The sequence below is a fragment of the Sarcophilus harrisii genome, chromosome 5 (assembly GCF_902635505.1).
Source record: "Sarcophilus harrisii chromosome 5, mSarHar1.11, whole genome shotgun sequence".
In the NCBI taxonomy this organism is placed as follows: Eukaryota; Metazoa; Chordata; class Mammalia; order Dasyuromorphia; family Dasyuridae; genus Sarcophilus; species Sarcophilus harrisii.
Window position 1 is genome coordinate 250,814,753 of NC_045430.1, and position 144,179 is coordinate 250,958,931.

The following is a 144,179-nucleotide window of genomic DNA, read 5'->3' on the forward strand; positions in this document are numbered from 1 at the left end:
CAGCTCTTTGCTACCATCTTCTTGGGTGACTTTCACAGAACGTGAAACTTCTTATAAGTTCTGAAACACAGAACTTATAACATGACAGAAAGATACTGCATAGGACAGTATTTTGCTAATTACAGAAAATGTTACGAAACAACTTTTTGTAGAGAATGACTGAAAGAAATGCAGGCTTCTTGCTGGCCTTCATTCTAAATCACAGCATTCTGTCTTCGTAGATACGAATGCATTACAACCAGTTTTTAACTTCAAAGTGTGGTCTGATGGAAAATGAGAAGGGTCTGGAGGAAGGAAGACAGTTTCCTGACTTCATGAGCCAGCTTCTGGACTGAGGGGCTTCTGACACTGAACCACATTGCCCATGAACCACAGGAACACCATTCATTCAATTTTCACTGAATAGTGCTTCTTATTACAGCACAGATGTTCCATGTGGACAGAATTGTAGTCTTCCAAAATGCTGGCAAGTCAAAGAATATCTGTGAATATTGAAGGATAATCACTTGACAAACCTCAGAAGTCCTTGAATATTGCTTTAAAAAAAAAAAAAATGTCCTTCAGTGCTTTCAAGTGGTTAGACATGGTTGAAAAGCATAATTTAACAACGGCTCTGAAATCTAAATTTAGTAGTTAAGCAGATAGCTGGTGCAGTGGACAATGCTGAGCCTGCAGTCAGGATTCAGGAAGATTCGAGTTGAAATCCAGGATCAGATAATTACTGTATGATTCTGGGCAAGTCACTTAATCTGTGTTTGCCTCAGTTTCCTCAATTTTTGAAATGGGGATCCTGAAGAAAGAAGTACTAAATCATCCCAGTACCTTTACCAAGAAAACTCCAGTTTAAACTCCAGAGTCAGGCACAACCTGAACATGATGACATTAAGTATAACTTTTACGCAGAAAGTGCCACGTCTGAGACAAATGTCAAAAATTGCCATTTTCATTTAGCAAAGTGCCACTAAAAACAGTGTACTAGCACTTAAGAGGAAAAGATTAAATGAGAATGCATCTATCTCATCAACAAGGCAGTCAATTCCCTTTATTTTAAAATTTTATGTACATATCTGAATGATCTGTATAATGTACATTCAATATAGAAAGCTTTCTATGCAGGGTAACATAGGGAACATTTCACAATCCCACAAGGCTCTTACATAACGTGTTGACGTCAGGGCTGGTTTCTGTTTTGTGTCTTTTTTTGCACTAAGCTCATCCTCATTCAACAATTTGGTAAAGCCAGGTACACACAAACACGTCTACTGTGAGCTCTCAGGAACATAATGTTAATGATTAAGGACATCAGTGAACTGGTACAGGGACAGAACCGAATAATGCTGGATGAAGAGAAGGATGATCACATCGGACTCGGTGAAGAAGGAAAGACCCTTTTAGGGGAACAAGTGATTTAGCCCAATTCCTGTAGACTGCAGCTCAACACTACAGCTACTAATTAAAAAAAATATAAAAACTTGGGAAAAGTTTTGTCTTTTTGATTCACAGTCTTGTAAACAGATACAAAGGAACAAAATGTGCTTTTGTACAACAAGAAAAAAAATATTCTTGCGTACCCATTTAGGTTGATCCACAGAGTGCTTTCTTATGTTACAACGTGATACAATTAGAATCACTGACTTTTCTCCTAAATAAAAATATATTTATAGAAAAAGGAATAACACTGTCATGAACAAGCAGAAAGGCAGTTAGGAGTTTGCTTCAATGTGTCAGATGGAGGAATGTGGTTCTCATCACTGGCCTTTCTGCATTTTTTTGTAATTCATGAATAGTTCAAGTCTCTTAGCCAAGATCGCCCGCTTCATGGTCTACTGGAGGAGGCATACTAGATATTACTGTTGCTGATGCCCCTGCAGTAAGGTAGCCAGCAACTCCAGGGCCTGGTTAAAAGAAAGAAAAAATATTAATTTTCAAAACACTGTACTCATCAATGATAGCATTTCTAAAAAAAATTATCTTGTAAAAAATGTTATCTAAAGACTGGTTTAATTAAAATTCTGAATGATCTGCTTAATTATTTAGCTTAAAAAATTATCCTGGGCCTTTTATAATGTCTACCCAGAATAAACAACTATGTACTCAGTAACGTTCATGTTACTGCTATTAAAACAATAAATACAGCAAAATTAAAAATCACTATCCCAAATGTGTGCTGATTAGGGTATGGAAAGATGACACTAATCCCACTCCTACCCCACCCCTTTTTTCTGGAAGCCCGGTATCTGAAATTGCTGGGCAAGGAGAGAGGAAAAAATATCACATGGAAACAATGAGCACTGATAATATTAACCAGATTTCTAATGAAAATATTTTCATAGTCAACCCTTTAACATTATCACAATCAGTGAAAAAGGGTATTGTATAAACAACTGCAATGCCCTAAATAGGGCTAAAAACTTAAGAAATGGGGATAGAGGACATTTAATTTTGAAAATTATGAGTCTATGGTGACAACATCCCTAAGGAGAGGGGAAAAAATTTAAGACTGACCTCAAGGCATTTATATACTAGTACCATGAGCCAGATCCACATTCCCTTTGGGATGTTGGGGTGGAGCAGTGGGAAACTGGGAAGATTTCTACAGAGTTGTAAAAGTAATATCAGAAATGTTGGGGCTTGGTCTGTACAGATTCTAAAAATATTAATTGTAATACAGAAGTCTGTTAAAGTAAATACTTCTCAAAATTTCTTTTTAAAAAAATATCAAATGGTTTCATGTTTCCTTCATTTTAGATGTGTATTCTTTTCCATGCTCAGAACCATTCTGGAAACATACTAGTAAAATGTACATGAGACACCTTGGTGATTATTCAATAGTCCTTTCAGCTAAAATTGTAGCTCACAAGGGCAAAAAGCTGAGGAGCATCTGGAGGGTGAGGACCAGAAACGCAGTGGAAGCAACATGCACTTAGCAAAATGGTATCTACCTGCTTTAGAGAGCTACACAGAGGTTAGCAAGCTGCTGGCAGAGCAGATCTAAAGCCCACTTCTGAGGTGAAGGGGACTGCTGCCAGTGAGAAGGGAAGGAGAGACACCTGAAGGGAAAAAAGAGAAATAAGAAGCAAGGGCAGTGCAGACAGCAGAGCAGTTTGATGAAGGCTGAGGATCAAGGCAGGACAAGGAAAGGCTGGACAGTGCCGTTCACTACAGACTGAGCAACATGTGCTGGGCTGACATGGACCTCACAGGTGGACTGCTTCTAGTATGAGTGAAGCCAGAGGCCCAGAACACTTGGGGAAAGGAAGTGAGCAGGGGGCCAATACACTCACCACGACCACAGGCTTTTAAATATGATATATTTTTAACAGACAACAAGGAGGCACGATGGCGGCTAAGAGAATGGAACGTACGCTGACTTTCCTGGCCTTGTCCTCTGCCTTCCACAGACTGCTCACAGAAACTAACAAGTCAATGAACCATCTCTGACAATGGGAGTCTCAAGGCAAAGACACTACATTTTAAAGCAATTGACTGCATCCAGACCAGGAATCATTGAACCTCAGGTGGAGCGCTTCAGAAGTGAAGATCTCAGCATGCAAACTATCAGTACTTATCTAGAGGCTGAAGAGATTCACGATTATGCCCTTATGTATTTACCTGAGGCTGTACACTGCTGGGTTCCCATCTTTTGGGGGGATACTAGGTGATCATTTGAGGACTTTAATGAACTAGGCATCAAAGCCTAATAGGTGAAGCTTAGAGGAGAGCTCTCCAAAGGTTCACCTATAGAGACTAGATTCTTGTTTACCAGCCTCTCTGTACTCAAGCTATATCAAAATAAGACTACTGCTGTGTAATTATTTCTAAGTGTTTATATGCTGGGACTTTTGAGAGGTTGGAGATACAAATACAAAGGGGAGACAGTGAGTCCTGGACTGTCAGCGATCCCAAGGCTCCAATTCAGTATCTGCACTGCCTATTTTACAGGGTTTCTGAAGGAAAGAACTTTAATATTCTTTAAGTGAAGCTGAAATGTCAACTAAATATACACAAGTATGCATAGAGGTTGTGCTGAGAAGACCTGGCACACCCTTCTGCCTTCAAAAATGTACTATTTTATAACTGCGTTTTGAATATATGTTCATCTTAATTCTCTGGAGGCACGCCCAAATGAAATGTGCTGCATGTGCCTAAGGAAGGAGCACAGGCTGTCGGAATGCTGTCGGAATTCAGCACTGTACATAAAATTAAGAATTCCCAATTTAGATCAAATGTCGCAGAAAACTTGGTAGAAAAAAGTAAAAGTGCTGACTTGGAGCTCACTTCAAAACATTTTGTTATCAAAGGAGAACAGATAAAGTACTCTGTGAAATCAATACATGAATGCTATTTAGTGATCACTGACTGACATCCCTGAACTAAGCTGTCAAAGAGAAGGGGCTGGTCTTCAGAAAGCATGCTCCTCTCTCTACTGCCATAAGTTGACTCTTAACCTGTTCTAAGGCCTAACATTCCAAATGATGATTCATGATTTTGACATTACACGTGACACAAAACAAAATACTTCAGAGATCTGTTAGGTCCTCCATCTTCTTGGCAAAAATCACAATTTTCATTCTTCTCTGTAGTATCCCAACAGTTCCAACTTCATTCTACTTTCTTCCAGCTCCTTTCCTCTCTTAATTTTCAATGATCAGGTGACTTAAGATAATGAACATATAACTTTTTTTTCTTGCTCTCAATTTTTTTATTTTATTTTTTTAAATTTTTAATAGCTTTTTATTTACAAGTTATATGCATGGGTAATTTTACAGCATTGACAATTGCCAACTTTTTGTTCTAATTTTTCCCCTCCTTCCCCCCACTCCCTCCCCTAGAAGGCAGGATGACCAATACATGTTAAATATATTAAAGTGAACATATAACTTTTAACTGAGGCTTCTTATTAAGCACCTGCTTTGTATAGGACACAGGAAATCTCTTGGAGGGGGGAATATATGTATCCACAAAACAAAGATACTTTAGAAATCTGAGCCATTCACATTCTAGGATCCCCAAAAAAGGCTGCTGAATCCCAGAGCAGAATTAAAGCACTTTTAGGCTAATTTCCAATTAGAATTTTAGGCACTGCAAAGCTGATTTGTTGGGGGTGGGATAGGGAAGAAGAGCATGGCCAATGGAAACAGATGCTTCTTGCTGACCTAGTTCTAATTTTCTACAACAAATGACCTCGTTTAAGTGCTTTTTCCAGCCTCTCCTGTTAAAAAAAGACACTCTTAAGGAATTAGAAGAAAGCTCAACTTTTTATAACTGTTATTCTGACATCAACTAGGAGATACCTTTCCCCAGTGTTTCTCCCACCATGGAAACAAAACCTAATAAGAAGCTTCCTAAACCCCACCAAAGAAGACACTTAGAAATCTCTGGAAGACAAGAAGAAAGGCTTGGAGAAAGCTGTCCATCTCCTGCCCTTCAGAGCCAAACTCTTCCAAGTCCTACCCTAACTAACTCTACCGCCCATTCACTTCTTGATATCTTACTCCACTGAAAAGGTTCTTCCAAAGTTACGAAGGACGTTTCAGCAGTTCAGTGTGATGGCCTTTTCTTAGTCATCAACTTCCACTGTTCTAGTTTGCCCTCTGACTTTAGCACAGAGATGTTTATTTAAAGCTTGAAATTAATCACAAATATTACAATTTGCCCTCTGACTTACCCCTTTCTAACACCTTAGCTACCAAGTACGTAGGTGTAAAAAACTCAAATTCATCTTTTAGGTTGAAAATAATTTCAAATAATTGTTTTAAATTAACAAAATTTCACATGAACAAGTACACATGTTCAGTAGAATTTCTAATAGCAAGTTTAATAAGTTATATATTTCCATGGTGGGAGAAACATTTGGAAGGATACCTGCTACTTGGTGTCAGGATAAGTTATAAAAGTTGAGCGTTCTAATTCCTTAGTGTGCCTTTTTAATGGATAAGCCTGAAAAAAGCACTGGTACAAGGCCAATCATTGTAGAAAATTAGAACTAGGTCAAAAAGAAGCATCTGTTTCCATCAGCCATACTCTTCCCCATCCCATTCCCAACAAATCGGCTTTGCAATGCCTAAAATTCTTATTGAAAATTAGCCTAAACATGCTTTAATTCTGCTCTGGAATTCAGCAGCCCCCTACTCTTTTTTTTTTTTTTTGGATCCTGGGATGTGAATGGCTCAGATTTCTAAAGTTCCTTTGTTTTGTGGATACAGATGATCCCCTAAGAATCAGTGTCCTGTATAAAGTAGGTGCTACTAAGAGCACCTCAGTTAAAAGTTTTATGTTCAATATCATTAAGCCACTGGAGCATTGAAAAGTAAGAGAAGAAAGGAGCTGGAAGAAAGTAGAATGAAGTCAGAACTATTGGGATACTTCAGAAACGAATGAAAATTGTGATCTTTGCCAAGAAGATGGAGGTCTTGCCATTATGGCAGACAGTATAGCAATGGGGAAGCAGAAACAGTCAACAGAGGCCAAATAACAACTTAAAGATTCACAGTAATTTACTGGTGTTTTAGATTGAGGCAGACCTACATTTAAAGTTTCTGTCCCAATGAAAGGCTAATCTACAAAATGATGCACTTATGGAGAAGAGAAACTCTGATTAGAATCAACCAACAGAGAAATGGGAAACCAACAGGAAAGTCAATCTCAGGGACTGGGACACTGACTGAGCAATAATTCTCTTTGGATCCTACCAGGGGCATATCTCAAAGTTCACCTCAGCTCTTTCCCATTCCAAAGCTTTGTCCCTTAGGATTTCTCTCTGTATTTTCACTTGGAGCACTGAACTTACAGGACCTATTGTGAAAGGACATTGGAGCTACCATCATCAATGGCTTAGAATGTGCACATGGACTTTCTATTCCTAGCATCTATGTAATAAGAGTAAAAAGACCTTTGAAACTTTTATTTAAGGGAGGAGAAAATATCCTCAGTATCCTAAAGCAGATTTCTGTATTCTCCCAAAGAAATGTTATTGTTACAAGTGGTCACTGGATTCTATAGCATAAGTTAAAACCAGTTTGTCACTGCAGGCCTAGGAGATTTTATATAAAAATGCTTCCCAAGTTTAGGAACTTTAAGGAACGTAACTAATTCACTATTTGTTGAGCCTGAATGATTGGGAGATCCTCTGAAAAATCTCTGAAAGACCATGAGAGTAGACCATGAGAGTCCATGTAAAAAGATGAAGAGGCATTGGTGGGTTAAAATCTTAGAAGAATGATTATATAATATGAAATCAATATGTTCAAGATTGTACTAAGCACATGGTGGTGGTGGTGGTGGTAGGTGTGTGTGTGTGTGTGTGTGTTGTTTACACAAACAAAAGTAGGTGATAGTTTCTACTCTTGAATAGCAAAAACTACTCTTGAACTTTTAGATGCACTTTTCTGCTCAGAAAAAAGTAACTCTTCCTACTCTAGTCTCCTCTTGCTATTTGTTCATAAAATGCGATTACCACTAAGCTGCTGTGAAATGCAGCCCAAAGACCTAAACATTTTTAAAATAACTATTCTTGGGTGGTTTATACTTTATTCAAGTTTTTAAAAGATAGATATTGCAACTGATTTGGTGGCCCTAATTCTGTTACAGTGATTTTTGTCCCATGAAGGGAAAAAGGAAAACTTTTTTTTTTTTTTGAAAGGAAACTCAAATTAAGAGTGTAGAGGCATGTATCTGATATACTAGACAAGTATCATTAGGGCAAGTGCCACACATTTAATTTTTCCATTTCAGTACTTCAGTATTTCCATTCAGTATTATACATAACAGATACTTAACACATTTGTTAAAGAGAATTATAGGCTGCTACCCAAAATACCCTGTACTTCCAAGTATCCCAGATATATTTCCACTCATACTTTGCACTATGTATAAAAGAGTGTTAATGGTGAAGGGGAAAAAAGCAGCAAATTCAACAAAATGAAAACATTACAACCATGCAACATTTTTTTAAAGCTGTTATGCTTGTTTACTCTTCTTTGCTTTGGTTTCTCAATCTATAGTACTGGAAGTCAGACAACAGCTAAAGCTTACTCAAGAAAACTGGTAACAAACCAACCGGGCATGCAACATTCAGTTTTCAATTTTTTTTTTTGAGGGCCAATTAATTCAGCTATGCCAATTTTTGCACTTCAATGTCATGCGTAGAAAGGCATTTTTTAATATGATGCCAAATAATTCCATGTAAATTGTCAAGAAATAAGCTACAGTTTCAATTTTTATTTCCATTTAAGGATAATCTCTGTCTCACACTCTGCATACTTGATATTTAAGAAATGTAAAAAAGAGCCGTTGTTCAATAAAAATCCCCCTAAAACTCAATGAATTCTTAATACCACTTATACTCCTAAATGCTATAAATAGGATATCACCAGTGACTACAGTAATATCTCACAATAGGCATTTTTCAATGATTCTTTAATCCTGAATATGATTTCCATTTTGGGTAGCAAGTATTTCTCTTTAAGAGGCAGCTAAACTGCAAAACTTTGCAAAGCCATTAGCCACTAGCTAGCCACTGGGAAATTAAAATTGATATTTGTTCTTTTTATTTTTTTTTTAAATATCAACAGATGTTGAGCCTATATTCTCAATAATGAAAAGATAGTCATATTGTTTCTTTGTACCACTTTCTAAGAACTTCAGAAGAACAAATAATTTTATTTGGAATGTGGTGTATATATAAAATGCCACTTCATAAATGGATCTAAATTGACCAGGATATATATATTCTACTAAATAAAAGTACATGTTACTTTTCTCCATGTATTTTAACAAAGTCATATGCTGACAAAAACCAAAGACAGACAAATCCTGAGCCCTTATGACTATGTCACAGCATCCTAGCCCATGATGAAGTGAAGCTACAAGGGATACCAGGATTAATCTTAAACACTATTTTACAAATATTTTCAAATCCTGATTCAGTTGAAGCAACATGTATGGATTTGTTTTTTGTTGTTGTTCTTTTTCTTACTGTAGACATAAAGCTCAAAACTACTGACCTGTGAGGTATCCAGCTGTTTGTGACTCAGAAATGAACAAGTCATGTTTCTGATCTTTGAAGGCACTCCAGACTGAAGAGCGAGACAAGATTTCATTTACCTATAGTAATACAATGAGTTCTCTATTAATTTATTTTGATTAAAATAGTATTAAATGAGCAGGTAGGTGGTGCCATGGATAGAGCACCAGCCCTGAAGTCAGAAGGACCCAAGGTCAAATCTGATCTCAGAGACTTAACATGTCCTATCTGTGTGATCCTGGGCAAGTCACTTAACCCCAATTGCCTCAAAAAAAAAAAAAAAAAAAAAAGTCCTAAGGAAAAAAAATTGTCCTAAGGAAAGCTCTAACTAGTCCATTTAAATCCATATAATTTTGATGGAATAAAGCTATGAAATCATGGTGTATAGAGTACTTTGAGGAATCAGTATGTGCAATACATAATTAGGGAAGCTACTTGAAATCCATATATAAAATTATATCACTTAAGGCACAAGAAAAATTGAAATGTGTTCTTGACTATAGATCCTAGCTGATTCTCAAACCATTATAATTAAACAGCAACTACTCATAAGTTAATATTCATCCCACTTCAGACATAAATAGACTAGGTGTCTCTGACCAAGGAACTTCAAGCTTCCACTTTCCTAAGCTGCAGGTGCTAATGCTCATTAGGAGAGGGAATTTCCTCATCTGGAACTCTCTACACAGATGAAATCACAGGTCCCCCCCCCCCCCCCCAAAAAGGTTAAATATATATTCACTGTGGACTGCTATGGCCAAAGACCTAGAGATAACAAACACCATTGATCTCCTACCAACATTCTTGAATTTGGCTGGCCTGAGCCTCTAGGTAGTTAGGAAAAACAAATGCATCAACATTCTCTTTTCTGGCCCCACTTGTAAGAAGTCGCTAAAGTCTCTGCTCTCTCTGGAACATGGAGTCACAGTCACTCTCATACTCACCTGTTCTCCATATTGCAGGCTTCGGGTCATCGACTTCAAAGCTTTAACAATCTGAGCCTTCGTGGCTGCTGGGCTTTCCAAACTTTCAAGACCAATGCCTTCTAACAATTTTAAGAGATATGGAACCAAATCTGCTTTCAAGGCCTATAAATAAGCATCAGACACATTTACTTTTAAAAAAAAAGGCTCTAACCAAAGTTAAACCATGAAATTAGAGGATTTTCAGTTGGTGCTAAAATATGAGAGAATGGCAATCTGCTAGACTTACTAAATAGCTACCTATTGTTCTGATATTGTTGCTCTTATGCTAACAGAATTATAAAGTATCTGTACGATTCTAACTGAGTAGATTTTTAAGAATGTTTTACATTCAGTGAAATGAGCAGAACCAGGAGATCATTATATACTTCAACAACAACAATACTGTATGAAGACATATTCTGATGGAAGTGGATTTCTTCAACAAAGAGAAGATCTAATTCAGTTCCAATTGATCAATGATGGACAGAAGCAGCTACACCCAAAGAAGGAACACTGGGAAATGAGTGTAAACTGTTTGCATTTTTTTCTTCTTCTCAGGTTATTTTTACCTTCTGAATTCAATTCTTCCTGTGCAACAAGAGAACTGTTCAGTTCGGCACACATATATTGTATCTAGGATATACTATAACCTCTTTAACATGTATAGGACTGCTTGCCATCTAGGGGAGGGAGTGAAGGGAAAAGTCGGAACAGAAGTGAGTGCAAGGGATAATGTAAAAAATTACCCAGGCATATGTTCTGTCAATAAAAAGTTATAAAAAAAAAAAAAAATGTTTTGCATACTCAAATTATTCAACCACTTTGTTGCCTACGCTTTCTATCATCACAAACTCAAACTGTGGTATCACATTGGTTTTCATTGTCTCTTCCTAATCACAAAGTCAGTTTAACTCCAGATCACCCAATCAGATATTAAAATTCTCCTTTGTGATCACAATGCAGTGCCATCTTTGCGAAGTGTGGAGTAAGGGGAAAAGAAAAAAAAAACCTCTTGTTTTTAAAAGATGAGTGATCCTAAAAAGAAAAAAAAAAATTAAGACATCATGTAGTTATAGATTAAGAAGACTTTTGCTTCCAAAATTCTATTCAATAGATGTGATGAATCTACAATAGTAGATTCATCTACTGCTCTATGTATTCAATATTTTTATCAGATTGTATTTTAATATTATTTTTCAATGAAATACTAGCCTCCAACAGTATCTCATTGAAAAATAATATTAAAATAAGAGTAATCAAATCACTTCTCAAGAATTATTCAATTTTCAAAGGGCAAATTGAAGATGGAATTAGTGAAGTCTACCCTTTAAAGGGCTTTATAATTACAACACAATTTCAGTAGATTTATATTAATTCATTTTGTAAAATAATATTAAAAAGAAAAAAAAGTAGTAGGGAATAATGGATCGAGTCACAAAAATCTGCATTACAGTCTCACTCTGAACAACAAGAGATGAAGTCACACACAGAAGTGCTAATCTATTTAGATGGAAAAAGAGTTCCGCCTGACAACAAAAGCAATTTAAGTATAGTGAGAAATAGACATAAATTACTTCTAGATGGACGAATGATTTGATTGCATCTATTGGGGGAACCTATAAAACAGTCTGGCAGAAATTAGATGTAATCTAATATCTTACACTTCAAACTACAGTAAACCCAAACTGATTATATAAACTGGAAAATAAAAGGTCACATCACTTAAAAAAAAAAAAAAAAAGAGAGAGAGAGAGAGAATTTCAATCAAGATAAAAAATGAACAACTTTAACTATAAGGAATTTAAAAGCTTTGCTAACAGAAACAACTAGCTCCATCTCTTCCCTATATCAGTGAAATCACAGGTCCAGTCTCCTACCCTCATTAAATGATCTTGCTTTAAACTTAAATGAGTCCTTTGGCTGTTTAATAAAAATTCCCAATCTTATATCTTGCACGAGTACCATAAAGACATAATCAGAAAAGGAACTGTTCAGTGGAGAGAAAACATATGCATCAGATATCACCAAAAAAAGTTTGATATTCAAGACAAACAGGTAATTAACACCAAAAGATAACACCAAGTGTTCCCAAGTAGATAAGTGGTCAAGGAATATGAAGACATCATTTCCAAAAGAACTGCAAACTGAAAATGATGATGTGAACAGGTTCCAAATGACAAAGAGCAGAAGTACATATTAAAACATCTCCCAAGTTGTTTTAACCTTCAACTCTTGCAAATTGAGAGATGATACAAAGTAACAGTCAATATTGGAGGGTTCTAGAAAGACAGGAACACTAAGGCACTACTACTAAGAGCTGTGATTTTGTCCAATTGTCCTGGAGACCAATTTGGAATTACGCAAGAAGATAAGCTGTCTGTGACTTTTGCTTCTGTTGTGAGGCACCTGCCCAAGAAAGTCAAAGAACAACAGACTGGAGAGCTGCTCAAACACTCACAGGTGCATTCTTTGGAGTAGCTAAGAACTGGAAACAAAGGGGGTGACCCTTGATTGTGGGACTAAAAAGAAAATTGTGATAGGAATAACAGAATACTCTTATGCTTTAAAAAATGACAGATGTGCAAGTACTTAACCCCAATTGCCTCAGGAAAAAAAAAAAAAAAAGATGGATAGAGACTTAGAATAAAGGGTAATGAGTTGATGTGCAATGAAAAAAAGCAGATCCAAGGATGAGAACAATATACAATTTTAGAAAAAAATGTTAGTTGAACTGTAATTAAAAACCAATGAGGGTCCCCAAACAAAGATAATGAAACATTATCTGTCTATAGACAAAGATAATGAAACATTATCTGGGGGACTAATATTATCATTTTGGTTTTTTATGATATGGGATAGCTCTTGCATTCTGTCACCAAGGAGAATCTGATCTGGAGGTGGAGGGTGTCAGTGATCTCTGAGAAGCTGCAATGACTGCTGAACAAAAAAAAACACCAAGAAAATAAGGTGCCAGAACTGGAATAAAATATAGTTAAATCCTTATTCTGGAAAAGCATCACGTTCTAAATAGTGGGTAGGTTCTGAGGGGAGCTCATAAAAATCTATTGAGTACATAGAGGAGTAGGTGAATCTTGGGAGGAGGGGATTAGAGAAGGAGCAAGAGGAAAATCATTTCTTCCTCCTTCCTACAGGCAAAGATGCACAATGGCAGTTCAATCTTTTGTCTTTTCCAATCAGACTACGGGCATTCTCCTTTCTTGGTGCTTGTGCTCCAGTGGAGGTCCTCATTCCCACCTTCCTTTACCTTTCCAAGAGTTCCCTTCTGAAGAACTTCTTGTCATCAAATAAAAAAATCTCCTTCACTGATACAGATTATTTTTGCTGGGTATTAAAAGAACTCTCAGTGAACTGATCAATAGCATGCAGTCTCCTGGGATTCAACTGCTATATAAGTATTCACACCTCAGAAAATGGGAATTCTAAAAGCAGGACTTGATTTGTTTTGTGGCTTGTCTTGTCTAGGTTTAAGAAAGTTATTAAGCCTTAACTGCATTAATAAAACAAATTAAAAAGCAATCAACAACAATTAAAAAAACTATATGCCAGCAACATAACATAAACATACAAGATGTGATATACAGCTGTATTATTATTATTTTTTTTAAAACACACCAGAGAGTTGGCCTTTCAACATATACTATCATACCTTTGGGATCAATTTACATTAATGTGCAAAAAATGAGAATATAATTCTAAATACTTTCTCAGAACTATTTTTATATTAATCAGTTCACTGAAAACCCTGGTAGGATTTAAGACCAATAAAGTTAAAAATTGCCAATAGAAAAAGGAGTCCATTTCCACTTAGTCAAGCCAATCAATCATAGTTGAGTGTTTGCCCCTAGGATTAGTTTCTTTCTTATGTTGATCCTACTTTTCTTTACTTCTTATCTTTTTCTTAACTTGTCAATTTTCTAGAAGCAATTCCACTCCCCTCTCTTCCATAACAGCTACTCTGCAGTCAAAATTCCCAGTGGTAAGGGTTGGACAAGGATGGCTTTTTATATGTATCAGTTAATTATAAGCCAACCATATAGAAAATGGAGATTGACTACTCAGGCACCAACAGAGAACTGTTACTCTACCAAGTAAAAACTGACTTTTACAATAAAATTTTACAATACAAATAGAACTGTTTACCTGGGCTACTAAATCACTTTGCTCCTTCTGAAACATCCGATTAATTGCTTCACAGGCTAGACCAACTGTGTCTGACCGCTTTTTCATTCCATTCATCAGTGGACCAATGGTGTCTAGAGATGCCATTGCACGAACACACAACTATATACACAGAAGAAAATTTGCACTGTCATTGAGCTCTACTTCTGAATGAATGAATATACTATCAAAATAAACTTGATCATCTACATTTTGTAAATTACGTATGTGATGGAAAGAAATTAAATCAAATGTATTCAATATAAGTTTCCCCTAACTGGTAAAGTACGCCAAAAATGTTATCAGAACAGATCAAATTTGAAAAGAGATTTGAACTGATTGAATTCTGCTTTTTTAATATAATTGACTCTTCCAAAAAGACATTACCTCATTATCAGAGATTGAATGTATGACTCGAATGGCACTCTTTGGAATGGCGTTGTTCTTGTGATTCATTGCATGGATAACTTTAGGCAGATGACCCAGAGGTGGCACTTGATCTGCTAGCTGGGGTTGTGCACTGAAAAGACATACTGCTGCTGTTGTTAAAGTTTCCAGGGTTTCTCCCTTTGGGGGGGGAAAAAAAAGCAAAATCTCAAACATACAAAAATGAGCTAATTATTTTGCATTTATAACTAAGGAGCCTTGACTTCTAAGTACTAGACTTAAAAAATCAATTCATAAAACTAATGTGTTTTTCCATTTATCTGACTTTCAATATTTAAAATATCCTACTTTAAATAATCATTTGCTTAAGCAGAATACCATGAGCAAAAATTAATTTTTAAGAATATGAATTTGAAAGTTCAAAGATCTTAGAAACAGCCACCAAGTGTTTTAGGGATTCTTATGTCAGGAGACACTGACAGCCTGGAAAAAATTAATGTACTGGAATGTTATTTTCTTTTAAAAATTAAACGGAAGGGATAGCTAGATGGGAGTGGAGAGCACCAGCATGGAGTCAGGAAAGGCCCAAGTTCAAATCCAGCCTTAGACACCTTGGCACTTACTGTGGGCAAATCATTTAACCCTGATTGCCTCATGCATCACCCCCAATTATGTGTGTATATATGTTATATACACAAATTTTAATTAGCAATAATTCATCTACCCCTCCCTCTCTTATTCCTCTGATGATAAACAAAACATTAAAAATATATACAATCAAGCAAAACAATTTCTGCACTGGCTATGTCCAAAGAAATTAAGTCTCATTCTGAGTCCATCATCCCTATCAAAAGGAGAGGACTATTTTTCATCATTTAGTCCCCTGGAATCCTGGTTGCTATTATAATGATGTTATTCAGTCATTTCAGTCACATTTAACTCTTCATAACCCCATTTGGGGTTTCCTTGGCAGAGGTACTGGTTTGCCATTTCTTTCTCTAGCTCACTTTACACGTGAAGAAACGGAAGCAAATGGGGAAGTGACTTGCCCAAGGTCACACAACTAAGAAGGGTCTAAGACTGTATTTTCTCATGAATATGAGTCTTCCTGACTCAAAGTCCAGGAAGTCCATTGTCTTTATCATATTGCATTTTATAATGGTTCTGCTCCCCTAACTCTTCATTAGTTTATGTATTCCCATGGTTCGCTTTGTCATTAACCCCTTTGTCATTTTTCACAGCACAATAGTATTCCATCACATTTATTTAACATAGCTTGTTCATCCATTCCCTAATTTATAAGCATCCTCTTAAATTTCCGTTCTTGGTCACTTAAAAAAAAAAAAGTTTCAGTATTTTTATACATCTTTGACAAGTTTCCCCAAGGAAATCCTTGTCTTAATTTGTATTCTCTCTAATTTCCCCTTCTCTTTCCCTGTTGAAATGTATTTCTTCCCCAATTCTGCATGTTCTTCCCCCTTTTTCCAAGATGAGTAAGGTTTAGGTCAGCTGTTCTCCCTATAGCTTTTTCTTTATGTGTAAAGACAGATACTTGAGCTCCCTGATCTTGTGAGAGAGTTATCCCTAACAACTCATCTATTTTCTTCTCTCCTCCCAATTTCCCCATTACATATTCTTTTTCCTCTCACTTTCCAATTTTTCCTTAGGGTCGACCCAAAACCAGAACATTTCTAGGTCCTGTCTAATTAAGACTCCTTCTATGATCCCCAATGACAGCTTTCACATATGTATGAAATTCCCATACATGAATAAAGGTAGTTTATTCTTAGTTGATGTTCATTTATATTTCGACTTTTATATTTCTTCACTCCAGTGTTTGAACTTCAATATTGTTCTTTTCATTTGAGAATGCTTAGAAGTCCTCTATTTCAATAAATATGTATTTTTTCTGCTGGATGATTTTAACTCAGTTTTGCTATTTTTAGTTAAAGCTCCTTATCTTTTGATTTATGCAATACTGTATCTGAAGCTCTCAGTTTCCTTCAGATGGTGGCTGAAAAATCATGAATAATTTTAACGGTGTAGAGTAAGCCGTTTTTAATATTTTATCTTGATATGTTCTCTGGATTTAGGCTAAAATGTTCTTGGGAGTTTTCTTTTTGAGGTTTTTTTTTTTTTTTTTTTTTTTTAAAGAAGATGACATGAATTCTATTTTCACTTTTCCCCATGATTTTAAGGGTAGTATTTTTTTTTTTTAAAGTCTTGAAATATGTGGGAAATGTGAAATCTACATTCAGGCAGAGGTGATAGACTTGGAATACACACCCGTGTGTGCTTGTATGACATATATAATATACATATCTACATATTACACATATATGTACACATACCATACACATACAATATCTATGTTTGGACATGACTAAAGGAAGGAATTGTTTTTCTTGACTATATATGTTTTTAACTTTTTTTTTTTTTTTGCTTTCTTGATTACTGGAAGATGAGTGTGAGATGAGAATTTGAAAATGAAAATAAATCTGAATTAAAAAAGACAATACAGCTTATATTGTATTTAATGAGAAATCTTCTTAATGAGAAACATGTCTATCTTGACCCAATTATTAAATGGCTTCCGAATTTTGGTGTGAGCTATTACTTTAAAATTGTTTGGAGGGGGATATTGGGAGAGTTCAGCTGGGTGGCTACTTCTCCTCTCCAATTTGGTTCTTCTTCCTGCCTCTCCCCCCAAATCTTTTGCCATTTTAATACTTCTTGATTCCTGGAATTACTGGTTTTCTATTTGGTCAATTTTAATTTTCATAGAACTTATTATTTTAGGCAAGGTACTATAACTCTTCAATTTCTTTAACAGTCTACATTTTCCTCCAAAAAAGTACTCATTTCATTTATAAAAGTATTCTTAACTCTTGCTTCATCTCTTGCAGGAACTCTAGTCAAATCATGCCATGCTCTAGTTTGCATTTTACTTTGAGGCTTTTCTAGGTGAAGGCATTCTTTTCTTCTGGGTTTGTGTCTTAAACAATCCAGTCACTATGATAGCTTTTCAGAATTTTTTTTTTTTTTTTAATTTGTTGATTCTTCTAGCCTATTTCTGAACTTTGGCCTTGATGTGAGGGCTGGGCTCTGTGAACTGGAGGGAAGATTTGAACTGTTTTTGTCATTGCTTTCTTAGTGTTATGTTACCTCAGTATCTTAAGGAGAACTCAGGAAGGAACATGCATGTTATTTATATTCCTTAAGTGCCCTTATCCAGGGCAAACTTTAATGAGAAATCACTGCTGCTGGACTCAGTCACTGTCAGCCACTAGGAAGTTCTGCTATTCAGTGACAATAGGGCAGGATGTGCTTTGGTCTGGGATTCTTGCCCTGGTTATACCTTTGAAGACTTCAGACTAGGTTAAAGTTGGAGAAAAGATCCTGCCACGCTTCTAAAATTAAAGACCCATCAATTGCTGTTTGTTTCTGTACTTGCTCCTCTTAGTCTAGTGTCAAAAATATCATCTTGGGTGAAGATCCCTTTCCATGAGCCTTCTTGATTTACAGACAACAGAGCTGTCCATCAGTATCTGTTTCTGTGCCCTGCAGTACCTCATTACAGATCAGGAATATCCTCTTCTCAAGGTACATGGGCTCTCCCTGGGTGCCAAAGTGGAGCTACTCCCAGTCAGACCTATCCTCAGTACCCAGATGGCCAGCTCCCTAAAAGAAACCCACTGTGACTTTGTCTTAGATTTTCTCATTTCCCAGGATCTGTCTGGTCCCTGTTCTGAATCTTAGTTCTGCCCCACCCCACCACCTCTGGCTGTGTTACTTTCTATTTTTATTTCTAGATTTATTTGTTATAGGTAGCAAATCTGCAATGTTGAGAAGATACATTCTATTATTCTTGGTATATATATATATATATATATATATATATATATATATATATATATGTATTTATATTTTTTTTATATTATATGTATTTATTTTATTAAAATAATGAGAAGAGTGACAGACCAAGGAAAATATAATTTTGTTCTCCTATGTTTAGTTGTTTGTGATTAATCAGTATTTGTGGCATGAATAAATGCCAATATAAGCTACAATATGGGCAATTTCTCCAACAAGGAATAAATGTAGACATTCAGTAAGGAAAATTTTATAGGATGATTTAGAAGATAACTTTGTTGAAATGCTGATTTTTTCAGAGAAATAAATTATTAGCTCATGAAGCTTAACTTACATGTACACTTGTCAGTGTTAACTCTAAAAGTTCAAATAAATACAATCTTTAAAAAGTAATTAAACCAGATGTATGACATGTGCTCACATGCACATGTGCACATAGCTTTTGTATAAATCCAAATTACTTCTACTACTATGCTGCTTAACAGCACTTAACACTACTACATGTTAACCTAGCTACGTGACCCTGGGCAAGTCACTTAACCCCAATTGCCTCAGGGAGGGAGGGAGGGAAGAAAGAAGGGAGGGAAGAAAGAAGGGAGGGAGGAATCAAAACTTTCTTGAAGCTCTTATATTATGAATGAATTATTTCAAGATGGAAACACCTGGCCACTTCAGAAATCATGCCAATTATCTACCTATGCTTTTGAGTAAGTCAATAGCAGAAATAAAATGAACTTTAATGCTGTTTTCTTGTTCTGAAACAAAGCTAATTTGAAGCAAACGAGCATGAAGATTTCATTTTTCACAAATACAAAATTAAATTTTTCAGCCTCCTATAATTGGCACCCCTATTTAAATATTTTGCATATTTAAAAATCAATACTTACATGAGGACTATTCTTCTCCAGTAATTCAGTTAATTTTTCTAATAGTGCAATAAGAAATTCCCTTGGTTTCCTAAGAACCCAAGCTGGTTGTGCAATAAAGATCCTTAAGAAGACTCCTCCAACAGCCAGCTCCCCATCTGCTCCACCATACACAACAGCAAAATCTTCAGGCAACTAAAATGAGAACACAAATCAAGATCTCAAGATCACTGTCACAAATGACTGAAAAACTAATTGTGAAGAGAGAAGGAAATAAGAATCGGCTAAAAAGAAAATACGCATGAGAACACCATGATCTGTTTTGATTTCTTAGGACCTATCAGAACAGTAACATTTTAATGACTATACTACAATCTTAATATTAACAAAAAGTAAAAAAATGACAGTTTTGAAGTTTTAGCATACGATTTTTACACACACACACACACACACACACACACACACACACACCCAATATTTCACTATCTATTGACCTACTGTGGCAAGAACAATTTCTAAAATAAAGGGAATAAAGTTTTCTGCTCCTTAAGTAATGAGAAGAACTTGAAGAAACTTGAGGTTATCAAACATTTTAGAAGTCCACATAATTTCACAGAAGCAGCACAGACTCAAACTCTCAGTCTAAGTGCTGTTTCCTTGGTGTGTCAGTTGTAGGAAGTGGGCAACTCAGGTGACATCTTGTAATCCATTCCTCATTCACAAAATGGATAATAAAATGTACTATAAATAGCCCATAATACAGGAATGTGAGTCAAAAGAAAACATATAGTCTAACAATAAAGTCCTTAATATTTGTTGTTACCTTCCAGTTTATTTCAGGGTTGTCTCTCTGGCTTCTAAAGTGCCTTGAGGGGGAAAAAAAAAAAAAAAAAACAAGGAAAAAAAATCAGACAATCTTGAAAATAATACAACATTAACTTCTTGCAGCTCAAATTTAAAATATTAATGAAGAGATAAGAGAAGCAAGCAAATGTTTTGCCCATCCCCAGCCACAAACGTTTCATGTAAGGGGACAGCTATTACCATAAATCTTTACATACTCTAACATCATTTCTCGAACTGTTGTAGATACTTTATCTCTGGAATTGTCATTCCAAATTAACTCTGGATTTTCATGAGTTCCTTCAAATATGTGAACAGCAGCTTCAGGACTGTCTCTCATTGCATCCATGAATACACCAGGTAGAAATTTCATTAATGTAATTCTAACCTGCAAAGAAAGTTTTTTTCTTTTTTTTAAAAAAGAACTAGAAAATAATAGAATTGTAAGAAAGTAAAAGTTTTCTTATAACAGAAAAATTCTGATCCTTATACCATAAAGATAAGTAGTTTAGCATTAACATAAATCAAAGATTACGGAATGGGAGAAAAAACACCAACCAGATTGTATGAAAATACCAATTTGAACACAAAGGCCATAGAAAAGAATTAATTAATTTTAAATCTCCACTTCATTTTAACCCCCCCCCCCAAAAAAAAAAAAAAAAGTTTGTGGGTTTTTTTTGGGGGGACTGTTATGCAAAATTTAAAACAATAGCAGATCATACTGAAAAAGTATCATTCACTATTACAGTTTCATAAACTTATAACCATCCTAACTGAATCAATTTCAAAAACTGAGTTTTAAGGGTAGTAAAACAATGAAAAGTCTTCTGAACAGCACCCTTTTCTCCCCACTATCCCACCCCCACCCTCCACCCCCCAAATAAATCTGTATAAAACTATACTACTTTGGACAAATTACATAATGTCACAACCAAGAAGTCAAGTCTATTCTAAATTGTGTCACTTTAAGTGGATTCCTTTATCAAAGGAAAGCTTTATGCAATTATGAGTTCATTAATATTCATGTCCCTAATTTTGAACAATGCAATTAGAAGCCACAATTTAATCCCTGGGTATCAATAATACTTCCAGTTCAGTGGTCATACTGTCTTAAGTTGTATACATGAAGACTTTCCAACAACTACTTTCCTTCATGATTGTCACCCAATGTCAGCATTGAAATTTTTTCCATTTTTTTTTTCTCAAGGACTTGAAAGCAACATTATTTTTCATTTTTACTTTAGTGGAAATGGAAGAACAGTGTGCAACCGTGTTTCAAAGACCAATTTTCCTTATATTTAGACATACCTGAAGCCTTCTTTCATTGGGGAAACATTTTTTATTAAAATGGAAGTTCCTCTAATTATAATTTGCTTAAAACTACTATTTACTACAAATGGATTCAGGTTTAATTTGCTACAGTTCCCTTATCAAAAGGTTTTCACATCCCTACACATTTTATTAGCTTTATTTTAAGGAAAAAATTACATGATTACAAAATTATTCTTTCTTCCGATTTAATACTTCAATCATTTAATAAGATTCTGGGCATTCAGGGGGCTTACCTTTGGCCCTATCAGCTTATCTGCTGTCATTTTGGCAAAAAGCTCAGCTGTCTGGGCTCGGACTTGTGGGTGGGTTGAATTACAGAACATATCCAGCAAATAAATGAGAGCTCCTGTGGAGAGAAAATGAGTTCAACTATCAGAATTAAGTCATCTCCCTGTGTCCCCCCCCCCAAAAAAAAAGGGGGGGGAGGGGGGTGTCTGCCCCTCACTCATTACAAAACATGAGCACATATGTGCTTTATGCAAAGGAGCTTTAAAAAAGCTATTCCAGGGGAGCAGAAAGAAATAATTGAATGATGATATTACCTTTGGTCATTGCTTCTTTGATTATTTTTGTACTTGATGTCAGTGCATAGAGAGTTTCAAGAACAAGCTGGCGGCCTGTAGAGGATAAAGAGGAATGACCTAGATAAATAGAAATGACTGCAGAGCTGGCATACAATACCCTGGGAATCCTTAGAGCTAAGCGATCCAGTAGATCCCTGAGAGTTTATCTAGGGTTCACTGGTAGGCCAGGGATAAAAAAAACTTTTCAAATTACTTGTAACATGTTTTCCCCACTATTGGTACAAAGAAATGAAAGCTGGTTATACTGTGATTTGAAAAGTTTAATAAATGGCTATACGCACTTGAGGGCAGTGAGTGCAGAAGGGCCAGTAAATTGGACAACACTACTGATTCTGCAATATTGTTGACACACTCTTGATTAGATGTCACTATGTTCACAACCTGAAAATGAATCAAAGACTCAATATGTTATGAAAAAACAAAAAAGATCTACAGTTTTCAACAGAATAATATATCACACGCTGCAGTTTTGGGAAGAAAATTTGGGGCTGAAATAAAGTCAAGTAAATGCAATAATAAATTAGGGAAAGGGAAGCTTATATAAGCAGAATGTAACTTTCAGAGATTTTCTATTTATTCATTACAAGAAACAAAGTCACAATATTTGTGAACATTTAATATACTATCAAATATGTATCTGTAGTATATACCAGAGTGCATTTTGTTTTCAAATCATAATTAAGAGTTAGTAAAGATGAATGAATGTCTTCCAAATCACTAATATATCTGAAAAAATGTGTACTAAAATTGCTGAATTTAAGGCACACAACAAAGAAATCAACATCATTTTGGTAAATGTTGCAGAACTATAATAAACTTGACCTAATTAAAAAATAAACATCGGTAGGTGACTTGTTCTTTATACCTTGAAACAAACAACAATGTAGTTTTAACAATCCCAGATACAGAGAGCACTGGTTCTGGAGTTTCAAGGCACTACTTTCAAATCATGCTGTGCTTGCTACTGCTGCAAGCCTAGGAAAGTCACAAAGTCTCTGAGAGCCTGTTTCCCCTTCTGAAAATGATGGATTTGGGGTTTATGTGGCCTCTTCTGTTGTGTCACCTGCAATGCTGAGCCTGTATTAAGGATCCCACATCTAGGAGCTTCAGCCCTAGGTAGGGAGACATGCTCTATCTCAGAATTAAGATCCCCGATACAGAACTGGATAAAGGGACTTCAGTAGCCAAAGTCCAAATCCTTAATTTCTTCTTCCCAGTTTTCTTATCTTCACTTACAAGAATATATCTGTATTTGGCATTTAAAACACGAAATGGTGCATTTCTAGATCTAGAGTAAAGAGAAATCCCTATTGCTACTTTAAAAATATACAATAAATACATGATATTATTACAAGGAGAAAAAACTTGCAAAAAATAAGTCAATCAAAACAAATCAACTCAGTGACCAAATAAACCTAAGAATGCATGTCTCTTTCTACTTCTCCTGTCTACTCTACCAGAAGGAGGGTTAGAGAGACTTCTTCTCTGAGAGCCTACGTCTTTCCAAGTTCTCTTCCTCTCCTGATGTGCTGGCCTGGTAAAAACTTCTCTCCAGCTTCTCCTCACTATAAATGTCCCAGGTCACCTCTTGGGAGTCTCTTACAGCACAGAAGTATCCCACTGTGTGTGTGTGTCTGTGCACGCAGGTGCATTTTCAACTATCCATCCACTTTAGGTGAAGCTAAGGCTCAGGGGACACTCGTTCACCACACTCATCTATTGTGGTTTTCTCGTCCTCTTTTCACAATTATGAGAAAGGATGCTTATGAGAGCTACCAAGAACCCATACTAGGCTTCCTCAGGAGTCCCCAGCCTTTGCTACCTAGCTTGGAATGCCCACACCTCTGGTGGCCACGAGGCTCATCTGTGCTAGAGCTTCTTCTCCTGTTGTCCTAAGGCTCCGAGGTGGCTTCTAGGAAAAGTTATTTATCATCATTTCTCACTGGATTTCTGGATCACTAGAAAGTTTAGTGAGAATTCTGGGCTCTCCTGAAATCAGGAAATAGTTTGCCTCCTGTTCAGGCAGCTGTCATGTTTGCTTTTCCCAAGCCCCGCATTTTAGCAGTGAGGACACTAAAGCCCCACAGACTGTAAGGGACAAGCTGGGCCTGGGGGCAGGAAAAGCCAAGTTAAAACCCAGCTTCAAAAGCCGATTGCCAGTTTCTTCCTCTGTAAAATGAGCTGGACAAGGGAATAGCAAAACATTCCCATCCCTCTGCGGAGAAAACTCCATGGGGTCACATAGAGTGTGACACACTTCCAAGTGACTAAACAATACTAAGGCCCAGAGAAATTAAATGGCTGCCCAGGGTCACACAGGTACAGTCAAGTAAAAGCAGCAAAGTCTGATCCCACGTCCTAACTTCAAAGGGAGCAGCTTGCCACTCAATCATGTTCCATCTTCTTCAGTGAACCAGAATTAGAGAAGAGTTTTTTATTTTTTAAAAAACAACTCTCTCTTTATTGGGCCCTACTGTCTGGGGATGAACTTAAGTCTTCTCTGTAAGCGAAAAGGAAAACCCTGGCAATGGACTCTGGGTTACTAATGCTTTGACTCCAACCCCTCCCAACCTTGTCGGGAAAGGTGTTACCTCTAAAGCCAACTGCTGCACCTGGCCAGCTCCATGGACACGAAGAAGGGAAAATATCAGTTTAAAATGACCAACACACTCACACTCTGAGCCTGTGGAAACAAGAGAGCATTCACTGAATTAAAGACTGCCTTTTAGAAAGCACAATGCTGTTTCCTATGGTTTTAAGTTTCTTATCTATCTTAACTGACACAAACTCTGGTCACTGGATAAAATGTTTTAAGCTTTAAGAGAAAAATTTCATCTATTGGTGGCTATTGGTTTTCTGAGGTTTTGCTTCTTTTCCCCCATCTTAAAAACATGGTGGCCATCTCTGCCAAATAAACTTGGACCTAGACCGGCTCTGTCACAGGCCATTTCTTCAAATACCACCTGTGGCACTTATGCTGAAGAGTGGCCATAAGCAAGCCAGCAGAAATCCCTTGGTCTGAATGTCAAGGATAAAATGAGGAGTTGGATTTCAGTGGTCTTTCAAGTCCCCTTCAGCGGTAGTTCAAAATTTTAAAGTGTGAATTTTAGTTCTTCCCCCATTTCTTATTATTAAAGGGCCTTTCTCCTTGGCAGCACTAAGAGACTTCCATTGGGATTTGGATTAAACTTCAGTGTTTGGAGAGATTCAGACATTACTTTAGACAACAGTAATCTTTAGACTCTAAGTAGAAAAAGTATCAAAATGCCCAATGTGTAACAACAAAAGCTATCCAGAGTGAGTAAAGCATTCCATGATTTTTAAAAATTTCTAAGTAGTAGTATGTTTTATATTCTATGAAACTGCTACCATAAATGACAGTATGCATCTGACTTTCATTTATAAGCTTATAACCTAATTTTTTTCTTATCTGGAAAAGGCCTTTTTGAAGATGCTGAGCCAAGCTTTAAAATGGACTATAATAAAGATATTTTTAAACTGACAAGGCTATAGTCTGATTCTATAATTTCACCAGTGCAGCCTTCCTTGTCTCATTCACCCACTCTGCAGTTACTGGTTTAGATCAACACCTAGAGAATCTTCCAAATGTACCCCCACATCACTGCTCCATCAAACCACTGGCAATAAAGAATGAATATTCTGGTCCTCATGGTCCTAAGATCTTTTTCTAGTTTACCTGGTCAGAGTTATCACAAGTGACTTCTTTTCCCAGACTCTTTTATGTTCTAGTCAAGCTGTTTCCAAACTACCCTTTAGCTCATGCTTATCCCTAGATTGGACTCTTTGTACTGACCCTTGCCCAGGTATCTTCTTATAATTTTAAATGAACATAAACTTTAGTGTTATTGAACTGAATCTGCACTGGGTACCAAATTCCTCTTAGGAAAGGAAGAATTTTAAAGCCATTGGCTTTATTTACTTGCCACCAGTTATGATTGTAGTGCTAGGTCAGATGTGGGCAAATATGGCTCACACACCAAATTCAGTCCACTACCTATATACATGTAAAAAATATTCTTAGCATATGAGCTGCACAGAGACAGTAAGCCATATTCAGCTCATACATCACACTTTGCCAGCAACCCTGTCCTCGAATAACATGAATCTTACTCTTAAAGCTCTATGGGGAATGAAAATCTACTTTTTGCTAAGGCTTTCAATCATAAAGCTTGAAAGGTTATTTATTCAACAAATATCCCCTGTACTTATTCTGTGCAAAATGCTGTCAGGGATATAAAAATGAATAAGGTAGCTTCTGCCCTTAAAGCAACTCACAAATACCAAGCAATTTAAAGCATTATTACCATTAATAGCTGCTTTATCTGATATATTTTATTTTCTCAATCTGATCTTTTGTAACCATTTTAATTTATTTAATTTTATTATTCTTTGCACAGCAGCATAAATTTCAAAATGATTTCGATTCCTCTCCCCCACTTGTTAAGAAGAGAATCTAATCTAGCCCACAATCCATTCTGTATCTATCTTGAGATAAATACCTTCATTTTCTTTTTAAAGTGTGGCAAATCTATAGTGTCCACACAGTTAGAGATTGGCTTTTTAGAATTATAGAAGCACTTATTAATAAATACATCTACACACCTGGATTGTGTTTTATAACATTTCTCAGAGCTTCCAAAGCCATTTCAACTCTTGATAATCGATCTCCATGTTGCTCTGACTCCACTTTTGCAGTGTGTGTGATAGCCATGAAAGTGTGGAGATACTGGGCCTGGGAGCCTATGTAGTCCAAAAGACTTGCAGCAAATGCTTTTGGGAGCTAAATTGAAAATGAAATAAAAAATCAGGTATACATTACATTAAAATTTAAAAGTGTATAATATTTCAAAGCAGGGAAAAAGTTACCATTTAACAACCATTTTGTTTTCCATAATTTATATCTTATTGTAGAACTATTTGTTTTTCCTCTAAATAAAACCTCAATTATTGACCACACACACTCACACACACACACACACACAAAATATTTCTAAATATAGCGGAAAGAAAAATATTTTCTTAGGTCTCTTCAGAGATAAGGGGCCTAACTGATAATGCTATATATTCATCCCACTACCCCAGAAGACTGCCCATCACTTTTGGGGAAATCTCAAACTGGCCTTACAAACTATTAAATAAAAACTGATGAGTAACTTGCCTGCTAGCTAGGAAAATGCTAGATTAGACAAACTGAATAAACCAGGATATGGACAAACACAATGGTAATTCTAAGCCTCCAATTCCACTTGCATTTCCAAATGGAGCCATTTGGTGAGGCTATATTTATATACATTGCAAAGATACCATGGCACAAAATAAAGACTATTATCCCTTTGTAGATTAGAGAATTTGCTATAAAAAGTTCATCTTTCTCCCCACCCTTTATCATCCTATCTCCCGACCCTCATCTCCCACAACATGTTAGTGCTTAGAAATGAGTCCACAATCTGTGACAATGTAATATATTTTACTATTTAGATTACTTCTGCTCAACAAAAACAAAATGATTCCATAATAAATGTTCTAACATTGAAAAAAATTCAAGTATAACTCTTTTTATTGAAAACTTACCTCTAGTTGGAAAGTAGGGATTTCATTATATACCCTGACGAAAATTTCTCCTACAATAAGTTCTTTGGCATGATCACTGTACACAAATTCTGATCCATATGTTTTGTCACAGTCACCCTTTGAAAAGTAAAATGCTTTTTAGTTAATGATCACAGATACATACTCTACATGATCTATATCTTCAGTCTTTAATCAGTTGAAATAAGAACACTAAGGAACCTCTTCAAAATGGTGCTTTTACCCTCCAATAGTAACTTGCAATATATTGGGGACTGTCTGAAGGTTCACTTTGTCCTTACCACATCCCCTTTTTTATCCTCACTTAGATTCCATATTATCCTACTTATAAATATAAAATACAGGGGACTTTACACTACACCAAAGGACCTGAAGATAGATTCCAAAGAAAACCCCATTAAGGCTGTTATGTCTGTTAATTCTTAGGATGCCATGGCCACAAGCTAAAATGGGGGCATTAGATAAAAAACCTTGATAGGGACTTTTGGTAGTTCAAATAAATGGGATCAGTTCAATAATAAGCAACTTGGGTTTAAAGAAAAGAGATGTAGCTAAGGGATATTTACTGTCACTGGTTCTGCTGTCAAGAGACCACACCACACCAGATGAGAAATTATAATTAAAAAGATTAATTTATTTTTGTTGCTTGTGACATAAGGTATTCAAAACAGAAAAATGAAGACATTCCATAGGAATTGGATGGGGCCAGGCAACAGCAATCTAAGAACTTCTTGTCTCCTTTTTCTGGTAGTCTCAGTGAACCCATTATATAGCAAAGTCTGAGATCCAGGTATGTGACTTTACCTCTTCTGCATTCCCTTTACATACCACCAAATGTGCACTGAACAAAATCCACCTGGATGTCCATTGGTGTCTCCACCGCCTACATTTCCCAAAAGAAACTTTTCTAACGTTTCCTTTTTGGCATTAAGGCCCGCACTGCCCCCTTTCCCCACAACTCTGTTCTTTCTTCTTTCTACAATTCTCCCTCCCTGTCACGTGTACTCAGTTGCCCAATCTGCTGATTCTTCCACAGCATCTCTCAAACTCATCCTCTTCTCTTCACTCACTTGGCACTCATTACCAAACTGCCTCCCTGCTTCTAGGCCTTTCTATTTGCCAACATTCTAGTTGCCAAAATAATCTATGGCAATGACTACGCCAGTTTCTTTATAAAAAATAATCTTTAAGTACCTCCCTATCTATAAGCTAAAACACACTTTCTTTTAGTCAGCCTGGCACCTTGCCAGATTTATATATGATGTTCTTCTGCCTCATCAACTCTATTCTCCCAAAATATTTTATTATTTATTCTTGAAATTTAATATTCCACAAGTCATTTCCCATATTTTAAATACACTGTCTTCATCACCATCCCTGAGAAGCTTTATTTTCAAGGTTTCTCCAAGTTTTGGCTCAAGTGTCATCTCTGGCATGAAGGACTTCCTGACCCTCAATGTCAGTGCTTTAAACCTTCTCAAAGTATCTAGCATTTACTCGTATATGTGTTTGTTGCAAACCTCAGAGAACTAAGATTTGTGAAGGCAAAAACAACTTTCTTTGTACTTTTGTCTCCCAGTAAACACATCGAGCTGAAGTAAGTTAGGTATACCAGGCAGGGAAGAGATAGTAAGGGAGGTGAGAAATTTGAAGTAGAGGAGTGGAGTTCCTATTGTCACTGATCAGTACAAGGTGCTATTTATAGGTAAAGCATTTAAGTAAATTGAAGGCTGCCTGTATTATGTCCTTGTTATTCTGTTCAATATATTTTAAGTCTGGTGAAAGTTAAGAGTAGCATTGGTTGTTACCAATCTGATCAGAGTATAATATGGAAAAAATTATGAAAGGGTTAAAAATCTAGGCTCATTAATGCTGAGGAAGAAAGATAAGATAAATAATTGCCACTTTTCATTTAAGTAAAAGAAAAAACAGCAGAACAAAAATAATAAAATTAAATTGAAACAACATTAAGTCAGTTGAATATGAAAGCACTAAAATGATAAAATATTGGATACATTTTGGAGTGGTGACATATCCTATTTCACAGCTTAATACTAATAAATAATGCATGCCTTTGTTTGTCCATCCTCTCTCTTACTGCCTAGCTTTTGCATATTTCAAGATTTGGGAGCTTTCTTCCTTACATCATCTATCAAAGCTGTACTCTGAGACTTTAATGAAGTATTCAGATGACTGGCTACACCACAGCTCCAAGTGGTTTCACCAAAAGGTAAAAGAATGATAACAGTTGTCTGAAGACCAGGATCTAGTTGGGTCTGGGATTGATCACCTGACAATTGGTCACAGGAACACAAAAAGTGCATTTCCTATGGCTCTAAAAGTTTATGCTATTAGAAGAGACAATATTGATGAAATGAAAATTCTTTGAAAACATTGAAGCAGTGGTTTTTCCAAAGGAGGAAAACATTCGATAAGAAAATAATCATTTAGTTTTTACCATCAAGAAACAATTTTGGTTTCTGGTAAAGGAAAGAAAGCTGAAAACTGTATATATTAACTGACTGACCATAGAGCATAACAAATCTAAGTGGCATGAAAAATTAAAAAGTAAAATAAACTTTGGTTACCACTAAGGAAAATTCTCCTTAAAGGGGACATATGCCAAATAGCAGCAAGATTCTTATTTTTGTATTCCCTTTGGAAGTCTAATTGGATGTAAGAATAATCCTATTAGAATTGAAGAAATTTTTATTGAAGTAACTAATTTATCCCATTAAAACTTTGGACTGTTCTTTCCAAAAATGACACTTTATTACCAATGATTTTATAAAAGATAACATACTTTTTTAATCATGCTTTCTTGTTGGGATTCAAGAAATTCAAGTAGTTCTGCTCTTGTTGAGTTATTCCAAATTAAATAGGGACTCTCTGTGTTGCTATTAAGCATCTTCAGAATCTAGGAAAACAGAAAAACAATTCACTTTTAAATGTAATTTTAAACGAAACAGACATACCACTTTATTTATCACAGAACCCAGGTCTCAAAGATTCAGCCCAATCAAAGCCAAGCTCTGATTTAAAGCTGAAAGTTGTCTTTTTTGGAAAAGTGTATAAGCAGAAAATTATGAATTCCAATATTCAACTCTTCTTCTTTACTTTCATCCTATCTGGACATGCCATTTAATCCTACCAATTAATCTGAAGAGAAATTAAACAATCTCAACAGTCTACGCTTTAGAAATATGGAACACTGTATATGACAACTGTTTTACAATATACCTCATCTCAAATTAAAATCAGAGAACTGAAGGCAAGTATTTCCATTTATAGAATGCTAATTAGCAATCTGAATGTCAATACTTCCAACAATAAAATTACTGGTCACATACTAACTAATCTGTAACCTCAAAATAGGTCAGTAAGTTGGGTGCTGTTTTTTTAATTTTATTTTACAGGTGAGAAAACAGACCCAGAAAGGTGTAATCACCTGTCCAGGGTTGCAAAACTAAATGTTTGAGACAGAATCCCCACTTAGAACTTCAGGCCTAAAAACTACATTCTATTCCAGATAACACACAGCCTCTGGAAAGAAGGCAAAAGGACATCACTGATGCCACAAAAATCAAAAAGCAAACACAAGCTTTGTACAAAGTGAGCATTTTATATTGTGTCCAACAACATTAAAAAAGGTCACTTTTCATGTAAGCAACATCATTGTTTAAATATATATATATTTTTAAATAGTTAAAAAAATCCAGAATATTTTTTAGAGAACTGGATTCAGAGCCAAGAAGGTCTGGGTTCCCTTCTTGCCATAACATATAATGTTTGCAGGCCTTAAGTTCCCAGTACACCAGGCAGCTCTCTAACTTAAAGAGAAGGTGCCACCCCTTCACTGGTAGGGCTCTTTACCTCCATCCTCCCTAGATGAACGAAATCATAAGTCAGACCCCCATTCCTAACCTAGTACTCTTATAATCAAATCAGGTACACATACATCTTAAAGAATGTTTCCAGATTAATCCCAGAACCTGACAAATAGAAGAAACTTCAGAGGCCATTTATTTTAACAGAAAAGTGAAAAGCATCTCCAAAAAGTTTTAGGTGATTTGTCAACATAATGTGCCTAATAATTCAAGTTTACCTTCATAAATTTGCATTTTAAATGTAGCTGGCAAAATAGTTTTCTTTCAAAGCATTCAATACAAATTGTTTGCAATAAGAACGATGATTAAAAATCTACTGAAAAATAACTATTTGGCTCAACTATTATTTTATTGCAATCATCTAGAGGTGTAATGGGTACACATTTTTCTACGAAAGATCTTTTAAAAGTTTAAAATTATTTCCTCCATAACCTGTGAGATAGCCAAGGAAAATTTTACCCCCATTTTATAGAACAAATTGAAGCCTGGAAACATCCTGGATTCCTCAACATCATAGTGTAATAAACTGAGATCAGTAGACAACACAAATATCTATTTTATTATTTGTTCTTGTTTCCTAAAGCCCAAGCAACATGGTTCTGTTCTTTTGCCACAATATCTCAAATAATCTGATTTATATCCCAAGTAATCAGAAGTTACTGGAATACCATTCTAAGATACTGAACTCATAAATAATCCAGGACATACATACCTCAGCAGGGCCAATTACAGCAAGTTTTCTAGCAACATATGGTGTAAGTAAACCAGTCAAACTTTTTCTTATTGTTGGATTTTCTGGAGTAGATTGTTCACCAAGTAAATACCCACCGAGGCGACTGAGAGCAAGGAGGCTTAGCTTGGCAAGACTATTGGCTACTTCCTGTTATGAAAAGAGAATTTACATGTTTACATGTACATTCATACTGTCCATCAATCAAGTTGTTTTGTGTATGTATGCAAGTACACATACACAACAGGGGAAGAGACAGTCTTAAAACAGCAACTCTAGTCCAACCTCTAACATGCACTGGCTGGCTAAGTCACTTCCTCTCCTCAGTGTTTCAGAAAACTTACAGAAAAGGGATAAATTTACATTGATAAAGGAATTTTCATTTCAATAAAATCACAGGTTTGTTCTCTCACTCTTATCAACCCTTCCCCATTCTATAATAAACAATAGCCTCATCTATCTGGAGGCTCAGCTGATAGCTTTATTTGTTTGGAACTCAGTTAAGAACCAAAAATAAACAAAAATCTTTTGAACAAAAACACTGTCAAAGAGCATACAGTAAAGCTTACATGCTCCACAAATGAAACTTCTGTTTTCAGGTGACCTATTTGCTTTTCCTTTACATATAATTTTAATCAGCTTGATTATCAAATTTTCCATGACCAAAGAAAATTAAAAACAATAAATCAGATGCCAAGATACAGGGTTGGCTATAAACATTTTGAAAGCAATGAGAAGAAAGATTTAAGTTAGAGCAACAACGGAGACAATACCTACGACACACCTACAACTTAAAGAGCATAGCATCCCAGTGACATTTGCTCCAGGGAAAATCACTTTGCATCTCTGAATTGGTATTAAAAAGTGTCACTGGTACAGCTGACTTTATAACAATGATCCTAAATCAAGAAAACAAGCTTTTAACTCAAGATCAAGCAGACTGGCCACTTCCATTTTCTGAGGTGACAGACTCAGAGTGGAAACTGAGACTTTTTTTTTTTATTTGTTCAGCATCAGAATTTTTGTTTTATGTATGTGTTTTTAAGTTTTATTTTTCTTGCTTTCTCAGTGGGGGTGGAGTGTATAGAAGGTAGATTGAAAAGTAAAATCAAAAATCAAAAAATCTCAATTCAACATTTAAAAGGGATACAAATATAGTTTCTTACACAAATGTAGTATCCTTTCACAAAGAGATAGAGAAGACATGATTAGATACTAGCTTGTTTGAAAAAAAAAAAAAAAAAAAAAAAAAGACAGCTTAATGGAGTACAAGTTCAGTGCAAACCAAATGGAGACAAGGCATCCAAAAATGTTAATTCAATTTAGAAATGCATTAAGGGAAGTAAGCTCATAGGAATAAGGAGAGGACAATACTTCTGTACTCTGTTCTGATCAGGTCACATCAATTAAAAAAACAGTCATTATCTGAGAAGACTTGTAGGAACTGAGGCAGAGTGAAGTGAACAGAACCAGGAAGTTATATAATAATAAAAATACTATGAAGTCAAACAATTTTGAAAGATTTAAAATCAGTGATCAGCCTAGAGAACAACCATAAATCCAGACAACCAAAGATGAAACATGCAATATAGTTCAAATAAAGGACTCAAGATGCAGAATGAGACATACATTTGGGGACACTCTGAACATGGGAATTTGTTTTTTTCTTTACTACGTATATATGTTATGACGGTTTTATTCCCCCCACACATATCCTTTTTTTAAAAAACTGATTTTTATTTGTTGAAAAAAATTTTTAAATAATAAGAAAACAATTATTGAATGTAAAGAGAAGTGTCTAAAGTCTTCCTAAAATGAGTTCTGTCAACATTTTTTAACAAAAGTTTGTGGTTCTGGAAAGGGGAATTGCTCACAAAACATGGCTATCTAAAATGACTGATCTATTTCCCAGAGGACTAGTTTTATTGTAGTGGTTAAAGTACAAATTCAATATACCAATTACCCTGATAAAATTACCTGCTGATTTGTCTCTTCATTTTTCTGAATGCCACTCTCTTCTAGAGTATAATCATAATTAAACAGATATCCAAGTAAATGCCACAAAATTCCTGCCTGAAATAAGTGGGTCTGTAACCAGAAATCCACTGCAAATGAACTGACACATTCTACTCCAAGAGATGCTACACGTGGGATACTCTGAAAAATCAAAAGCAAAGAAATTAAAGGTAATTAGAAAGTTGAAATTCCCAAGAACCAAGTGGTTCTTTAGAGTTGATTTTACTCTTATTACATTTAGAGATCATTATGTTTCCTACTTTATTTCTAATTTGAATTCTATTCCCATCAATGCCTGACACAGTGGTAACTAGAGGGAAAAGGGCAGGTTTCCTTGATTTTAGTATCAACAAAAACTTAGCAACTTCTATAGAGAGAAAGCCTAGACATAGGCTATAAATTGAAACATACAAACACCACCTTTTACAAAGGTTGCAGACAAATATTCTGAGTATAGCAGAAACCAAATTCCAATACCCTCAGATCCCAACCCAACTTTAAATATCAAGTTCATAGAAACTGATTACCTAAAAAAAGGTCTTATTTATTTTTGAGCATTTTCTTTTTAAAATTTAACTTCCAAATTCATTTCCTCCCTTTTACTCCTTTCTATACCTACTGAGAAGGCAAATAATATGTCAATTACATAAAACATTAAGAAAAATAGAAAAAATTATACTTCAATTTGTACTCGGAGTTCTTTATTTCTCCCTTTGCATCCTGAGTCCTTTGGAATTGTCTTGGAGTATCTGAGACCAGATTTGAACTCGGGTATTCCTGACTTCAGGGCTGGTGCGCAATCCACTGCGCCATCTAGCTGTCTCCTCATTCCTTCATTTTTTAAGAGATAACTCTCTTGAGAGACTCATATCCACCATACCTTGTCTATGTAAACTCCTTTTTAATTGTCTGAATAATGATAAAATTCAGTGCCAGCTGTGGAGTCAGGAGAACCCTGGCAAGTCACTTAACCTCAACTGTTATACTCTCTTCCACCTCCCTCCAAATTAAATAATGATAAAAATTTTAGGTGTTACATGAAGGAATATAAACAGTTTGGTTTTACTGAATTGCTTCAGATTACTTTTTCATATTTACCTTTTCCAAAAATCAACAAAGAGTCTATTATTTTAGGTATAAGCAGAACCTGACAAGAATAGTCAATCAACAAACTTCTTGCACTTATCAGTGTAATCTTTTGACCAATACTCTCTTGCTGCTTGGCATATTCCAATCTTAGCAGTACTTCAGAAAAGTCTGTCCAGTTTCTATCTTACCTACTTCGATCTCCTCCCTTAGGTCTTGGAAAGTTAACAATTACTATTCATATGACTTGAGGAACTTTAAAGATTGAATATACATTTGTGGGCAACAACAACATAACAAAAAAACTTGTGGAACTACCTATTTAATCATTAGGATTAGATATACTCTGAAGTAGTTAAGTAATTAAGAAGCGTATTAAAACAAGCTTACCTTGCCAAAATACAATACTCGACAGAGATCCTTGATGATACTAGGCATCTCGGTGATCTTCTCTCGGCACTCTTCAAACTGAGCTGCCACACTGTAACATTTACATATATGCCCACATACCTGAAAGTAGAAACATAAGAAAAGATTTGGTTCTATATATAGTCACTTAAAGGAAAAAAAAAAGATAGGAAAATTAGCTCAGAATTTCAGTCAATGTTCTGAAGTATGCACTAGTGTATAGAAAATCCTCATTAGCTGCCTAGGCCATATATTCATTCAGGCCATTAGTGCAGCAAAAATCTTAATTCTTATGGTTGTATTTTATTAGTCTTTATATATAGACATTTTAATTTTATTTGTACAGTCATGTCAACTGATAAATGTTCGTACATAACTGATAAAATTTTATCTTGGAGAGGAAAGGATAGGCTAAGGAATGAATTATGATTTGAATATTTAACTGCAATTCACCTATATATAGCATTCAACTAAAAAGATAGAACCAAAATAATACTTCATTCTTCAAGATGTTGCATCATAAGTGCTCAATAATGTTAATTATATAAACATATAAATTCTTCCCTTGCTAAGACCCAAACTCATTTCTGTCATTTATAAACCTTCAGGTGCTTTCCTCAATATCTTTAAGTATAAACATTATCCCCATTTTATAGATGAGAAAATACACTTACAGCTCACTTCCAATATTAAGCTCTTTCCTCCTAATCTACGTCAATGAATATAAATAGCTTCTATGAGCCTACCTGCACAGACATGTCAGTGGGCTTACTAGAACGATTCAAGACTGCCACACAACGACTGAATGCTTCTTGCAACACCTATATAAAAATGAATTAACAGTTAACTCTGATCCAGTTTGGGAATGCAAAGTTTACAATTTTTCATGCTAAAATTTATTAGCTTTTTTTTTGTGGGGTGAGGAAGAAACTTTCTATGTCAATAGCTTTCCCTCTCTTTCTTAAACCAAATAGCAGTTTTATTCAAGGAGAGAAGCAAAAAAAAAAAAAAAAAAAAAAAAAAAAAAAAAAAAAAAAAAAAAGCAAGGCCACAATCCATAATGATTAACCAATAATGCAATTTTAAAATGATATCTGTATCTCATTAATTATTTAAGTTAGATGATTTTTTCTCCTTTGATGTTAATTACTAGCTTAATTTCTTTCTCACCAAAAATCCACATATATTTCTCAAAAGATCCTAAATAGAATAAATAGATGACTTATGGGACCCAATGCAATCAGGTTCTCATAATTTATTAAAACTTCAGAAGATCACTAAGTGCTGAATGGCTGATGCCAATATGGCACTTGAAAAAAATTTCATCAAAAGACTTTGAATGTTTCTTTTGAGCAACATTAACAATTTATTTAGTAGATTCAAAACAAAACAAAAGAACCAAATTCACCAGTTATAATCCCCAGCTGCTCCAACTCTATTGGAGAGCATTATAGTTGAGTGGCATTACATTCAGAACCCAGTATTTTATCCCAGGGGCAAGTATAAAGAAAAACAAATTAAAAATTAATAAGCTAACAGCATTTATATTTCATGACTTTTTTTTTTTTTTTTTTTTTTTTTTTTTTTTTTGCAGAAAAGCAACTGTAGAGACATCAGGATCTGTTCTGCAGATAAGCACAAAGTCATTACCTCTATTCCGTTCTCTCTTCTTAGCTCTTCTGCATTGAGTGCAGAACAATTGACAGTATGGAATGCCAGCTCTGTGGCAGCAGGCAGCAGTGGTGATTCTTTTGAGAAAAGGAGATCATCAGAAGTTTCCATTGTAATAGTCCTAATCAACATGGGATACCCTGCATATTTGTAAGGCTGTAAATCTGAAATAACCAAAAGACAAAAGAGATTTTTATTGATGCGCTAAGATGGTTTGGCATACAGGAATATATAGAGTTATTCAAAACCTCACCCCAGTTCTATAAAATATCACAATTTCAGTTTAAAAAAAAAAAATCCGTTCAGTTTTTCCCCCCACACTGATTTTAGTTATTTCATCTGTTAAAGGTTCCTACTAAAAAAATGATCAGGTTTTCTAATGGAACGTAGAATTTAGCAGTTATGATCTTGTGAATTTATCAAACTGTCTACCTCTACAACCTGTACACATTTCTACTTACGAACACCTGGATATTCAATTAACAAATAAGGAAAGTGCTATAGTCAGTAAGTACCTAGCTCCCCTACAATAGAACTAATTTTTAAGAAATTTGAGGTACACATGAAAAAATTACTTAAGAAGCATGGCAGAAACAAGTCTACATTCTTTGTTTTGTGTGTGTGGCAAGGTCAGAGTAAATCAGTAGTATATTATTTTGGTTATTCCAAGTATTCATTTTAATGTAATTAGCAAAACATTTTTTCAAGTGCTAGATACAAAATTTCTACATTAAATAAGAATACAAACAGGATGCACATAAACCAGAATACACAGTTACTTGTCTACAATCTGTACATATACAACTCTAGTGAAGCTCACTGTTTGCATATACTAAATTTCCCGAGTTCTCTAAATGTAGTCACTTATTTAGATACAAAATAATTGCTTATGATCCCAATCCTAGGATGTTTTACTATAATTCATAAAATTCAACTATTATAAAAGAGCCCTGTACACTTATATCCAAATTTTTGCTTTAGATTCCATATAATCACAGAATCACAAAGTGACAGAACTAAGAACTGAACAAAGATTTTAGAAGCTGCTCGGGTTAAGTACCCTCCAGAAAACTCCCTCTACAACATCACCAGAAGATTTTTTTTTTTTTAAGTCCTGTAAAGATAGAGGATACTTTTTGCTAATGTGGTGCTTCTGCTTTGGATTGTTAGGAAGCTTAAGGACATTTTTTTTCTTAGCCTAAATGTGCTTCTCTGCAAACTGCATTCATTGTTTCTATTCCTATCTTAGAACTAAACACTGTATCCCAGATGTGGTTTGATCAGCACTATTTTCCTGTTAAATTATTTCCCTGCTTGTTCTGGACATTGTGCACCAAAAAGTGAAGTCTTCCATTGAACAATGCTTCTGGGAGTCATAATTTACAGCTGATAATCTGAAGCAGGCAGTCTAATAATCCTTTGCCTCTTTCGATCTTACTGTGCCTGGAAAATTAACTTCTTGGACCCAAGCAGAGAATTTTAGGCTCACAACTAATCAAAGTGATCCCCTTCAATACAACTCATTGTTCTTGTATGTGAAAAGCCTTATGATCTCACCCTTCATCCTGTGCATTTACTAGTAGTTGCTCCAAGCTTTGTTTCACTGGCAAATGAAAAGTGTTTATATATGTTCATCCCAAGGACCGATTATGAGGATTAAAATTATCTCACTTACAATAAGAGATGGAGTCAAAACTTTGAATCAACAGCACATTATTAAAGGTCTCATGGTCCCCTCTAATGAAGTGGATCTCAGATCTTCCTCCTGATCTGAGATGCCTTCTCCTTCCAGGGCTCTATTTTTATAGGGTGATGTGCAGTCATTCCGGACCACACATCTGGATCACCACACATACAGAATAATTCCACTGATTGACATGTATTGCATCATAAGCTAAAATAAGAAATATGTCAGCAGGATCATAAGGTGGATGAAGCAAGGTATCTTCACATAAGATGGATCAGAGGGTTGTAAGTGATATAGATGGTCATCTGCTCCTATTGGACAAAGAATTGATCCAGAGGTACAAAAAGATTTTGAGGGATTTTCCATATAATCTCTGCCAGACCTGTGACTTGGTCACAACAAGGCAAAGCAAGGGTGAAGAGCCTTAGTTAAGCAAGTGAATTCAGAATCTACACCTCACAGATCTGGGCCTTACATACAGAATTTTGATATGATTCTATCAAACAGATTAATGCTAATTGGAAAAAAATAGTAATTAATTCTCTTATGACAAAAACACAGAAAACCTAAGGGCCAGAAATAGATCACAAGAGATAACATCCTAAATACCTTCATATAATCAAAGGGTGCTTTAACTGAGGATCTGTGGATTTTTAAAAAAATTGATAAAACTCGTCTCCTTTGAAGTCTATGCATTTTATTTTATGCATTAAAACACAGATGTCCACATTTCATCAGACATTGCCAAAGGGTCCATGGAATACAAAAGGTAACCCAGCCCTAAGCAATTACTCTTTCTTATGATTAATTATTAATTATTAATCTTACTATCAGGTAGCTTAACTTGTTCCACATTACCCACAGGCAAAACATGCTCTATTTGGTTAAATTTAACATGGGCACCCACCCTCTATTGCTCCAAATTTTGTCTCAAACTCTGGGAGTAGATTAAATCTGCTAGTTCTTATGTTCCTTTTTTTTTTTTTCTTTTTGGACAACTAATCCATTTTGCCTTCCATCAAAACTCATTCCAGAAAAAAAGTAAGAATAAACTTAGCACCTTGGATCCATGAATGACAGAGAATGCTTTATAATATAACTCAGTTCCCCAAATTCTCCTCCTGTCTTGAAGCCTGAGCTTATACACCAACAGCTTAACATATTAGAAATCACTAAAGTAAAAGTTTTTACAAGCTTTTACAAAAGGTGATTACCCCTATAAAAGCAATTTTAGAATTAGTTTTGATGGAATACATGAGAGATCTAAATTGCTAAAGGTGTCCCCTCAGAGATCTAAATAGCTAAAGACGCCCTCATTCTCCTTTCATATATTTTATAACTTAGAAAATATCAAGTAATAAGAGCTCAAATTTATGTAGCTCTTTACGGCCTGCAAAATGCTCCCACTTCCTTCCAGACTCCCCACTATAACAGGTGGAAAAAAGCATCATCCATATTTTCAAGATGAAGAAATTATAGTTGAGATTTCAGTGATGTGCCAAAATACAATCCTTAATGTTTGTGAAGGGATTGGAATATGGGTGTCCTGACTCCTAGTTCAGGACTCATTCTATTAGGCCACACTATGGTCTCTTGTGATAACACAAGTAGTTAAGGAAGAAAACTCACAAGAAAAATTCAACAAAAGGAGAACCAACTTCCCATGCTCACCTTCTTTATGCCGATTGAACAAGATGCTCTGTGTTTTCAAAATCAAAATTATATTTTCTGGATCTGGGCCATCAATTACTTTGGTTGATTTTGTACATAAGAATTCATAGGCTTTATTTACTTTTTCAAACATATCCTGTAAAGAAACAAAAATAAACAGCACACTTATTTTATAATAATGGGAAAACTAGAGTCAAAGTTAAATAAAATAGTCTGTAGAAAAAATGACAAGTGAGATCTTCACTTCATTTGTCATAGGCAGTTACTAAAACAAATGCAAACTATTTCACTATCATAAAAAGCTATAATTTCCTGTTTAAATTTTTTTTTTAAATTTTTGTTCATTCTTTTCTCAATTGAGTCTGTGACTCTTAGTGAGTAACCCCATTTAGGGCTTTCTCAGAAGAGATCCTAGAGTGTTGCATCATTTTAATGTTCCAGCTCATTTTACAGACAAGGAAACTGAGGCACACAGGGTGAAGTGACTTGCCCAGGGTCACACAGCTAGATGCACAGCCCTTTATGCAATGGGCCACTTAGCAACCTACAAACACTGATAAGATAGTATAATTAAAATGCCTTTTAAATTTTAATTTCTTAACTCTTCAGCAATCAAAATTTCTGTATTATTTATCACAAAATCCTGAAATTTTGTAGAAATGTGCTTATTTACTATTAAGGTATTTCAAGTACAAAACAATTATACTTGTTTTTCAAGTAAGGATACACTGTTCAAGTAAAAAACAAAATTATATTTATGGTATATATACACACAGAAAAGCAGCATGATATAGACAATGGATAGCAGTCCTCCAAGTCAGGGAGCAACAGGCACAAGTCACCTGAACTCTCACTGAACAAGGAAACCCAAACTATAAACTGCAAAGCAGGTGCTAATCTGTATTGGTGGAGAGTTTCCTCATCAAGAGCTCCCTATATCAAGTCACAAATATAAAAAAGAAAGAAAATCAAATGTTCTATCCCTTCCAACATCCATCAATATGGGTATATGTGGCATTAGCTGTGTCATAGATATATATTTATATGTTCATAACAACTGCTAAAAAATAAAAGTTAAAAACATCTAAGCCACCAACACTATGTATTACAACTACAAGATAAAGGTATGTGGAGGAATGTACGTACAAATGAATGTGAAGTAAACATGTAAGACATGAGTTTAAAAAGAAAATGAAATTTTAAAAATTGTTTTCATTAATAAAGATATGGGTTGGTGTTAACAGCAATATGAAAAGAAACATGAAAAGTTATTGGATGAGAAATCAACAGGACATCAAATGACTGGAAGTTTGATGGAGAAGGGGTCAGATTAATGGGTCATGAGTGGATCAATAAAATTAATACTTTGGCTTTACTTTTTTACAGGCTGCTGTTATCTGTTTCATAAAAAAAATTCAGAAAACTGAAAGTAATCTTTAGGTGGCACTGATTTTATCTGAAATGTACCTTTCTATTAATCATTTATTAAACTGAATGCTTATTAAAGTAAAATAACTGCAGGCTGACACTGATAGGAAAAAAGAAGCATCCATATACAGTAAGCATTTATTAAGAATCTACTATGTTCCAGGCACTGTACTAAATGCTCTACAATTATTATCTCATGCAATGCAACAACCTGAGTAAATAGGTGCTGTTATTCCCCACTCTGCTGATGGAAAAATAAAGCAAATAGAGGTTAAGTGAGATGGCTGGGGTTACACAGCCAATAAGTGTCTGAGGTAAAATTTGAACTTAGTTCTTCAGAACTCCAGGTCTTAACCTCTGTGCACTGTGGTGTCCTCCCCCTAGCTGCTCCTAACAGTTTTACATGATGATGGGAAGAGGATTAATGAATGTATAAGCTATAAAATGAAAAGTTTATCTATGTCTTTGGAGAAGAGAAACACATGTTGAATAAATCAATCTGGAAATACCCATCTTTGATTTAAGAATACCTACCCTCCCTTCAGGATTCTTGTCAGGGTGATATTTCTGGGCCAGTCTAAAGTAGGCTTTCCTGATCTTGCTCTCTTCATGTCTATAAAATAGTATTTTACAAATGTATCAATCAATATACAAGAATACAAAAAGTCACCAACTCTTTTGGCAAAGAATATTTGGGTGGACATGTTTCTTGTTTCTATAAAAGGCTACAAATTTGGTCATTTAGATTTCAAATTTTTTTGTCTTTAACAGCCAGTATCTTCAGCATACAATACTGTATGTCTAGCAAGTACTTCAAAACTGCTTTTTCAGTTATTTGCCAATGACTGACAAAATGAATGATGTGAAGACTCCCAGTTTCATTAAAAATCACAAGCTTCATACAGGCAAAGGAATTGCAATGGTTAGGAAACAAACTCCAAAATTTCAACCCGGGGAATTTCTAGTTAGTCTGTGCTCACACACACACACACACCCTTTGCAATTTGGAGGATGGGAGAAAAATTATTTTTTAAAAAAAAGGGGCAGGGGGAGTCTTAAAATGAGGACCATTGTCTTAATTCTAAGATATAGTATGCTTTCTATGACCAAGATTGAAAAGTACAATTTAACAGATTTTACATTACAAAAGAAAACCCTAACCACTTTGCTTTTAAGTTATAGAACAATGTAAACAAGAAACTTGGGTAGAACTCCAGAAAAGATAGTCTCTGCCCTTAAGAAGCATGCCTAATCAAGGACAGATTCTGCTTATCATTAGATAGTTTGCAAGGAAGGATGGGATAAATGCAAAGGAGAAAAGGATCATGAACAACCTAATGAAGGGAGAAAATGCCTTTGACCACAAGGCTTTAAGTAAGAGTTCCTTCTGAATATGAGTCTTAAAGAAAAGATTGCACTGTGCAGTAGAGGAAGAGCGAAGATGTAGATCCATTCCAAAGATTAGGCCCAGTGGAGGCAAGGCATGACAAAGAGCAAAAGAAAACCATTCTGGTTTGGCTGAAACATAAAATATGTTTAAAGAAACTGCATGAAAAAGCTAGAAAAGTAGAGTGGACAACATTCATACTTTATTTGCAGGCCAAAGCAATCAAAAATGGTTGATCTGTTGATTGTTGTTGTAGTTTATCCTTCCTTCTTCAAGAGGACCCTGACATCTGGGAGGCAATGCTGTGATATACAACTGAGGGAGGCCTGGGTCAGGTCACCGGCCTCCCCTTCCCCTTGGGCTCCAGTGGCCCAATAGAGACCAGGCCCTGATGGCAGTGAAGCCCTTGGGCTTTTTAAGCTCCTCACTCACAGTAAGATGAGAAGCTCTTAGGTGGCTCTTCCATGTCCGGCATCGTGTAAAGGCTGAGGATAGAGCAGAGACACAAGACAGGCCCAACATCCTCAAGTTTCTTACATTTTAAGAGGGTGAAAATATACAAAGACATACAGAACAAGTGATCCATGGATAAATAGGGAACGACAAACAGAGGGAAGGCTTCCTGTAGGAGCTGGGATTCACTGGAAATAAAGAAGCCACCGAGGTCGGAGGGCCAGGCCAGGGAAAGAAGATTCTGAACATGGAAGATAGCTGGAGAACATGGAAGACCGGCCGAAGGGCAGAGAGGGCTGGTGTGGGAGGCTGAAGTGAAAGAATTCTGGATGGGGAGAGAGGGGCTGGTTTATGAAAGGGCTTGGATACAAGAGAGTGGAGGAAGGGGCTGGAAACTGGGGTCTGGAGGATGGCTACTGGGGATCAGATTCATAGTGGGTGATGTTCCTCCCTGGATGAGGGACCGTCTTCCCACCCAGCATCAGGGGATGGGTGTAACAAGACCAAAAGGTGGAGGTAATGAAGGGCTCTCAACGCCAATTGACATGCGACTCGATTTTACCGAGTTGGGGAAAAGGGGGAGGAGAGGTCTGGCAGGACTGGTTGTACACCTGGTCAGACTTGACCTACAGACTCCCATAGGAAGGGGGACCAAGTCTGAGCATGAGGAGGTGAGTGCAGGCTTCAGGGTGGTGCCTGTGTCTGAGGAGATATCGGGGTACAGTAGGTGAGAAGCAGTGAGCAGGCACTGGGCACCTTGGGCAGCAGCTGCAGGGGCAATGAGGAAGTGGGAAAGAGGGCACAGGTCAGAGGTTGAGACAATGTGCTCAGCTGTGGACACGGCAAGTTTGAGATGTCTATGGGACATCCAGTTTCAATGTCAAACTGGTAATTGGAGACATTCAATCTGCAGGCTTGAGAATCTGCTAAGCCTGGATAAGCAGATCTGGAGACTGTCACACAGAGCCAATTTAACCTAGGGAACTTATGAAATCACCAAATAGTCGGGGGAGAGAGCATAGGACTAAGACTTTAGGAGACCTTGAGTGACCTGGACAAAGAGCCAGCCAAGAACCCTGAGAAGGGGAGAAGGACAAGCTAGAGAAGAGAAAGGCCATTGGGTCTGGCCAGTAAGAGACAATAACTTTAAAGAGAAGTTTCAGGTGAATGATTAAGTCAAAGGCCAGAGCTAAGAAGAGAGAAGAAAGGCAGTAGGACCAGTTCTAGGATGCAGCTTCTCAAAAGGCTGAGCTCTGCGATGACAAGAACCAGGGGTGAGGGCCATGTGGGCACAGCTGCAAGCATAAGAGAAGGGGCCGACAGCTGGGGCGAGACCAAAGGTTCGATCACAGAAGCAATCTGTTGGACACAGCCGCATGCACCAGGATCACTAGGGCACTGAAGGGTCTTGTGTCAGGAAAAAGAAGGACCATCTGCTCACATGAGATAGACTGAAGAAGGAAATAAGGACAAAAGCCATCTGGGCGATGGGAAAGACCGCTGTTGGCAAGTGGCCTGAAATAGGAGGCCTAGTTATTAGGGGAAGGGGAGGAACCAGGTGAGGACTAAGGAGGGAACGCAGTCCTGTGCTAAGGATACACTGGGCAAGTGTCAAAGGACAGTCTGACACAGTGATGGTCCAGATGAGATTAGGTGACACCTTCTATTAGGGGACCTTAAATCCTCTTAATCAACACCTCGTAAGAAAGCAGAAGGCCAAAGTACTTGAGAGACTATTAATGCACATGCTGAGTCCCTGGGGTAAGGGCAGGAGGTGGGAAGCCAGCGTTGAGGACTGTGAGACAGGAGCTGAACTCACTAAGAAAAGAAAATCAGAGGGTGACTGACCACAATGGGAGGGGATGGTAAATATGAACTGAATGAATCTCAAAATGGTGGGTGCTTCCATAGTGGTGATGGTACTCAATGGGGAGGGGAAAGTCAAAGATGATTTCACTTATAGACGAGGCTACCTATCAAAAGAAATTAATATTAAGAAACCACTTTGGAAAGGAGGGTGGTTTAGTTAAATTTTGAACAAGCTCATCTTGAATTAAGAGCAAGAGAACATTTTACAAACTTGACAATTCTATATATGACTGAGTTGCTATCAATCAGGTAGAGCTATATAACAGAAAGGTAATTCTAAAGAGAGGTCAGAAATGGAAATCTAGGAATCACATAAGTCTTAACTGAAGACATAGGAAGAGAACAGAGTCCCCTAATAAAAGACCAAATAACTTAAACTACTAATATTCTTAACATATAATCTATCATAAACTTTTCTGAAACCTAGGCAAACTCTTACTAAATCTCACATTTACAAACTTCAATATAAAACCATCATTTCTATAAAGATAAAATTCAAACAAATCCTAATGGTAATAAGGAATAAGGTTATATAAACAAACATTTCTGGCAAGAAATCTCAAATGTGAAACCAAATCCCTGACTTCAAATGCAGAGCTATCTTTAGGTAGTAAAGCCACATTAACAAAAACAAAAATGTGTTAGTTTTGATATAAATGAAGGTGTTTTTTCATATTTTATTTTTCAAAAACTACTTACAAAAAATTAGTACTATGTGAGCTATTAATAACTATAATATTAATTATTAACTTACTGTCCCTGTCCATTAGGGAGGTTAAGCACTTCATAAGCATCATCTATTGACATTATAGGTGGTTTTTTTTCTACTTCCTTCTTCCAGGCATCAAGGGTATCTTTTAGAAGCTTCACCTTGAAAATAAAATGTTTCCATTTCAAATATTTCAGCAAAATGTGGATGAAACTGTATACTTTGAAAATGCATTAATTAAAGATTTAATTTAAACATCTAGTTTGCTCAATTAAGAAAACATAATTGAACATTAAATTTATATATTTAGCAATAAACAGTAAAGAAGCGTGGGAAAGGGAAGGGGGAGAGGGGAGAGACAATACTCTATTTGTTACATGTATTCTACTTCTTCAGCTTAAAGAAATGTTAGATCTCACCCCCACAAAAGAAAAACAGTATTATATCAAACTTTAAAATTAAAGAATTTTTCCAGTTTTAACAACTGTAGGCTTAAGATATTCTTGTTAACTGTAGTTATTTCAATACCACTGTACTAATGCTAAATTAAGTACATTATTTTAGTGTCCAAATAGATTTTTTTTTTTGAAAAATTTCTTGTAAGATACATATGCTATTACTCATGTGTCCAAACACAAATCTATATACTTAAGAGGATTAGAAAGATTTGATTAAATTAATACTCAGTGTGAAAATTCAAAGAATGCTGTAAAAACATTATACAAATGACTGTTATACAGATGATGCTATGACCGTCTTGACACTTGCAATGCAGGTGTCTGACTCAACACTGAGGTTGGTCATACTATAACAACAGTTCAAGGATTGGGCCTAGCCCATCTAAGCAGCACTCAGAACTACTTCTAGGCTGACCTATGCATACATAGGGGGCCTTCTTAAGGCCAGAACCAGGCAGCACCCTACCAGTGCGAACCCAAGGCCACCCAATTGTTACAATGAATGTTTATCTAAAGTATGCATGAAATTGTATTTATATTTTGCTTTTGATAATATCATCATTGTCAAGACAACAAATGATATCAAAGGATATAGAGATACATTTAAAGTTGATCTTGGAATAACTCCATTAATATAAGAAAAAATTAAACAATGATGAATTTTTAAGGAGGAAAAACACACAACTGATTATCCAAACGTCATGATTTGAAGAGACATAAGATCATTCACTGACTTACTGGATCTTTAATTGGCCAGTCTGGAAATCGGAGTGTATCACAAAGATGTTTGAGGTAATAAATATTACAAAAGAGTTCATTCTCTAACTGTGGATAGTTGATAATAGGAATAGGACAATACTGATAAAGTGCTCTTGTGTTACTTTGAAGGCGTGGAGTGAAGTCAGCAAGATGAGCAGCTATCTTCTCAATCATGAGGCGCCTGTAAGTTATATTAATTATTCAAAAATCTCACAAGATTATTTCCTTAGACATGAATACATATGACAACTACCAGTAACTACACAAATCTTCAGATTAAACATAACATCAATCTAAGGCTTGATAATAAAAGCCCACAAGCTGGAATAGAATAAACAGTATCAACCCCCAAGAAATCCTTAAATAAAGATAAATACAGTTATCCCTTCCACAATGTGGGGATTAGGAACATGTGCCCTAATGATTTGAAAAATCCATGTAAAATTTTTTGGCTTTTCCTTTGTACTACAAGTCTGAGTTTTTTTCTTCTTTTTCTTTTATGGTCTATTTATAGTACCTTTAGGTACCATAAATAGCTTTATTGTAAAATCTGAGTTAAGTATTTGGTCATAGGTTGTGTGTCATCTGCTGGACTTTGTGTTGTCTATGACTTCACAAAACTCTCAAAAATTCCAATTTAATTTCTTATGTTGACCTGCAATACAGCAAAACCATAATGAAAAAAGCATTGATGAGGAAGGGATAACTACTTATTCTAATTTGTATCTGTGTCTATGAACCAATGAAGGATGTTACCCACACACAAAAACAAAAACACAATTCTTATAAGCTTTTACATAGGAAGTCAAAATTAATAACTTTCTAGTATTTAGGTAAAAATTTTCCCACAATCTATTTCTTTAGGATGTATGATATGTGTATGTTTGCCTAAAGGGCTTCAAGAAGTTATCAGTAAATTGACACGTATCTGGTGCATATATAAGATGCCCTTATTTTCTAAGTTTCTAATAATTATTGTGGTGATTCTAATCATGTAATCAGTGAAAGTAAATATTTTAACATGAAAAGAAAAATTAAAGTAAGCACCAACCACAACCCTAAATGATGAAACCAAGCATATGAATAGAAAACAAATGATAAATTACCTCATTTCACTGCTCCAGATAGCTTCAGGAGTATCAAATTCTCCTAGAAAAATCTCAGAAAATTTTTCTGGTTCATAATTTTCTAAATAGCACACCATTGCTTCAGGGAGGATATGCCCCATTATACTTCTTTGGACAATATCTTGCCCTTTTGTCTAAGGGAAAAAGAAAAGATTGAATTGCATAATTGAATTTACCCTGAAAACTTTAAACTTAAAAATTTAAGTGAGTACAAGCTTAAGCTTTTTAAGGATCGCAAATATTTGATGTATATTATGTCTCCTCTGACCCTCAGAGTGACCCTATAAGGTAGTAATCTAATTACTTAACATGTGACTTGCCCATGATTACATATCTAGTAAATGTGTGAAACACAATCTGAGTTTAGTCCTTCTTTGTCCCCATCCTGGGGCTCCAGTATCTTTACCACACTGTCTCTTTTGAGTACATCATTTGGGTTAAACCAGTTGCCTTTTGAATATTGAATTTACTCAGAACCATGGAAAATCTTAAAATGTTAATGGGCTTCTTAGTAACAGATATAGTAGTGCTAACAGGCTTCCCCTGTATACTCAGCAGTGAGAGGCAGACTTCACTTAGCCCCCAGAAAGTTGGATGGATCTTCTAGAGTATGCACCTTGTTCCAGCTCTCTCTCAAATCATCAAGCGTCTAAAAAAACAAGACTGTCAGAGACTAAGAAGTACAGCCAGCTTTCAGGAAAAGTAGTTTTATTATGAAGTTTCAGGTACACTGTGCTTTCTACATAAAATCACACTGCCATCTTCTAAAAGTGATGACACAAAGTCTATACCCTGCTGTTTTGCTGCCTTCCGGTATAAGAACAGTGATGATGAACCTCAACAATCCATCAGGTCACTGAGCTTCAAAGCAGGAACTAATACATCCTGCTGAAACTAATTGGAAAGCCATCTCAAAATTGCTTTCTTGTCTTTGTGTTCACAACCAGAAAACTTAATAGGAAGCATTTTCTATAGTTTCCATTTATGGACATTAAAAAAAAAAAAAAAAATGCAATCAAAAGGGACAGCTAAGTGGCACAGTGAATAGAGCTGCAGCCCTGAAGTGAAGAAGACCTGAATTCAAAATCTCAGCCGCTTATTACTTCTAGCTGTGCGACCCTGGGCTTGTCACTTAACGCCAATTAACTCAGGGGAAAAAAATCAAAAGAGGGGGAAAAAAGGTACAAGGAATGTACTTTTGAGCTTTTACTATATCCAAACTTCATCACAGAACTATTCATAAGGCACTTTCTAATAAAATCTACAAAACTCAACATTTGTTAAGACTTTCTTTAAAAAGAGGGCTAGGAATTGCTTATTAACTTTGATTTAAGCTTGGTTTAAGTCCCAAGAGCTGTATGATAATTGAGAAAACATTTACAAATGCAATTTTAGGCCAATTCCTAAACACAAAAATCCCAAATTTTCATAATTATGCGCCAGTGGACACATATGTTAAAAAAGGAGAAAGGCAGCTAGAGGCCCAGGAGGAGACACAGAAGGGCAGGGATCCCCAAGAGAACAATCACCACACAGTAACTGGTGGATTCAGCAGATATAGCTGAAGGAGTGTGTGGTAGCTGTACTTTCTAATCCTACTTGCCATTTGTCCCAGAAAGCCAAATTACCGCTCAAATGCAATTTTCATTGAGAGTCACAAACTACACATTGATGATTCCTTCCTGACAACCCCACAGTAATGACACTTGTTTTAAACTGCTGTGGTTTAGGACTTCAATGACAGTGATCCTATTGGGAGAGAAAGATTTTATGCTGAAAGGAACTGGGTAACGGGACTAAGGGCCCTGGCCTTTGCAAGGCACTTGCAGCAGTTAATGAAATTTGATTTGATGTCTTAAGCTGAGTGGACTCCATCCATCCACAAGCCCGGTTGTGAGGTACATATGAAAATTAAGGTAAGGATAAAAGAGAAAATATGTAGAATGACTGTCATAGGGAAGGGAAGATTTCAACTCAGCATTTGTAGAAACATACTTCTTTCAATATATTAGATTACGTCTTGCCTGCCAAACACAGTACTAGGTACTGGGAAGATAAAGCCAAGAATATAAAAGTTATTTTAAGGAACTTGTATTTTATGCAAGGAAATTTGGACACAAATAAGTACAAAACATACAAAGAGATGTGACATAATTGATCATACTATCACTATTAAGAATAAACAATTTAAAGAAAAAAAAGAAAAGGAAAGAAATAATTTCTAAAAATTTCTCTTGATATCAAGAAATTTTAAAATTTCTTTCACATAACGAATCAAATCATAGCTAGATTCCTAGAAAGATATGAAATGGTAAGCAATGGAAGGAAAGATAAAACTAATTGAAATTATGGAAAGGAAATATGATTTCAAGTTTTTTTTTCCCCTAACATAATTCTGATAAGACAGAATTATTCTACCTTTTTCATGGATATTTTACCTACTTTTTTTTTGGATTGTACCAGGACACATCTTTTTGTCTTAAACAAGATAAGAAAGGGATAAGCATGTATTAAATGCAGACTGTGTGCCAGGCATTATACTAAACACTTTACAAATATTGCATTTGAAATTTATATCTAAATAATTCTAAAAATAAAAATAAGATAGCCAATAGTACTTCTGCTATTGTTTTGTATTTTTCCACATTCTATTTGAAATTAATAGTAAAAATATTTAAAGAAAGTACTTCAGATCTCATGGAAAATTAAACTTGTCTAGCATGGCCAAGAAATACAAAATGACATACATGAATCTGATCAATGAGACATTTGGCTAAGTAAAGCTTTGCCATTTTCAAGCAATTAGAAGACAATAAAATATATTTAATACTTAAAAGTTTTGTTAAAGTATTAATTTTAATACTTACCATAATTTATTAAGATCTGAAGTGTGCCTATAGGTCTTTAGATGTGTTTAAAATGACTTTTAACAAAATTTTTTAAGTCAATATAAAGCAGCATTAACTTCTCATGTTTTGTTTATATTGTAATACATTTAATGAGTGGGAGGCAGAAGGGAATTAAATTCAAATCAGCTGTATAACTTTGGGTGACTCACATCATCTCCAGAAGCCTTTCCTGTTGCTCAGTCACACTGGAAAAAGACAATACCCACACTACCCACTTCCAAGGCTTGCTAGGAAAGCACTTTTACAAACCTTAAACCACAGTCAACTCTATTACTCCAAAAGGATGAATTGGTTGCTTTTATTATACAACATCATCAGCCAGATTTTCAAAATTCAAAGAATTTCCAGCTATAATGTGATATAATATAATATAATAATATTACAAACTATGTCTCCCTCTAGTGCCAACCAGCCTCTAAAAGTCTGGTAAAGTCTATGGACCATATCTCAGAAAAATCTTCTAAAATGTAGTAAGTTACACACACATATTACAAAGAAAACCAACTATAGTGAAATAAGGTTGTAAAAACATTTTAAAATCCAAGAACACTGACCCCAGATTAAGAATATCTGGATTAAAGTATTTCTAATTCATATAATTCATATCCATAAGAAAAATGAAAACTATGTGTCTGACAGAGAATTCGTAGACAATTAAATGCACCTTCTAACAGAATGCTGGAATTATTATTACCAGCACAACTATATCTTCTTTAATTATGTTAAAGACAGCTGAAATCTTGATAAACCCTAATGGGATTTGTAAAAATTATGAAGATTTATAAAAACAACTTAGTCTTGTACAAGGAGAGGTACAGATTTCATTCTTAGAGATGCTTAATGGTACCAATTCTCATTTGAGACTTCAGTAATAAATTATTATACTAAATAAAGCAAAGAAACATTTTATAGAGAATGACCGAGAGATATAAACTGCAAAGAAAGTCATTGTTGCCCTTTCTCAGCACTTTGACACGTGCGCGCATGCGTATGTGTGTGTACACCTAGAGTAAAAGCCCAAGCCATTTTCCCAATGTAGAGTTTTATATCCTGAAAATAACTACAAATCCTTACCTCTTCAGATTTGAAGGCTTGTTTGGTATGTGTATACTTTAAAAACCTAAGGAACAAAAATAATCACCTATTAGATCTAAAAATTAACATATTTTTGGCAATTTCAGCTTTTAAAGATGTTTTTTATTAATGTGTGGAAAATGAACAAAGTTAACAAGAATGAAATCAGTCAATTCATTCACCTATCCTAGAAATGAGTTTCAAGTTAATCTAAGAATCTGAGAGAAAAGGAGATACATATTTATCAAAATACATTATTGGAACAATGTATCTCTGTACCTTGCAATAGGAAGTACATTGGATCCTGTATACATCATGATGAAAAAAAATGCTCCGCTAAGATAAAGACGAGGTAACTGTGGATTATCCTGCATGATGTGGTACAGTAAAATGGCCACCTTTTCAACAAGGATAGGATCAAAAGTCATCAGCAGCTAAAAGAGACAGAGGTTTTCTAGTGAGAATCATTTTAGTTATCAAGTTTATTTTTAAAAGCTTAAGAAATCCACAAAATCAAAAATGAATGTCTTTGAAATGCTAATAGTTTATTTGTAAGTGGTCATTAGAAACAAGCTAAGCTTTGGCAATTTCATCTCTCTGTTAACTCTCAACATGACTGAAAGCTCTGCTGTGTTCTAGAAATAGCAACTAAGACATCCCTGAAATAACATTTAAAACAATCCTAAATACCCCGATGATACTAAAATTTCAGACCTAGAGTACAATGGTTCTTGTACATGGGTTTTCCTTATGAGAAAAGACTTTCAGATTGACCAAAAAGTAAAAAGTAATGGGCCTGCACGCCACCATTCCCTTTGGTATAGGCATGACCAGTGGGGCTCATATTAAGTTAATCAAAACCCAATCTGGCAGAACAGGTCATAATCTCCTATTCTAAGAGATCCTGCTAAGAACTCTGAAGACAAGAGACGACTATAAATTTTCAGGTACCTTGTGAATATGGGACATTGCTAAAAACTCTGATCTACAAAAGTTAATACTTTTAAGTTATTCTACTTTCCAATAGTGGCAGAGATGAGACACAAAGGATGATTGCAGTCCAAACTATACGTAAGACTCTTATGGGCTTATATGACCTTGGCCAGGCCCATAATTTCTTCATGTATAAGACAGTAACAGCGCATATCTTACAAGGTGGTGGGAATCAAATGAAATTATGTATGTCAAAGTGCTTTATAAACTTTAAAGTTCTACAAAAAAAGTTTTTACTGAAGAAAAAAAAATTCATTGATTTTTACACCTGAATATATCACAAAATAAAACAAATACTTGTCAAGTTGACTATTAGAAATAAAACTTACTGATATGTTTCTAAATTTTTTCCCCCAATACTTGTTAATAAACTACCTAAACTAACTAACTAAATGGAACCAGAATAAGCAAAAACACTAGGCTCATGAAAGAATGAAATAGTAATAACACAATGGCAAAATATTAACAGAAGCAAAAATCATGTCACATTGGCACGTTTCCACATATAAAGAGCCTCATTTCCAATGTTGAATGGCAGAACATAATAAAACCACTTCAACTCCTCACTAACACAGAAGGACAGAAATACTTATATTAATTCTTTAAATAGTCCATTTATCTACAATGCTAATTATATATAAGCATATACAGTTAAAACCAAACAACTTAAAACTAAAAAATTAAATTAATAACCAAGTTAGCTAGAATGCTCCCAAATATCAATGAAAGACAAATATTATGCAGGACTTGGGTCTATTCCATCCTGATTAACATAGCAATATGAAAGAATTAAAAAGTACACCTTTAAATATTCTAAATAAGGAAAAGCTCAATAGTCTTTCGTTTCAAAACACAAACAATAGCCTCCTCCTGACAGAGAAGTGACCCAGCTTTCAGAATGAGGAGAACATTTTTGGACATGGCCAATGCAGGAAGAATTTGTTCTGCTTGACTCCACATTACACAGGGTTTTGTTTTTCTTTTTTTCAATCTGAGATAGCAGGGGGAGAAACAGGTGAATGGGGAAAAGGAAAATAAAAATAAAGAAAATAAGTGACTTACCTGTATAATATGGGGAAGGCAAGTATTGTCTGACAGCAATCGTTTTACTCTGGGCAGAGGCCTTATAATGGCATTATCTTGATCCCTAAAAAAATGTATATTCAAGTCAATATTTAATCTACTCAATAAAATGGATATTTAAGCAGCTGACATTTCTTTACCAGGTAGAAAGCAGGTTAAATTATTTAACAACAATAACAAAAGACTTAAGCTCTCCTACAGCTGGGAAAATGATTAGGTGTTCTGAGTTAATCTGGCTACTTAATGGAACTTCAGTTCCTTCCATAAAATTTCCTTGCAAAACAGTACTAAAAGAGTCAAAGATTCTTATTTACTGTTTAATTATCAGACAGTGTTGTCCAATAAATTTTACTTATTTTACCCAATGGCTGTATCAGATCCTAATACTAAATTTAGACCTTAAAAAACCCTCAAATTTATTATTTCATTCCTTTCAAATATAAACTTACAAATATAATCTGAGAAAAAAAAAGTAACAAGAATCTCAGATATTACTAAGGGCACTGAAAGTATGTGTCAATATATCCTATCAACAAAGTCTAAACTGCTGGAAGAGATACATTATGTTCATTCATATAGGAAGACAATATTTGAGCCAGTATGTACTTGCTACATCGATGGTGGTCAATCTTGATCGCAAGAATTTATCCATGTCAAAGGACTCTTGATGTTTCTTTCAACAGCTTTAAAATTCTTACTGATTTAAATGTTTTTACTATATTGCTAAAATGTTAAGAGTATGTTATATCTTTTCTGCCTCTGAAAGAATGTTACTACTTTGGTTCTAATCATTCAGGCAATATTAAGTTCACCAATCTCAGACGAACTGAATGTGGCTCTAGAATCACACTACTAATAATGTCATTAGCCTCTATTATGTGTACACATGGACAAAAATGGTCCATAACAACAAAAATAACAACTCAGACATGGAAATATTATTGTATTATATTTTACCTGCTTGGAAAATATCCACACATTGTGATTAGCATGTTGAGTATAAGGGTAGCAAGATCAGTTTCATTCAATACAGCCTGTCCAGTGGCTAAGACACACCATTTAAGCTGTGGTATAACTTGTAATGGTCGCCATCCATCCATACCCTGAGCCCAACACCGTGTTTTTGGAGTTAATAGTCCTTTGGTCCACAATTCTTGCATCTAAATAAATAAATAATAATTTATTCTATTTTCCCAATTACATGTAAAGACAATTTTAACATTCATTTTTATATAAAATTTAAAATTTTATACTTCCTTCCTTCCCCCTAAGCCGACAGGCAATTTGGATCTAGTTATAAATGTTTTTGCATCTAAATGAAGAAATGTTTTGTTTATTACAAATGGAAAATAAAACCTAAATTTAAATCTCTTTGCTGACAATTAATTTGTTTGTTATCTTACATTTAAACTATGATCTACAAATATTTAAGTGTTTACCCCTTTGGTAAATTTGCTCTTCTGCTCAGTTGCAAAATGGTCCTTCTTGTTAAGATATCTGGACTTTTAAAACAGTCTGAGTCATCTTATTCATTTAGGAATACTGGGGTCCTTGTTGACATTCCTTCTTCCTTCTAGTTGCCATTGACACTATCCTGGTCACGTTGCCCTCATTTCACACTTGTATTACTCTGGTCTACCTGGTTCTAGGCTACAACTTCTCCAATACCATTTTCAGTTTCTTAATATATCACTCTCCTAAAAAGAAAAATACACAAAAAAGCCTACTTCTTCAATATCACTAATTTCTTATAAAAATCTTACTGACAAAAGTCTCTCTCTAGATTTTAAGGATTTTCATAATCTGTAAAGCAGAGGTTCCCATTGTTGAATCCACAGGTGCTTAAGGGATCTGTGGAAAGATTTCAGGAGTCTGTGAACTTGGATGGGGGGAAAAAATTATATCCTTATTTTCACTAAGCTAATTAAAGTTCAGCATCCAACTAAATTACGAATGCAGGTAAGAAACATCATTATGAGAAATTTTCATATGACACTCAAAATGACTCATGCTTCCAAAAAGAAAAACGTAAAGAATCCCTGTACCACATAGTATATGACCAATTTCTCTTCCTGGTTCTTTCTCCATGACTGCATACTGGGACTCACTATATGAGCACATTTTCTCTCTATGCTGTAATCTCCATCTTAAATCTAACATGTCCAAATGATTTCTCTTCCCCCAAGCCTTCTCTAGCTCCTATCTCCTCCAATACTCGCCTCAAGCTCACACACTAGAAGTAAGACTTGACTCTTCCTCCCCCTATGTCCAAGCTGGCCAAGACCTGCTTATTTCAGCTCTCCAGCGTCATTCCCAAACACTTGTGACACTGCTACTCCTCGAGGACAGGCCCTCATCTTCTGGTGTCTGGATCACGTCAAAGCTACAGAGATGTCTGCCTGCTCAAGCCATTCCCCATTCCAAGTCACCCTCCATTCTGCCACCAAAGTGATCTTCCTAAAGTACAGGTGCGATCACATCCCCTTCTTGCCCTCACCTCTTCAATAAACTCAGTGGCTCCCTATCATCTACAGACTACATACTCTTCAATCCAGTTAACTGAGGAAAGTTATGGAGGTTATCTGACTTCCCCAAGGTGACAGTGCTAATGAGCAGCAGGCCTTGAGAATACTTATAATCAGTGTGAACTTGAGCCTTACTTGCCTAACCTGTAAGAATAAGGGAATTAGATTAGATGGCTCCTGAAGAGTCCTTTTACTCTCTCCTTCACTCCCTGATCAGTGTTTTTAAAACAAGTTGCTTCTTTTCCTTTTTTTTCACTTTTTCTCTGAAATCTTCTAACACTTTTAGTTCCCATCACACAATTCAGCCTCTTCAGTTTAAACTGTCTTGTATTCTTTACCTATTATATAGTAATCATCACCTATAAAGAAGTTGCTGATAAGAGTTTGTCAGACTGCTAGTCCTAGTAAAAAGACGTATCATTTTCTGTGGCTGTTATAGTTTGAAGACGAGATAATCCTGGAAAGTGGTCTCTCTTTATTACTTTCTCTCTACCAAAAAAAGGTTCTTCCATTTTTGGCTAGGCGATCCCTGAGGGCATCTTTGTCCAAGGTTCCTTTACCACTCTTCTATAGCCCCTCTGTGATCCTAATTTGGGCTAGAAATCAAGGTGGGGGCTAGGGGTGGGCAGTGGGTGATGGGAAGATTAGCGCTCAATATTTTACAGTGAGCATCAATTATACCACTTATATGGTAACCCAACATATATAAAAAAACACAGGAAAAAGGAGACTGGCATCAAGAACAGATACGGAACAAGGTTATATAAGTGGAAAAAGTCTGTTCCCCAATAAGAAGCTTTTTTTCTATTCCTAAGATATGAAAATTAGATTTATTTGAACAGATCTGAAGTTGAAGAATCAAGAACCTACCTGTCTGAACCTGGCTCTTAACACTTGGACATCCTGACCTTGGCTTTGATCACCAAATCTGTAGGAACTTTTCAGTGAATTCCCAAGCATTAAGGCAATTAGATATTGAAACATTATTATTATTATTTATAAAATCACCATTCCAATGAAAGTATTGTAAAAATGTATTCATTAAGTTACATTTTCTCCTCAACCGGTGGTGTTCAGAATTTGAAGTTCAAATACACAAGTTTTTGCTTCTTATGGACAAGGACTGATCCCTGGATCCCTGGAACATTTCCCCAAAGAAGCATCTTTAGAAACGCTTGCCAATACACACCTCATGAAATCCATAAGGGCCACTCCTTTCTTTGTCTGCATTGCCGAAATACCATTCCTTCTCACTCTCTCTCTTCATATCAGGTGCAGCCTCAATCACATTGCTCTGAAATTTAAAGAGTTGGGGTTTCACACAATAAAAATGAAAATCAGAGTACTCTTAAAAGTGGGGAAATTAATGAAATCAATTATGATATCAATACTGCATTCCTTCCTTTCCATTTAAAGTTCATTTCATACTGATATTTTCAGGATTTAAGTTGCTTTCAGTTTTATGAGTATGATTATTTCTGAGAACTGAACACTAGATGTTCAAAGAAAAAAAAATCTGGACATCATGTCTTTCTCATTTTGCTGATCTTACAGGTAACATTTGAAATTAAATTCAAAGGCAGCAGCATTGTTTCAAGAGACGTCTTTCCTTTCTCAGGAAATCAAAGTGCTTGTAGCAAAAGTTATTGTTAATAGAACAGATATGACCTTAGACCACTGTTTAAAGTCACTTCTGTCTCTGGATAGGAGCCATTTATTTAAATAAGTAATTCACTATATGCAAAAGGTTTAAATGTTATAGGGTTTTTACTAACTTTTCAAAGAATCACCTATAAGTTCCAAGTGGCAGATTATAACTCATCTATGATGCTTCATCGTGTACAATTCTGGTCTACCTTCAGAATTCTGCAGGTATCAGACCATTAATCTTTTTATCTTCTGGGCCACATAACAAGTCTAACTTTCTTTCTTCACTGATGTCTCTTATGCCATTTCTCAAGCACTGGTCAACACTGCTTATATATTGCAGCTTACTGGCACTATCATATAACTCTTTTTGCTCTTTTGGTAATCTAAAACTTCATTTCCTAGGATGTATTCTTCCAAAGTTCACAACCTCAGACCACCACTACCCACTATCATTTAGACCACTATTCCCCTTTACATGCTGGTGGAGACTGGCAACTCTTAAACCACTAGCCCTTCCAGCCCAACTCATATAGATCAAAGAATGTTTTTCTCAAGGTCTTTACACTTTCAAAAGGGCACAAAGTCAGATAGAGATTTAGTTTTATTAACAGAAATGCGATGTTAAAGATGCATGATCACATGGATTGCTGCTGTACTTTAAGAAAAACTGAGCCTTTGCATCTGACTTGTAGCTAACTAAACCTTCTGTGTTGTCATTTCTTATCCCTGTGCTTAACACAAAATTTTGCAGGGACCAAGGACTTAATAAATGCTTTTTTCATTCATTTACTTGAATGGAAAGGACAGCTGTTCTTCAGGGAAGAATTCAGGGATTATTAAAAGCATTCTCCATTTCTCAAACATAATCTACATACTCTTTCTTCTCTTTACATTCATTAATGCAGTTCACTGTACCTTCTGTGCATTTCCCAAAAATATTTATATACTGAGGTATTAGCTTAATGTCCTGGTCAATCAGATGAATGTCAATCTGGATAATGGGCATTGTATTTATTTTAGTTTCCTCCCCATGAATTGCTAAACTAAACCTTTTTGAATAAATATGTATCAAAAGAAGATGACCCTGTAATAGCATTCTATGGCTTGATACATCGGCAATATCACCTACCAACTAGGAACATCTGAAAGATCTCATTATTCCAAAGTGAATCCAACTTTCACAATTACTAGGTAAAAATAATAAATTCAGGTCTTAATATTTTACTATCAGTAAAAGTAGTTGTTGGTCCTTACGGCTTTTTAAAAAGAGAATTCCCAACATACCTGCAATGGTACGGTGGCCCTGTTTGTGTGCAAGTGAGCAAGGGTAAGCAAATCCACCAGTATTTTGATTCCATTGGAATCCATAAGCTCCTTAACATTTTTCTGGGGAAGAACAGATATGTGACAAAAACCATTTTTATACATAAAGCATCATGAAGTTATCTTAAAAATATAATATAAAATTATCTAAGAGAATTCTACAAAAGATTAATATTAAGTGTTCTTTCCTAAGATGCCTTAGGGAAGGGAAGGGGAAGGGAGGAGAGAGAAGGGAAGGGAAGGGAGAAGAGGGGAGGAAAGGGAAGGGAAGGGAAAGGAGGGGAGGGAAGGGAAAAGAGGGGAGGGGAGGGAAAGGAGGGGAGGAAGGGAGGGAAGGAAGAGAGGGAGGGAAGGAAGGGAGGGAAAGGAGGGGAGGGAAAGGAAGGGAGGGAAAGGAAGGGAGGGAAAGGAAGGGAGGGAAAGGAAGGGAGGGAAAGGAAGGAAGAAAGGAAGAGGCCTTACCTTATTAAGTATCAGCTTGTTAAGGAAAAGGATCAGCCTGTCTCGTTCAAGTCTATCAGTGCACTATTAAAACGAGAGAATCTAATCAAAATTCAATAGAAAAGCACAACACGATATCAATAAAATGAGATATCAGTGTAGAAAAAATTAATTCAAACAGACAAAAATAAACAATTCAAAACAAAACAAGAAAACAAACCAAAAAATTCAAATAAAATTAAGTATTTTGGCAATGGAATGAGACCTTCCATGTGTAGGTAAGATGTTCCTCAGAGAAACACAGTTATCTCTCTTGAACTGTCTAAAAGGAAAATCTAATTTCATTTCCTCATAAAGACATTTTTCAATTACTTTAGCAGTCATTTTTTTCTTGTGCCTTAACTTAAAAAAAACAATCTTAGAAGTAGACAACTTGGAATTTTTCCAAGTAACTTTATGGGCCTGTCATGTTTGGGTGAACAAGCCAAAGGGGTGTGTGTGTGTGTGTGTGTGTGTGTGTGTGTGTGTGTGTATCACACACACACATATACATATACCAAAAATCAGAACCACACAAGTGTTTCAGAGTCACTGACACTATAGAGACCATTAGGATAATGTAGTGCTTCTATGTACTATGTACAAGGCTTCCCCCATTTACTATCCCTCACATTATAAAATTGTACCTATCTTCCCTATTTCAAAGACTGCAAGAATCAAATGGGATAAATAGATAGAATAGGGATAAATCAAATGGGATAAATAGATAGAAAAATATTCAGGAAACTTCAAAACACATAAATTAAACATTGGTCAAAATGCATTCAAAAAGCTATTCAAGGAATTCTCTCAAATATTTTTAATTCAATGATATAGTAGCAAATGCAAGATGAATGTTGCTCTGAAGACACAACAAAAACATATTCTGAAATCTAAACTTCAGAAAATATAAATCTTAAATAAAATTATTTATTAACACCCAATCTCCTTAATAATTTTAGGTACAAATGCTACTAAAGCTAAAGTATACATATTAAAGCAGATGTCAAAAGACAAAATCTATTCATTTTAATTTCATCATCATTTTTTATATAGGCAAGTTTTTTTGACGCAAACAAAAATCTTCTTTTCCCCACCACCTGATTCTCATAGTCAGCATTGTGGAGTGAAGAACTTGGAATCAGGAAGATTTGGGTCTGCAGCTCATGTCTTTCACTCATGGTCTTTTGTGACCATGGGTGGGTTAAGGTTAGGGTTCCCTAACCTCTCTGAGGCTCAGTTTCCTTGCCTATGAAAAAAGGAGTTGGACTGGGGGGAGGGGGGCCTTCAGGTTTCTTCAAGCTCTAAATCCGTGAACTCCATTAAAATTTATTAGGCACTTAAATACCTACAATTTAGGGCTTGAAAAGAAGAATCCTAAAGCTAACAAAAACTAGCAATTTAAGAAAAATGACAGCTTGGCACTAAGTAATTACTCCCCCCACACACACACATTTATCTAACCCCAATAAAAAAAAGGCCTCTTTACCAAACATTCCAGAAGATCTGGGGGAAAAGGAGGGAGGTGTGACTGACTGAAGGAAAACTGTAACAAGAACCCTACACCCAAACTCTAGAGGCCTGACATCACTATGCACTTGAACAAGAACATTCTTACCCTCTCTAACATGCCAACAATATATCTGGTGTCCCCAAATGGTCCTATTTCCTCATGACATCTGCCATAAACAATAGCCAGTGCTTGCAAACATAAACACTTCATGTTCACTTTTGGAGTGAGCAGGAAACGATGATAGAGCTCATTGAAAAACTCATACCTGAAACACCAAAAAAAAAAAAAAAAAAAAAAAAAAAAAAGCTCACAATAAAAATAAGCATAAAAATGTAAAGCAGAAATAAACAAAAAGGATATCAATAGTGGCTTACGATCTTCTGATTGATCCACTTCCTTCATTTTCATCTTCCTCTAACAGTAATCTCAGGTAATAGTCTCCTATTTTTATTTCCTCTGCTAGGCAATCATATTTAACCTTTTAAAATAAAAACAAAGCATATGATTTCAGTTGTAATAAGGAACAAGTAACAATTGACACAGCAACTTCTAAAGAACTGCTTCTTTCAATTCTAACCAAACAGGAACAACTCTTTTGAGTGACAACATCAAGAGAAACATTTAGTCACTTTTCAAAAATACCTAACCAGGCTTACAATTTCAAACTTATAGGCATATATTAGCAGAGTCTAACAAATTTTGAAGTGTGAAACTTCTTTTTAAAATAATTCTTTATATCACACAATGAAGAAGGCTCAACAATAAATTAATCACAATGTATTAATGAAGGTCTTAGCAAAAACTATGTGATCTTTAAAGAAAGCTTTCTCTGCCCTTGTAAAATATTTTATGGAATCCTAGATTAAATTCTCAATGAATAATTTTAAGTACAGTAACTAGAACCACACACACACACAAAAGAAAGAAAGAAAGAAAAATGCATTAGTTTTATGTGTATGCTTTAGCATATACAAATGGATGGTAAAAATCATGAGTGTACACCCTGAAGCCTGTGCTAGGATAAGAGCCAGAGAATTAACAGTGTATGTATACCTAAAGATTACCACTATTACCTTCTTTCCTGTTCTCCATACAAAGAAATAGCTGAAGAAGAAATTACTGGGGAAAAAAACCCTGCAATTTGTAACCAAATATAAGTAACCATGAAAACTTAAAACAAGCCATGGGAAAGAGAGGAAAACGTTAAAACATGCTTCAGAGAAGAAGATTCAATAGTGAGAAAAGCAAAGATAAAGAAGGAGGGGCAGGGAGAAAGGAAGGGGGAGAAAAGCAGTTAATAAATATGGCAAAAGATGTGGAAGTATATTTAAATTGTTACTGTCTCCCAGCCTGATTCTTATTCTAAATTCTTTAGCTATTCAAATCTAAGACTTTTGGCAAGTAAATGTAGGAAATGGCATTTCAGATTAAGGCAAAAGAAGAGTTTCCTCAACAAGACAACTATCTGCAAATATTCCAATAAAGGTGGGTGTAAACTGTATAGCTAAACAAGTCCCTAAATAACTTCAAAGTTTATCACATCAAATATTTTTGTATAATTAAAACCCCCAAAGGATACAAGTTTACCTCAAATTCATGATGGTTCCATGAGATGACATTAGCACTACCAAGTTCTCTGTCTATATTAAATGCCCTCATTTCAGATTCAAGACAGTCTCTCAGTTCTTCTCTTGTTTTGAAGTTCCAAATTAAATTTGATCTGGCATGGTCTTGAAGAAACCTGAAAAAAACAAAAATTAACATTTTAAAGAAGTTGGTAAATATTTTTGATCTGATTTTTCTTGTGTAACATGATAAATGTGGAAATATGCATGGTACAATTGCACATGCTTTAACATATATTGGATTACTTGCTGTCTAAGGGAGAGGATAGGGGAAAGAGTGGGAGAAAAATTAGGAACACAAGATTTTTCGAGGGTGAATGTTGAAAACTATCTCTTCATATATTTTGAAAATAAAAAAGCTATTACCAAAAAAAGTTCATAAGTAATATTTTCATATAAACATTTAAAATTTAAAAACCAGTTAAAGTGAAAATTATTAATACTATATTTTTGTTAATTTGTAAAGCACTTTCATAAAGCTACTAGAACCTAAAGAAAGTTCAGCTACCAGAATTGCTAAATGAAAGACAGGGGGTGCCAGAGGGGATATGGAACTGTTCTATTAAGATGACTATAGATTTAGCACTTAAAACTGGATACAAAGATTGTCAGAAAAACCCCTATCCAATGCTAGAACCAGATAACTAGGGGTTATAACCCAGTGTCTGAAAAATACTGGACAATCTTGCTAACACACATAGTATTATGGGAGGGTTGGCACTCATTCCAAGAAGGTATAAAGCACAAGCTGGTTTTAGAACCCCCTTAATTTGCAAACAAAAGCTCAATGTATTCCTATGTTTATATCGACCATCTCCCTAGAAAAGCTTGTTGTTGTGACCCTTGGTCAAAGCACTGACAAGCAATTCTTCTTTAGCTTATGGTTAAACACGTGCGACAGAAAAAGGAAGCTGGAACATCATGAATTTAACCACATAGGCATCTCTCTTATCAATATACTGTGCCTAACTAGCAATTGAATTTTCCAACCAATATTCACAGAATGAAAAGCATTTAAAGTATTCTTAATGTTAGAAAGTTTATACACTATAACAATGCTCTTGGATTCAAGGAGCATATGTCATTTATCTTTGCACAACATTTTATCCGCTTCACCCCTTAAAGCTTAGTACACTGCATTGTACATAAGTATTTAATAAACTTATTTTTACTAAAAACTCTTTTCTCCATCATTCACCCTCAATAATATGCATAATAATTTGCACAGATTTAAATTCAGTTTCAACTTGAGTTCTAGCCTCAGTCTAGTAGTAGTCATTTCCCTATTTCATGAAACAAGGAAGAATTTTTATAGTGCTAATTCTTTATCATAAATCTTAATGCTATGAAAGCTTCAATAACTTCATAATTCCTATTTTAAAAGTACTTTCATTTATTATTTTTTAAAAAAATACATCTATAAAACAATTACATATCAATTTACACTGAAAAAACAATCTGAAATTTACCTATAATAGAAAAGATCCCAGTTTGCTTCGATTTTTATTCTCTGTCTTCTTTTTCTAAGTATTACTGGCTTTTGATTTAGATTCTGGAAGAAGAAGAAAGTTAAAAAAAATTAAATCACAGCCAAACGTGGTGATCTTTCATGACTTAAATTCTTCCAGACAGACATTATGTGTGTACATATTTAAATCTACTTTACCTGGGTACATAGAAAAGTGGTCATTAAGGAGTTAGTAAAATTTTTAAAGAACTTAATTTGAGCAAATTAAACATATTAAAATGAGAATTTAACCTACTAACAAATATCATTAACAAGAAACTATAAAACATGAATGCTTGTCACTGTGCCAATACACTTTTCTATACAGAAATAGTCAACTTTTAAAAAAATGGACTAAGATCACTGAAACGCTATTAATGAAATTTGCATTAGCTTATAGTAGCAAATTGTGCATAAAAGTGTGCAAACAATTAATAGGAAAAATCACAAACTTGAAAACAAAAAGCTGCTTGAAAAGTATGGGATGAGCGATAAATACCTTGGTCCAGACACATTTGAAGTGAGACTACAACATACTGAGACAAAGAATACCAAAACAAGACTCCACATGCCAGGCAGCTAAAAACAACTGACATAAATTACAGAAACTTAAAACTCACCATATTGTTTCTGTCCTGAATGTGTTCAGTAGAAAGAAAAAAGAAAGAATATTTTTAAAGAAAATAAAACAAGAAAGCAAGCTAAGATATGATGAGACTAACAACTATTATACAAACTTTCATATACAAATATCATTATAAACTAATTTTAACAAAAAGAACAAGTCCAATTATTATTATAAGTACAATTTGCTCAAAGTAGTTTAAAGAAATGTGCCCTCACTTACTCTAGGCTAGATCACATGAAAATCAAGTTTCAAAATTTGTTTTGTTTCTACACTAGAGCATAACTTTGTAGAGAACTGTAGTCTAAATTTTGAAATGTGCATATTTCCTAAACACATAATTTAAAAAGTTAGCCCTTGCTGTGAGCCTAGATTAAATAAGTAACAGATATATACTAAGACAACAAGAACTAACAACAGAACTAAGAAATTAAATAACGTTAATATAATTTAGAGGTCAGTCACTGATCTGTCAAACTTTTACCAACTTTAATAAAATTTCACCCTTTGGTAGCCCAAATTGAAAAATAACTGTTTCATTATTCTATCCCTAGATTTGTGTTTATTTTCCTCAATTTTCACAAATTTGAGTAAAATGCACAAAAATGGAAAGTTCTCCACACCCTGAAATGCCACAAAATTTCTTTTGTCATAGAAAGTATTCATCATGATCATTATCATCTTGATAAAAAGGAAAAAGCAGAAAGAATAAAAAAAAGAGAAAAAAGAAGAAGCAATTGAAGTAGAAATGAAAGCCTTAGAAAATGACAAAACAAGGATTTACTGGGTACAATTACCTAGTAGGTAAATACGAGCTATTACCTACCAGGCACTATGTGCTAAGTTTTTTACAATGATTTCATCTGATCCTTACAACACTGGGAGATGGGTACTATAATTATCTCTATTTTATATAAGGGGAAACTGAAGAAGAGAGTGAAGTGAATTGCCCAGGGTCCCATGGCTTTGAAAGTGCCAGAGCCTGGATATGTCCATCTATATATACTTCTCAGGAAGAGGGATCAGACCTATCATTTCATGGGTTGAGACAACTCTGAAGTGATGAAATTCATTCTCCTCCAGCTTCTCCTGTCTCTAGTGGTCTACAGAGTTGCCCGAGTGGTGGGTGACTGGCCAAACATCCCCCAGCAAGGCTGGAACACAAATCACCTTACTTTGAAACTAGCTCTCTCTAACACATTATGCAAGGCATGGAGAAGAAATTAATTTTCTCTAAAACAAAGCATTCATTTAGTCATACAAAACAGACAAGATACTGAATTGAAATCTATAAATTAAAATTAGCTTTATTTTATAAATATAAAAAACACTTTCACCAAGAATGACAACAAAATTTATATTTATTAATATTCCTCTTTGACAGTCCTGTAAAATAACAAAATGAGCCAAGGGTACCCAGTCAACCTTCAACCAAAACCATTTGTCTACAAAAACAAAATTGACTTTAGAATCTAAAACTAAGGGAAAGATTGGATCTCTGATTCGGGTACTAGGGAAAATACTAAAACCAACTATCTAATACAATTTAAGAGTTTAAAATTTAGCTATAAAGCAAGGCAGGACCAAAGCAATAGCACCTTTCTTCTTTACACAAATTTTATGGCTAGTGCAAGATTCTCTAAGGGACAAAACGTACACATTATCTTTTACACTGTAAAATTTACTCCTAAAACACGATTTGAGTTTAAAGAAAAGCAAAAAAAAATTTTAAATGGATTATATTTTTAGTCAGAGCTGTTTGCCAGTCAAAAATATGAAATATATGACGAGCACCTTAAATGACAAATAAAGTAGACCAAGATCTCACTGAAAGTCTAGAAAGGATTAGGACAGATTTTTTTTTTTTTTACCTCTTTTTGAGCAATGCCCATTCTGTCTCTCCAATGCATCAATACAAGATCCACTTTTTCTTTGGCAAATTTTTCAACTTCTTTAGCAGCTTTTCCAGCCAGTCTTTGCCACTCTGGAACTTTATTAAATTTGCCATACTGGTCCTGAGGAATGATGAAAACCCATTACTTTTAATGTACAAAGATAATGACTAACACCTATAGAAGTTATTTTTATATAAATGTTCAATAGAGGATGACTATCTTCAATGTGGAAAAAAGTATTTTAAAAACAGTTCTACACTTGGTAAGGGGGCTATTTCTTCAAATGACCTAAAAATAGTTAACACTCATCCAGGTCAGTCAGTTCTAAACCTTGAGCACACACTTACTAATAAAAAAAAGTTTTGACTACCAACCCTCAATATATGTGCACAATATATTATTCTCAACATGTACATCCTAATAAACTAATAATTATACATTTTACTACACAAAAAATTAAAATTAAGAATAAAAATATTTGATGCTAGAGTTAACAGGGAACTATTGAAGTTTAATGAACAGAGTGACAAAGTCATACTTATGTTTTAGGAAAATCATTTTGATAATCATATGAAGGATAGATCAGAAAAGGGGGAGATCAGAGGACAAGGAGACCAACTGGGAGGCCACTATAACAGAAAAGTTCTAAGAGTCTAACTGAAGGTGATAGTTGTTTGAGTAGAGAGAACTCTCCACATGAGATGATGAGATTATAGGAATGACAAATTAGACAACCAACCATATATGTGGAGTAAGGAAGAATGAAAAGTTAGTGATGATTCCAGATTGTAAATTTATGTGACAGAAGAAGATGGTATCTTGATAGAAATACACCAGTTTGGAAAGGGGGTTAATTTGTGAGGGAAGATAAAGAATCAAATCAAGACCTATAATCTATCACAATGATCCATGCCTGCTAATCCAATGCCATTCACCTACTGACTCAGCTAAGACAAAAGGGAGGAAGGTGAGGCCTTTAATCACCAGTACATACAAATGCAGCCATGAGATGATCCTGGCAGCAAGGGTTAGGGGCTTGAATTTCTTAATAGTACTTGTGTAACAACTGCTGTAAATGCCATGAAGATAAGGATAAGAGTGGTTGTGTGATAAAGTCCAATTTATTGACTACCTCAAGAAAAGATCTTATAGGGTCAGTCAGGCTAAGCTCCCATCTTGAAGATCACTTACCACTTAAGTGCCTTCTAGGTCAAGATTTCTAAAAAGCAATAATCTGCCCACTTTCCAGAATTTATTTAGCCAGCATTCCAAAAAAGGTTACATTCTAGGTTATGGGAATTCCAACAAACATAAAACATGGTCCTTATCATGTAGATTTGTCAATAAAAAGGTATCTCTACTTTTTGCTGTTATAGTGAGGGCTCCATCTAGTTACTAAAAAAAAATTATACATAGTTTCTGATGTTTTTCTATAAATAACAACTTCATAAACAAATTTATAGTGATAGTCCTACATTACAGAGATTTAAACTAAAACTCATTTCTGAGTTACTGATTTTTTTGTGTATTGTACTTACAGTTGCTATTTTCACATTATCTCTAATATGCATCCGGTCAGCATCTTTCTCAGGAACTGGATCACTGCTGTCCAGGTATGCCAGCAAACCTGGGGGCTAGAGTCACAAAACAAAACAAAACCCATCCAATTTCAAAAGAATGGCATGAAAACACAAGACACAATGAAATATACTAATAAGACACTAAAGACAAAATCTGATATTTTAAGTGTTATGACATTCATTAATACATGTATCTTTTTCAGTGTCTTATATACTTACCAAAATACGTTTCAACAAATTTGTAGCAGTTGCATTTTCAGCTGTCCAGAGGCCCACTAAATGTCTACTTAGCTGTCTGAAAAAAGCAGACGTTGAAAAAGGTTTGCTGCTTTATCTCAGCTAGAACAGAAAGGAATTTTTAAGAACAAGATATCATGTAATTATAAGAAATATGGCTACAATTTTATAAGTCATTAGTCTGCTGTTAATACAGCCCCCAAAAAGTTAATTATTCTAAAGTTGCCCCTCCTTTTAAGATAGTAATTAAAATATCACTATGATCTTCAATAAACTAAAATGATTTAACTGAGAAAGTTAAGATTAATAATTAAATAGCTTAAAGCTTTTCCTGTATGAGGGAGATGATGTATTCATTCCAGGATGAACAAAGATAAGCAATAGACTCAGAAATGAATGTAATTCTATTATAAATATAACTGTAGATAATGTATATCATTAAGAAAGTTTATCTACAAGCTGAGATTTAAAAGCTGTTACATTATAGCAACCAATTCAATTTAAGGCTATGCCTGAATTTTCGCTAATGTCAACAGATGGACAATTTTCCAATATTGGTGTTGATCCTAGTAAATGCAAATAATTAATTTCAGTCTACTATTTAAAAGTCAACAAACTTTTAATAGAAACTTTTACTAAATTAACTTAAGGATGACTTCTTAGGAAGACTATCTGCTTTTTCTACAGCAACTCTCAGCATTTTCTTCTTTCATGCAAAATGGAAGCTAATTTTGTTGGTAATATTTGAGGGTGGACAAATTATTTCAGAACATTAACCAATTAATGGAATTGTGTGAGCAAGAGAGACCATTATACCCAAGGAGAGGGAATTTATTTGTGGTAATAGGGTAGGGAAGGATCAAAGGAAAAATGATCAAGTACTACATACTAAACTGAATCATTGATCTATGCTTTTCACAGTAATATGCTAAAAGCATATTAAGATTCTAACTACTTTCATTATACCCTGGTGAAACTGTCTGGTTTGAAAATATACATTAAAAGGATAAAGAAACTAGAAATAATCTACTGAAAAGGCACAAATAATGGTTAAGTAGCTAGACAAGAAGTTCATTTACTAATTAAACATACCAAGCACTTGTGTGCCAAGAGAGTGTTAATTGCTGATAGAGATGTTTAAAGAAGTGCTAAGTTTCAAAAACTAGGATTTGTCAAGTTTAGAGGAAATGGAGATTCAATGCACTGGTCTTCAAGTATCCAAATGCTTCTAATAGGTCATTTGTTTAAACAGGACACCTTTATTAAAACAGGTATCACAACATTTCCCTGACTTGATCATATTAAAAACAGGAAAGGCCAAGGATCACCAAACTACCTGGACCAGCAAGGAAATGAAAACTGCCTAAAGTTCAGATTGCTTGTCTGGATACTGGAAGCCCTCTTGAAGCTGCTTTCCTCTCTCACAGCAAATTAAATGAAACTTACCTATTTGTAAGCATCCTTTGATCAGAGCTCATTGTAAACATTGCGGTATGTAAGTGTCGAGGTAAGGCACCTTCACTAAGTGCAAGTTCTTGCATTTTGGTAGCAATTTCTTTATCACCCTCCTTCAGAAATAGGGAAAAATAATAAGACAAAAGTCTCTATTAAGTTATCCTAGTTGTTAGGTTTTGTTTTGTTTTTTCTTTAAAACTTTAAGTACTATATCACACAGTAATGCATATACAAAGGAAGCATGTTCTAAATATCTAAACAGAAAAGAAAGCAATGGCAGAGATTAGGGAATTCCTTTTTCTATTTTTTTTTTTGGAATATTGTTACTTTTGAAGCACATTTTCACGTTTATTTTTATCTATTCCTCTTTCCCAGGCTATTGTCATCTTATTTCCTATCAGTCTTCAAATCACTAGATTTCAATACAAACATTTATTAGCAGTGAACAATGTATTTTCTTCACAGTTTCAAAAGAAGGTCTGAAGCAGAACAATGTGAAACTCCATTTTGGTTCCATGCCAAACTTTTAACACTACACATTTGGAATTCCATTTATTTTCACCAGAACTTCAATCCTTAATTCAACAAGTTAAGCAGATATTAAATGTTTATTATGTATTAGGCAAAATGCTATCTAGGGGAAAACATGCACAGAAATAAATACAAAACAAAAACAAAGTAATTTGGAAGGAGAGGGACACTCAGAACTAGGGTAGTCAGGAAAGGCCTTGTGTCTAAGATAACACAAGGGCTGAGCTTTTAAGAAACTAGGGAATCAAAGAAGAGGGGTGAGGCAAGACTGTTCCTTGCAGATGGACTGTGCAAAGGTGAAGAATCAAAAAAAAAAAAAAAAACATGTCCCATGCACTAAACAGCAAACAGGTCAGTAGGGTTGGGGCACAGCACCAACTGGGAGTGGGAACATATGTCCAAAGAGAGAACTTGGTACCAGGCTGGGAAGAGCTTTACTGCATCTTAGAAAGGAGAGACAGCACAACTTTCCAGGCACAAGTGATAGTCACCCACATGCTTTAGTAGCATGAACTTGGCAACTCTGGCTGATTGGCAAATGAGACCAGAAGGAAGAAAAGAAATGAGGAGACTGACAATAGACAAGGTGAAAGGTTATGAGGCCCTGGACTCAGTGAGAATCAAGTGAATGGATGAGGATACACAAAGGAGAGGTGGGAATAACTCAATAAGCTTGCCAATGTGAGTGGAAGTGAGGACAAAGAAAAAATGAGGATTATTCAGTGATTACAAGGATGGAGGACCCTTAAAGGGCACAGCAAAGGTAGAAATACTTTCTGTTTTAAGTATTCTTTGTATTGGAGGAGAAATAAGTTCTCTTTTGGACATAATGAGTTTGGGATAATTATGTCCTCCCTAGATGGAGACACCCAACAGACAACTAGTGATTTAGCTACAGGCAGAGACGAGTTCTGGATGCATAAACTAGAATTTCATCTGCATAGTGAATGCAAGAGTTGGTGAAATTCCCAAGAGTGTAGAGAGAGTACAGAAAGAAGTGAGCCCAGGAGAAAGTTGAGTATATCCATGCAAAGACTGGGGATGAATGATGATACAAGCAAAAGAGACAGACAAATGCCAAGACAGATAAGAGGAGAGAATCAGGAGGTAACAGTGTAAACACCATACCACCATCAAAATCCAGGGAAAATAATCTGGAAGAAAGAAATGTTCAACAGAATCAAACATTGAAGGGAGGTAAAGAAGGACCAAAAATGAAAAAAAAAAAAAAAAAAAAAAAAAGCATCAGATTTAGTAGAGAGATCACTCAGACATATTTCATTCAAGTGGCAGGGGTCAAGACCAGATTGCAAGAATTTTTAAAAAGAAGTAGAATGTGAAGAAGTAGAGAGAATGAACAATGTTTTTCTATGACTTCAAAAGTGAAGAAGAAAAAGATATAGCAAGAGAGATCCAGGGCATGACAATGTCAAATTAAAAATTTTAAGACTCAGCCCACATAAGCATGTTTTTGGGTAGGAGTATGAGCCAGTGGATACAGCAAGAACTAACAATTAGGAAGGAATAGAGAATGAAGGGGCAAATTCCTGGATAGAGGGGTTAGCCTGGCCAAGGAAAATGACTACCTCTTTGCCCTATTTTTGATTTAATGCACACACTAAGCATTCACTTTGTGTAAAGACTACATCACATTTCATCTGTTTTTTTTTTTTTTTTTAAGTCACAATTCTAGAAAGCAGATAAGCAGTTTAAATATCCTACAGAGAACAATACAAATAAATATCAGTTTATGGCCAAACTAAGGCTCTATTACTGCTTTCACAGAGAGTCACCAATTAGTGTTGATGTTATTGGTATTTGCAAGTAAACTCAGAATACCTCCAGGTTTGAGTTAGGAACCCTTTCTTTTAGTTCTCTTTAGGGAAAATCAGAGCCATGTACTTTGCAAAGTGAACAGAGGCTGAATCTTACATGAGTCCTGGCTGGATGGGTGGGTGGAGCCAGTTGAATTTATTATACATGAACATCAACACATGAATGTAAAATGGGCATAAACTGAGAATTCTACTAAATCTAAAATTTGCCAACCAGATCAGGACAATAATAACTGAATCTAGAAGGCATAACGTTTGTCATTCTCATTCCGCTTTTATACTAAAGAGAATGAACTTGGAAAATATGGAAAAATAATGGTCAGCAAAGAACTGAAACCCAATATAAAGAAATGAAAACTCCTTAGCAATCTCCAGTGAATTAAAATCAAATGAATTTTTTTTTTTTTTAAAAGACCAATGATGTTTTCACTTCTATGAGAATTGGGTTTAAATGAGGCAGAGTTGCCCAAAGTCATGAGCCTCACTTTTTCCTACAGTCATCACATTCATTTGCAAGACAAAAATCCAGATGACTGATGATAGCCTGGGATGCAGTGGATGACAATGGTGTCTGTTGTATGATCAAGTTCTACAGCACTTGCTTCAGCCACTTTCACAGCAGTTGGAACAACTGTTCTCACCCACCCATTCCTTTGAAGTCTTCACATACTTGAGATAAATATTCTACCAATTCATCAAAGGTTTAAGTCCTGCTGGATATCCTCACCTTGGAAAGTTTATAAGACAAACTATAGTTTCTTGGACCCATAAATGAGAAGTACCAACTAGACACAAAGGTGGGCTCTCACATCAGAGGTGCTAGTCTTCTCTCAACACCTTACACAACCCCTAACAATTCTTACCAATCAACACTAATAAAACCTAGGGGATTATATGCCCTGAAAAATCACAAATTCCTAGGCCCTTCATATAGAGGCTGCTGGACCAGTTGTGAAGGTACCATAGAAGGAATATTAGAAATTAGATGTGTTGTCTTGAAGACCACTGAGGATCCATCTTATTCAGATTCTGTCACTTACTCCAAGGAACACAGCTCATAAATAAGAGAACTCCAGCTCAGGTCTAGATTCCAAAGTTGTTATTGCCCCATCATACCAGACTGCTTTGTATAAATTCCTTCCAAAATTTAATTATGCTATAGAATCCAGGTAGATTTTGACTGTTTGAAAAGCTATTGTTATTAAGTGCTATTATTATTCTAATTTTACATATGAGGAAATAGAGGCTGAGAGAAACTAAGTGAATTCTCCAATGTTACAGAGATATCAAGTGCAAGAGACAGGATTTGAACTCAAGACTGTGTGACTTGAAATCTCTCATTACCCGATATGCCACCTAGCTACCTTCTTATCCTTCATAGGGCCCAACAATGTCTCTTATGCTGAATGAACAACCTCACTTATTGGGAAACTTGAAATAACTATTCCTGAAAAGGAAATAATTAACAAAAGACATTTTCTAATAATCTAAAACTTTCCTTTTTTTCACAATTTGTGAAATTATTATATTGTGAAATTTGTAATAATCACAAAATTATATCAGAGCTAAATATTAATTAAAAGGTCAAAAGGACTACAGAATACATATAGTATTATGGCATTCATGTAGAGTAATAATGTACAGGGCCAAGGAACAAAACAACTTCCAAAAAGAAATGCTTGCCTTAATGTATGATCACAAAGTTTTCACAATACAAATTTTAAGAGTAATTTTTTAACACAGAACCATAATGCTTTTGTTTGGGGAAGCATGGAGAAAGGAGGAATATTGTCTATAAAGAAAGATATTTTAAAGTACTTATATATTAATGGGATACTCAAGAAAAACAACAAAGGCATAAGTAGCATCAGAGTTTTCCTTTTGTGTCCATTTTAATAAAAATAAAATTATTCTGCAAAAGCAAAAAATTTGTTCTACCCTTCACTCCAGTGATGCTAAATTTTTCTTTTGCTTTGCTGCAACTACCAAAAGAAAATACAGAACAGAGAGCTAAAAGCTTTTCTTACAATGTTTTTCTACCACAGGTGGTAATATATTCAGTTTCTATCTGCATACTTCTACATATAAGAAAACTATTTGATTTATTTTGTTCAAAGATAGAAATTCAAATTTATTCTCACCTCTATTATTGCCTTCATAACTAAACCAGCTCCTTTAATAATTGCCATGGAAGGGTGCTTTAAAAGTGGAGAAAAAAAGAGTTTAATCATTTATCAGAGCTTTCCTTCAACTATAATCAATAATTGGTTACAAAGATATGAATATACAATTATTAATTTAATTAGTTAATAATTTAAACAGAATCTATTGGTGACATATACTTTGACAGACTATTTTATACAAAATTATATCAGAGCTAAATATTAATCAAAAGCCCACATTAAAAGGTCAAAAGGACTATAGAGTACATATAGCATTGTGGCATTCATGTAATATACAGGGCCAAGGAACAAAACAACTTCCAAAAAGAAATGCTTGCCTTAATGTACAATCATCATTCATGGGACATATTTCATTGCAAAAATGAAATAGTCCTTGTGGAAGGACTATTAGGAAGTATAAAGCAAGAAATTTTGGCATACCTGGTGACTGACTGAAAAGGCCATGGAGAAATTCATGGGAAAAGTATAAAGGACTACAGCACAATCACCAACAATGATTTATACAGGAAAAGTAGCATAAAAAATCACCAAGATTTTACGTTACGTCAAGAATGTAAGGAACAACAAATGAATAGCCAAAAATGCTATACTGGAAATTACATGAAAAATGACTAAAATATTATTTTGCTCCATCAATAAAGTATAACAGTAGAAATTAATTTTAATACTATTTTCAAGGTGGAAATGAAGCATGAAATAGCAGTGACCTCACATCATTACAGGAAATGCCTGCTAATTTTATTTACATCCCCAAACCAAAGGAATAGTTTTACAACATAGAAACTGTGAAAGATGTTACAATGTTCCCTTGCAACAGTATGATTTGATATTTTCCAGTGTTATCTCCTCAAAAGGCTTTTCTAAAGATTATCGTGAAGGGGGAAAAAAGCCATTATCTCACCTGAAAAAGTTTAAAGAGGGTTCTTCCATTGGATGCAACCATCTCCAAAAGCATATCAAATTGCTGCCCTTCAGTCGTCTCACTATATGGAGCACAGAGGGCAAAGGTGAGGAAGTCCAAAAGTGAACTAATAACTAGGGCACCAGTCCCATGATCCTGAAAAATAAAGTAATTCATTGCTTTGTGAACTTCTCAAAAAAACACTGAAGTTGTTTAAGGGAAAAAACTCTGACATTTAACTTAACTGGCAGAGTATTTAATTTTCTGATTTCAGAGTCATTACAAAAAGTCATTTTGCAATATGTAAAATAAATCTAAAAAGTCTACAGACACTGCAGAAAAACTAATATCAACTTCAAGAAAACTAAAGCTCTTTGAACCTGGATGATTAGAACTACTCAAGAAACTAAAATTAAACGAATCAATATCTTAACAGCTACGGCTATCAGTACATTTTTTCTTGTAAAAGAATTTAAAATTATTACTACTGAAAAGCTAAATCATAAATTAATTCAACTACTAAATATTAGGAATTCTATTTTATGATAGCCATCAAAAGGAAGAGTTGTTTCTAGAATTTTTAAAAATAAACCTGAAAAACCTTTCAAAACACTCCTCAGGAGATGACTCTGCAGTGTTATACATGATCTCCCTTCTCCCACTGCAGAATTAGCTTACATTACCTTGTCTTATATTTCCTTCTGTGTGTGTATTAGTCCTCTACTGTCTGCTCTCTGCTCATCTCCCTACCCTGCAAAATGGAAAGGACTCTTTTTGTTTATTGATTTGTCTGTTACTGTTATTCTTGCCTTCTCAATTCTTAGCATAGGCCTGCAGAGAGTAGGCACTTCAAATACCTGCTGAACTAAACTCAAAAACATCCAAAGAGCTTAACAGATGACCACATCAGCCAAATGTAGACACTGCACTTAAAAAGAAAGGGAACTTGGGTTTAAGTCCTGATGTAGGAACTTAAAATGATTTGCCCAGACCCTCACAACAAGTAATCTCTCAGCTTCAGTTTCTTCTTTTACAAATTAGGAAAAAATAGCATAAACCTTGCAAAGCTTTGAGAGCAAAAGAAAATAAATGTCAAATGCTTTGAACATCATAAAGGGCTATATATTGGGAGAAACTTACAACTCACTTTTATAGAACCTTTCAAAAGCAAAAATCTTTCTGTTTATAAAAGCTGAATCATTACTTACCACATGGGAATTAAATTTTTCTAATAAGTTTTCCAGAAACTTCTTTGAAGAAAGAAGAGATGCTTTGTTCAATTGCTCTTGCCTCAAGTCATAGTCATCGTGCATAGGCTAAAATAATTTTAAAAAATCATTCAGAAGCAGATTCATTTGCCATCATATTACACAATTTATTCATAAAAATGTTCTTGCTGAAACTTGTGAAGAAAACATTCTAAAAAATGAAAGTTCCCAGGGGCAGCAAGGTGGTGCAGTGAATAGAGCACCAGCTCTGAAGTCAGGAGGACCCGAGTTCAAATATGGTCTGACACTTAACACTTCCTAGCTGGGTAACCCTGAGCAAGTCACTTAAACCCAAATGCCTCAGCAAAACAAACAAATAAGTAAATAAATAAAATAATTTTTGAAAAATTCAAAATGACAGTTCCCAAGTACTGGGAAGGAAGGAAAAAGGAAAGGAAAAAAAGGAAAAAGGAAAAAAAAGGAAAAAGGAAAAAGGAAAGGAAAGGAAAAAAAAAGGCAGAAGATAATTATCTTTTATGATCAGTCTTCATAGAATAATTATACAACACATGATAGGCTAATATTCTTAAAAGTCATGATTTATTCTAACAATGAAAACTGTTTATAGTCAAATGCTAATATCAGCTCACATTTACACCAACTGTTCTTTCAACTAACCCAGATCATCAACTTTTCTTAAAAGTTCAAAAACTTCCTAGCTATGTTACCCTGGGCAAGTCACTTAACCTCAACTGCCTCAGCTTAAAAAAAAAAAAAAAAAAAAAAAAAAGGTCAAAAAGAATAAAACTAACTTACACACATGAGGGCACAAAGCATATCAATGGACGCATGTGTCACACCATCATGGTTCCTCTTGAGAGCTTTCACCACCTTTACTCCAAGCCGCTCCCGAAACCTTTTGAAATAAAAGCCACAGGTGTCCCAAATTACTACTATCTAATACTCTTATGCTTTTCATTCTCAAAATGAATAACAGACATCTCTAGATTTCTGCAATATTATCGCAAGAAAGACTATTATTAACCTCACATTTCTACCTCCTTAAAGGTGATTTACCATGTGTTGTTAATGTGGTAAATACAGGACATCTTGAGTCAGAAACATTTTTCATTTTAAATAACTTTTAAAAACTAGAAACTTTTATCATAAGAGAAGGAAGCTGCTCTACTCCTTTACTTCAACCTGTCTTGGTTTCCTCATTAACAAAAAAGCTAAGAAACTAGCCTTTTAGAACTTTTTTTTTTCTAGAACTTTTCATCAGATTTTAAAGAGATCCTAAACATTACATATTATTCTAATTCCATATAATAAATAGATGCAGAAGAGTCTACTCACTTGGGAAGCTGGGTAAAGGCCTGGAAGCCAGCCTTGGACGCCACGAGCCTCCTCACAGCTTGGAATTGACTCTCAAGCTCAGCATTGGATGCAGCCATGTCACCTTCCTGTGACAGTAATGCTGTGATGGCATTGTTGATCAGCTTCTCTTTATTCTCTGAGAAGAGGCCCTAGCAGAGAAAATATATGTTTAAGTGTTTTTCTCCAATACCCACAGCTACCTCTGGAGAATTCATGGTATTTACTCTTACATCCTGTGTTACTGCATGCAGAACTCCACTGTAGGAAATATTAGCATTGAACCTGAATACAGCATCAGCAAAGTTGCCATCTGCAAAAAGACAGAGGAAATAGAAGGAAAAAAGGATTAAGTAAGTTCCCATTTAGGAAAAAATCCATTACATATATAACATATATACATATACATACATATACACACACACATAGTAAAGTACAATAAGATTTGAAATGGCACTTACTTGGAGGTGTAGCTAAGAAGCGGAGGTGAAGGCTTTCTACTTCCTCATCCACAGGCATGCTGAGCAATCCCCATCGTTGACCTTTATGTGTGGGTGTCATTTTTACACAAACATCTCGATTTCCAGAGGCTCTTACTCCATCCAACAAACTAGCTAACAAGGAATCTCTGAGCAAAAAAAAAAAAAAAAAAAAAAAAAAAAAAAAAAAAAAAAAAAAAAAAAAAAAAAAAAAAAAAAGAGAGAGGGAGAGAGATGGGAGGGAGAGAGAGATTCAAAATACCATACTCCCAAAAAAATAATTTCACTCAGTAATTTGACTTCTGCGACAGCCTCCTTATTTCCTAGACAGGATTCTAACACACTCTTTTACCTTTCTATAATTAACTCTTTCATCAGCTTCCTTCCTAGTTCCATGTATTCATCCAGACTCTTTAAAATGGGAGAAAATCTATTCTTCAATCCACTCTTTCTATATACTCTACCTTGATAATTTAACTAGTTATCATGGTTTCAACTATCACTTACAAACAAAATCTCTTTTTAGCCTTTTCTCCTGAGTCTATAGACACACCTCCAACTGGAAAAAAAACATAATTTCACTTGAATGTCAAACAAGTAAGCATTTAAGAACCTACAATATCAAAACAAAAGCTAACTGAAATACAAAGACCTTGGGGAAGAGGAAAGTAACCTAGTAGCTGGGAAGGCCAGGAGAGGTCTCATGCAGAAGAGGTCTCTTGAGATAAATCTGAAGGAAATCAGGAGTTACGAGAAACAATATATGGAGGATTTGAGGTACAACCAAGGCAGGGAAATACAGTGCAAAGGCCGGGATATTAAAAAATGTATAAAAATATAAGAAACAAGACCTGCTTGGCTGAACTATAGAGAAGGAATGGAACGGTAAAATGAGGTCAGATTATGAGGAGCTTTAAACATCTAGTAGTACACATAAAGCCACTGACTTTGCCAAAAAGACCTCCTATCAAGACAGACTGAAGGAAAAGATGGTACGATATGACAAGGGATTAAGAGATCAGAAGTGAAGTCTCTTGGCAAATGATCTGGATTTCCTTGGTAAAATATAAGGTAAAGTTTTAGCTCAGAAGGTAAGAGAAGAGAAAGACTTGGAGGAGAGAAGGGATTTAAAACTACCGTAGTGAGTGGGCTGGAGAATCAACTAGGGAAGACTGAAAGCATTCGTTTACCACAACAGGGGCCCAGTTTGGATCAGATAATTAATTTACAGTAGATCCGAACAATTCAGTTGTGTGACTTCTGCCAACTCTTGTCCAACGGCACAGATTCAGTATGTCTAAGACCTGGTTTATCGTTCCTTTCAAATCTATTCCTTACAACTTGAGTACAACATCATTACTCCCATCTTCCATAACCAAAATCTTATTGATATCATTAGATACATTAGGAAAGGAAAATTTATGGACTTTTCATTTGCATTATCTTTTGTACCCATTCTCTCTTTCCATTACTACTCCTTTAATACTCTACTCTTTTTCCTCAATATATACTTCATATTCCTCCTGGATTTATCTCTACGAACATAATCTGGTTATATTTTTCCTTGACTCATGAGCCTTCAATGTGTGACTTGTGTCTTCTGAATAAAACTCAAATTCTCTGATTTATTAAGGCTCCACAAAGCTGAATCCAACCTATCTTTCTAGTCTCATAGTCTCATTTCCAGCCAAACTATTTACTTTTTGTCATATATACTTTTGAGTGTTCAACATTTCTTTTTAGCATAAACTTTACTGTACTTGAATTGCCTTTCTTTATACCTCTATGGTACTCCCACCATCTTTTAGGGAAACAAAGTCACTGTCTTCAGAAACTTTTTTTTTTAATTCTCCAGTTGATATGAACTTTTCTCTCATTAAATTTCTCATTAGACACCCTTTTTATTCATTTGTCATATATTATATTTATTTGTATAGATTTTCTGACCCATTAATAAACTATAACTTTATTTTTACTAAATGAAAAGAAATGTTAAGGACTGAGAATGATAATGTTTTTGAATATAAAAATGGCTTTAGGTTAGTGGAAATGGGAACTTAGAAATTCTTATAGGATTTTTAGTTATTGAACTGCACCTAAAGTACTACTATTATTTGTATTAATTATTACTAATTATAATTAATATATTTGTTTTAATAGAGTGCTACTGCTAGTTGTTTACTGTCCTTTAATTTAAAGGGATTGTAAATTATAGCATAATGATTCCAAGCAGATTTACCTTAACTTTAAATGGCTAGGTTTAAGAATAAGGATCTGAGATTTAATACCATCTGGACTAAAGAATTAAGGGATGTTAATAAGACTGCACCAAAATATAATAGTTTTTAAAGATTCAATATTGTTCTAACTCCTTAGCTGTAGCCCATTTAAGCAATGCCAATAATGTCAATCACAAAAATAAACTGGTACATTCAGAAGGTTTGGTTAAGGAGAATTCTATTACAATGTGCTGCAGATGCAGACAGATATACAGAAGTGATAGCAAACCTAAAACAGCAAAGAAAAGTGATAATATTTCTAATCAACTCAAATTACCCAAAATGGTAAAAATGCTGAGACATTTATTAATACAGAATAGGAAGAAAATAATGGCACATTAAAATGAAGACTTTCAAAGAATAATTTTTAGCCTGGTAGGATAATATATACATTTTAAAAACAGATTAAAGCAATGTGAGCAAGTCAACACAAAATATTAGCAATAAATATAAGAGGTAAAACTAAAGATATAGTTATAAAGAGTAGAAAAAGAAACATGATTGTATAAAGATTAAATTAAAAGAGAAAATTTAAAGGAGAAATTTCCTCAAAAAGCAAAAATGGATCTGCTTTACTGTTTCATTTACATAATTTATGGCCATAATGTTAACTGAATATTTGAAAGTAATGTTTTCATCATTAGTAAGCTATGGATGCCACAACTCTCATCCAATGTAACAGTAGGTGTTTTTTATAGAAATGTTACAGCTAGGTCTCAAATGTTAAGTCTAAAAAATGCAAGATTTAATTAGTGCTTAATAGACCCAGTCCATAATAACAGTATTTAAATGGCATTTTTGTGTTTTCAAAGTACTTTCCATGTAATTTTATTTTTATCTTAAAAAAGACCCTGGAGGTAAGTGTTAACATTATGCCCATATACCTGTATGTGCACGAATGTTTGTGGCAGCCCTTTTTGTAGTGGCTAGAAACTGGAAACTGAATGGATGTCCATCAGTTGGAGAATGGCTGAATAAATTGTGGTATATGAAAATTATGGAATATTACTGTTCTGTAAGAAATGACCAACAGGATGATTTCAGAAAGGCCTGGAGAGACTTACACGAACTGATGCTGAGTGAAATGAGCAGGACCAGGAGATCATTATATACTTCAACAACAATACTAGATGATGACCAGTTCTGATGGATCAGGCCATCCTCAGCAACAAGATCAACCAAATCATTTCTAATGGAGCAGTAATGAACTGAACCAGCTATACCCAGAAAAAGAACTCTGGGATGACTAAAAACCATTACATTGAATTCCCAATCCCTATATTTTATGCACACCTGCATTTTTGATTTCCTTCACAAGCTAATTGTACAATAATTCAGAGTCTGATTCTTTTTGTACAGCAAAATAATGTTTTGGTCATGTATACTTATTATGTATCTAAGTTATATTTTAATATATTTAACATCTACTGGTCATCCTGCCATTTAGGGGAGGGGGTGGGGGGGTAAGAGGTGAAAAATTGGAACAAGAGGTTTGGCAATTGTTAATGCTGTAAAGTTACCCATGTATATATCCTGTAAATAAAAGGCTATTAAATTAAAAAAAAAAAAAAAAATTATGCCCATATTACAGATGAGGAAATTAAGTGATCAGTCTAGGGTCACATGGCTAACAAGTATCTGGAGCAAAATTTGAATTCAAGGCTTCCTGACTCCAAGTCCAACATTCTATTCACTATGCAATCTAGCTGCCATTCAACAAGTTATTTTAGAAAATTTTCATTTATAACACAAAGTGGTATTAAGGATGATCACCTGCAGTTATACTAGTGAATTAACATTAGAAATACATTCTAGTCTTGAAATAATTTTACAAATACCTCTCTGTTGAAGAATATTTCCGTATTTGCCCCTTTATAAATTCAATGGTAAAAAGCTGCGGATTTTCAAAGTCACAAATCAGTGCAAATACCTAATTTGATAAAAAATAAAAACAAAAGGTTTTTAAATTTTATTGTTGAGTGGAATCTTCAGAAAACTTAACTAGTCTACAAAAGCACTTGTCTATGTTGCAGATTTCTGTGCATCATCTCAGCATGTAAAAAATGACAAATGTTTGTGAGCCAATGAAGTTTTTACACTTATTCATTTAAATTTAAAAGTTCTGCACTTAAAAAACAGATTTCTGAATTGTTTAATTTTCTAAGATAAAATATTAAAAATTAATTCCAAAAACTAATTTCTAACCTATAACTCATAAGGGAAAAAATGGGAAAGAATGATTCTGTTTTGCCAAGAGACCTTACATAAATTGATAATGTTGCTACTGACCTCTCCTAAAGGCTTCAATGTTGCAATATTATAGGTTGCTGGATCGCGTTCTACCAAACAAGTTTCTGTAAGAGCTAATACTCTTTTTACAGGTTCCTTTAAATAAAATATACATTGAAAAGTTAGTCAAATGAGAAAGAACAGATCATCAAAATGAAAAAAAAAAAAAAAAAAAAGTTCATGTTCACTGCAGATCTTACCGAATGTCTAGGAGATATTTTCTGAACAACAAATTCTGCTAATGATGTTATGGATTCATCGCCACTATATTTTCCAAAACGAAGGTTTAAATACTGTTCAAATCCTATAGGTTCTTTCCTGGTCCGCAGGGAAATGCCTATATAATTGCCAGCATGGTCAATTGCACTCTTGATGATTTCTTCCCTTTGTTCAGATGCAAATAGATGCTACAATTTTTTTTAATATAGAAAAAGTCAGATATTCAATTGATTTTTGCAAAGGCATTTACATACATTTAACCAGCAAAAGAAAAGCAGTTCAGAAAAGGATTTCAAATAAAAGTAGGAATCTCTTGTGATAAGTTATTGTAATTTACAAATATTCCAGCTTATTTTTTAAAAACTAAAGGATTTCCTGACTATACTCAAAAACATAAGTCACACAGCACCTAAATATCTATTATGTGTTTTGGATTTTAAAATCTACATAGCACTTACTTTGTTATTCCCCTGACCAAATTCTGCTTTCCCCCCATAGCGGTCATGTAAGCAATTTTTCTAATAGATATTTAGTAAAGATAATTTAAGTAGCGATAGGAAAACTATTAAAAGGATAGGAATTAATGTTGAGTTTCTATTAGTAGGGCTAAATTCCTTGATGATCAAGAGTTAAAAAAAAAAAAAGTCAATAGTAAGTCAATAGACAATTCCCAATCCTGATGAGTAAACTATATACTGAGTTCTCATTTCTGCTATTAACTAGCCTCATGATCTTGGGCAAGCCGCAATTTTGAAAGGCTTTGTTTCATTTTAAAAATGAATAGGTTTTACTTTTAAAAAGTTCTATGATTTGTTCTGGCTCTAACAGTCTATATGTTATTACTATAGTTATCCCTTCCACATTACGATTTTCCCCATCACAGTTTTGACATATCTTGAATCAGCATAAGAAATAAAATGGACATTTTCTGGGAGTTTTGTGGAAGTTACAGACAACACATAAAGTCCAGCAAACAATATAGAAAAAAGTTACAAATTAAAAAATGTATAAAATATGTGTAGTATTATAATATTAACCCAATATAAAAGAAAAAAAAAATTAAGACTTCCTCTGGTATGAAGGGAGGTCTAAAATACTTTATGCAGATTTTCCAACTTGTGGGGAGTTACCATGTCCTGAACCCCAGCAATGTGGAAAGAATAACTGTATACTAAAAGCACAAATGCGTGACATGTTCAGCATTTGTTATCTACTTGTAAACAGGACAAATCAAAGCAGCCTTTCAATAGGCTACAAGAATTTGTTAAAGGTTCTGAAACTCCAGAATTGAAAAGTGTCTATGACTACTAATGATGTTCAGATCTGTGAAGTCTCAAACACCAGAGAGACCTCAAAATCTATAAGACTTAGATGAAGCTAACATGGGAGAAAACCTTGGCTTCTTTTTGAAAAAAGATAACTTCATTTCATCTACTTCTTATCTATCAAATCCGTAAGAATAGAAACTGTTATGGATAGAGTTCATCTTGGGAGTCAAGAAGACTGGGGTCAAGCCCTGCCCCTGATATCAACTGGCAGTCTGAACCTGAGTGAGACACTGGGCTTTTCAGAGCCTGCAGAGCAGATATTAATATGCACAGGCAGAAGAGCTCCCTCATTCAGAGTTTTTAATAATAGGGAAATCACATTCAGTCTCTATGTCTGCCATCAAAATGATTACTTAAAGAAAAGATCTCAAATTAATATGAAATCATGACCAATTTAGGACAGTATCTGAGTGAAAATAGCCCTTTTCTTCCACTCCCCCCCATCTATGAAATTCTCTTTACAAGTACTTACCAATCTACTAAAACCTCCATAAAGTATACAAAATCCCCCTGGGTAATCAGCAAGGTCAGCAAAACCTTCAATATTTCTGTAGTCATAAGAACAAAGGACTCTGTTGGTTGCAGGATTAATTTGGTCAAAACCTCCAGGAGTTACTTCTAAAATGACAGGTTTTCTTGTATCACTCCAGTGATGCTTAAAACAATTATACCTCTAGAAAAGGAAAGAAAACTGATTTAAGATTTAGAGTCTTAAGCTTGCCACAAAATAAGAGTTATAGCTTCAATTCATAATTTATTACTAAAGTTGTGTTTCAGGTTTATTAATACTTGACAATGCTAATTCTAGTTGAAAACAATTTATTCTTTTCTATGTAATAAAAATATGATTTGCAATGTAAAAAAGCCATGGTCCTAGAATAATGCTGTGTCATGAAGTTTAATTAAGCATACTGTTAAACTTGTTAATGACATTTCTGGAAGGCTTTAAATGAAAAACTCATCTAGTTAAATCCTGGCTAACACTTTAAGAACACTATAGCATATCATTCAAACAATTAATTCAGAACATTAATAGCATATATTATAAAGCAGCACAATGAAAAAATATTAGCCCATAATTGCAATAAAAGACTATTCCAATTAGAACACTATCCCCAATAATTACAAAGAATTTCCTTAAATAATGTTTGTGCTATTTTAAAAAAATCAATTTCCCATTAACATACAAAGTCCTTTCACACTCAGTGATCTCAAATACACTTTAAAAGCATTCACTAAAATGGTAAAACACAATTCAGTAGCTAGTAGTCAAATGAAGTAACTATTCAAGAAGCCTTCTCCAAGATAGTTTTATGGTAGCTAACATATGGAGAGAAAATATTTACTTATATAAAACAATCCTTAAAACATGTACCTCCAACTGTTACCATTCTATTTCAATTGTTCTCATTAGGGAATATAGCCATGTTGGGAAAAAATAGTTCAGTGATAATCAGAATTCATCAAAAAGTTTCTTCAAGCTCATTTTTAATATTTTATCTTAGAAAATTAAGCATTTCAGAAATCAATTTTTTAAAATAAGTATTAAAAACTTCATTGGCTCCTTCAATGGGCTATCAGTAACCAGAGGGGCTCTGGGAAAACAGAGATGGGACTCAAAACAAAAATGTTAGAATGGTAAGATTAACATAACAAGGCAACAGCAAGCCACTACTTTAACACCTTTCTTTTGCAAGGGAGCTCACTATATAACACTACACCAAAAGGACAGATTTTTCTAAGTTGAAATGTTCTTAAAGAACCAGGGAGTTTTATAGGAGGGATACTTAGCTGGATTCTAAGGTTGCAGAAGTTTAAATACTTCTGAAGGCCAGATTTAAGGCTCATATCTGCTGGCAAGTGATTTACTTACTGGTCATTTGAAAATGTATAGATTTTAAACTTCTAGCTTTAGGCTAGAAAAGGCTTCTAGAGTGATTGTATCTGTTAGCATTTTGCGTAGTGTCTTCTTGAATGGAGAACTTTTGTTAAGAAGCAGAGAAAAGTTTAGGATCTATATATAGAGAAAGAATGTTATAACAGCTGTCAGCCCTACCAAGAAACCTACATGTATATTTTTCTTTATGTTGTTCTGTCACAGGGCTACACTGCACCAAGAAATTAAATTCTTTCATTTTAAACAGTTAAAATACTTGCCCTTCCTGTGATTTTTCCTTCTGAAAAGTCAGTCCTAAATCTCTGAAACAAAAAAAAGATATGAAAATGTGGCAAAATTTATAAAGTAGATTTCTTATCCCCCTCCACCCAAATTAAGATAAAACTTATCCCAAGGTTTACTCATACCCAAAATAAAATATTTTGTCAAAGAAGGATTTCAAGACCATAATTGAAATATCACATAAAATACATAAAACTTCAATAGAATTATACGAATCACATTATTTCATCATGTACTATCATTATCCAAAGATTAATGTAATCATACATGAATCATTTTTTGGCCCTCTGATTATACAAAATCAAAAGTATTAAATCATAAAATGATTCTATCTTATTTATATAAAGAAATGAGAAAGACTCGGAAACAGTTGGTATACTGATAAATATATTTTCTTACCAGTGCTTCTGTCAGAAGTTCTGTCCTGTGCTCTGTAGAAAACTTTAAAGTTTCTGACTTTTTCCCGCTTCCTTTTCGAAAAGTGAGGTTGAATTCTGTTCCCTGTCCCTTTCCAACAGGACTAATGCTACAAATATCTCCATAAGGCCACTAATGTTTAAAAACAAAACAAAACAAAAACAAACAAACAAAAAAAAAACACAATTCATTCAACACTCATAATAAAATGAGATTCAATAATTCAATATTTCATTGTGGCCAGACTCCTTTGGTATATGCCAATTTCAAGGAGCAGTTTCTCTAGTATGTATTAATGCTTTTGATGATTTTTTATGCCTATCATTTTATGCCCTATCATTTTGATTCTCTAGAAAGCAAAATTAGTATGAATTTGTGCTATTACTTTAAACAGTTTTTTTTTTTTTTTTTTTCCAGTAGGGAAGGGAGCCCAGCTCAGGAAGTACAGATTTACTAGGTATCAAAAAAGAGATGGATTCAAATACTGCTTTGACACATGCTGCCTGGGTAACCTGGGCAAAGACCCTGGACCTGCTTTATTCCCAACCTTCATTTCAAGACTAAGATAAAAGTTCTAAATTATGGGGAGAGAAGAACGTGACGTGACCTTTATGAAATCATAGAAGTAGTTCGCACACTCAAATTTAAAGCTTTCCTGTGATTGTATGTTTTCTGGGTTTAGGGTGGGAAGGCCCTAATGTTAAAGAAGCTTGAGGAAAGCTGCACTACAGCATATGTTGTGGATGGTGAACAGTGTGGTTCCATGGGAAGAGCACCTGGCTCACAAATCAAGAAATCTCTGGCACCTTCCCTCCAATAGAGCCCACTGACACAATCTCTTTCATACATATACATAGTTGTCTACACGTTGTCTCCTAAATGAGAATGAGAACTCCTAGGGAATAGGGAATATGTTTTTATCATTCATTTCATCCCCAGTGCTTAGCACAAGGCCTGACACACAGTAAGCTCTTAATAAATACCCGAGTGACTACAATATATGGAAGTGTCTAAGAAGTCAAATTCTATGGCATAGAAGCCAAACCAGCACTCAGCTTTCCAGTTTCCAACATTAGGAAATTTAGTTGCAAAAGAAAATGAGGGGGGTAGGTAGGTGATGCAGTGCACAGAGCACCAGCCCTGAAGTCAGGAAGACACTGAGTTCAAATCTGGTGTGAGATAGATAACACTTCTTAACTGTGTGACCCTGGGCAAGTCACTTAACCCCAACTGCGAAGGGAAAGGGGATAGTAGAAAGGGAAGGGGAAGGGGAAGGGAAAGGGGAAGGAAAGGAAGAAAAAGAAAAGAAAAAAACGAAAAAGAATGAAATGAGGGGGAAAAGGGAGGGTAAAAGTATTCATACTATCTATGATATAATCAATTCATAATTTTGTAAATATGAAATAGCATAAAACAGTGACAAAAATACACAAATATCATAGTAAAAAAAAAAAAAAAATAGCATGTATTTGCTTAATTGAACCTGATCACTTAATTATGATTTCCAAAGTTCATTTGTCAAAAGAGAAGGTAAATAACAATCATCTTTTCAAGTATTTTTATATTTTAATCTTTTGACTAGAGTCAGTACTTACAATTTCAGCCACTACTCCCAACAAACATTCCATGTAAATTATATAAGAGATGACTATATATGATCTTTATATAAGGACTAGGGAGAAAAAAATCCATGTTAAAGGTTAACTTCATGCCAAATCAATAATCTCTAGGTGTATGGATTCCTATTGTGTTTTAGGTGCAAGGTACAGAAGGAGATAGGAGAGAGGAGATAAACTATCACGTGTAAAAAAGAACCAATTTTTCTGACTACATCATACAGAGAGCATATGTTTCTTAATAAAAACCTTCTACTTATTATAAATATTTAACAGAGAGCACACCAAGGCTAAATGATTTTCTCAATCCAGCCCTTCTGTCTCCAAGGCCTCATAGCCCTCGTCCATAGTCCACTTGTCCTCAAGCCTTCAACTGTTTCAGTTCCTCCATAAGCTAGAAGCACATCACTCCAAACCATTTTTCTGACAATTGTTCCCATCTATTCATGTTTACAGTGCAAAGATATGTGAATCAGTTCAAATTGAATTATGAACAAAAAACTTGACACTTACCTGATTTGTAACTTCTAGGGTATTGGGATTATATGTAGTGATTGCATGGGTTCCAACTGAAAAGACTCGTTTGTACCTAAAATAGAGGAAATGTTTAATTTTTATTTTTACAATTCAATTACTCAACACAATCTGATTAACACTAAATTGAAAAACAAATTTTAAATAGGTTTACCAATGGTAATATCCTTTGAGGTTTTATAATATAAAAACACATTTTAGGCATAAATATAAATTTTAGTAAAAAGAAAAATATAGCAAGACATTTGAACAACTCTACATAGGTGTGATACAGGCTGAATTGGTAGCTACTTGATCTTAAAAGATTCTAAATTAGAAAAGTTGATAAAAGATGTAACTCAGCAGTCTTTCAAAATATGCTTTGAAAAAAACTGAGGTGGAACAGAAAAAAGCACCATGACTTTTATCTTTAAAAGGCATAACTTTAGTTAATAATGAACATCAATAGAACCATCTGCATATTTTATTAAGTTCCAAAATTGGCAGTGGAACTCACAAAAGAGAAAATCTTCAACACAGAAGTTGAATTTTTTTTGGAGGATTTATGGAAGAACACATTAAGAATTACACAAGTTGAGAAGGCATGGATGGTTTACAATATCTAATGGTTAAATTATCAGCCACAGCAATGGCTTTTTGAATCTATCAAAAGTAATTTTTCCTTAATTCTGACATCTCTAAAATAGAGAACTCATACCAAAGTATGGAAGTATGGAAGAAAGATCACTAGACCTGAAGTTGAGAGACCCTTGTTAAAATCAAAACACTGACACTTTTACATAGTTACACAATTAGTTACAATATCTCTGAGCCTCAGATTCTATTTCTGTAAACTAGAAAAGTTAGTAATACTGTATACTATTTACTTCATGAAATGGTTTGAATATAAAGAATTACTAAGGAAAACTAGGACCCTCTACTAGCTCTGACAATGGGTCTCATTTATGTAATCTTTTCTTCATACAGTGAGCATAATTTGATCTCAACTGCAGCATATGGTAGGAGAAATCATGCCCAAAAGGGATGGAAAGACATTAGGGCAGGTTTAAAAGCTAAATTAAATAATTCTTGTAATTTATTGAGAAGTGACATGATCATAGGAAAATCAATAGTGGTGAAGAATGGACTAGAATTGGGGAAATTTGAGGCAAGACCAATTAAAAGGCTATTTTAATTATCTAGACCACGGGTCCTCAAACTTTTTAAATAGGGGGTCAGTTCACTGTCCCTCAGACTGTTGGAGAGCCGGACTATAGTAAAAACAACTTTGTTTTGTGGGCCTTTAAATAAAGAAACTTCATAGCCCTGGGTTAGGGGAATAATCATCCTCAGCTGCCGCATCTGGCCCGTGGCTGTAGTTTGAGGACCCCTGATCTAGACTGTAATGAGAGCTTGAGCTAAGGAAATATCTAAGTGAATAAAACAAAAAATGCGACACAGAATACATTAAATAAAAGTTAAGGCTGAGGCTGTCCTCAACAATTATAAAAAGATGTTTATCTTCATCAGTAGAAAGACTTTCTTTTTTTACTGGAAATTTGTGTACCAATGAAAACAAAGGATTGGATTAATAACAATCAGCAGCAGTTTGAGTGGAGCAAAAAAAAAAAAAAAATACTAGAATTAATTGAGAAATAAGAGAAAGAAAAAGTAACAAGTGTGAGTTGTCTAATAAAGTCCTGAGAGAAATGGGATAGTAGAATCAAAAGTCATATATTGTCATTCATAGGTATGGCTTAAAAGGCTGACTTGTAATTTTTCTATTTATTCAAAGTAACATTGAATAGAACAAACAACTTCATTTGAATAAAAAAAAGATAGTTCCTGAGTGTCTTGTCGGTTAAAATGGTCAAGTGAAATTATGCAATATGAGAATAAAGTTTTAAATGGTATTTTGGGGCTTCCTTTTTCCTTCACTTGGATGAGATGTTGCAATTTTCAATAGCTTCAAAGTTAAAAATAAGTTTATATCTTATCTCAAATACATTTTTAAAATTGTTTTACAAATACCTTAGCTAAAATATCTATATAGTATGAAAGCAGTATCAGAAAGACACAGTATGTGCCTGTGATGGGGGGAATATGGTTCAAGAAACACCCCTCTCCCTCCCTTCCCCCCAGAAACTTCCTTCCTTCTCTGTGCTATTTCTTCTCTAATTGTCCATAGAGAGTTGTAAGAATAATTAAGAAACCATTTATTAATCTTATTTCATTAACCATATCTGAATTAAACTGAGGATTTAGAGCTAAAATGGACCTATTAAGAATTGAGAGCAGCATCAATTGGGAACTGGCTGAATAAGTTGTGGTATATGAAAGTAACGGAATATTATTGTTCTACAAAGAAATGATGAATAAGCTGATTTTAGGAAATCCTGGAAAGATTTACATGAATGATATTGAACAAAACAAGCAGAACCAGAAATACAGCAACTATGAAATCATTATGATAAAACTATGAAAAAGACTTGATTCTTCTCAGTGGTTCAGTGATCCAAGGCAATCTCAATAAAGTTTGGATAGAAAATGTCATCTGCATCCAGAAAAAAGAACTATGGAGAATGAATGTAAATCAACACATGCTATGTTCACTTCTATTATATGTGGGTTTTTTCCCTATTCTGTGGTTTTCCTTTTTTGTTCTGATTTTTCTCTCCCAACATGATTCATAAAGAAATGTGCATTAAAATAAAATGAAATAAAGTTCTTAAGAGATATCTTAAAATTAAAAAAAAAATTTAAATTGAGGGCAGAATGTTAAGCAAAAATCAGAATAGGCCAGAACAGCAAATAAAAAGAGTAAAAAATAGGACTAGAAACAAAGCCAGAGAAATAGTATTTAGTCTGTGAGAGGTACTTACTAAGACTTAAGTGTATCACCAACCACCTGAGGCTCAAACAAGAACAGAGTTACTTATTCAGAGATTTCACTGCCCTCCTCCATACATCCTTTCCCACAGTCTTTCTCATTCTCTGCAAGCCATATAAACCTCAGCAGGTCACACTGGGTTAGGGAACAGTGATATTGACAAAAGGCAAAGTGAAAGTAAAGAATGAGGCTCTGGGGATCAAGGTCTACCTTGGACATAAACTGGTTATGAGGCCCTGGGCAGGTTATGTGGCCTCTTGTGGCTCTAAGCAACTCTACAAACTGCCAAGAAAGTTTAGACCTCCACTCTATAGGAATTCTCCCCAAGGAGTTCTTGGTCAATATCGCTGACCCCATTCCTAATCCTAGTCTATTAATTAGGGGGGTGGGGGGAAAGGAGAGAGGGAGAGTCAGTCTAGAGACTATTCATTTGCTATTTTATTAGGCTATATACATAAGAGTTATTAGATAATATACATAGTCTTTGCAAACCTTAAAACTATATAAATGCATACTTAATAGTAAAAGCAACAATAAGACTGTGCTAGGACATACTTTTGAAGATCACATTAAATAGCTGAAATGTGAGAAAAAAAACAGTACTACAATAGGCATGTAATCTAAAATAATAGAGACTAAAAAAAATTTATGTATACATACCCCTATATAGATATATATAACTAAACTGGTCTCTCTATATAGTCTATATACTGTGTGTGTGTGTATATATATACACACACACATATATACATACAGACTTACATACATGTGTGTATGTGTATATACAGGTTTAAGTGTATCTCATTCTTAAATTCTTCACTATTTTTTGCATTTAATATATCAAAATATTTAAATGCCCAATGAAATCAAATCTGATTACAACACAAATGTTCAATAAGTAATTTTTTTTTATACAAACTCTTTATACAAAATAAAAACCTAGTTTGTTCTCAAATGCAAAGGAAGCTTTCCAGGGTGAACTTGCCCTTCTACTTTGCCTAGAACATCTGGAGCTTCCCTTCCTGTCTCAAAGGACTTTGGTCAACCAGGAAATTATACTTCAGGTAAGAAAAGAAAATTTGTTTTTCTTTATCTGAATCTTACTTCTCCCACAAAACTACCAACCTGATACAGATAGTGAAACTGAAACTTTAATTGCAACCTCATTTTTTCAAGCTTAAAAATGGCTAAAGATGTAAAAACCTAAAGATGGTTTCACTAACAAAAGCAGAGTTGAAAATTTGTAGTTGAGAGCAATCTCATTTTATACTTGTCTGTTAGGTTGCTAAGTGAAAAAAGATGACTATGGTAAGTTTAAAATAAAAAGTTATTGCTATTGGCAAGGAGTAGCATAAAATGAAGAATAGAATTCCAAATTATGGTTTCTTATAACCAAAAAGAACTTTTATATCTTTGCTGATATTTAGAATACTGCTCTGTAATTTTAAGACACATTTGAAGGCTTAAAAACAATTACAAAAATTACACTCTACTGACACCTCATTTAGTGATTCAATTTTAATTCCCCCCTCTTTTAATTTAACATTAAATTTTAACTTTTGAGGCAGTTAAGTGGTGCAGCAGACAAACAACTCAGAATCTCTAAAACCTTTGCTCAGAAGTCTAAATCCAGCTACGGATGCTTCATGAAGTTATATGACCCTAGGCAAGTCACTGCCTCTTTTTTATCTGCAAAATGGGGATTAACAACATCTACTTTCTAGGGTTGTTATGAGGATCAAATGAGATAATATGTGTAAAGGCTCAGCAATCCATAAAACTATATAAATGTGTAATAATCATAGTAGCAGCAGCAACAGTCAAGATTATGCTAGGACATACTTTTATTCTTGATTAGTTGTCAGATTAAACAGCTGAAATGTGAAAAAAAATCTTTATAATATAAGGCATGTAATCCAATAAATTGACAAATGAACAGTTTCTAGACATCTAGGACTGGGTATATAAAGAGAATAAATATCAAAGAAGCAGCCTATACCCCCCAAGACACCAATCAATAATAGAAAGAGCTATGGTCATAACTCTAGAAAGATCTACAGTAATTTCATATCAAGCTCGAGTCTTAAGACTATAACAAAAAAAGAGTCAAAAACACAAATCATTACTCAAAAGCGACTTTAATGCTACCCCTGCTTTTTGAGCAGGAAGCTCAAAGACAAGACAGGAAAAGGCAACTAGCCTGGAAAAAATGCAAACATGTTAATGCAACAATACTTGTAGAATCAGTCTCTTACTTCAGGACTAGGGAGCCACTAAGTTTTGCTTCATCTATACAATGTTCTCTTGTTTTAACAATTACACAGAAGAGCATCTAAGTGACTCAGTGGATAGAGCACCAGCCCTGAAGTCAGGAGGACCTGAAATCTGAGTTCAAATCTGGTCTCAAACACTTCCTAGCTGTGTGACTCTGGGCAAGTCACTTAACCCCCAATTGCCTCAGGCGAAAAAAAGATTACACAAAATCTATACATGTTTTATTGTATAAATTCTCATATGTTATGTCTAAATCTTCTCCAAGTGGAATCCCTTTTAAACAATTACCCTACTTGGATTCCAAATTTTAGATACTCTACACATGAAGTGCTTAAAATTCTCAGAAGAGATAATGATTAAAAAGTTTACAGGAAAAAAAAAAGTTACTGTAATATGTAAGCTTTATCTTATCTTCAGAACCCTAAGAACTGCCATTTCTTCCCTCACTTTCTTATTTCCCCTTTTCCATTTTTCTCTGTAAGATAAGTGCCCAAGAATCACTACTTGAACTTACTGTGCTTCTTGTCCTTAGGACAAAGTATCATGGAAGCAAAAGTTATTCCACTACTTCCCTCATCCTAGATCCAAATTCATTATGCAGTATCTCTAGACTCCAAAATCTCTCTTCAGTCTCATCCAAATACTCATATACCTACTCTAGGTACCCTACTTTCAGCTAATTTGCTCTTTCAAAGTTAAAAAAAAAAAAAAAAAAAAAAAAAGGAGTGAGGATAGTGAGAAAAGGGCCTAGCTTGCAAGAGACATTTCCCTAGTGGTAATAGATAGGATATTCTTGGGACCCTGGGAAGAAAAAAGGGAAATGAACTATTTGAGAATTAATAAACACCTCTGAGATTTAGATCAGGATGAAGTTCCACTTTGGTAGCTTTATCCCCCCCTAAATCCCTGTCATATTCCCTTATTCTAGAATTATTGACACACCACTCAAATCTCTTCTCTCAAACTGTGTCATACAAGTCCCCAAATTATAAAAGTCAGTAACAGTGGTTTCAAACTAGAGGATTCCCTACTTCCACTCCTGGGCTGGTGGCATTCCCCCTACTGTAGGGATGTGTCCTGGGACTCTCAAGTTGGAACCCAGAATACATGTTCCCACAGAGACCATTGTTAAACATGAGATTAAGAGGTCCAGCATTATACTTTGGGTGTATTAAAGGATTAAATAGGTCAAGTCAGAAATGGAATGGAAATTAAAAGACAAATAGAATCTAAAATTTTATTACCTAGAACCAGAGGTGTCAAACCTGTGACCCATAGGCTCCTACAGCCCACATCATTTCCTTAGTATAACCCAAACAAGATGGTAATATTTAACAAAATAAACAAAAATACATTAAAACATAATGTTAATCTGTGATTTTATAAGACAGTAAATTGTCTACAGAAGACTTATATATAGTTTAGAGGCCCCCATTTCTATTTTTATTTGCTGACAAATTCTTTTCAGTAGCTTCCAAAGGAAATTATGCCTTCATGCACATATTAAAGCTAAGTAAATCAGAAATCAATATAAGAACATCTTGAGCACTTGTGCATTCACACACACAAAATACTTAAGTGCAATGGGGTAAGTTAAATAAGAATGTGATTTCAACAATCAAGTGTAGGAAAGCAAAATGTAGTACTTTTACAGAAGTAATGTAATCAGAAAACGGTCCTTTTTAAAAACAACTTATTCTCTTTAAATGGTGCTTTTCTTCAGTTTTCCAAAAAAACAATAACTTTAGGGCAGAGGATGAATACAATTATATGCATTTAAAGTACTAGTATAAGGTAAAGAGAAACTCATAATTCAGTCTTCTCTACATCAGGGCTAAAAAATGAGTATACCTCACTTATGCTCCCAATAATAATGTTAGAGAGCATATGATACTCTGAATTAGTGCTAACAAGGCAAATAAAGCATCTTTCATTTGAAAATAGAAGATAAAATATGCCGGATATACTTACTTCCCTCTCCATGAATGTTTTGTTGTATAGAAACAGGCCAGATCTTTATTTTCCCTAATAATATTCATTTTGCACTGAGACCTGAAAAATACATTCAACACAAGATTTAATGAAATTTCTACTAATTTTTACAACAAATGTACAATTTCATTTTCAAATTAAAAAACAAAAAAACCCAAATACTTACATCAGAAATTTTTATAAAGTCTCAATTCTGTAGGAATATCACTATTAAACCAAATTCGTTCAAATGGGAAAAAAATTTCTCTAGTAAACTAGGAAAAAATCTTCTTATAAATAAAAATTATGATAGAATAATAACAGTGTTGTTTCTACCTCTTCTAGGATCTCAGATAATGCTGACTACCCCCAGGTTTTCTCCCCTTTTTGTCTGGATATAGAAAACATTGGAGAGAGCTATACTGAAAGCAGGCATTTCTGCCTGTAAGTGCTAACAAGTTAGACTGGAATTTTCTTTAAATTTCAGCATCAAGATAGCTTCTAACTTCTACGGTTTGAATTTATATAGATCCTTGTCAGAAACACAATAAACCGATCAATGAGCCAAAAAAAAAAAAATTATCCTCCTTCTTTTAGGTATTCAAAAGTGATTATTCTGAAAATGATCTAAATTATTTCTCTACCAGTTATATGAACTTATTTGAAGACAAATTCCAGGGGCATCTAAAACTGAAATTCAGTGTCCTACGAGGACCTCTCCAATCATCTCTATTTCTATTATCAGATATGAATCCAGGAGCAGAAAGGAAGAAAAGGGAAAACTTGTAGGGGTATTCTAGATATAAAAGCCTTGAAACAGCTGCAGCACCAGAATACCAATTTAATTTCTTCTCTATGGACTTTTGCTAAAAATTTTTCATTTGAAACAAATGAAGACTCAAGGTCAAATTTTCTAGTACTCTCAAAAATGGAAATAAGTAACATTTCAAGATAATATTTTTATATTCTTTTAAAGTAAGGACCCTGAAGACATTCCAAACAAATAAAAACCCTGAAATAAAGGTTAATTTTTCAGAACAAAAATATATGAAGGACATTTCTGAAACACAAAGTTCTTAATAGAACTGACAGATTTCCTTGTGGCTATGTAATGTATATATAGCATTTTATTAAAGTAGTAACAGTTTTTAAAATTTAAATATTAAACTCCTAAAAGATGGCATGACATATATTAGGCATTATGTTACTGAAACTTCCAAATACACTTAATCTTAGTAAAGGATAAAGCGATTTTAAATGGCTTACTATTTACACCATAAACTTAAACAAGCATCATTCTAATTTGCAAATTACTTTAAAAAGATAATTACCTTTATAGTAAACATACCACAAATCAAACTTTGTTTTAAAGGCAGACAAAAACTTTATTCCTTTATAAACTGCAAACTTTTTGCAGGTAAGAAATGTCTCATCTTTGCAACTCCCACGTAAGCATCCACTATAGGTTAGGACTTTTAGATTAATCTTCTCATATGTATACAATGATACCAAATAATGAGTAAAGCTAAAAATCTAAACATTTTCTAGCTAAAGGAATTTGGTTCCCGTTTCCGAGGAACCAGAGAATCAAGCAATTTGGCAGACACATATATAGTGATGGAAATACACTCTCTAGAAAATTATTTGGACAAAACCCCCCCCCCCCCCCTCCAAATTTAAATTAGGGAAAAAAACAACACTTCTAAAAGTAGTATTTAAATCCTAAAAGGATACGTTTGAACAAATAAATTCATTCCCTCACAGGGGAAGTGACAGAAAATGAGAAGATTTATACACTAAAAAGAATTCAACTAAGGGAATATAAAGACATTGACAGCCCCCAGTTTACACAATTGCAAAAGTTCATTTGTAAACTCGTTGTTCCCTCATTGACACAAAGTAATAAATAAGCTAGTTTGAAAACTGTTATTTAGCCATGATATGGCTGATCACTATGCTGATGATATTATGCATGCCCATCCCTCAAGGGGGAAAAGACTCCTGAGTATGAAATAAAGTTGCCACACCATTCCTATAAGAAATTTTCCAATATTCCTCACCAAAGGGCAATCGGCCTAGTTAATAAAATGATTAAATTTCTCCTCAAAATAATTTTTTTAAATGTAGGTTGTATGCAGAATTTGTTTTTTTTAATTATAACTTTTTATTTACAAGATACATGCATGAGTGATTTTGCAGCATTGACCCTTGCAAAACCTTCTGTTCCAACTTTTCCCCTCCCCCAGATGGCACGTAGACCAAATACATGTTAAATATGTTAAAGTATATGTTAATACAATATATGTATACATATCCATATAATCATTTTGCTGCACAAGAAAAATTGGACTTAGAAATGAGGTAAAAATAACCTGAGAAGGAAATCAAAAATGCAAACGGACAAAAACAGAGGGAATGGAAATCCTATGTTGTGTTTCACACTCATTTCCCAAAGTTCTTTTGATGGGTGTAGCTGGTTCTCTTCATTATTGAACAAATGGAATTGATTTGGTTCATCTCATTGTTGAAGAGAGCCATATCCATCAGAATTGTTCATCATATAGTTCTGTTGTTGAAATATATAATAACGATCTCCTGGTCCTGCTCATTTCACCCAGCATCAGTTCATGTAAGTCTCTCTAGGCCTTTCTGAAATCATCCTGCTGGTCATTTCTTACAAAACAATAATATTCCATAACATTCATATACCACAACTTATTCAGCCATTCTCCAATTGAGGGGCATCCATTCAATTTTCCAGTTTCTAGCCACTACAAACAGGGCCGCCACAAACATTTTTGCACATACAGGTCCCTTTCCCTTCTTTAAGATCTCTTTGTGATATAAGCCCAGTAGTAACACTGCTGGATCAAAGGGTATGTACAATTTGATAACTTTTTGAGCATAGTTCCAAGATTTGCAGAATTTGTAAAATAAGACACTATGGTTGTCACAGCTAAAACCTGTTGTCCCCAGTCCCCCTTGATATTCCTGTCTTCCCTTTGTGATCTCCAGTCTGCCCTGTCTCTCCACCACCACCAGCTTTTTTCATAAGTGTTTAACTGGTTTAATGTGACAAAAATTTATACTTAAATAGATCCCCAAATTAGTGATTTTTATGGTAGTTAATTTAATACCAAGACATTTTTCTTTTGGTCCACACATGTGATTTCACCTAAGAAACTTCCATTGTAGAAATTCTTTACTGAGAACAGACCAAAAGATCCTCCATAATTTAATGTCCTCAGGAGTTACCCAGGACACCTAAATGAACTGATTTTGTTCACTGTTATGTAGTTGTGATATTTCACAGGAAGCTGCATCCCGGGTCTTCTTAATTCCATGGCTTTTCTTAATCAAGATGAATTTAGAAAGAGAAAAATGCCAATCTAGAGCCCACTAACTGTTTTAGATTTTTTTGGGGGGGTGGGGGGGAAGGAGTGGGGATTTTAGTTTAAAAAAAAAAAAAAAAAAAAAAGAGCATGCAGGTTTCAATATTCTCACTAAACAAATTCTAACTAATTAAAACAGCAGTAACAGTTGTTTTTACTCTAAAAGATATAGTTTCAATATTTCCATTTGATTTTCTTCTATTTTTCAGGAGGCTTCATTACAATATTTGATCAATTTAGAATTTTCCAAGTATTATTATCACCTGAAAGTGATTATTTCAAGTACCAAATATTTCAAGTATTATTACCATTATGGATTAACTTAGGTGTTTTTAAAGGGCTGTTTCTTTTTATCAATAGAACAAGCAGGTCAAAAGGCTGAAATGTTATATATGAATTTTTACTCTAAGGAAAGCATTTTAATTTTTAATTTTGTCTTTTATATGTATTTACATTATTAGTGCCCCAACAGTTCTATTAATGGCAAAAGATACTTCAATGTTTCCATATTCTCAAGGATGTGTACTTTCTTTATACTCCTTTCAGCCTTTAAGAGGCAGTATAGACAAAAAAACTGGAAACCTTGTAGCTTCTCCAACATTAACTAATTAAGCTGGCCCTCAGGTAAAATTATCATCGTTTAAACTGGGCCCATGGCATATACAACTTCAGTGTAGTAGAATGACAAAACAGTCATCACACATATCCCAATGTAAATAAAATGGATTAAGTAGACCACAAGTTGATATCCATTATTCACTTTGTCAAGATATTTATTCAAGAATGCACATATTTAAACTAGATTGGATTACTTAACTGTCTAGAGGAAGGAGAGAAAAAATTGAAACACAAGGTTTTGCAAGAGTGAATGTTGATATAATTCTACTATGATAAAGATAAAAATATAAATCACATAAACAAAAATTCTTTGGATTCCTCAATAATTTTTATTAATAATAATAAGCTTACTACATGTTAAAAACATTTTTAAGAAAAATAATTTTTCAAAACAAAAATTTAGAGAAATTAATAAAGTCTAGCTTAACAGAAGACAGCTAGATTCTCTTGCCTTTTTTTTTTTTTTTTTTTTGCATTCAGTTTGTTTATGTGTTTTGTTTGGAAGAAAATCCAGCTTCACATTGATCTATGATTGCAGTCAATCAACATTTATTAAGCATCTGCTTTGTCAGGTATTGTGCTAATTGCTAGGGATACAAAAAGAAGCAAATGAAAAAAACCTGCTTTGAGAAGACTTGCAATTTAAGGTAAAAGAGATAATGAATAATGAATAAATAATCTCTTAGTATTATTAGAAAAATTTTTTTTACCTCAAAGGCCCCCTGAAAGCCCTCCTTTGAATCTTTGAGAAGTCCACAGACCATACTGAGAACTGTTGAAAGAACTGATTTCTATAATTAACTTACATTTGAGAACCAAAGAGTGATGAGTCATCTGAAAATGTTATATATCTATTTGTTTAATTCAGAGGTGATAAAGTAATCTTTTATCATATTGTGGGTTTTTTTTTTTTTTGCTATAACTTAAGGGGCCTTGTCTTATTCATTTTTATATCCCCCATGGTAGTAGTTATTCTGAATATTTGTTGAATTGATTTGACTCTTAAGATCAATTTACTGACTAAAAGGAATGAGATCTCTTTTAACTATATTGCTTGGTTTTTTGCATTGATTTGACTTTTTTGTATGACTTTGAAAAATATGTCCTGACTTTCATCAAATTTGATAGACTGTTATTTTAAAAGTTATCAAGATATACAAAAAAAAAAAGAGTGAATGTTGAAAACTATCTTTTCATGTATTTTGTTAAATAAAAAGCTATTATTATTTTAAAAAGAGGTTACTAATATATAAAACACCATCTCTCTTTCTTTTCCTCCCCCTCCCCCACCTATTTATTCTAAGCAGAACTCCACAACTACTTTTCTTAAAAGTTACTACACATCATCACAACAACATTTTGCTCTGAAAATAGTATCGACTCCTTCAGGTTGTCACTTCACACTGATATATAGTACCATAACTTACAAAACTGAACCTTTATAGTGCTGTGCTAAAATAAAAAATGCAGAGGAAATAAGGTAGAACCTAGATGGAGCTACTCCACTTCCTTGTAGTCTCATGTTATATTCCTATCCAATAAAAGGCACAAAGAGTTGAAGAATCAAGTAGAAACAAACCAAAGGAAGGAGAAAACATCTGCAGTGATCCTTAGAATATACCTGTCAATTCATTGCTAGAGGTCACAAGTCCAAAGACCTGGCAAAAACATAAACCCAGAGCTGTGGTCCCACATAATGAATGATATTTTCTTGTTCAAAAAGCCAAAAAGTCAGGAAAACTAAGACACAATAGAATGTAGAGACCAATAAGTGTAGCATGTTAAAAAAAAATTTTAACTTCATCATCTAATTATCATAGTACATATTTACATATCTCAACCTTATGAAATTGCCTTCCCTGTCTTCCACTTTTATTAAGTAATGACACACCTTTTCAACCATTCCTTTGTAAAGTTACATTTTACTCTTTCCATCTCCAGCCTTTGACTTAAATGCCATTCAATTCAACATATTAAATGCAAACTACATGAAGAGTGAGAATACTGTAAGATGATTTAGTATGCCAATTTTGGGTTGTCAATTTTTGTCATTTGGCTCATTAAACATCTGTACTAGCAATCTCATTTACAGACCTCAGTGTTTCTTTTCTAGTTTCCTACCATTCACCATTAATTCAGAATTAAAGGCAGTGTTTTACTGACTTAGGATAAACAAGTATTTCCTGGGAAGAAGTCAACAATAATGAACACCCCATTCACAATTTTTTAAAAATCTCATTATGGCCTATTATTAGGATGAACATTTCCCAAAATAGTACCAATTTAGCATTTGCCAATTTACTCTTTTTTTTTTTTTGCATTTGTTAAACTGATCTATTTGCCAATAACTGTTAAGAGCTATGAAACAAAGAATTTTTCTAAAAAAAAAAAAAAAAAAGAAAGCAAAATAAAAGTTAATAAAGTATTTATATGTAATGTACTTCCTCTTAAAGAAGACCATACCACTTTTACACTTGTAAACATTTCCTATTATTAAGAAGTTTTCATTTCCCCCCTTTTATCAGACTTAAATATACCTCTCTGAAATGTCTTCCCATTCCTCTTGGCCTTTCTCTCCTGGGATAAGCAGAAATAGCTGCTACTTCATTTTCTATGTGAAGGGCAACCTTCAAGAAAACTCATATTAATCTTAAGTCTGTTATTCTCTAGACCTTCCCTCACAGGGATCTCATTAACTTAGGGCCTCTATTCTTATTTCTATACGGTTCAATCAGGGCCTAGTCTCTCCAGAGATCAAGTTTCAAGTAACAAAATGTATTTTGGACAATTACACAAGCATGGCCCTTGAACATTCTCTCTCACACTCCATTCAATCTGTTCCACTCCTCCAAGGATGACACTGAACTTGATATTTTGAGTTTGGTTTTAGATTTGCCAATTTACTTGATGCTTTCCATTTAAATTTACTTTGTAAGATTTCAAACAAGAGGTAATCATAATATGAGCCTGATTTAATTCACAGTTTCAAATTACCTAATTTAATGTATACAACCCTTATTCTATGTTTGTCATAACTTCTAAAACTGTCCAGGTTATACTGAAATGTTCTGGTAAATGAAAAAGCAGCTTTAATCAAGACTACTGTCTTGTTTTTGTTTTTTTGGTTTATATTCTGCAAGAGGAAGTCATTTTCATAATAATTAATAGTCAAGTACCTTGTGACTCCAACATGAGATAACAGTAATCTTTTAAACCACTATTTTTAAAAGATCTAAAATGTAAGCTTATCTTCATTAACCACTTTCAAATATTCAATCAAAACTAAATTTCTTTACTTTTCCCCTCCAAAATACAGGCACATATACACTGTCCGGATCACACTCCATAAATGACCTAATTTCAATTGAAAAAAAAACATATCCATCTACTTAACTTTCCCCAATTTTTTGCTAAGATTTTATTTTATGAAAAATTTCCACTGAAATTACATTCCCAAATGTTTTATTAGGAAAGAAATCTTATGTTCTGAAGAAATGGAATACCATGCAAATTATGAAAAATCAACTACATAAAAAAAAAATTATACTGTCACAAAACCTAAGGAGGTTTTTAAAGTCTTTAAAAGTTCGAGTTAGTTCTTAATTTTTATAAAATTTTTTGTCTCGATAAATATGACAAAGTGTTAAGTGGGTAGCAATATAGTGAATTTTTAAACAGGTTAAAAATAATACAAATTAGGGTGTTTATAATGTCTAAGTGAAACATTGCCATGCATGAGAACTTTAACCCACTGCTTTATTTTTAATTTGACTTAACTTGTAATTTTTAACTTAACTACAAAAAGAAGCTCCTTCTAAAGAAATTAATGTGGCTTTCCAGAACCATTTTAAAATCTTACAATTTAGGGTCCCTATTCTATTATGCAAAAAACTAAAATTATCATGAAAACAAACTAACAAGACCTAAGCTCTTCTTTTTGGAATGTATTTATGACCATTTAAGTCTTTAACTATGTTCAGTATAAGCACATTATTAATTATCCTGAAATACTGTGTCTGACCAGTTTTTCATGAAAGCAAGAACCATTCATTGAACATAAGCTAACCAACACCATCTACACATAAGCTGCATTTGTTGACAGGATGGATGATAGTCCCATTGTACTCTGCTCAGACTAACACCTGGAATGTTGGATTCAGCTCTCAGTGCCATGTTTAAGGACATTCATAAGAGTGTGCATGTTCAGAGGTGAGCAAGTAGAATAAAAAGAATTCCATAAAATAATAAAAAGTTCTTGAATGCATACATGAATTAGTTGAAAGACTGAGGAAATTTAACCTAGTAAAGCCTTAGCAGGAGCATATTTGTTTTCTAAATATATCTGAAATAAAATATATCTGATGGACTCTCATGTTAAGTCAGGAAGCATGTTTTTGTTTTTTTTTTTTAAGCACTTACTATGTGCCAGGCACTGTGTTAAGTAGTGGGGACACAAGGGCAAAAAACAGTCCTGGCTCTCAAGAAGGAGAGAGACAACATTAAACAAACTCTGTATGAACCTTGGACAGGCAGGTGGGCACACTGGAAAAAGTGCTGACATTGGACTCAGGAAAATTCCTCTTCTTGAATTCAAATCTGATCTGATGTGGTCCTGTGACACAGGTTTAACAAGACTTGCTTTAGTTTCTTTATCTATAAAATAACCTGGAAAAGGAAATGGCAAACCACTCAAGTATTTTGCCAAGAAAACCCCAAATGGATCACTAAGAGTTGGATTTGACTGAAATGTACAAAAAAGACATGTGATTAACTAGAGATTATCTTGGAGGAAAAGTACTAACATTAAGGATTGGAAGTTTCTTGTAGAAGGTGGGATTTTAACAGACTTATAGAAAGCCATAGAAGTTAGAAGGCAGAGATAAGGGAGAGATTTTCCATTTTGGGGGACAGTTACTAAAAATGCTTAGAAGTGAAATGTCTTGTGCTAAGAACAAGGAGATCTGTATGACTGGATGGAAAAGAACCTGGTGAGAAGTCAAATGTAAAAAATGTGAATTTGGGAGCAGCAAGGTAGCTCAGGGGATAGATCACCAGCCTTGAAGTCAGGAGGACCTGAGTTCAAATCTGTCCTCAGACACTTAACACTTCCTAGCTGGGTGACCCTGGGCAAATCACTTAACCCCAACTGCTTCAGCAAAAAAAAAAAAAAAAAAAAAATGAAATTGGGATTAAACTGTTTGTCCCTCCGGGCCAAAATCAACATCAAGAGAAATGGTGAAAAGTGCTCAGAAATAAATTTAGACCTGATATTAAGAAAAGTAGGTGAATGGAATGCCTTGGGTCTTTAAATAGAGTCCTTTTTGAAGTGAACTGAACTAGGAGACTATAGAGACCCCTCTATAATGAGGTTTTAAAAACATATCATCCATTGCTGTTCTGATCTTTCTTTAGTCACTTTTACTTAAGAATGAAATAAATGTAGGTAGATAGCAAGAAAGTGCTTGCCTCTAGTTTTTGCTTAGTCTTTAAGTAAAATTCTCTTTATAGTTTTCAAAACACAAATCACAACGTGGTGTGCACAGAATTTAAGATCTCCTTTTCATTCATCCTAATTCAGTGGCTATACATCAGAAATGTTAAAGTGACTCCAGATTTGAAGCAGTAATGAATATAAACACAAAACTGAGAAATATATGCCACAATAGAGTAATCCTTTATTGGGGGATGAGAAGCAGTATAGCAAAATGGATAGAAAGCTAAGACTGAAGACAGAAGATCTGCATTCAAGTCTTGCCTGTAGTACAAACAGCTCCTGGTGTTCTAACCAATATGCACCTTCAGGAACTTCCACACATACCAACTCCCTATAGTAATGAGATCATGAGATCAAGATCAAGAGCCACAAGCAGGCACCAATTCCTAACAAAATTCATAGTTAGCAAAGTTCTATTTTATTGAGTCTTAATTTTCCACCAACTACTCATCACTCCATGGTGCTAATATTTCTGAACTTTGAAAATGCCTTCAACATTCATCTTTCATGAATTTCAAGTCAATCCACTTAAGCTATTCAATAAAATAAGAAATGCTAACCATAATTTTCAATTTGTATGTCACTGAAGCTTTCTCAGAAAGTTCCTTTATACTTGTCACTTTATCTTGAGAACAGATGTTTGATGCAAGCATACCAAGAACCAGTTTAGTATGCCCTTTAACCTTATATACAAATTGCACTTTTACCTTCAAGGTTCTAATAAGATTACTTTTGAGGAGAAGGGAGAAAGAGAGGGAGAGAGGAAAGAGAGAGAGAGGTAGGAGAAAGATAGATGGACTCAAGACATTCTCTTCCAATGGGCAAAATTTCTTAAGCCATGCTTTAACCTATCAGTGTTCTCCTGGCTAATATGTAATAATACAAAGCACAAAATTTTCCAATGTTATCAAGTACAGTAAAGTTTCATTCTAAGCACCTAAAAATTGTCCCTTTCACAGTTAAAAAGTTTAAATTATTATTAGTGTTTTCCCTTTCCATACGTTAAGAGAGTAACAAAATAAAAATTTCTAATATTTTCTGATATATATTCCCTAAGGGAGATTTAACTTTTTCAATTAAATCAGCAGTTAAAAACCCACAAGGGGCATATGGGGGGTGGGGAAAGGAAGGCCTACCTTCCTTATGTAAATGATAAGCACCCAAAAGAGGCCTTGTATCATGCTTAGAAATTATGCAAACAAATAAGCACTCTTTAGGAAGAGCAACAACAGAAGGCCAAGATTAAGGATATTTTTGCTAGCTTCAAATGAGGACAAAAATTGAAAAAAACAAAACACCAAACTGCCCTGAAATACATTAACAATCTTAAACTTGTAGATGGAAAAAATTAAAATAATTATTTTCAAAATGCCTTGGGGCTTTGTTTTGCCTTCTCTAAACTGTTCCTGACCAATCAAATTGTGGCACGCACAGAAAGAAAAAAGTCTTGAATAGATCGAGGGCCCAAACTAACAGGGCTTTTTAGTTTCAAGTCAATACTGAGCTTCTAGTATATATTTTAAGACACAGCTACAAAATGTTATGAGCTTTGTTGGCTCAAATTCATGTATTCCTGAAAGATTTAAGAAGATATTTGAGTTAGCATTACTAATAAAATATCATGTTAAAAAGTATACTCTCCAACTAGTATACCAGTTACAGTTACCTAAGTCAAAGTGGGCCACAACTACATTAAACAGCTCTTAAAGGACTCTCCCTATAATTTCAATCACTGCATCATAGTTTTAGGATGCAAGAGGCCTTACATATCATTTAGTTCAATACGGTAAGAATCTGGAAAATGAGTCTCATAAGCATGAGTTAGTTTATCTGGTCATCAGCAAAACAATTCCCAATCCTACGTCCTAGGATTAAGTCTCAAAACAAGATCCCTCTGGTTACTTTCAACTATTGTAGCCAACACTCAGGGGTAAAATAATAAGGAAATAAAATCTTTTTGCTGCCGCTTTTTTCCACTAGCTGCCCACCTTGGTTTACAGAATTTCAATGTATAAAGGATTTCTAGTTCAGATTCATTTTATAGATTATAAAAGGTTTAGTCCAGAGTGACTAAGGTTATACAAGGCAACAAGCTGGAGTAGCCAGTATTCAAACACACTTCCCAGTCAAAATCCAGTGTAATTTTCATTATATCAAGCTGCCTTCCAATTGTTTCTTACTACTTTTTAGAATCTCAGAAGGTGTTGAAAGTTTGTACACAGTATTTGCCCTCAGGAGAGCAGGAATAACATGTGCAGACCTAACCAATAATTCAAACTATCTTCAGCAACTGAGGGACAGAATGGGGAGATGGGGAAAAGAAACTGGTTGTGAAGGAAAGAAAAAAGGTCAAATGCTTTGAGTTTTTAACAACTTTAAATTATAGTTATCCATACAACCTTTTGCCAAAGTTAGTTAAGGACCATACTTGAAGCTGAGAAATTAAGCTTAATTTCAAACTAAAAAACTATCTCAATTTCGTTTCAGGTTTTTTTTTTAAACTCACAAAATGATTATTCTTTAAAAGAAATAACATGTAAGCAGTTTTCATTATCACTTGAAGCGGAATTTCATAATTTCAACACTGGTGTGATTAAGCATTACTGTTACATTTAGAGTCTCTACTCATGGAAAAATATTTGCTATTTTATTCCCATTCGAATAAGGAAGGCAATAATTTCCAGGAAGTGGAATGTCTCTGAACATATTGCTGCCTTCCTCTCTATTGCTATTTTTCTGTCCTTCTCTTACTCTCCTTTTCCTATCTTCATTACCCTTTATTTCCTATTTTCCACTTAATGTAAAAAAAACCTTAATTGCCAACATTAAACCTGAACTTGAGATGTTAATTGGCAATGCGAATTATTTATCTACATGCCACCGACTTTAAAAGTGTGTTAAGCTTAGATTTTCTACATATTTTGAAAGAACAAAACTAGCTTATTTACATATGCTGTACGTTATACAAACGTACAGTAAAGTTTCATTCTAAGCACCTAAAAATTGTCCCTTTCACAGTTAAAAAGTTTAAATTATTATTAGTGTTTTCCCTTTTCTCCTTAAAGGACTTGATTCTCGTCTACAACTAAAATGCTAAGATGTAACGACGAGAACTTGTCCTAAGAGCCAATTACATTGTTTTCTACTTATGAATGTGACTCACATTTCCATGTGTACCTAAAACCAGCTTCTGAAACTGACTACAAATTTGCACATTTTTGTCACGTCAAAAAAAAGAGAGAAAAGGATGAAAATACAAAAACTAAAACTCCTGAAAAAACCGCTTGGACATTTTTTACTGGATTTTACGACTGCAAAAACGCCGCAATAAAATTCCCTAATACTCCTTGGCAGGAAGAGAGCAGGTACTGAGGAAGGGCTGGAGACGGATTAAAAGTCAACTCTTTGGCAAGAACTGAGCCGGTCCTAAGAAAGAACTGTCTCCAGACAGTTGGAGGGCTAGAAAGACAACCATTAAACTTTTTCTTTAACAGCCTCAAACAAAGCCTGGCCAGAGATTATCACGACTTTTTTTCTCCACGAAAAGACCAAAATTAAGAAGTGATAAAGGAAACGGAGCCGATGCACCTGGGGGTCTGTCGTCTTACCAAGGAATAAGTAGGGGGAGGGGACGAGGAGTGAAAAAATAACTTCCCATTCCAGCTGCGGTAACGGGGCAGCCGCTCCCGCCCCGCTCCCTCGCACAGTTTAAGTAGCCAAAGCAGAAGCAGCGGAGCCTGCACGCCGCCCGAACCCGAGGCAGGCGGCCAGCGCCGGAGGTCCGGCCAAGGGACGCCTCGGCTCCGGCCCCGCGCCGCGCTCCCGAGCCCAAGCGAGGCCGCGCTGCGTTCTCGGGGCCCCGCCGATGGACGCGGGGGAAGAAGCGGCTCTACCTGGGCAGGGCACCGAGAGGCGCTGCTCGCTGCTCGGTCCTCGCTCCGCGCTCTTCGCTCGCCCGGCCGGGCGCCGCCTCCCGCCGCCGCCGCCGCCGCTCCCGCCGCCGCGCCCAGAGGGTGGCTGAGGCGCCCGCCTGGCTCCCCGGCCCAGCCTGGCCCAGCCCCCTCGCCACTTCCTGCTCTCAGCCGCCGGGGGACTGCTGCGGCCGCCGCGCTCTCCGCCCCCTCCGCCTCCTTCTCCCGCTGCCTCTCAGAGGCTCGCTCTGGAGGCCGCCATCTTCGCTTCGGCTACGGGCGACCGCGTTCACGGCGCCTGCGTGGCCGCCGCCCGAGGCTGTCACGAGATCGGGTCAGCTGATTTCTACATCTCTCACCCTCCCCCCTCCTACACGGTTCAACCCCTGTGGCCAGTCCTGGGTCGGAGCCAAGGCGCTCGGATCCCGCCCCCTACACGCCTTCTCCCACCCATTCCTCCGCCCCGTCCGGCCCCGGGACCACCCGTAACCAACAACCTGTCGGCCCCGCCTCTGAAGGCGCGTGCGCGGGAGCTGAAGCAGGGGCGTGGCAGAAGGCGGAAAGGGGAAGGGACAGAGTCAGAGTCCAGGCAGCACGAGGAGCGACTCGGTTTGCCTCTGACGGCGCATGCGTAGGGCCCAGAAGTGGGCGGAGCAGGAGACGGAAAAGGGAAGGAGCACGAGAGCGCGTGCGTCGGATTTCGGCGGGGGTGGAGCGGGAGAGAGGGAAGAGTCGGGAGCGCTGGCCACGCGTGGGTCGACACGCCCCTGCCTTCCCTGAACTGGGAGGGGGACTTACGGAAAGAAAAGCTGGACGTTGTCCCAGAGTCCCTCGTGCTCCGCTTCCGCGGCTTCCCTGGAAATAAATGAAGCTCGTCTCCGTCTGTCTGTGTCAGAGGCCCAGCGCCATGTGTGAGCCCGGGCCTCCCGGGCGTGGGATGGAGGCCGGCTTTCCAGTTCTGAGCTTGTGGTGGGGGCGGGGATGTGAAGTCCGGGCGGCCCACATCTCCCTTCTACAAACGGGGAAACTGAGGCCGGCGGGCCTCTAAAGCAGGATCTAGCAAGCGCCACCCGGCTCGTCCGAGAAGGAATCGGTGCAATAAAATGTTAAAAAAAAAAAAAAAAAAAAAAGGTGTGAAACTGAGGCTGCCTGGCGAGAGCTGAGCGAGTTCAGCCCCGCTTTATTACGAAAGAACCCCAATACTCACAAGGCTGCTGCAGGAAGGGTTGCAGATTTTCTTATCACTTTACAAGGAATACTAATTGCAAGCCATTGGGTCAAGTGGGGAGGTGGAGGAGTTCGGGAAGCTTTAGAACCTTCAAGGTAGAGTGGGTGGTAAGACTTAGAGGTTGAAAAGATTTTACTAAATATCAGGACTGGTATTGGAGCTCAGATTTTCAGCCAAGGGCTGGAATATAGGGCAGAATGCTGACTTTTCCTTAATGTCTGACTAAACTGTCATATATTTGATATATATATTATTGTATTAATTATTATATTATATTAATATATATTTAATATAATATATAAAATATATATTTATTTTTTTTAAAGTTCTGGCCCTGGATACCATATACTCAGAACAACAAAAATGAAACTTGCAGCACAAATTTTGTAAAGATCCCAGTGAGTTGAAGTTTTTTGAGGGAGTTTTTTTGCATTTCAGATTGGATTTTTTATAAGCCACGATTTTGATATGTTATTGATGATTTATATCATCAAACCTGATAATGTATGCAAAGTGCTTTTTATACGGATGAGAGCTGAAACCGGAAGAAACCTGGGGCAATCTTATTCAAAATTTCATTTTATGGATAAGGAATCCGAGATTGAGGGAAGTTCAGAGATTTGCCTCAATATCATACAGATAGAAAATGTTACAGGTAGAAATTTGAATCCAGATCTTCTCTTCCCTAAATCTTTACAGATGAGAACTGAGGCCCAGAGACTTTAAGCGGCTTGCTGAGGGTCACATAGATAATCATTTACAGGTAGGACTTAAACCCAAGTCTTCACTCCTATTCTGCATTCTGTACCTTATATTTACAGGTGAGGGAAAGGAATGAACAAATGCTATGGTCCTTCTGACTTCAGATCTGGTTGTCTTTCCACTATACCATACTCTCTCCTCATGTCTTGTCTCTCCTTTAAAAAACTATGTTATAGGGGCAGCTAATTGGTGCAGTGGATAGAGCAACAGCCCTGAAGTCAGGAGGACCTGAGTTCAAATTTGACCTCAGACACTTAACATTTCCTAGCTCTGTGTGACCCTAAACAAGTCACTTAACCCCAATTGCCTCACCCAAAAAAAACCTTACAAAAACACTATGTTATAATGAGCATTTGTGTCCCCAAGTACATTATAAATAATAGGTGCCTAATTAATCTTAGTTGAAATGGAATATATGGTATTTTCAAAATAACTTGGAAGGCAGCAATATCTCAGTGAATTAGCACAATTTTGACTAGAAGTCAACTAAATGCTTTAGAAGAATGTATCTTTCCTGAGGGAAAGACTTTTTTTAAACCTTCTTTTGTAATTCTAGCTTCTCATGCAGTTCCATGCTCATAGTAGGTGATTAATAAATTCTGTTGAATTAAATCAGATTCAGTTAAGATCAAAGTTAGCCTATCAAATTGCTGGACTCTGGATTTCAAGGAGTCATTAACAGAGCCTAAATTGAAGGTCTTAACTCTTACAACTAGCTGTGCTTCCCCTTTTATTCCCAAGTTTTATTCAGTACCATCGCATCCTCCTGCCATAGTGGAGATTTTTTCATGCTTGGAGATTTCTTTTCCCTCAAAATGGATGTCTTTTCCACACATCTCTCCCCATAAATGCCAGTCCTCCTTAAAGGGTTAGGCCTTTGTCAATTATTGTCATGTTTTGGTTAGCTTTCTGGAGGTCTTGGAACCAGCCTTCTTTTCAGCAGAGTAATCACCACAAGAATAGCCAGGGCTAAAGTCAAAAGTTTTATTGTTTCCTTCACAGTCTGTTTCCTTGCCTTTCTGGAGGCCCTTCAGACAGGCCTTGGTCTCAGCGGGGGAAACAGGAGAGCCAGCATGAAGCTGGTGAAGGTAGAATGTTTCTCTCAGTTGGAGAGCTTGAGCTCCAGCTTATATGCTCTATTACAATTACCTCATTACAGTATACTGACTATAAACCAAACTCACATGCTAAGCTAGATAACCATTGTCTTATCAATTCCACTGAGTTAACACCTCGTTGTAGGACTAAATAAATCAGACTTCCTGCCCTTTACCAGTTACACTTACAAGTAATCATATCCTGCTGTAGTCTATAGGACTCATTTAGAACATTTCTTTATGAAATTGAGCCTAAGAATCTCAAAGATTCCCTACAGAGGATTTGTAGGTGCACATCCAGGTGCAGAGGAGGAAGAACACTCTATTTGGAGTCAAGAAACTCAGGGTTTAATGCTAGTTATCCTCTCTTGAGCTCAGTTTCTTTTTTTGCAAAACAAAAGGGATGGACTAGATTTAATAGCCCTTCCAGATCTACCATTATCAGCCCTGCAAAATGGGTTCTTGGGTGGAGGGATGGATGGTTTGACCTTCTAGAGCTGACCCCAAAGGAATAACTGTGTTGGTGAGATCACAGATCTATGGAGGCATATCAAAATGAAGGAAATAGCTGTTGAACATTCTTCCTCCTCAGTGTTTGCAAAATTTGAGGTCTGTGTTTATGTAAATTCTATCAGATACTGTGAATTTTGTCTCTGAAGCTCCATAGGACATAGATTTTAATTTTGCTGGAGGCTATTATGAATAAAATATTAAATAAACAGTACTTTAGATTATCCCCCTTTGCCTCAAGCAATCCCTTAATTATACAACTTCTTTGGTGTCTATTTCTGCTTGTTCCATTCAGAAAAAAACCAAACGCTGGTCTGGATTGTCCTTGAACTAGCCCTTCTTCCTCTGCAACATGTGCAGCCTTGAGGAAAGAGCTGTTCCTAGAGGAGAGAGAACCGGGGAAAGGATGGGTAGAGAGTAAAGAGGAAGGAAGTTGAAGAAACATTAGTTATGCAAAGATGATACTCTTACTGCTGAGCAGATCTCTTGGGAGGCCCTAGGCAAGCATCCCTTCCTGCATTGCTCTAACTTCCTATGGGCTCCTATGGAAATGTACAGCAAATTTTGTCTCCTCTTTGGGTTTTCATTTCTTCATATATATAATGGGACGAATTAAACAAAATAATATCTAATGTTTCCCCCAGTTTGTTTTTGTGAAGAGAAAGGGGAACTCCTAGAATCACCAAATCTAAATGAGAAGACTCCTGTAAGACTATCTCCTCCTAGCATATTTAAACAGGAATCCCTTACTCTTCCAGCCTGTGTTTGACTACCTACACTTAAGGGGAATCCACTAGTTTCAGACAACTCATTTAGTTTGGGGACATAATTGTTAGAAATTTTCCCCCTATATTCAGAATCTGCCCCTGCAGTTTTCAGCTGGCTCCTAATCCTGTACTTTACAGCCAGGCAGGAAATCCCCTCTCTTTTCCTCCAAATGGCCTTTCAGATACTTGAAGACAGCTATCATGTCCCCTAAACTCCTATGGCATCTTTTCTAGACCATTCACTGTCTTGGTCATCTTACTCTGGATGCAATCCCATTAGTTAGCTTCCTTCCTAAAATCTGATGCCCAGAAATGAATATGGTGGTTAAGATGTATTCTGAGCAGGAGCAAGACTATTCCTCATTGATCATCCTGTATCCTAAGATGGAATCAGGAGCTACCATACTCAAAATTTGTTTTATTAAGCTTGCAGGCTACAAGCAACCCTAGATCTTTTTTTTTTTTTTTCCCATGTTGAATGTTTTTCAACATACTTCTCTGTCCTCTATTGGAACAGTTGATTTTTTTTGAGCCAAGACTAAGAATTTACATTTATTCCTATTGCTAATTTTATTATAACTCATCACTAGCCTGTCAAAAGATTTTGTATCCAATCTTGTCAAACATTTTATCCTTTTTAACTTTGTCATTTGTATATTTGAACAATATGTCATCTACACCTTCATTCAGTTATCAATTTCTTAAAATGGTTGAAAAAACTAGAGCCAATGACAGATCACTGGGATATTCTATAAGAGACCTTCCTCCTAGTGAATGTTGCTTAATTAATGGCTATCCTTCTGATTAATCATTCAGCCAGTTCCAAATAGCTAACTGTATAATCATCTAGCCCATATCTGTTCATCTTAACAACCAGAAAACCATGAGATTTGTCATATGCTTTTCTGAAATCCAGCTCTATATCTTTGATGTTTCCCTGATTTTTTGTCAAGTAACTGTTGAAAAAGGCAAAATGTAAGAAATTCTTATTAATGACAGGTATCTTAGGGAGATTTGGGCTTCTCCCATTCTTTCAAAGTCCTGACTTAAAGTCCAATTTTTCTTGAAGGACATTACATTTTAATAGCCCCTTTTAAAATTTTGTTAGAAATCAAACTCAAGATTACCAATTTATCATCTGAAGACTCTACCCTCTTCTTTTTTTTGGAACATCAGAACAATAATTGTCCTCCAGTTCTGTGCCACATTTCTCCTTCTCCCTGCTTTTTCATAAAATACTGAAAATAGTTCGGTCATTCTGACTGCCAGTTTTCTTAGTCTGCCACAAGATGCACTTCATCTGGCCCTAGTAACTTAAATTCATTAAGGATAACTAGGTTATTTTGAACTATCTCCCTCTTAACCTTGAGTATTGCATCTCTATAAGCCATTTTTATTTTGTCCTTTTCAGTCAAGAGATTATTCTCCCTGGCAGAAAAAAACCCCCAACTAAACAACAACTCCAAAACCAAATAAAATGAGCTGGACAGTTGTTTTTCCTCTATGCTTTGTTATTCTTATACATCTACTCTGAACAGAGGTTGTAATCCTTCTTTGAGCTTTCTCTTTCTTTCTTTTTTTTTTTTTGCTGAGGCAATTAGGGTTAAGTGATTTGCCCAGGGTCACACAGCTAGAAGGTGTTAAGAGTCTGAGGTCAGATTTGAACCCAGGTTCTCCTGATTTCAGAGCTTGTGCTCTATCCAGTGTGCCAACTAACTGCCCTGAGCTTTCTGTTTCTTATAATTTTTATCCTTTTTTGTTATCCTTAAGTTCTTTTATCATCCTTAGATTTGAGATTCTTGACATTATTTTTCTAGGATCATGTCAAACTTCTGTAATCATCCTCTATTACTTTTTCTTTCTGCCTTTTTTAGACATTGTAATGTCAAAGGTCACTTTTAATGGGGTGACCAGTTCCTCCATTTGTCCTATTTCGTATTCTGCCTTAAGGTTATGACCGTCCCCTCTTAATGGTTGAGATAAAGGTGTTATAGACATTCCTTAATGTCTTTAGAATATCAGTAACCTCCATCTATGAGGCTATCCCCACCTAGGTCTCTGCATTATGTCATTGTTAATATTATTCCATAAAAGGTTTGCTGTCCCGATAGTGGGGGCTAGACTCTTTGAAATGATACTCTCCTCTAATCCTAGGATCCATTGGTACCAGTATTTCTCTCCATTTAATAAATTATTGAATTGGTCTCTAATCTCTGTCTTGCTCAGTTTCTTTTGACATTACAACATCTTCCAAATCTAAGGTCATTTATGAGTTCTCTTGCATTACTCTCTTTAGAAAACTTTTTTTTCTTCCTCATTAGAATTGTTTCTTTTTTTGGAGAGCTTTTCCTCCTGAACTGATTTCTACTGTAGAATTTTAATTTATTTAACCCTATCCTTTCTCATATCCTTTTGGAATCCATTTTCGCAAAATTTGGAATATTAGTCAGTGTTTAGCTTTCCTCTTCTATCACAAATCCTAAAGTACAATGATCACTTCCCTGAAATATTTTCATGATTTTTATTCCTACTTATCAGTTTCTCCTTTTTGATTGGACCAGTTTTGCCCTGGTTGACTTTTTCAAAAATAAAATAATCATTAAGACAAATCATGAAATTTTTAGTTGCCTAAGTTTAGCAGAGAGATTTGTCAACCTACTATAAGAAGAATATACATTCCATTTCTATTGTACATACTACTAAAATATCAGTTTAAGGTCTAAAAACTCATATGGTTTGTAAGATAAGAAAACAACGAATCTGTGTGACCCTGGGCAAGTCACTTAACCCCAATTGCCTCAGCAAAAAAAAAGAAAGAAAGAAAACAACAAATCTCTTCAGATATTTGCATACCAGTTCTCAGACCTGCTATGCTGTTATGGTGACAGTCCCAAATTCAAAATCCAGAAGCATATTCTTCTGGGTGACTAATCAAATGAAAGACTGGGGGAGAAATCCTAATCTAAATTAGAGTTCCTGGTTGGTGAATGCCCTCTTGAAATCTGTCATTCCATAACTTGGAGTTCAGGAATACTGGGACCCAGAGATGACTACATGGGTTTCACCTCATTTATTCTTAATCTTGTTTCTTATTCTAAATAAATAGTTTCATTTTGCCTGTTAGTTATGAATAATAATTAGTATGTTCCTTGCTTTGGATTCCTGTGATGCTATGAGATTGTTACATTTACAAAGGAACATGTACATTATTCCTTTTATTCCTTACAATAATCCTGTAAGTATTCATTGATATAGACAGGGAATTTTCAATGTCATATTCCCTCCCAGTCAATACAGAGCTGCTCAGCAATTTGTAAATGTAGAGAGTTGCCTAGGGCAATGAGGGGTTAAGTAATTTGCCATGTGTGGCCAGAGTGGTACCTAAACCCAGGGCCTCATTACCCCAACACTGGCTCTCTACCATATAGCACAGCCCTTCCAGTTCTTTTGAGGAGAAAAGGGAGGTTCATTTTTCTACATTTCAGGAATGTTAAAGGATCAAGAGACTCTATCCTGGGGCCACGAGTGGGACGAAACATGAAAACTTGTGACTAAGCAAAGGAAGATCTTTCAGTGTCCCTTTTTATTATTATCATTATTAATTTTCTAAAATCTCAGCAGTGAATTTTTACAGATATGTGTTTCTTTGTTACTTTAGGTGAGGATCTTTAGATTTGAATGTTGAATCTTGTCAATTTAAAATGCTTTGTCCTGTCAGATCCTAGATATTTCCAGGTGAAGAGGAAATTTCTTCCCATATGGTGTCTAGAATTCGTAGGCAATCAAGATTTCCAGTATACTACTAAATTATTAAGATTGCATATGACTATTTCTGTCCACAGCAGCAATTTTGTGCCTAAAATCCTTTAAGTGTGTCTGAAAACTAGAAATATGTCTTAGGTCATTGGTTATTTTTCAACCTACTCCCAACTACAGAATCAGTCTTTAAAAACAATTGATGTGATTGGATGATAAGATCATATATTTAGAGTTGGAAGAGATCTTATTTCTTTTAGACAACAGCTTTTTTGTTTCTTAGTGTCACAACAATGACAAAAATAATAGATATTTATGATATCTTTTACAATGAAAAGAGCAGGATTGCCAAAATGTTTATCCCTGAGGCTTATATTCATACCATGATTCAGTACTCTGTGTACTAAGAGTCCTTTCATCTCTGAGCTCAAAGTGCCTTATGTCCAAAAAGTGAGCATTATTTTTGCTTCTTACATAGAAGCCTAAGGGGAAGAGACTTAAGTTGCTATGGAAATAAGACTTAGATTTCCTGATAGTTAAGGTATTCTACCTGTTTTCATAATACCAGCTATAACACAACATTTAAGATACACATTTCAACTAGGTGGGTTTTTCTTCCATTAATGGAGACTGTAATTCCTGCAGACCTGATTAGATAATTGTCAAAAAGGGCTTCAAAGACCTAAAAATATCACTCACCTGGCAGTCAGAACTCTAATGAACCTTTCGGAGGTCTCTTCACCAGACTGGACCAAACTTAAGGATGTGCTTGAAGATATTCACCATACTTTAAGATATAATGAATTGAAAAGTGATCAAATACAAGAGTGTAGAGGTGACTGAATAATCTCTTCTTAAACTTTATAGAGGAATTTAAGAGAACATCTAGTCTAAATACCCTCATTTTACAGATCCAGGGAGATTAAGTGATTTGCCTAAAGTTACAGGAAGGATCTGAACACAAGTCCTGTAGTACTCTGCATCCCTAGAGAAGAAGTAATGAATTAATGTTGCAGCTCACTGATGAGTTACTTTCTGTTGGAGACACTGAAACTCAATATCTGCTGAATCTGCATATTGATCTCACATGCATCAAGTTACTTTGTTTTAGAGAAACAAAACAAAATAAAACAAATGGATTCTATTTTGATGTAAAGGACACTTCCAACAACACAGAGAATTCTCTCTGCAAATTACATCCCCTGACAACAATTAAGCCAGAGCTCCTAATAATATGGTATCAATAATCTCATGCCATTTCTAGTCTCAGTTGTGAATATTAAGGAGGAAGCACCTTTATCTTAGTTAACATGAAGTCAACATTACTCATTGTATCTGACTACTTTTCTCCATATCTCTGGATGTTGGCTTTCTATTGTAGCTATTGAGGAAATTCTGGCTTTGTCTCCCTTCCTTCCCCTCCCCCAGCATCACTTGATTCACATCTCCCTATCTTTTCAAAGGGCAATCACTAAGCAAACGAAACTCCCCAACACTAGTGAAATTCTGACTTTTATTAGACAATGTCAGTCAGCTAACAAGCATTTATAATTGCTTTGTGTGAGTGCCAGTCACTGCTATGTGCTGTGAATATAAGTACAAGCAAAGACAATCTCTGCCCTCATAGAGCTTCCATTCTAATGGAGAGGACAACATATAAAAGGAAGCTGAAAAGAAGACAAAGAAAAGGTACCCAGCTCCTGGACATGATGGGGGAGTGCAGTCTGATGGGAAATGAAGTGCCTTGCTTGGATGCCCTCCTTCAGTGAATGTTCTGAGAGGAGCCCTCCACTCTCCAATCAGAGGGAAGAGCTCCAGGGCACCTGGTACTTACAGGATAAAGAGTTTGAAATTCAAAGAAGTGTAGTCTGGTGGGAAATGAACTGTACTTGTAGAAGATATGTAGCTAAAATCTCATTACATAATTTTAACTGCTTATCTCAGGGAGAAAAATATCAAAACTGTCCATATTTTTTCCCTCTTTGCAACCAATAGTAAAAGCAATTGCAGCCACTTATATAGGAAAACAAATCTAATAAAGAAAGTAATATTGCAAGTTCAGTTAAGATGGGAAATTACTGGTTCCTAGGATCATGTGGTGGATTTCTTTTAATATCGGAATATTAGAATATATAGAATATATTTTAACATTGAAATATAAGAATTCAAGTAACTACTCTTTGACTTACTAGCTGGGTAGTCTTGGGCAAACATTCCTAATCTGGATTTCAGTTTCCCCATCTGTAAAATCAGATTAGATGCTTGCTGAAGTCTCTTTCTACTTGAATATTAAGAAGCAAAGGATAATTAAGAGGAAATTAGAAATGCTATGAAGCCATTGTCATGTCCAATATTTATAGTAAACATATATAGTATATATTACCTGTAGTGTTCTTGTTGGTTTTCTGGAGGTCTCTGGGCCAGCCTTTGTTTCAGTAGAGGAATCGCCATGAGAATAGCCAGGTGTTAAAATCCAAAACCTTTATTATCTCCTTCACAATCTAGTTTCCTTGCCTATTAATTACCATGCTAAACTATATAACTGTTGTATTATCAATTCCACTGACTTAACACCTTGCAAGAATCCTTGTTTCAAGTAGAAGAATTCTGGCCTATAGCATCTCCTGCTTTCTTTTGTTTTACAACATAGGTGGTCATATCCTCCCTGACTTCTCAAGGAGGTGAGAACTCCAAAAAAGGAAGTGATCATGCCTTTTCTGACTTCTCAGAAAAGGAGATGAGAACACTAAAAAAGGAGGTGACCACACCCTCCCTGACATCTCAGGAAGGGAGATCAAAACACCAAAGGAAATAGGGAATCAAACAAAATTAATGGGTTTCTGAAGGGTCTCACTTGAAACAGGTATATATAAATGCATCAACATGAGAGGTATTACATAAGCACATAGTAACACAGACTAGTAGTAAAAACAACATGAATCAACATGGGGAATTATACATATCCATAAGTCCTAGAAATAGTCCAAAACCATTATTTCATGGTCCATTACTTTATGTGTCAGGAATCCAATAATTCCTGCAAGTTTTGAAGTCCTGCAATGGTCTCATCTTGTGTTAGGGAATCCAATGATTCCTGCAGATTTTGAAATCTTGCAATAGTCTTATCAACAATTTTTCATCTCAGGGAATCCAATGATTCCTACCGGTTTTGAAGTTCTGTAACAATCTTATTATTAGCCATGCTCTTTCAGTGTCAGATGTTTCTTAGGTCTTCTCTTTTGTTTTGAGATTTTTTTCTCTTTTTCTGTCTCTCTAGGATGGGCAAGGGTGAATATGGCTCATTAGCACTATCTGATTCCTTCTCCATCTGTAGAGATACAAGCAAACCCTTCCTCCCATGCAGTTAACCTATCTGGTCCCTTCCATTCACCACTTTCTGGCTCTCTCCACATCACCCGGAAATTTTGTTAGAGCTGCTCGCACTGGACACTGTCCTTCTGTTGGGTTAAAAAGCCTTTATTCTCCCCAGTTGTAATCCCTTTCTCCTATTTGATTGCTTCTCTGCTGATTAATCATATCAGAGTCCTGAACTTCTAAAGACTCTCTGAGTGTAAACTCGACTGCCATCATGCCCCACCAACTGTTTTTTGTTTGAGGTCTCATTTCCCTGGGTCAATCTACATTCTGAGGCCCAGTGGAAGTCTTTGTTGCATTTTGGACATAGAGTTTTGGGTCTTGTTCTCCCATCCTGTCCTCTCACTCTATCTTTATGACTACATTGAGCTTTCAGATGCCCTACTTTACCACGTTGAAAGCATCAATGAGTCTCTGGAAGTCCCTTGACAAGAGGGACCTTGTCTTCCTATGTTCTGCATCATATCCTGGGTAAAAAAGGCATTTGTGCCCACTGTGGCACAGCGTCTTATGATCTCCTCCGAAGGAGCATCCTTGTTTAGTCCTTGTATAATTCTACTATAAACCTCATTAGCATTTTCTCTAGCAAGTTGTTTGATCATTATTCCTGTTGTTGCATTTTCTCCAATCATTCGTGTGACAGCTGTTTGCAGATGTCCCACAAAATCAGCAAAGGGTTCATTTGGACTTTGCTGTATTTTTGTGAAGGCTTCCCCTCTATCTTGTTTTCCTGGGAGGGAGCTCCATGCTTTGATAGCAGCAGCAGCAGCAATTTGCTCATATGCTATCAAAGGATAATTAATCTGTACTGAAGTGTCTGCATACTGACCTTTACCAGCTAGTTGGTCAAAGGTGATTTGTATATTAACTCCAGTTTGCCTATTTCATTGGGCTTGTATCCTTCATAATTCACTATACTCTGAAAGCCACAGCAAGTTTTGTCCAGGTTCTAAACATCTCCTTGCTATAGATTTCCAATCACTAGGGGTTAAAATTTCATAAACTAAATTCTCTAATACCATCTTAACATAAGAAGATGTAGTCCCATAAAGAATGCAACCCTTTTTCATGTCTTTGATTTTTCCAGATCAAAAGGAATGTATCTTCTCTTTTGTTGACCTAAAGAATCAAGTTCTTCAATCACAGGGTATGCTTCTATTAAATCGGATATATCTTTTCCTTTTTTAGCTTTAACTAGTGCCTTTTGTAATCATGTCATAGGCTGCTTCATAGGTGGTGCTGATTGTGTCACTGCTCCTCCCCCTCCTCCTTCTCCTCTCCACCCATGAAGCGTTAATTAAGGGGGGGAGGTCATGAGATGGGGAAATGTTCTAATGGCTCCTGCTGTGAAGCACCACACTCCTTAATTTCATCTGAATTGTACTTAACTCCTTTCTTCTCTAATTCTTCATGCTTTTTCACCTACTTTGTCAGTATCCTCCCCCTCCTGTTCTTTCTTCTTTTTTTCTTATTCTAATACTTATATAATTCCTTAAAGCCAATTGTATTAAGTTATATGTATAGAGTGTATCTTTAGGAATTGAATCGAGTCCATTATCATTGTATTATTCACTTAGTTACTCTCTTACTAATTTCCACTCGTCTGGATCTAATTCTTTTTCTTTAGAGAACCAAGGGCATGTGTACTTTAATATTTCAAAGAGTTCAATGATCTGCATGGAAACTGCAAATCAAACCTTGGTTTTTTGTTAGTTTAACAATGCTTTCAACACATTTTCCTTAAGGTCAAAAGGCTCCTTTCTAAACATTTGTCCCATTTCAGCTGAAATACCCTTAACAAAGTTTCCTTCTTGTCTATTTATGTATTCACCCTTATTTCTGGGTCACAGATGTAGGTCCTTAATCCCATGTTCAGACCCCCAAATGTAGGAAAATGAGAAAAAGCCTCAAAATAGGAGACAAGATTTTGAAGGAGATAATAAGCCTGGATAGCTCAGTTGGTAAAGCGTGAGATTCTTAATCTCAAAGTCATGGGGTTCATGCTCCACATTGGGCACCAAAAATAACCTATACCAAAAAAGCAAAAATATATAGTAAATGAAAGTTTACTAACAGTGTAGTAATTTCACTATCTTTTTTTTTTTTTTTTCAGTTACAAGAATTTGAGGACTACTGATACATACTTGATATCCAACCTTTGTTGAGAACAGATTGTTATATTAGACACAGAATCAATTTTATCTTTTTCCTTCCTGTAGAATGTAAGTTCTTTAAGGTCAAGGACAGTTTTTGTATTGCCTTTTCATCCAAAGTTTTTTATCTGCTTTGAATGTATCTTGTATAATGGAAGAATATTAGTGTGTAAAAGATTTCTTTGCAGAAGAAGCTTGGGATCATTTGCAGTTTGCCAGGCTCAATTCAGACTGTTTTTCAAGTTTTTCTGTTCATAGCCCATTTGCAATGTCCATTTACAATATCTAGACAAACTAGATGGGTTTGATGCCTTTTGAAATTGTCTATTATATCATAGTCTGGACACTAATTTTCATCCACTTGGTTTTTTCTTATGGAGCATTAAGCCAATTTTTTTTCTTAAAGCCAAACTCTTTTGAGTGATTATGAATCTCCTTGAAGAGACTCTGTGATATTTCCAGACTTTGTCCAGTCAGCACACTACCATCCACTAAAAGAAATATCTGGAGGAATTCCCTATCTATAAGGAGCAACACATACAGCTGGGAGTTGCACTGAATAGAGTACTGGACTTGAATCAAATCCTACATTAGATACTTAGAAGCTATATGACTTTGCACAAGTCACTTAATTATTGCCTGCCTCAGTTCCCTGATTAGTAAAATGAGGAAACTTGCACCTGGTTTGAAGAGCAAATAAGATTTATCAAGTACTTACCTTGGGACCTGAAACATAAAGGGTGCTTAATAAATTTAAAAAATTTTCAGTATGCCTTTTCATGTATTATTTCATTTGATTCTTGTGACAAATCTGCAGGATATGTGCTGTTATAATTTCCATTTTACATATGAGAAAACTGAGAATGAAATAAGTTAAATGGCTTGCCCATGGTAATACATGATTCAAATTCAGGTCTTCTCATTGGGAGTCCAGGATTCTATGTTCCTTGCCACCTCACTTGCTGCTTCAGCCCTTGTATAGGCCATATTTTTATATAATAGATTTAAAATTTTTATTTATTTAAACAATAGCTTTTTATTTTCAAAGTATATGCAGAAATAGTTTTCAACATTCACCCTTACAGAACCTTATGTTCCAAAATTTTTCTCCCTTCCTTCCCCTGCCCCCTCCCCCAGAATTCAATATATGTTAAACATGTGCACATTTCCACAATTATCATGCTGCATAAGAAAATAGATTTTAAATTCTATGGCAATGAGCTGGAGTAGTAGGGTGATTACCATTCTCACAATTCAGTTCTATTAAGTGTTTCCAGCATGGTGAATCTCAGTTTTTTCATCTGTAAAATGGGGATAATAATAGCACCTTTGCAGGGTTGTTATACAAAAAAGTAAAATGCTTTGCAAATCTTCAAGAGCTCTATAAAGGTTTACTTTAAAGGGAAAGGGACCTGTATGTGCACGAATGTTTGTGGCAGCCCTCTTTGTAGTGGCTAGAGATTGGAAACTGAGTGGATGCCCATCAGTTGGAGAATGGCTGAATAAATTGTGGTATATGAATATTATGGAATATTATTGTTCTGTAAGAAATGACCAACAGGATGATTTCAGAAAGGCCTGGAGAGACTAACACGAACTGATGCTGAGTGAAACGAGCAGGACCAGGAGATCATCATACACTTCAACAACAATACTATATGATGACCAGTTCTGAGGGACCTGGCCATCCTCAGCAAGGAGATCAACCAAATCATTTCCAATGGAGCAGTAATGAACTGAAGCAGCTACGCCCAGAGAAAGAACTCTGGGCAATGACTAAAAACCATTACATTGAATTCCCAATCCCTATATTTATGCCCACCTGCATTTTTTATTTTCTTCACAAGCTAATTGTACAATATTTCAGAGTCTGATTCTTTTTCTACAGCAAAATAACGGTTTGGTCATGTATACTTATTGTGTATCTAATTTATATTTTAATATATTTAACATCTACTGGTCATCCTGCCATCTGGGGGAGGGGGTGGGGGGTAAGAGGTGAAAAATTGGAACAAGAGGTTTGGCAATTGTTAATGCTGAAAAGTTACCCATGCATATATCCTGTAAATAAAAGGCTATTAAATTAAAAAAAAAAAAGGTTTACTTTAAATTATGATCAGATGCTAAATCTGTGTTCTTTAAATGATTCTCAGTGGGCTTTCTAATTCTCTGAACATGTCAGAATGTATAATAGATGCTTGTCAAACATAAAAACTTTACTTTCCATCCACTAACAATTCATCAATGTCTTCTCTCTGCACTGACCATTATACAGCATTCCAAGAATGTCCCTCAGTTGACACTGTTTCCAAGAGCCCCTGCAGTCCTTTAGTAGCCAGTTCATCCTTCCTCCTTTGTCCAGCTTTCCTCCTTCTTGTGGCCCAGAGTATTGTAACTGTTTCCTGACTTGGCCAGAAACTATGTAAGATGATGATTAATACAAGATGTTACAGGAGCTGGAGCTGCTGACTCAGCACTTGGCTAGTGGATAATAGGTTGTTTAATGGAAGTCCTGAATCCTTTTCAGCTCAACCAGCAAACAAAAGCAACACATGGTGTTTATTGATAAAAAGCAGAAATAGGATAAAATAAGGCATCCCTTTCTGCTTCTGGAATATTCACTGAGTGCACTCTGCCTATAGCCTTCTGTTCCTGGCATCAGGTAGTATTAAGCCAGAAGCCCTGGAACTCTAGCCAGCTTTGGCGGTCCTCACCTGCTCCCACCTTTGCACTCCCCCATGCCTCTCTGTTGCTATGTGCCCACGTGGTCCTTCTAATTTTGTGTCGGACTCAAAGGACAGTGTTCACTGTATAAGATTAGTGCTGGTGGGAGGAGTATCCTAGCATAACAGCACAGCTAAGATTAGGTAAGAGAAGGGCTATTTTTCCTCTCCAGAGTATGGAACACTATCCTCTCCTTCTCAAGTCTCTCACAACTTTCTTAATGATGCTTTGAGTCTCTGCTTCTGGAAAACAGTTTTTCACAGGAGATGGAGGTTTGCTTGGTGATGATAGAATTTAGGATCCTTAGACAGAGATTCCTCCCCACCCCCCACCCCTTTTTTTTTCTTTCTCTGCTATTGACAGAATTCATCATTTCCAAGAAGTCATTCAATTCTTAGTGCTCCAGATTCCTCATGTGATCCTCAGGGATAAACTCTTGCCTTTTTATAAGGAAATGAGAGAGAGCCTAACCAGCTATTTCTTTTGACACAGTTAGTGATGTGATTGTTGAGAACTGTGGTCTATTTGAAAAAAAAAAATCCAAGCTATGTGAATTATTAGAATGAAGAGGAGAATCTCTAGTTGGGTAAACTCATCTTTTCAGTAAAAGGGTTTGAGGAACTCCCAGGGGATGGAGCAATATCCTCTTTTCCAAAGGAAGTTCCCAAGGCTGCTGTTGTTTGGCCTATTCTTTGGAGGCTCATCATTAGCTTGTCTGAACTGTGGGAATATGAAAGGGTTTTGTTGTTCACCTCTTTTCCCCCTAACTTTTTGTTATTGCCACCTTTTTCTTCTGTATTGACCTTTTCTTTTTTTAATTTCACAATTATTTGATTCCCTCATTTGCTATTAAGATGGCCATTTAAAACATTTCAGAGGCAAAACAAAAAACAATAATGAGTACAAAGTGTCTACCATGAACAGAGTTCTGGTCATTTTTACCATTCTGTGTCTTCCTTTTTGATCTAAGGCTTCTCTTCCTCAGCTCCACTACCCACAGCTCCACTGTGCCACAGATCAGCCAGCCAACAATTATTGAGCCCCTGGCATGCCAGCCATTGTACAAAGCATTAAGGATACACATAGGGGGCAACATGCAAATAATTTGGTCCGTACAAAATATATACAGAGTAAATGGAATATGAGAGAGGAATGCACTGGCAGCTGGTGAGCTGGGAAAGAAAGACACTAAGACATCAGACTAAGAAGCCAGCAAAATCAGGAGTGGAATTCCTAGTATAAGGCATAGTCAGTCCAAAGCCAGAGAAATGCAAGATGGAGGGGCAGCTAGGTGGTACAATGGATAGAGCACCAGCCCTAAAGTCAGGAGAAACTGAGTTCAAATCAAAATGGCCTCAGACACTTAACACTTCCTATCTGTGTGACCCTGGGCAAGTCACTTAACTCCAATTGCCTCAGAAAAAAAAATTAAAAAGAAATGCAAGATGGAGTTTGATGAATTGCCAGGTCCCTGTAGCTGAATCTTAGGGTATATGGAGGAAAGCATAGTGTAATAAAACCAGAAATGTAGAAAGGGAACAGGTTAGGAAGAATTTTAAATGACAAGAAAAGGACTTTCTGTTTGATACAGAAAGTAATAAGGAGCCCCCAGAGCTCCCTGTATAGCAAGCAACATGATCAGAACTGTACTTTAGAAAAATGGTCTTGGCCACTAATTGGATTGGAATCTACCCAGATGAGGCCATGCTCAGCTGAACAGAACATTTGCACACCCACTTGCTGCCTTCCCTTCTACCATCTCCAGGGATCTTTGGGGAAGCACCCAAGATAACAAAAGTTAAATAATCCAGAATTTTGTCCATGGTGGCAACAGCCTGCTAATGCTTTGGCTCTTGACTTCTTACTAAACATTTTAAAAGAAGTAACAGTTAATAGTCAAATCAACAAAAATTTCTTTTGTACTTTTCTTAACCTTTCAGATAGGGTTATAATTTTCATTCTAAACTTGGTAGGGTGGAAGTTCTGAGTTAAGCAGTTAATTTTGTTCTAGCCCAAGGAAGTTGTGTGGTTCACTGGGAAAAGGGATGGATTTGAATCTGGGAACTGAGGTGTAAATCCCTGGTCTGTTACTTCTCATCTGTGACCAGGGAGTCTTATACATTCTCTTGCCTTAAATTTTTTTCTTTGTCAAAGATGTGAGCAGAGTTGGTCTAGACCAAAACTATAGATTGTGGATCATGATGAAATTATGATTTATTATCAGTAAATGTTTGATTTATATGTCTATTTTATATACTTATGTACCTGGAGTCATGTTAAAATTTATCACAAATAAAAGGAGCAAAAAAGGGGTCATTAGAGGAAAAAGTTTAAGAAGCCTTGGGCTAGACAAAGGTCCCTTCCAGCTCTTCAGCTATAATCCCAATCATCGAGTCTGCTAGACCTTCTGCTCCCCATCACTCTTATTCCATTCTTATTCCAAATAGAATAGATATTTTCCCTTCACTTATGTTCTGCAAAAGGAGAGAAAATGTTTAAGTCATGTTGAAGTCTTTTGGGGGCAAGGAGAGACAGTAATGGCCATTATTATGATTGATTTCTGGATCTGACTATCCAGTAGCTACTAAGCTAAATTAATTTTTCATTGAAACACTATATTGACATGTTTTGTTTTGTTTTGTTTTTTATATGTTGGGCCTGAAGCCAGGAAGACATAAGGTTAAAGTCCATCTCTGAGATTCACTTGTTTTATGACCCAGGATAAGTCAATTAGCTTCTTTAAGTCTCAGCTCCCTTAGATTTACCCTAATAAGTCAAAGGTGAATTATTATGTGAAATTGAGTATCTTTTTTATATATGGAGAAAGTTGTCCTAATCTTTTAATCATTCCCTTTTTTCTTTTACCCTGAAGGTAGCCACCTCATGCTCACGTGAAGGCAGGTATTGTAGAGAAAAATCTTTTGTAATGCCCTTCTGGCCAGGCTGTACTCCAGGAACAGGGAGTTGTATTTTTTTTTCCTAAGGATTAAAGTAAGGACTTATCCTGGGATCATGACTGGAGGGTTGAGTTTTCAGGAATTTAGGATAGGGCTTCTTAAGTCTTTTTCATTGGTGACTCCTTTTACCTGAGAAATTTTTACATGACCCCAGGGGGATAAATATAAAAGTATCCAAATCAAGCATTTACTGATAATCATCATTTCTCCATGAGGCTCTATGTGGGATTGCAACCCATAGTTGAAGGAGTCCAGAACTTTTATGGAGAGGAACCAGATGGGAATTTGAGAGAGAGCACCATAGGAATGGGAGATCGAAATCCTTTCTCAGGAGGAGAGGGACTGCAGCCATTCTTCCCTGGCTTCCATTAGTTTATTAAGACAAATTAGCCAAGAGTGATGGAATTCTGGCCTCTTTGTACATCCACTGAAACAATGGTGAATTTTTCTCATTCTCCTTTATGTTCTTTTATTGTCCCTGTAATTGGCCAACAAAGGTAATTACTGAGTCTCTATCCTACTAAAAAGCTTTGCTTATTAGTTACTTATATTTATGTTTGCTAGATAATTTAATTTGTAATTTAAATTTGTATCTAGATAATTTAAATTGTATCTAGAATTTTAGTTTTTGAAGAGAGAAGGGAAATCTGTATATATTTGATTAGCTAATTTCAACTGAAAGAACTCCCTTCTTGGCAATCAACAGATTGCCTGGGGTCTCAAAGCACTTTATAAAATCTATTTGCAATTTGTATTTTTAAGATTTTTTTTTTTTAAGCTCTGAAAAAGAAAATTAAGGTCTTCATTTTAGATTAAAATTCTCAGAAGTTAATCTCATGACTTCCAAATAATTTTGGGTTTTTCTCTGCCCTATGAAGAAACAAGGAGGGAGATAGAGACCCTGAAGAGAAATTTACATAGATATACATAAAAAGTCAACACTAACATCAAGAGAGAAACCAAATTACAAAATTTTGTAAGTCTTTCCAAGTGAAAGGATTTGTGAACCACCACACAATCTTATGGTAGACACTTAGTTTGGGCAGTTAGGTGGCACAGTGGATAGAGTGCCAGGCCTGGAGTCAGGTTGACTCGTCTTCCTGAGTTCAAATCGACCTCAGATACTCCCTAGCTGTGTGTCCCAGGGCAAGTCACTTTACTCTCTTGCCTCAATTTCCTCATTTGTAAAATGAGCTGGAAAAGGAAATGACAAACCACTATGGTATCTGCCAAGAAAATCCCAAATGGGATCACGAAGAATCAGATATAACTAAACAGTATAGATGCATATTCTGAGAGATGGTCAACTCATGAATTGGTTTTGCATTTCTATCCTTGTGACACAAGAGAGATTCAATTTTTTTAATTGGGAAAAATGCAGGGGATGCAGATGAAGGGTAGTGATAGTGTTGAAAAAAAAAAAGAAAGACTAATCAATAAAACATTAACATTACATAGCAGAGAGCAGAAGTTCAAAAGTTCTAAAAATGAGCAGGACAGTTGTTGTCCCTATTGTGTAAATATCATACATATCCCTTTCCCAAAAAAAGAGATCCACAGCTTCATTTGCAGTCCTCATCCCACTATATTTTGGGGGGATTTGAGGATTAGGTGATGTGCTCATTATCCCACAGCTAAGTAAGTGTCAAGTATCTGAAGGTGGATTTGAATTCCAGAACCAGTGCTCTTCTACTACATCACCTAACCACCTTCTATTATCCCCACTTTATAGATAAACTGAAACTCAAAGTGATGAAATAACTTCCCAATATCACCTGAAGAAAAATTGGAAGAAGGAGAATTCAAAGGCAGATCCTGGAAGTCCAAGGTTTTCCTATCTATAGTTCTTTGGATATGGAAATATTCATGTTTGTCCATGTTAGGCAAGACTATAATGAAAACAAAAGTTCAACAACTCGCCTAAATCCATTTCCATGAGTGAAAGAGGAGGCCATCCATGAGAGAAATTGGTATCTGGCATGGAAAGTCAACAATCCCTCATGGACATCAGTTATTCAATTCTACTTAATTCACAGCAGTATGAACTGGACTGAAATCATTCAATGGAAGAAGAGGTTTGGCTCTTCTGAGGTTCTTTTAGAGAGAACTCTGCTTTCAGTACGCTTAGGATGCATATTACTCTTGCTTTGTTTCATCTCCCTTTAGATCACCCTTGAAGCTTTGGGAGAATGGGGATAATTTGCCAAATAGCAACCCTCTGTCAGACTTTTTTTTTGGACCACATCTGGTGAAGAACCAGCTCTTCAATACATACTGGTACCTCCTTTGCCATGTGGAGGCTAGAGAGTTGCCCAGAGCACTAAAAGTTAAATGGTTTGTGCAATATTGCACAGTCCTCTAAAATAATAACTAACATTTATTAGTAATAAACAATTTATTTTTGTGTCCCAATGACATCTCTGCTACATAGGTAATAACAACAGATATTAGGTATTCTTATCTCCTTTTATAGAAAAGAAACTTGGATCTTGAGCTAGAAGGTCCCCATGAGATCACCCATCAAGTCCCCTCCATTTATCTAAGGTGGAGAAAGTAAAACCTAGGAAGATATAGAAGTGAATGTCACACTCACATGACACTGTAGGTGTCTACATAGGTAGAAAGTTTTAGAAGTTTGAGCCAAAGTCCAAGGCATTGACTCTTTCCAGATACTGTCCCTATAAAAGGAACAATTCCTTATTTCCACTTTACAACAACTCTTTTGGGGATAGTTGTTACAGGTATAGGGACAGCTGGGTGTTCAAGGCATTGGGCCTGAAGTCAGGAATACCCGAGTTCAAATCTGGCTTCAGACACTTACTAGCTATGTGACCCCAGGCAGGTCACTTCACCCCGATTCCTTGGTTTCTTCATCTGTAAAATGAGCTGGAGAAGGAAATGGCCAACAACTCCAGTAGTTTTGCCAAGAAAACCCTAAATGAGGTCACAAAAAATCGGATACAACTGAAAATGATTGAACAGAACACATGCATATACATTTCATGTGTTATCCCTGTTTTACAGAAGAGGAAACTGACCAATCAGAGATGCCCAAGTACTTAGCCCCAATCATGGAGCCAGAATCGATGGAGGGTCATAGGAATGTAAATTGAGAACTGGAAAAAATCTTCAAGACTGTGGAGTCCAATGTCCTCAGCCCAGGCCTTCCTAACCCAATATGCCCTGCTGCCTGACTTTGTTTAAGACCTCCTAAGTGCTACTTCTAACTGGAATCTTTACTGAGCCCATCCTACTCCCACCTGCTAGTGTCCTCTTCCAAAAATGCTGTTGTGAAGTCTTTTCAACCCTGACTCCTGGTGACCCCATTGGCCTTGGAGTGCTTTTCCATTTCTTTCTCTACTTCATTTTTGCATATCAGTAGAATCTTTAAGAAGATATATCTCAGCACTCGTTCCCATTCATATATGATATTTCAGTTTCCTAAGGATGACCTAAAGATCTGCCTTGAGCTCCCTTCTCAATTCTTACAATCCATATTGCTAGGCTCTCCTTACCTTCTTTTCTTCTCTCTTTACTTCATGTAGAATTCATTATAACATTTCCACTCAAGCATCTCATTACCTTCCTTTTAAGTGTCTCATTATACTCTCTTTGTATACATCACCAAGCCTCTTAATCCAACTCTCATTAGATACCTTCAAAGTGAAGCTTCTTATAAATTCCCTGAAAGCAGGAATATTGCCTCATATCCAGTGTTTAATGTTGAGGATTAAAAATGACTTTACCTTGTCACATTGATGAATGTGTCAAGAAAAATGATGGGAGAAGAGGAGTTAAAATATGAACAAAGGCTCTTCAGCAGTAGCAGCATCTGCATCAGCAAACGCAGGGGAACTCATGTGGCTCTATCTCCATAGAGCCATAAAGCTGGATATTAGGTTATCATCTAGCACTCGACTATTTAAAAAAAAAAAAAGCACCAAACCAGATCTTTGATTTTATTGGTACAATAAACTCTCATAAAGATGCTGTTTCCACTAATGGTGATTAGCAAATATTCTGCAACTAAGTCTTTGAGGGGTGTCTGGAGCACTGAGAGGTTAGGTGATTTGCCCTGAGAATATGCATCAAAAAAACTTGAGTCTAGTTCATCTTGATTCCAACTTTTACTCTATCCATTAATAAAGACAGACCAATCATGGAATTTAAGGCAAAATCCAACAAACTTATATGTTATTTGACTACATATGTGGATCAAAATAACTGCCCAAAAGGACCTGTCTCTTGCCCCTGTTCCTTGACTTAGTTGGTATGTCCTATCCATTTTTTCCCTCTTTTTTGGGGGTGTGTGTGACATTTTTCTTTTAAGAATCTTAAATGTTTACAGATTCTAAAACTTTGAGACAGTCTACCAAAAACAAAACATAAAAACCTTAAAAGATAATTAGCTGTTCTTGGTTCACCTGGAGTTAGTGTATCTGATAGAATAACTAGCATAAGCTTATTCTTGGTGGAAGTGACATCAGTGTTTCTCTCAACCACCCAACTGGAGTGCTAAATGATATTTCTTTGTTCATGCATACCATGAGCCATGAACCTTGAGAAAGGACTTTAGCCAGCATGGGGCAAGTGGGAGGGGAACAAAACCAAGCGTTTTGACATTCTCAGAAGACTTTGCTAAACAGACTTGTTCCACACTGAGAGAGTAAAGCTGGCCAGGGCTACTGCCTGGCCCCCCTTTCCCTACCCTTGCCCTCATCTGACATAATTAGTTATGTGTAAGGAACAAGAACAAGAAGGGCCATTTTTATTTGCACGGCTGGGAAAGACAGCCAATATTCCCAGTGTGAAAGGGAGAATGAGACAGATTGTTTAGACTAAGTAGGAGAATAAAATAAACCCTTTTATCAACATTAGCCATCAAACGATGGCTTCATTCAAAATTTTATACTTTTGAGCTATAAAGTGCCAAGACCAAAGCTCCCTTCTCTACAGCCCCTTGTTCCTTCTACCCATCTATGTCAAACCTATCTCTGTGACCCTTCCCTTCTGTTGTTCCCTCTGGAACCCCGATTCTATTATTAACAAATAACTGAATTTTTCATTTTAGGTTTGCAACTGCCCTTTACCCCATTGGAAATTCTGAAAACTACTTTGTGTATATTTTGACTTCCTTATATGGATACATGTTGTGCTTTTCCCCATAGAAGGTAAGCTCCTCGAGGGCAGGGACTGTTACTTTTTATCCCTAGCACCTAGCACCATACTAGCTAAAAAGAAAGTATTTAATAAATGCTTGGTGAATAGAATTGAATTGAATTCCTTCCTCTTGGTGAGTTAGAGGGAATAACACAGGTTGGGGAACACACATTTGAAGAAGCCTTGCTTTTGCTTTCTTTAGTATGTAGCAAGATTGTCTTTAATTAATTAACTAATCAATCAACAAATATTTAAGTTTTTACATTACCAATCACCATGCAAGGAATATGTATGCAAAAAGTGAAGAAATTTCTGTCTTTAAGGATCTTACTTTTAGCAGGGATGTTGGTGATGGTGAATATCCATCATATTTATTGACAAATTAACACAGGATATTTTAAAACTACATAGCATTGTAACAGCAGTCTTGTTCATTGATCAACTTTGAAGGACTTCGCTCTTCTCAGTGATATAATAATCCAAGACAATTCCAAAAAATGATAGAAAATGGTCATCCATACCCAGAGGAAAAAAACAATTGTTTGAATGTAAATTGAAGCATGCTATTTTCATTTCCTTCCTTCTTTCCTTCTTTCTTTCCTTCCTTCCTCCCTCCCTCCCTTTCTTTCTTTCTTTCTTTCTTTCTTTCTTTCTTTCTTTCTTTCTTTCTTTCTTTCTTTCTTTTTCTTTCTTTCTTTCTTTCTTTCTTTCTTTCTTCTTTCTTTCTTTCTTTCTTTCTTTCTTTCTTTCTTTCTTTCTTTCTTTCTTTCTTTCTTTCTTTCTTTCTTTCTTTCTCCCAGTTGGCTTGTGGCTTCTATCACAACATGACTCATGGAAATATGTTTTGCATGATCGCACAAATATAACATCAAATTGCTTAGTGTTTTAGGGAGGAGAGGTGAGGAAAACAGGAAAAAAAATTGGGACTTAATCTTAAAACTTATCTTTATAATTACTTGGGAAAATATAATTAAAAATAAAGAAATGAAATTACATAATTTTTGAGTAGGGCACTAACAATTGAAAAAATCAGGAAATGCCTCTTAAAGGTGGTGGCCTCTGAGTTGAATCTTGACTGGAGGAGAGAGGAGTTCGAAAATGGGGTGAGAGAGCAGCTGTGAAAGTGTCAAAGGTTGCCTACAGGTCCCAAAAGGTGAAACTGTACTTTCCAATCACAAAAAGAGACATATGGGCTAACGAAACCTAATCTTTTTGTAAAGCTGTGGCAAAAAACATACTGTCTTTTCTTATTCCAGAGAAACCTGTCAGATTAGTACTTCGTCCATCTGTCTCCCCATTTATTCATTCCACAAATATTTATTGACAGTCTCTGTGAACTTTGCACTCTGCACTAGATACTAGATACTAGCACTAGGAATTAGGTACTTGGCTTTCCGAACTATTTTAAGGCCATGCTATGATAAGTGGAGCCCATTTTAGTTCCTAATATCAGAATTTTGTGTTTTAAAGAATCTCAGATATAGGAAGGGACCTCAGAGGCCATCATCAATTGGGACAGAAAGAGTGCTGGGTCTAAAGTCAGAGGATCTGGGTTCAAATGCTGACTCTGCCACTTTCTATCTTTGGAGAAATCACTTTTCTGTCCTTAGTTTCCTCATCTCAAAAACAAGTAAACTCTACAAGATGACCTTTTCCAATTCAAAACTTATGGTTCCACTATCCTGGTCCAATAATATCTGAACAAGAGTACTACAATGTACTCAATAATTCATGCAGCTTTTTAGAGTGCTTTAAGATTTGTAAAGAGTTAATTTTGATTTTTTGAGGCATTTGGGGGTAAGTGACTTGCCCAAGTAAATGCCCCACACAGGATTTGAATTCAGGGTCTCCTGAGTTCAGTCCTTTCTACATCCTCTAGCTGCCCCTGCATAGAACTTGTACAAATATTATTTCATTTGATCCTCAGAAGCATCCTGGCAGGGAAGTGCTATCATTACCCCTATTTTACTGATGAGGAAACTGAGTCTGATAAGTGCAGTTTTCCTTACCTGTGTATCTAGGATGGAGTACTAGATCAGAAGAGAGTAGCAAGGGAGGAAGTTCCAATTAAGTCTCAAAGATGATTACATCATCTTTTAAAGGAAAAACTAATCAATATGACTGAAGTACTCAATGCACAATGTAAAAGAGGTTTGATGTTGTTCAGTAGTTTCAGTCATGTCCTACTCTCTGTGACCCCATTTGGGATTTTCTTGGCAAAGAAGATTTTTGCCAATTCTCTTCTTCAGTTTATTTCACAGATGAAGAAACCGAGACTAAAAGAGTTAACTAACTTAGAGTCACACAACTCTTAAGTGTTAGATCTTCTTGACTCCAAGCCTGGCACTTTATCCATTATTCCCCCAGGTAGGGGACAGCTATTTCCTACATACAAAAGAAATACTTAATACAAATGATCTCAAAAACTTCAGCGACAGAAAATATACTGAACAGAATTTAATGCCATAAGTACTGTTATACTGTGATACTGAGTAGCTAGGAAGCAAGTGGATATAGACTCATCTCCCCCAGTTTAAATGTTACTAGCTGTTATTTGACCCTGTTTGCCTCAGTTTCTGACTCTAAAATGGGCTGGAAGAGGAAATGGCAAACCACTACAGTGTCTTTACCAAGAAAACTCCCTGAATAACTATCTTGAGTGTGGAGATGGTTCCAAATATGCCTTTTCTTTTCCTCACAAGATAAACTTAATTATGTGCTACTTATTTTGCATGAGAAGCAGGGTTATGGAAAGGACCGGGAGCTAACCTTTGAGCCTGGAAGACCTCAAGGTCCTGTCTCTGGCACATGCTGGCTGGGTGACTTTGGTCAGGTCTTTTCTGTGCTACTTGGTAGGTGCAGGGACAGTAGTGCAGGAATGCTGCTGACTTCAGGCATTTACGGGGGAGAGGGGCGTTCTTGTTTTTGGGTTCCAGGCTAGAGGGAAGAACTGAAATGAAGCCAGAGGCACCATCCTCTTACCCTAGCAATAGAGGTGTTTACACTAATGAATTCTCATTTTTTAAAATGAGTAGGCAAAGGAGAAAGACTCCAACCATAGAAAGTTAATGTGGGAATAGGGAAGAATGGGTTCATTTTCAGAGGAAATCAGTAAAGTAAATAAAGCCTCTCCTTCCCCAAAGAGTAATGTTAAATGGCTCCCTGACCAGAGAGAATTTATAAAAGAACTCAAAAAATACTAAAAACCAAATGAGAGAGACTGAGAAAAAAACTAATTAAAAAAAAGAGAGCCATTTAAGAAAAATAAGAAGATTATGAAAAGAAAGTCAACCAACAAAGGAGGTCCAGAATTTTAAAGAAGAAAATGATTCTTTGAAAATTAAAATTGGGCAAGGAGGAATCGGTGAAAGTATGAGACCAAGAAATAACAAAAGAAAATATAAAGAATGAAAAAAGTGGATGAGAATATGAAACATAAGAATAACAACAGATCAAGAAGAGAAAATATAAGAATAATTGGATTGCCTGAAAATTGTGACTGAAAAAAAGAACCTTGACGCAATGATTCAGGAAATAATCACAGAAAATTGTCCTGAAGTGAAAGAGGCCAAAGTAGAAATGGGGGAGGGGGGGGGAGGATCCATGGCTCACTACCTCAAAGAGATCCTATGAAAAAAATACAGAGGAACATTATTGTTAAATTTTAAAATCCCAGATCAAGGAGAAAATTATACAAGAAGAAGTCAAAAAATACTAAAAACCAAATGAGACTGAGAAAAAACCATCTTGCTCAGTTTCTCTGGCATTACATTTTGGAGCTCCCCAGTGAGATGTTAGAAAATGAGCAGTATTAGAGATAAGAGACTTTCCAATCTCTGCCTTGGGCCTCAGGGTGACTGTGGATCTGAATTCTTGGTCTGGAGAGGCCAGGCCCCCCTGGATTTTTTTTCCAGAGCCTCCAGGAAAGAGAGCAGCTTCCAGCCACAACAGCCGGATGGTAGACACCCCCATTTTGGCCACAGGAGAGTAAGTCTGTCTGGGTACCTTTTGGGGTACCATCTGGTTATGTCTTAAGACCTGTTCTGTTCTGTTCTGTATGCTAGCATCTGGATTCCCAGAATTATGAAATGCTGACAGGCATAAATTCTGGGAATAGGGTCTTCTGGACTCAGGAGGCCCTACCTGGGTGTCTAAGATACATCTGTGTGCCAGTTGGCACAACTCTGGGCATTCCAGAGTATAAGTCTGGGTGTCTTTTTTTAAGACACATCTGACTAAAAAAAAAAAAAAAAGGCTCTGTTTGGATTATGGGAGGAAAGACTGGAGCCGACAACTTCCCTCAGGATTATTCTTTCCAGATAGCCCCTGGTCTGTATTAAATGTTTTGACTGCCCAGTCTATGTGTGTTCTGTATTCTGTGTTCTGTGTAATTTGTTTGTCTGTTTTGTTAATTTAAGAGCTCTGTTAAATTTAAGAACAATGATCAAGAAATTTGGGAATTTCAATGTTGCAACTGTACTTGGTATAATTCTGAATTGCAGCAGGAGAAAACATTTGATTAGGAATTTTAAGATGATTCTAAATTTGGGAAATAATTTTACTGTTGCCTATGCAGGCTAGATTTAGTTATCTTTAAGTATAACATCTTAAAAGAACAGTAGCTTGTTAAAGAAGTTCTAACTTGCCTGAAAGGGTCACATGCCTTTAATTAGGTAAAGTATGTAGCAAAAAGGATCTGACTTTTCTGAAGACTCCAACTCTGGCCAAGTTGGAGCTTAGGAAAAGTCCATTGGGAATAACGGCCACATGGGGCCAGAGGAAGAGAAAGAAAAACTATGCTGTTTAGTGAAATTCATTATTTGAAATATGATAGGAAAAGCAGTTTTATATTATTGGGAATTTAAAGCTGTATTTAGTTTACTTCAGAGTTTGTTACCTATATTATAACATTATAAATTATGCTTTAAATCCAGCTCTGCTGGATATGTGGGTTTTATGGAATCTTCCCCTTCTCACCACCACTGCTTTCTGCTACTTTAAAGGCTGGGTGGGGTAGGGATCTTTTGTCTTCAAAAGTGAAGATTAAACTCACCCCCCACCGCTCTCTGCTACTTCAGGTAGATCACCTTCCCTCCTCCCTAGCTCTTTGGAGATGGGGGAAGGGCGGCCACATGGAATTCTTTCCTTCCCTCCTCCCTCTAAACTGTTCCAGACCTTTTTTTTTTTTTTTTTTTTTTTTTTTTTTTAAATCAAGTTGTAACTACCTGGTTCTTGGCTAAAAGCAGCAAACTGATTTGTATAAATACAAGGTTATGGTAAATGTTTAGGATTTGTTATTGGAAGTAAAATTTCTTGGGTTTGTAGTTAATGTCACTGCATTTTTTTCCTCCTGTAACTGATTTCTATAATCAGAGCAATGGTCAATAAGAAATTGTTAATTCAATTATGTCATACCTTGCTGTTTCCAATCTGATTATCTGTAATCATTATACCCTAAATACTTGAGCAAATAAGTATTTAGTCTGGTCATCTATTGGTTACTAGATATTGTGTCTGGATATTTAAGTTTTTTTTTTTTTTTAAAGGTTTATAACTAATGAGAGGCCACATCTTGTAGCAGTCCTTGTGGACCGGTCTTTCTATCTCAGATTGTTTTAACCTTTCTTTATTAGATTTGTTTTTGTTTCTAGATTTGGTCACATTACAGATATATTGACTTGCTTCTGGGACCTAGATCAAGCTTTGATTGTCAGCATGCCATATCACATCCATCCCCCTCCCTGGACTGAGCATCTTCACCCATTTTCAGCAGGAAGCAGTTTTTTGAGAAAACCATCGCCCCTGCTCCTGATGTAATTTGGACTGATATGGGGGAGTGGGAAAGTGGTTGAATTGTTAAAATTTTAACTGTATTACTGTGTTTGACTTGGGATGGAAATTGTTAAACTTGTGTAACTATTGCTGTTATATTTGAGGGATTTTTTAGTCTGTTATGTATATATATAGGAATTTTGATTCACTCTTGCAATTTATATGTGGGATGGTTATTTGATAATTCCTTTCTGTGAGAAAAAAAGGGAGGAAGACATAGGAAATTGGGGAAACTGGTGTATTTTCTTAGGCACTTCTGCCCCAACCCTTATCTTACTAGTTCAGATTTAATTGGAAGTCCTTTAAACAGTCCTTTTCATTTCTTACTCCTTGCTTAAATTTACTGGAGTATGATTTGCTGGTTATGCTTTAATTTTGAAATCCCTTATTCTGTTGGAATTGCCCTGGCAGATTCAGTTTTGGGGATTATTTTTTAGAAACAACCAGAAATCAAGCACCTGTTGTGGGACTGGCAGTCTCTCTGATTTGTTTCTCCACTCCTGTTACCTCAGGTCCTTAATTAGTATTTCAGGGTACTTAAAAGGACCTTGCAGTTGGTATCAGGTCTCTAAAAGTTCAGGGTTTGCCTGCCTTGGTCTAACTGCATAATCTGCTCAGAAATCTGATCCTTTCTGCAGCCCTGTCTGTTCCTCTGGGCAGGGACAGGTGGAACTACTCCAAGCCTTACCCTTCTCCCCTGGAGCAGATTGCCTTTCTGATTGGGCAGCAAAACTGTCTTCAACCCTGCTGCTCTATAAGCAGAGGCTGAGTCAAATGCACAAATGACTACAGACCTAATTCACAGTGAATTGTCCATATGCTCCCCAACTGCAAAGGACCTGACATGATTGCAAGGAGGAGCTTTGTGTATTGCTGATTAACTCTGGGGTTATCAGGGAGAGACTTGTCCTTGCCATAAGTCCTTGCATTGTTCTAGCTTTATTTTGTTTTTATTTGGTTTATTTACTTAAGATAGGGTTGGTCAAAATTCTGGTGCTAAGACGCTCTAGAGGAAGGTAATTCAATGATTTGAATAGTTAGAAGAGAGAAAGTGTGGAATGTTGTACCACAGTTCTCTTTTAATGTCCTGACCCAGTTTCCCTAATTGTCCTATTCAGTTACTCTGCCTTAGGTTATAACCAGTCCCTCTTAATGTTAGGATAAAGGTCTTATATCTTAGACTATAATTATTCCCTCTTAATGTTTGATGAGATACCTATAAAAGAATCTTGTACCTGATATTCACAGCTGGATTCTTTGAGACCATAGTCTCATTCAGCCCTGGGACCAAACCATGGATCCATTTGGGCCCAGTGAATCTCTCCCATTTAATAAACTATTAAATACTCTCTAATCTCTATCTTGCTCAGTTTCTCCGGCATTACAATTTTAAATTTTATATGTGGAAATGTAAACCATATGTCTAAGATTGATATCCTTAATTGGGTAGTCCAAAAGAAAGATTGGGACAGAGCTGAGAATGATTTGACTCTAAAAAGCAAAACTGCCTAGAAAAAGGTAAAAATAGTAATTATGCTATACAAATGAGGTACCTCTGTACCAGATAAGGGAGGAGAACAGATAGTTCTGAAAACCTATTCACAATGAGAATGGGTGTTTTATATATATATATATATATATATATATATATATAACAAAGGATATAATATCCTCTAAAATCTATTTTAAAAGTGGAGGAGGGAATAAAGCGGGGACATAGAAAGGTGTATAAATCAACAGGAGTGGAATAAGGTGTGTGGAATGAGATAAAGAGGGAAGAAAAGGATGGGAGGGGAAGATAAGAGAGGGTGGAGGGAGGTTAAGTAATAGCAAGGCAAGTTAAAAGTAGAATTAAAATAGAAGAAATAGCAGGACTAGGAAATAAGAGGTGTATACAAACACAATCACAAGGATCAGGAGTAGAAATTAGGGGAAAAAAAGTAGAGTTAGTAATCACTGATCTCAAAGTCAAACTTCAAGATTCAGTCAAGAGAGAAATCTATATTATATGTCAGCCATATTAATATTAGATGCATATTTATGTATGTGTACATGTGTATGTATGTAAATATTTGTGTGTATATATAATATATATTTACGTGGGGTATATATGTATGTACACACATATATATGTATACATAGGTGTGTATATGTATATGCCCACACATATGGGAGTGTGTATACATATGTACATGCATATATATATATATATATCATATTTGTGCTTGGGACCTTGGGAGAGGTGGGGATGTGAAATAGGAAAAAAGAATAAAGTAAAAAGTGCACAGCAGAGAACAAAAGAATAACCTACAAGGAAGCAAAGAAAAGATGAACACATGAATATAAGATCTATTATTATACATGCTTTTTTGAAATGGAAATTTATTATTACATATTTCAAATCTTCCTTGATGTTTTGCTGGACACACGACAATTTTCTTTTTAAATTTCCTTTTCTGTCTTTCTTTTT

General features: G+C 35.5%; 1 protein-coding gene across 3 annotated transcripts; it reads right to left on the minus strand.

Annotated features, from left to right (window-relative positions):
• Positions 1-790: 790 nt before the first annotated feature.
• DNAJC13 (DnaJ heat shock protein family (Hsp40) member C13) lies at positions 791-111,447 on the minus strand. 3 transcript variants are annotated; one of them, XM_031940124.1, is made up of 57 exons: positions 111,371-111,447; positions 97,974-98,054; positions 90,839-90,914; positions 88,692-88,841; positions 88,271-88,312; positions 86,586-86,786; positions 84,767-84,973; positions 84,567-84,662; positions 84,116-84,207; positions 79,981-80,147; positions 79,753-79,832; positions 79,502-79,671; positions 78,962-79,061; positions 78,146-78,253; positions 76,938-77,093; positions 75,995-76,051; positions 71,479-71,600; positions 70,015-70,090; positions 69,754-69,849; positions 68,192-68,335; positions 66,316-66,330; positions 65,658-65,740; positions 64,151-64,304; positions 62,938-63,041; positions 62,669-62,828; positions 61,033-61,095; positions 60,532-60,633; positions 58,787-58,891; positions 56,030-56,232; positions 55,052-55,136; positions 53,276-53,430; positions 52,997-53,042; positions 48,993-49,147; positions 47,866-48,067; positions 46,715-46,830; positions 42,786-42,864; positions 40,824-40,959; positions 37,445-37,629; positions 36,541-36,615; positions 35,777-35,896; positions 34,262-34,441; positions 32,267-32,434; positions 30,471-30,584; positions 27,650-27,766; positions 26,681-26,858; positions 24,649-24,740; positions 22,339-22,438; positions 22,016-22,090; positions 21,707-21,819; positions 20,357-20,526; positions 20,119-20,161; positions 19,317-19,490; positions 14,557-14,736; positions 14,152-14,292; positions 9,970-10,113; positions 9,006-9,105; positions 791-1,895 (listed from the first exon to the last, which is right to left on the minus strand). In XM_031940124.1, exons 2-57 carry the CDS (start codon positions 98,039-98,041, stop codon positions 1,798-1,800), a joined length of 6,738 nt encoding a protein of 2,245 aa, XP_031795984.1. In that variant the 5' UTR covers positions 98,042-98,054; positions 111,371-111,447; the 3' UTR covers positions 791-1,797. The 3 variants fall into 3 exon arrangements, with proteins under 3 accessions (XP_031795984.1, XP_031795985.1, XP_031795987.1); XM_031940125.1 differs by lacking the exon at positions 66,316-66,330; XM_031940127.1 differs by lacking the exons at positions 791-1,895; positions 9,006-9,105; positions 9,970-10,113; positions 14,152-14,292; positions 14,557-14,736 and having other exon boundaries at positions 19,403-19,490; positions 20,340-20,526.
• Positions 111,448-144,179: the final 32,732 nt, after the last annotated feature.

Excerpts from the sequence above, each read along its gene's own strand:
- DNAJC13 (XM_031940124.1), bottom strand. The coding sequence starts at position 98,041 with ATGAATATTATTAGGGAAAATAAAGATCTGGCCTGTTTCTATACAACA. Across the intron at positions 60,634-61,032 it reads ACAAGCTGATACTTAATAAG|AAAAATGTTAAGGAGCTTAT; the intron begins GTAAGGCCTCTT and ends GTTCTTCCCCAG. Across the intron at positions 53,431-55,051 it reads GCCTTCCCCATATTATACAG|CTGCTGATGACTTTTGATCC; the intron begins GTAAGTCACTTA and ends TGTCTCTTTTAG.